Here is a 108802-nt window from a genome sequence, read left to right as displayed (position 1 = left end):
GGCTCCACTTGTCTGATGCTGATATGGCTGACACACACTGTCGAAGCACGGGAGCTCGATTCAAAGTGGAGTTGAGAGACAGGGAACTTGACAGCAGAACAGACGGAACGAGTAAAACAAAGACACGCAGAGGAGAGTCCAGGGGGCAAAGCATAACCAACTGAATGAACACATGCCTGCTCACAACACCAACTAGACACGGGAGAGGACAGTGTTTTACCGCCAGACACCCAGTAGGGGGCATTTGTACTTGTTGCATAAGGTTGGTTCACTCAGTCAGAGGTGCTGTTTCAATTGTAAACATTCAATGACCTGTTTTATTTTGGGATACAGTATGTGAAGCATACTGACATACAACGGATACATGTGTAGACCTGTGTATTCAACACCATCAGTATCTTATGTGTAATGAAACCACCCTGAATAATTGCCATTGACGCAGGCTTTGTGCACAAAGCCCTGGATGCTTGCAGAAATATGGAAAATATTTTCCTCCCCTGGCTCAAAGGGAGGAGCAGGGGATGTGAGGTGAGGCATGCATTAACACCCATTCATCTCTCTCCTTTTATCTCTCCTCCTCACTCCTTCCTCCTCTCTACATCCCCCTGTCGAGACACATAGTCCCACTAAGGATGATTCATCTGCACACGCATGCTGGTGCAGGTGTGTCGAAAGCGTCCCAGACGGCTGAATAAAAATCTATATAAGTACATTCACACTGGGATGGATTTAGAGACTTGTCAGCAGATCTGCACACTTGCAGATATAAGGCTGCGTTTTTTTATTTGAGGCCAACGAGCCAAATAGGGAGAATGCATCTTTCCACCAGAGACACTCAGTAACATTTAGGAAGCATGCTCAGAGTGGAATCTGGAGAATGATCTATGATGTAAAGCGGCTCATTCAAAAGAGTGGAATGAAGTTACTGTAAACACAATGTTCACTGCTCGAATAAACTTAAACTATAGGATGAGCGTGGAAATAGATACATGTGACATAAACATGCACAGTAACACTGTGGCTAGAGCAACTCTCACATCAGCAGTTGCTTATTCACAGTGTGTTCCCCAACCTCCCCCCCACTGACATTAGCCTCTCCTCACTTCATCAGCCAGCTGAAATCCTGCCAAAAAATGCTCACTTAGATTTCATGTTCCTAACTCCTTCTCCCCCGGTCCCTCTCTTTCTGTCTCTCTCCCTCCCCTCATCTCCAAGCTGAACGCCAATTAAGGAAAACTGGCATTCTGGACAAGCCAATGAATGGGGGAGGTGATTTTTGGCCGGTGTCCCATCACGGAGCAGAAGTCACAGAGAAACTGTCCTGTTCTCTTCTCTCGGGTCCCGCTGGTCTGCTGAGAGCTGCTGTTTTTCTCCAATTAGACTAAACTACAGTGCTGGTACTGGCACCTTGTGTGTGTGTGTGTGTGTGTGTGTGTGTGTGTGTGTGTGTGTGTGTGTGTGTGTGTGTGTGTGTGTGTGTGTGTGTGTATGTGTGTGTGTGTGTGTGTCCGTACCTCCCACTGCTGTACCTTACGATGCAGTGCAGCTCTGCAGGCAGCAGGAGCTCTGCACCACACAGAGGGGAGGTGCACCACCCACAGAGAAGCGTTTCTCAAAACATCCAGAAAACTCATGTACCGCCCACAATTACAAGCATACACACTATACACACACACACTCTCACACTATGTCCTCTCACTTTGGGGAAATCACTGGAGGCTGTCAGAGTTTTCCTCCTCTGCTTGACCCGCAGCCTCGCTCCGTTGCCTTTTCTCTCTGGACCTGGTCTGTGAACCTTGCTCTAGAAGCAGCATGCGAGCACCGGGACTCAGGGCCTGCTGACTTTGTTCAAGGCGTAATCCTGAGCTGAAACGCCACCCAAAGGCGCAGACGTTAATTAAACAAAAGCAAACCTAGGGACCACACATGGAGACACACTGCCGAGTTATCTTTAATTAATCATTTGTTAAAGCAGCGGTTTTGCTGTTGAGGGAAACGTCAGAAAAAGAGATTTGTTTCTGCTCTATCGCTAAATTAGCTTGAATCACGCTGCAAATCATTACAAACAAACTGATGGAAATACAAATCTCTATTCCTGATTTTTGCTGTGAGTGCTGCTGCCTGTGCACTCACATGTTTTGCTGTCTCTATAATCTGCGTCCTCCCTTCCAGGTCAGTCTGCAGACTAAATGCCAGCTGTGCTGTGGAGCAGTGACCTGTGAGGTGTCTGACCTGGCTGATGTGCACCTTCCAGCCGGCCCTGCCTGACCCATTTCTCTAAAAGCACAACACGAGCCTCTGCAATTTAACTCTGCAAACTAGAATTACCTCAACACGCTTCTCTGCCTGCACCAACCAAGTTTCATTTTACACCCGTGTCCGTGTAAATGTGGGTATTTTGTTTAAGAAGCATATGCCACAGATGTAATCAAATTTGCTCTAAGCATTCCTGATGAATCGTGTGGACAAAAATGTAAGGTCACACTCTTTTACAAGCACCTGAATGTTTGTGCCGAATTTGAAGAAATTCCATCACAGCATTCGTGTGATATCACATTTATGAGAGTGGAACTGGCAAACAGAAGGACAACCAAGTATAATGTATATGGCTGCAGCTGTTGTCGGCATTGAGGCGTAAAAACACTTAAATATCGTTTTGAAACCAAATTATTCATGTAGAATAGGCAGAGACAGAGTAAAGCCAACAACAAAACTGAGTTCAGCCCTGTGAAATATTGCTAAAGTGTTACAGGATTCAAAACTGTGTCCATGTATTTTCAAGTTGGAATAAAGGGTATTTGGAATTATGCATATTTGAAAAAAGAGTTGCCTCTGCTCAGCAATGCAATTTCTTCCAGATTCATATGAGGTCTATATGACCTTTGACCTTTAGCCACTGAAATCTTATCAATTCATATTGAGTCCAAGGGACACCTGGTAGAATATGACGATATGCCGTAGAAGTAGACTTGAGACAGTATGTTCAAGAGGACAAAAAAATTAGGACAGGTTTTTTTTTCTCCAATGTGACTTTGAACACAACACAAACTTCATCACAATACTTTGCCAAAGAACCATAAAAGGAAGCCTGATGGGCTTCTGGCTCAACGTTCTTCAAATGAAGTCAAAATAAATTAGTTTGGATCAGACGAGGTGCAGCACATCTGGCAAAGACGTGGTAAAGACATCACAGCACTGACCGTGAAACAGGGACATAGGAGCGTAATGATATGGGACTGTCTGAATGCAAAGACGACCTTTCTAGAGGGAACTATATGCAAGTTTATAACTCACTGGAAAATCAGAAAAAGTTTTAAAAGAAAAAAAGGTGAGGAAAAATATGACCCGACGAAATATTTCTCCTGACTCGAATCCAATAAAACACATTTGGAGTAATTTAAAAGGGGAAGTGAAAAGCAACAACAGCCTCCAGCAAAGAGCAGCTGAGAAGAATCATCCGTGAAGAACAGCAGAACGTCTCCAGACTTAGATCTGTCATCCAAAATAAACCAGGACAAAATATACATAAAAAATAAAGAGGGGCAATCTCGCGGAGGAAGAGGGTGTACTAACTGTTACTGCAGTTGGCTCTTAAATAGGAAACACTTCATAGTTTAATTAATCAAACGTTTCTTTTCCAAATCAGCTGGCTTAATTTTTCTCAGGCCTTAGATTAAAACAAGATTGTATTAAATGGACACAATTTGTATATTTAAGCTTTTGATTACATTGACAAGATGTGTATTCAGTGATGCTGTGATCTTTTAATTACGATAGATCTGTGAGCAGCAGCTAATCAAATGGGTTAATGTGCGATCACCAAACAGCAGAGAGACACAGTAAGCAACTAAAACAATGGAGCTAAAGAGCAACATATCTTACGCATGAGTTGATAGCGACCAAAACTAGAGAAAATAGTAGATATTGGACCTTTATATTCCTGAAAGACAGAGAAACGACTCAGTGACTCTGATAGTGCTAGATAGTAAATAAGCACTTTTTTGTTTAAAAGTAGATTTTGTGTAAACAGCGGTTGCTCCCTAGCTAAAAAGTGAAAGAGCTACCACAGGTTTAACAGCGAGCTTAAACCGCACAGGTGACTGGTCTATTAGTCAAAGAAATACCAAAAGACCCAGTTTGAGGATGGTGTTAAAAGGCGTGGGATCATGGGAGTTGTTCTACCTGAGGCGAGTCAGACACAAATCATGTTTATGGATGTGAAATGTATTCAAATTGTATTCACCTTAAGCAACTAACGGCAATGACTGATCGTGTTGTCTTATGACAGACCAATGCAAACAGTGGAAGGAAAAAACTGAATTTCAACAAAAATTCAATAATGTATGTATAGCCAATATTCACAAATCACACCAGGGTCTAACAAGGGGTGAAGTCTACTGCCCTTAACCCTCATAGAGTGAGGAGCAATAACAAAAACATCTCCTTTAACAGGGGGAGAAAACCGTGGAGGGAGGAGTAAATGTGTTTCCTTTGTCACACATCCTTTGAGGAAGTTATGAGACGGACAAAGCCGTAGGTAAAGTGGATATGACATAGTTAAAAGGCGACCAAAAAAAGCTCGGGTCTCTGATTAACTGATTAAGGAAATTTGAAATCTGATTCTGATTCTGATTAACTTATCTAAAAACTCTCGAACCTGAAGTTACGTCCACTATTTCATTAGAATGTTTCTCGTAAAGGGCCTGATCGATGTGTCAGAGGTGCAGATAACAGATTTGAAAAAAAACTGATGTAGAAGATCGAACTTTTGACTTTGTGATATTTGTGACAACACTATAACCACATGTTCCTGTTACTGTATTCTGTGGGTCTATCTACATTAAAGAGACATTTGAAGTTTGTGAAGGTGGTGCTATATATATTTTCCAGTTCAGGATGTAAGGAGTCATCTAACATGCATTTCAGTAGACGCTATTATAACTGTGTAGATACTGTATATAAGCACAAAAGAAGACTCTATCTACCTGTGTGAGGTAAGGCTGTAATCTCTGTCCTTAACTATACAATATGATGCGTCTTCGGGGGGATCTCTGCCCATTTAAGGTCACACACATACAGTTCAGTCCCAGGGTCCTCAGAGATCAGCACTTCTCCTTGGATGGCACAGTCTCAGTCTCTCACACACCCCAATATGGACAAGGGCATGCATTTTCTGCATAGTTTACAGAACAACTACTCATAAATAAGGTCAATGTGATGAAATATGCCCTCCAGCCCATTGGGTTCATATAGTCCTTTTGCACATATCGATGTTTTCACTCTATAGGTTAGCCGGGATCTCCGATATTTCATATTTAAAATCCTTAAAATGTTTGCAGATTCAGGAAGAAAATTACATAAAATATAAATTCTTCACCATTTTTGTGAGGTAATTGAAAAGTGAGAATATTTCACAAATATTCTTGCACGTGAGCATGTGTATATTGAAATAGAGACATACACAGTGTATGTGGGTTTGTATCAGTGTACTCATGCAGTTGTGTGTGGATTACAGCACTGTTATTGTTACTGCTCCAGTCCAGTTTCCTGTTTTTCCTGTGGCCTCATGCATTTTACCTAAAGGAAAAGACAGCATAGTAAAACACAGAGTGCTCGGGCACACGTGGCCATCCATTACTGATCTGTGTTACACAACAGACACAGATTTCGTCTGGGGAGAGCGAGAGTGTGAACAGTATGGACGGGGGTCTGAGGAGCCGAGGGAAGAGAGAGGGGGGGAGGAAACAGATGAGATTTGAGAGAAATATGATCAGCAGCTCTGTGTACTCGGAGGAGGCCTGGTTTAACACACCACTGCTCAGGACATAGCGTTGAGGAGAGGAGATACATAGGTACTGGAGAAAAAAGCCAGGGTGAAAAGAGGGCAAAGAAAATGATTCGAGGAGAAGAGAAAGTCCAACTGTGATAAAGTTCATTGCTGAGTAAGAGGGGGAGTTAAACGTAAGTGGGATAAGGAAATAGAGAGAATTGATCTTTGTGGAGACAAGAAGTTGCCTGTGTGACGCCACTAGCAGATATCAGACAGCACTTACAGTCCTGTCAGCCCAGTCTTTAATTAAATGTTCTCTGCCAATCAAACCATGCAGCAATTTGTATTTGTGTTTTTAGTTGTTGTTAAAAAAAATTACGTCATTAACCTTTGGTTCTAGAGGGAAATCATAGGTAAACAACAGATGCAACAGTTGTGAATACCAAAAAGAAAGCTCTGGACATAACAAGTGATTCATACCATCCATTAAACAACCATGTGCCACCATAAACAGGTAATCTTTTGTCCTAAATTGTTAAAACTATTAAGTATGGGGCCCTGAACTCTATATAATTTTGTAATGAGTCTGTTGACCTGTGTTTAAGTGTCTGTGATTAAACTCCATGCTCTCCAGATTAACCACTTTTTTCACGTTTATTTTGGTAATCTATATTGTTGATCATCTGTGAATTAAAATACAATTTTCCTCATTGTGAACAATAAAGTTTCACATAACCTCATCTAAGTGGTAGGATGGTAGTTTGCATTCATTTGTATTGTATATTGTGTTATTTTCTCGTATAAATATAAACTGTAAAAGCACAATTGTCTCAAACCTTTGTCATAGAAGTTTGAGATTTAGGTTTTTATTGAGAAAATTAAAATGGAATAACTATTTATTGGCCAATATTGATCAAATCTAGTATCTACTACAAGTTTACTAAAATTCACCAACGTTGCTTTTTACTTAAATGCCTTTCTTCAATGTCTATATTTAAAAAGAACAATCACTCATGTATTTGACATTAAACACAGATTCTGCTAAAAATTCAAATTAGCTCATTCACACATTAAAACCATGAACCCTGATCCAGTATTCAAGCATATTAATATTGAATGGAGAGGAAACAATTTCAAACACTCATAGTGGAGCTCTACTTTAGGCTACAACATCATCTGTATCTTGTTGTCGTGGTTCAGATGTTTTCTTGTGTTTCATTGATTTTTCCATCCAATTTCCCATCCGGAGGAAATTGGGCTACGCAAAAACATTTGAACAGAAGAGCTCGTCTGGAATTGAAATAAACAATCTCCCTTGTGGTCATCATCCCTAACATCCTTATGGCCCTGAATTCTTCTTGCTTTTCAGAGCCCTGAGTATGTGAGCTGAAATAATATTTGGCAGCATTAACCTCAGCAGCACACCCGATCCTTGTAAGACCATTACAGATAAGCATCGCTGACAGCTTCCTCTGGCCTCACTCACACGCCTCCTGTACGCCATGTACCTGCACAACAGTCCGTGGTCCGGCCACACGGTGCACACCAGCAAACCTCTCATGTATACACACACACTTTCCCTCACCCAAACCCTGAGCCAGCTACAAAGCTCCTTTTGTTCTATTCCACTGAAGGAAAAAATGGCAACGCACGCAACCCTCTCACAACAAAAATCAGAAAGTGCAACAGTGCTGGGTCAGAAGGGGGAAGGCCGGCAGCTGAACATGTTTTCTTGCCCCATCTGGAAAGTGTTCGAGCAAAGAGGCACACACACAAGAGCTCTCAGTCTCTCTCACGTACTTATGTATGCTACATTACAGCAAAGCAATTCAACTCATCAGTGCTAATAGGGGATACGGAGGGTGGAGTTTAATGAGAGTAAACACTCAGGTGACTCCCATCTGATACTTTCCCTAAAGTTATTACTGCCTAATAACCACCATCAGATATGGCAGATGGGACTCAGGCCTGTTTTCCTGTTTTGACTCACATGTGGCTAACATGCAAGAGCAGGCTTAGCTGGAACTACGCTGGAAAGGCCTGGGCAGTAGCTCACATGGCAGGTAATAGATTCAAGATGCTTTTTGTTTATATCAAGAATCTTGAATCAAGAAATCATCCCTGTTTACTATGTGTTTTTCCCCCCCCAGAGTGACGGAGTGGCCGAGCAGGCTGTTTTACATGTCACTTGCGCTGAAATCTGAGACGTCTCACACAAAGAATCAAAGCCGAGTCGGAAAGTTTGTGTTTCGGTGAGCGTCTCAGCTCTGACTGGTTTGGTCAGAGCCAGTGTTTGGACTAGCATTGTGAGTTTTATTGAACAAAATGGTCTGTCACGCTCGGTGCGGCCCTTTCAGGTCTTACCTGTTTTCTCTCGCCGCTCTGGGTTTTCTGTGTTGGTGGTGGCGGCGGCCTGCTGCTCCCACTCCAGCCCCCCCGGCTCCCACAGGCCCTGGACAGGCCCCTTTTCATCCTCGCTTGATGGGAGGTCCGCCTCACCCCCCTCTGAGAGCTGCACACAGAGATGCCCTTGTCAGCGTTGGAGGAAGTGATGTTATATTGTACAGAGTTTACCTTTGGTCACGTAACCACAATACATACCAGCGGCTGCTTTTGTTTCCACGATTCCCGGCATCTTTCTTTACCCTTTTCCTCCATGACAGACTGAACAGGAATGCAGTGGAAATCACTGAGGTTCAACTTTTGCCACAGAGCTGGAATAGAAGCTGCCTCTCAGACGGCACTTTCAATCTGTATTTAAAGCCTGGCAGCAGCAGCAGCGCAGAGGTTTATAAAGGAGTTATCGCTCCTCTGCAGAGATGGAGGGAGATTATAATCACTCTTATGGTTTTTAACAACCATTTGGGAGGGAGGAAATGATTCATCAAGATTAACATTTTCAAAGAGACAGACATTTGAGCCTTTTAACTCACTCTGACCCTTGACTATTTCCATTTCCATTTGTTGTGTCAAAAATGTGCGTGCTGTAATTCAGTCAAGTTCATTAAATGTAATTATATGCTAGACTGTATGTTGATTTTGTAGAGACGCATTTATTAATAGAATTTTTATAATAGAAACCAGATCACCTGTAACAGTTTCAATGCAGAAATGTGTAAAGAAAAAGAAAAAGAAGAAAGGAATAGAAAGAAAAGTTGAGGAAGGAAGAAGGAGGATGAATTTGCAGCGCTGCAGCGGGGCGTCAGTCCAGCGTGACTTTATTTATGGTCAAATGATTTAATCACCACCACTCTGCTTCCTCTTCGGAAACATCCAAGATTCCAGCTGGGCACTGAACGGAGACTGGCAACCCCTCCATCCTCTCTCTCTCTTTCACTCTCCCTCTCTCTCTCTCTGCTTCTCCTGCTTGACCATTTTAGGTTTATGACCGAGTTATACTTATGACCTCAAATAAACTCAGCACGAGCGTTATGATGTTCCGTTACGCTCTGCGAGCTCGGAAAAATGCTTCCACATGCGTCTGTTGCTTTCCTTTTGTTTGGGACGTTTCGCTTTCATGTGACCGCAAAAAACACGGCTTCACAACTCACCCACTGTTGATTGGGCATGGCCACAGAAGTCAGCACGTCAGCCATGGCTCCCAACATCTGGTCCGTGCGTCCCTGCTGATTCTTCTGCAGAGCCTTCATTGTCCACAACACCAAAACAACAACCTCAAGTTGTCCTCCTCCTGCTGTTGTGGCCTTCGATGTCCAATTCTGGCACAACCTCTCCCAACCTGTCCGTCCTGCGTTGTGTGTGTAGCTCCCTCACACAGAGCAACAGTTTGGAGCTTGAACCACCGTGGCCCACCTTGTTCTCTACCCTGGTACACAGGAAACCTCACGCATATGAAGAACAGATCCTAGACCCGGGGGGGTAAGAACTTCACAGCTCCTCTCTCTCCCAGTAAACACACACAACAGTTGGCTGCAAGTGTCTCTAAGTCCAGTAAATACGTCCACCTTGTGTCCTCAGTACAAGCGTCTCCTGGAAATACAGATAGAAGGTTTTCTTGGGCCTCCTTGAGCACAGTCATCTGTCCTCTTCCTTGTCATTCTTCCTTGTCATCCTCCGTGTGTCTCTCTGAGAGGTGAGTCCTCCCCTGTCCTCTCTGAGCGCTGAAACGGTGAGTTGTCCCTTCAGGGCTTTACCCTCCCTGAAATCCTCCTTTCTTGTTCTCCATTGGCTCCAGAGGATCACCACCCCCTCCCCAAAACCTCTCCTCCTTCCATCATTCTCTCTCTTTTCATTTTCTGGCTCTGTCTTGACCACCTGGATTTTCTCTTTCCCCCCGAAACCTGAAACTATCTCAATCCTTTTCTTTATCTCCTCCGGTCTTACTTTGACCCATCCTGGCACCCGACAGTCTCTCTTCATCTTTGCCCAAGTCTCACACAGTGACACACAGATTGTGTGAACTGGGCAGCCCCAAATAAGGCTTGAACACACAGTCCACGAAGCTCAACTGTTTAAGCCACTGTCATTGATCTTGCACACGTTCAACAACTTCTTTAACTCTGCTGATTGATCACAGACGTGTTGTTTGTTTGTGGTCCCTTGAATGATTGCCTGCTTTTAAAATGATTTGATTAAAAGATTTGCTTATTTGCTCACTGACAGATTAACGCGGCAGGCCACATGGAAAGTTTGTACCGTGTGTGTGTGTCTGTGTGTGTGTGTGTAATCCTTCAAGAAAAACACATCGATCACACTTCCTGCACTGCTAGATTAAGATACATTTTTTTTAAACCTCTGTTACTTTAATCAAGAATATAGAGTTACAAATCTAGACATATTTATATCACTAGGCAAGTATAACTGCCTGAATAGATTCCCAAATACGACTCAAATGTGTATGTGTATATCCACACTGTAACTGGCACAGTTATGAACAACAGCAGAAAGAAAACAAAGAAGTAAGAGGAGGCACATGAGCCCTCATCATAAATCTAAAAGTCTTAATTTGTCATTTAATAGATAAGATATTTTTGCATTAGACTTCATAGTCAGAAACAAAAGTATCTATAATGTACATAAAACATTTCTCAGTTGATTAATTTCTTCTGTTTTAGTTTCAATTTCTTCTGGACCATTTGTTTTTATTGTGGACGCAGTTTCACAATCGCACATGTATGTAATTCTACTTGTAAAAGCTGCTTAACAGTGGAAAGCTATATACATATTATTACTCCGTGAAATAATCACTCCTCCAAAACTAAACTGCAGAAATGTGTTTAATATTGCTAAGACTGTGGTGTAATTCTACTCAAAATGCCCTGCCTATACTTTTCTGCCACTAATAGCAGGATTAAATGGCAGAATGTTAACACACTCACAGTGCCAATGCTAACATGCTATTAGCTGCTAACAGCACTAAACACAGAGCACAGGTCAGGCGTTTGAGAATTCCCAAAGAGACGCAATTCATCCTGACGCCAGCATGAATGTCTGAATGCCTTTTTAAGTAGTTGTGGAGATATTTACTTTTGAAACAAAATGGTGGGCGACTTACCAGTAGTGCTGCTCATGTAGACTGCCTCTAGAATCGCAAAAACTAAAAAGTGGGCTCAACTTTATAAGGGGTTTAAAAGTTTTTACCTTTCTGTAATCATTATTTTCACTGTTATTAAATTTAACATTTTCTTTACAGGCCATGCAATACGCTGGTGATCTGTCCAGGGTGAACCTCTTCTCTCGCCCAGTCTCAGCAGGGATTGGTTCCATAGCATTGACATCTTCATTCACCTTTTTGTCTTTGAAAACATTTGTTGAACTCTCTCATGCTGACACTGGGAGTTATGACTGTGTTTCCTCTAGACTTCTTGAAGATTTAATAAAAGTCTATACAGTAGGAACTTTATCATTTTGATTAAAACGTGGATTTTTGGTCAGAGACTGAACAAAGCTGCTGTTCCTCTGAGGAATTATGTTCAGCTTTGACACCAACATAAGTTATAGAAATATGCAGAGTATTTGCCTCTAAATCACCTGGAAACTATGCTCCATGTTTTTTTCTCTTATCTAGAAGTTAAATATTATATATAACTCTCTGAGAAAATAGAGTTGTACAACCGAGGATTTGTTTTCTTATGATATTAAATTTCTGTCAGTTTCTGGAAAATGTTCCAGTTGTGTCTGAGAGTTTTTAACCTCCACTGAGCCAAAGTGCAGCCAGAGATCCACTCGCTCACTTGTTTTGGTCATGTGCAGACGAGGCCGGGGGTGATCCAGCTTCTTCCATGAGAGTCTCTGTGACCCCGCGCACATCTGGTATTAACATGTGGTTTCTGTGATCCGATAACAAGTGGTCAGCTCTAAGTACAGGTGTGAACGCACTCAGATCAGATGTCTATCCAATCAGGCCAGACTACATTCAGAGGTGGTCTGGGCCGAACGTGTCCACATTCTGTTAGCAGTGTGAACGTGAATAAGGGAAGCGATTTGCCTTGAATAATCAACGGTGTCTTTTTACTTCTTATTCTCCTCGCTGCTTCTCGCCATGCATTACATCTTTTCAAGAAAAAATGATGTATGTGTTTATTTGCATATAGGGCTGAGAAGCTCTTAATGCATGGACTCAGAGCTGTCCGCTTGTGATTGGATCCAATAAACCACACATGTTAATACCTATAAGACCTGCCCAGCAGTATAAGGTTGCATTTTGATCTCATTTAAATTGTCTCGCACTTCTGCCATTTTCATGATATATTTAAAGATTTAAATCTGCCAAAGTGAGAACTATTTAAGCTACAAGTCCTAGTAAGGCTCACTTTGATCCACTGAATTCACCCAGTTCCTTTGAGCTTTCAGTCACACAGAGACTTAGCAGACACAGAAGGAATGTCGGCAGTCAGAAAACAATGCACCTTTAATAAACTTTCAAAATACCAGGGACACACAACAAAGACAAATTAAGCCCTGATCGTAACTGCGTTGAAACTGTTACTTTCCACCACCTCAGCTCTAAATCCCCTTTACAAATTAGCCTTTAAGCTTTTTACTTTTCGTTGAGCTAAGGCAGACGTCTAGATTCGATAAAGAAAGAGCCGTGAAAGAATGAAAGAGTGCGTAGGTAGACTTGAAGATTTAAATTGAGCAGAGATTGCTTTCACCAACTATTTTGTGTTTGTGTAAAGTTTCCACATCACTAACACGTCCCATTAGCACAAGGTCAAGACTGTGTGGACATCAGAATCGCTTTATCCCAACCAGAGCTGCCAAAAGAGAAGCCTATTAGACAGTGATGTCTTGATAATGCAGTCAAATGGCAAATAAACCCTGAGGCATTTTACAGTTTTATAAAGTAGGAATCCCATTCTGCATGATAATTCATTAGAAATGGAAATTTGATTTTACATATAATTTAGCAAAAAATAAACAAAAGCGCGGTTGTCTCTGTGGATGTTTTTTTTGTGTACATTATGAACTGAAATACTTTAGTCATTTAGATACAATATGAAATAAAACTACAAGATGATCTTCTTCTGTGTAGAGGTTTGTATTTCTTGTATTTAAAAGTAAGAAGAAAAGTTATTTTTAGAGTTATTACAAAATCTGCTTTATCACCTTGCAATATCTGTTAACTTGATGATTCACCCGCTTATATCTTCCAGTGTCTATTACTGTCCCTTTTCACGGGCCTCAGTAAATTGTCTCCACCTGCAAATTGTCTAATATGCTGCTGCTGCAAAGCTACTGACCGGATCCAACAAGATGACTCACATCACACCCATTCTATATTCTGTACTCTGGCTTCTGAACTTATTTTAAGTTAATCGAACCATGGCCAGGGAACGATGTGCATCTGCAGCCTGTTGCTACCTGACATCACCAGTAGGTCACCCAGGTCCTCTGAGCAGAGTTGACTAGTTGTCCCTTGCACATGATTAAAATGTGAATGGACATCCGAAGCCATGGCAAGACACTATGGAATGGCTGTCCTATTGACATAAGATCACAGCCCCATAAAGATCACATAAAAACGAATTAATTCAATCTGCCTTTTTTCTACTTTTCCTACTTTTCCTACTTTTCCTACTTTTTTTATTTCTCTGTCTCTTATTGCTTAATTTCAACAGTTTACAACAGTAACTTGCTCTGTGAAAGCTGTTATATTAAATAAACTTTATAAACTTGTGATCTGTTTGCAGAGAGTTACACACTGAGCTGTGCTGCTCACATTTCCAATAATTCTCTATGTATGTTTTTGAGTGTGTTCTCTTGTATGAACACACATACATACATCTACCCAGTATGCACTTTACACCACAAACTTCCACTTCACTTCGTAATAACTTTTCCCAAATCATCCAAAAATCCCCCTCTTGCCTTGCACAACACATTTAGCTGCTTCCTCCCTGCTTCCTCTCATTGACCTGATTGCCCGAGGGCTTTCCAATGCTTTCAAATTAGCAGTAAAAGGAGTCTGTCTTTACTCCGCCTAATAAAAATAAATGTTTAAAAAAAGAATGCATATAGAAACTGATTACAGATACTGAGCAGAGAAGGTGCTGGTAAGAGCGGCGCTGTAGAGACTGCCAACAATCTAAAATTAGCTGAGCACTGACTTTAGAATCAGTCACTAAGCCGGCTAAACTTAGTTCTTTGCTTCCCAAGCCTCTTTCCAAGTTCTCCTGCTCTACCACTGACCTCTGGTGGGTACCGTGGTGTCTGGGGAGAAGCTGAGCTGCCATCTGCAGCGATGAGTGAGTGACTCCATGAGGAATTTGTACAATCGGGAGGAAAATAACTCTGACCCTAAAAGGAAAGTGTGAGTGCTATCGGGAGGTGGGAATCAGGACAAAATGTTCCTTTACTCATACACCACAAGTTTGATGATCATTTGTAAAAATCAAAAGCTTTAAGTTCAGGGGGGGGGAAACTACAACCTCATGTTGGAGCATGCATTGTGTGCTACACTGCCCCCATCTGGTGCCACAGAGGGGTCATTCTTGTGTTGCTAATAGGATAAAGGAAAATTACAAACGCACGCACACCACTACACTCTGCCCTGTTGTGCCAAACACACTTCCCTTTCCCTATCAGCTCCTTTTCTGTTTTGGCCTCCCAAGCGATAAATCTTTGCCCCTTAGCAGGTCCCTCTTTTTTCCTCTTCCTGTGTTTCATATCAGTACAGAGTCGAGACACAACTCAGGCCCTTGGGTCTAAACATAGCACCTTCCGAGTTGTAGTTGAAGTTAGAGTGATGCTCTGTGTCCGATCTGATGGTTTATTGCCACGGGGGGCAGCCTCTAATGAGGAAATGGCTGAGGCATTTGACAGGATCCAGCAGGGATGACGTTGGTGACATCTCTGGTTAACTCTTCAGACAGAGAAGCAACTATAATTCCCAAAAAGTGGTTTCAAAGGGTGTCCAATTTTGTCACAGTGGCTTTACACGGCCAGGACGGGGCTCTACAGACAAACTGATATCGCAATAATTTTATTAGGCCACAGAATTTGACAACAAACCGTTCCACTCATGTCAAATGAAGAGTTCTGTGCAAACTAGATGCGTCCTGTCAGATATATTTTGAGTCGATGTAGAGAGAAGCTGAAAGCTACAGTGAGGATTAATGTTGGAGCTATTTTAGTCTAAATATCTTGCTCACCTACAACACAGTAACTCTAACCCCACATCCCAGTACTGCACATCCCGGTAGTATCACAAGGGGGCAGTCGACCTTTCTACAACAGAGAGGAGCTGTTGCATAATCCAGGCTGCATTCACATGTACAAAGTCACTGATTGGCCTCACTCCACTTCAATATGAGGGTTAATCTGTTTACATGCACCTTTAATACCACGTGCTTGAGTCCCTGCGGTGCTATGAATAACCCTGTTGACACGATACTCATATTCTTGTTCACATAAGGGATTCGGACCTCAAAGTAACAGGTTGTTTTTAGAGAGCCAGGTTTCTTACAACTGGAATACAAGATTAATTAAGAGTTGACAAAAACATTGTCACCAGATTAACGAAAGTCAAAATTAGAAGAACTCTAACATAGAACATGCAGGCCCCTCTGACTGTATTATTGAAGTTGTCTGTGCAAGTTTTACACAAACATTTTCTGAGATGTTTCCTCACATTTTACAATGCCTGTGTGGGTGTTTTATGAGTTGTGCTTGTGCGTGCCATGTGTTTGAGCATGTATGTGTGTCATTCCTGTCATGGGAATAATTACTGCCAAGGCCTCCCTGGCTTAGAATAAGAGCAGAGTTAGATTGTTGTCCCAGCAATCTAACTAGGAAGAAACCTGGCCCAAGGCACTGTCTCCCATTGCAAAGACTGAAATATTGCTCAGGCAAGGGGGTCCTCGGCAGCAGAGCAGATTTGAAAACCATAACTTCCATGATTCTGTCAAAGCTCTTGCTTGGACAGTCATACAGGTTTGCTCTGAAACAGCAGACAGGAGGAAGAGAGCTGTGAATGGACAGATTGTGAAAGAGCAGTGGAGAAGACCACAGGAGAGGAGCAACAGGGAGAGCAGACTGAACTCAACAGACTGTAAGGGGAGCAAGGTTGGCTTCTGTCTGTTTCTTTCTCTTAATCCGTAAATCTTCTGTAATCAGGATGAGAGGGACAGAGCATGTTGCCTGACTTAGGACAGCGGAGTCTAAGTTGGGACCTGGACGGATTGCTGGCTGATGAGGAAAGCTAACTGGCCAGTGGGATACATGCAGGGAGGGGGGGCGGCTCGATCTGGAGTCAGTTCGCGAAACGTCAACTTAAACCTGTTTCCACCAAGAACCATCAGGAAGAGTGGAGGTCAAAGACATGAGGATGGTTTAATCAACAAGAGCAAATTTGAGCAAAGAGAGATCAAAGACTGAAGAGGACCAACAATCCCTGGATTGTTTTAGGGTGAGACTTTTGACTATTGCTATTTTCTTTCTGAGACTTTTCTCTGCTTGAGCACAATTGGTTGTAGTTCTTCTAAATGCAACAGAGACAGGATTCAGAATCAACAACTCTACTGGACTGCAGCAGAAGTTTAGCGACTGTGGCAGAGTACAGTGAGAGCTTTCTATGTTTGTGCAAAAGGAGGAAGAAAACAGAGAAAATGTTTGTGATAATAATCCTGATTTGAAACAGAAACATATGTCTGTGGGATTAGAGGAGTTGAGCAGTTCTATCTGACATCTCATTACAGATTATCCAAACAATGCTATTAGGCTAATAACTTAGCATTAACATATAATAGTCACCAGGTGCAAAACTAATTCTGTGCGAACAATTACCTGTGTGATTTGGTTTAATGATGTATGCAGGGTAGAGACATATTGAGAAATGAAATCCCTCATTTCAACTCATCCACTGATGCACGGACGCACATTCAAGCAGCCAAGTTATTTCTCTCTCTTTCATCTCCAGCTCCTTAGGAATAAGTCAATCCCAACAGATCACAACACATTGTATGAGTGTGTTGGGAGGTTATTGATTTACATACATGCAAACACAAATTGTAAACAACTGGAGAACCGGAGTGTACTTGAAGTGCAGAGCAGTGTGACATGCTTAAGACACCATGACAGATGCTGTCACTACACTGGCCTCCCATTGCTTCCGGCACCATATGGCCTTTCTCAACCCAGTAAAGTCCTCCTGCTCTGCCTCCCCCCCCATCACTGTCACAGACTGGGCTCCTGCTGAAATCAAATTTACTCCACCTGTTGTGAATTTGTAAATATGGCTTGCACCATTTTATACATTTGAGTTTTAATGAGCTTACATATGTGGACATTACTGGTGCATTCTCAGTCATAAAAACTTTACTCCTGCTCTATTCCAAACACTGGTAAACAAAGCAGGTTGTACAGGCAATGGTACGGATGTCTTGTAAATGACTTACATCTCAGCAGAGGGGCTGAGCAGAGATGAAGCTCCTCATCCACTTTAGGCATCATGCCTTAGTCAAGTGGCTCTTAGGTCAACAGATCTACTTAGCATGCTAACCTTAGAGGCCGCCATTGTTTTGTTGTAGTTTCGCAGTCAAACATCTACTGAGACTTTTGTTTTGAGGAGAAGAAGTCATTGAAGGTTCCCGGTCTGAATCGCGGTTCAGTCTTTTGTGGAGGTTGTGGGTTTTCAGATGCACATGCAGATTGGGGCTGAGGTTAATTGGAGACTCTAGACCAGGGGTGTCCAAACTTTTTGTCCCGAGGGCCACATATAGAAAAAAATACGAAGGACTGGGCCACTCACGCCGCCACACCCCCTGCCCTGGAGTGGACTGTTGACAGTCGCGTCGCTCAGGGCGGGGGGGCGTGGCGGCGTTCTGAGGGACAGCTAGCAAGTCAGCAAAGCAATTCACCGCCAGACCACTAGGTGGAGTAAAGTTTTTTGTCGAAGAAAACCTTAGAGACACCTTCTTTGTCGACTGTTTATTACTTTTTCTGGAGGACAAATTTGTCCCTGATCTTTCTACACAGCTTCGTACACTCGTCGACCTGCAAATCGACGTCAGCCGAGATAAAAAATGACATGTAATCTTCTTCCAGGAATTGCAGGTCATCTGCGTGTCCTTGTATTTAGTCAGTGACGGGTTATACAAGTGGTCATACTTTCAGATCTCTTCTGCCAAGTGCTCTTCTATTTGGTCCATATCCGTTCTTCTAAATCTTCCTTGGAAATGAACTATTGAAAATGAACACTCCACAGTCTCCATGCTGTGTGACATATGTTAATCTGTTCAAATGTTATAATTTCACTTTTGTTAGAAGTCATGCCCGTCCACACCCCCTCAATTTGGCTTCTTGGAGCTTAGAGGTGTCACATGGCTGAGCGGAAAAATGTGGAAAAAGAAAATCTAAATATCTTCAATTTCTTCAATTTCTTCAATTTTTCTATTTTTCTATTCATTTTCTATTAAAGATGCGACTAGTGGAGAACAGACCTGACACCGAGGCCTGATCCAAGGCAGAGTGCGGGGTCCAATGGCCGCTGCATGTGATGACCCCCTCCTGGGCGATGGCCCGTCCGATGAGTGCGACGTCCTCCTGGATGATTCGGACTCAGACAGTTTGCTTTCCGATGACTCGGTGCTTCCCGACTATGAAATGGAGGAAGATCTCAGAGAGCCGGCCAAAACACTGTACGAGGCCTGTACCAGGAACAACCCCGACTCCCTGGGCAGCATTCTGGAGAGAGGGGTCACTAAAGAAGAGGCCAATGAGATGGACATCAACGGCAGGGTGAGCAGTTTATTTTTGTATATGTAGATAGAAATATATATATATAAAAATGTATACATAAGTACAGTTACATTTTAACGAAGGCCACTTTATTCCTACCTTGTTCCTCATCAGAATGGACTGATGTTCGCTGTGGCAAAGGGATTCGTCGATATTGTCACCATGCTGCATGCATGTCCGTTAATAGACATCAACCAGCAAGATAATGATGGAAATACTGCCCTCATGATTTCTGCCCAGGCAGGTAGGTTTGAAGTTATACCGTATTAGCACATAAACTCAACATCAGGTCTGAATTCAACACCCCAACAAAATAATGGTTGTTTTTTTCAATTCAGGCTTCATCACCATTCTGAACTATATCCTTAACTTCTACTCTTGCGTGGACACTGAGGTCAGGGATCCCCGTGGCTTCACTGCCCTCCTCAAGGCAGGCCTGCAGGGCAGAGACGAGTGTGTGTCTGCCCTGCTAATGCATGGTGGGTTTATGGCACCTGAGAAATGTGTTTGTCATGTTGCTTTCTGTGCATTTGAAAGGTCTGCTAAGTTACAAAAGCAAAAGTCTGTGGCGAAGGGAGTACCTTTGCTCCTGAGGAATCCCAAACACCCTCTTTGCATTCCTGGCTATTCTCACCAAGTATCATGTAACATCCTCTACTAACTAGTTTGGCTCATATTGGTACAGCACAAACAACACCATTACTGTGGCAACAGCAGTGTGTTCAGCTGAACAGGAAGTCCACAGGCTAGGGGCTTCCATTTCTAATACAGACTCTAAAAGCAACCACATGGTGGGGTCATTTGACTGTTTAGGCCGTATTTGATTTCCTCAGTTCTCTCGTCATCCAATAACATGTTTCCTTGTTTTCTGCTTTTTTCTCACGAGCAGGTGCTGATATGAATGCAATTGACATGGTCCAAGGGAGAGGCCTGAAGGATTGGGTCATCAGGACAGGAGGGTTTGAAACTTTGTGCAGAATACGTCGTCTGCAGGCTCATCCTGTCGCTGAGAATTTCTGTGAAAGCTTCATCCCCGAGTGGCCTGAGCTGAAGCCACTGGTGGACAAGGCCATCGCCCCCAAAACAAGCAGTCAGAAACTGAGGCAGCGTCTAAAAGACAGCCTTACTTTCAGCTTCCCTCAGGACCCACAAGACAATGGGGTCATGGACTATATGGTGCGAATGACCACAAGCATCCACAGCCCCCTGATATCCACCGGCTGCCGTCCTCTCTGTCCCTCCAGCCCTCCAGAGATTGGCAAGCGACGATTTGCCATGCCCGAACTGCTCGAAAAGTACAGCATCAAGGAGCTGGAGGAGGGCACAGTATCCCACAGCAACGGCTCCATCACCTCAGCTACTCCTCCTCCTGTGTCAGCCAACTCCGTATCTCTGACCTGCTGCCAGGACTCCAACCGCAGGGAGAGCCTGGCCTTCGTTCCCCGCAGCATCTCACACAGGAACAGCGTCTTCCCCTCGGGCTGTATTCCTAAGATTGAAGTGACAAGATCTAGCGAGCCCACACCAAAGAAAGAGAAAAAGAATAAAAGAGAGAAGGGCTACCTGGAGCCTCCTGTCTGGAAATACAAGGAAGCCAAGGTAGAGAAAAAGAGAGCGAAGAAGCAGGAAAAGCAAAACGAGCAAGATAAAAAGACCAAGGGTTCCAAGCATTCATCAAGCCAAAAATGAGGCAGCACTTTCTTTTCCACTGATAATTTTACTGTGACTCTAAAGACGGATTTAACAGAAGAAAAAGGAAACTTCAAAACTATTAAAACCCTTTGGTGGATTTAAACTTTGGCCTTGGATGAACAGGAGAAAACTGGAGCCACTTGAATTTAAGAGATATTTAGTGACATGTGACTGTTTCTTATTTCATCTGCCAAAGATTGGATTAGTAAATAAAGTCACGTGGAGATGGAACGTTCATCATTTTATTTTGAAAACATTTTACATTTGTGGGGACTTTTTCAATCTGGGAATTGTTAAGGTTTCCAGGTAGCGTGCCATTATGGTGTTAATGCAGGGCAACTAAAGAAATGACAAATACTGAATGTGAGCAAAGGCCTTCAGCAAATTGATATATGTAATAGTTAGTCATGGACTGTTTACAATGTTGAACACAGAGAGGAGAGGTATTCAAACTATGTGTTTTGCTCCTCTACAAAAAGGGATATTTCATAATATGTTGTATTATACTGTATATGCGTTTTATAAGGCAAAGCACTGACGTTGCAGCTAGTTTCAGCTATTGTACAGTTCTTGTAGTTTTTAAAGGATGTAGTAGCATCTAAACAAACAGAAACTGTTACCAAAATCAGCTCATTAATGGAGGTACAAGTAGAGACATCCCGTACAACCATCAGCTGTATTTTCCCACATCTATGAAATTGATCTGCCCTTCCTTTTTCATCACATGCAGCATCTGTGTAAATATGTTATTAAGAGAGTGTCCATACTTCAAACAGCTCAGCAACGATTCGGAAACAGGAAGTGAATCGCAGCTGCGAAGCTCATTGTCCTGAAAACAAGACAAATCCCTAAAAAAATGTGCTGCTGTTTCCTGCTGTCCTTAAACACCTTTACCAGGCCAAAGGTAAAGTTACTTTAGATTTGACATGTTTTACTGAGCGTCAAAGGCCTAATCCCCCAATCGAACTTGAATAATTTTGTAACACGAACAAGGCTAATTCTGTCTTCGGTATATGCAACATGTGACATCCACCAGAGGTCTGTATGACTGACACACAACTGTCAGTGGTTTAAGTATTGCTTTTGATAGCACAGGTACCTATGCATGGTCCAAAAATATACTCAGGGAAATCTTTGTTCATACTATGATGCTCATTAGGCAAGAAATCAATTTAAAGGTCCACTTTACAAAATATTCTGTTTATAGATCAACATGGTCACTCCTCCAATGAAAATGAAAACCCACATACTTGTCACTGCATCACCTGCTACAACTACAACGCCATAGATTTAAATGTGTTGTCTCAAAGAGATGAAATAGATGCTAATCCTTTGAAAGATTAGTGTTGTTTCAGGGATTACTTTAAAGTCAACGTAAGAGACTGGAGTGGATGAAAATGTTTGTTTACAAGCTTGGAATAAAATGACTGACATTTGTGAGTGAGTTTGGTTTTCTTTCTACACAGTAAACTCGTACTAAATACTGTTTATAAGTATGTTAGGTTAAGATTTGGTGATGAACAGAAATAGATAAAGAAAGGCAGCCTCTAAACACTGCTCTTTTAATTTGAAATTCAAATACTAGTATTTTCACACTAGAAATTTAATTATATCTGATGAGCCGCTTGTTTATCACATGACCTTGGTGACTCTTTCACAATGAAGTTACTTTGAGTTTATTAAGGAAGCCTTTAATATTTCTGAAGTGGCAAGTGATTGCTTTCGATCCCTCTGAAATATTTTAATCCAATGTACAATATTACAACAATAAGCTTTTATAGGTTATGCAACAGATGATATATTGTTGTAGCATATTGTATAATTTCCAAATATCCAGTATTTGACTATATTATATTTACTTACAAATTGCTTTCCACATTATGATTATACATATAAACTATGTGCTTAAATATTATTGTATCAGCCATATTAGCCCAATTATGAAATTAATGAAAATATAACAGGGACAGGGGTCACGTGTTTGATGCTAAATTGTAAAGTTACATGTGTTGGCAAAGAGCTATAGCACCCATCTATAAACAGAGAAGCTAATTTTTCTCATGTGGTATATTTTCAGGTTTGGGTCATTTCCTCTTCACAGAGGAGGAACGTGGTGACTTGAGGTCAGCTCTAAAACAAATATCTCTCTTGAGTTCAGTGAAGCAACACATAAGACTGTAACCAGGGCTGTGAGAAATCAAACACATGTCTTCTTGTTGTAACACAGACTGGATCAGATTCTGACCTCTGAGAATTAGGTAATCACACTGTAAAGTCAACATTACATTTTGACTTCATGCGCTCAACTAAGATAAAGACTAGTCAATACTATTAAAGTGGAAGAGAAGTTAAAATTGGTCGTCTATTTACCAGGGATTTCATGCTTTTGAGAACACGTCAGCTGAAGCAATATCACATTTCCTCTCCTTTAGTAGATTAAACAACAAAAAGAGGCTTATTAGAGGAACCTCGGGGGTGCACTAGGAGTGTGTGGTTCTCTGAGTGGCAGAGATTAGCAGGAAAGAGAAATAACGGCTGATTTTTAAAAAAGAACAACAATTTGCTCTGTTTTCTAAATGACAGCTGATGTGAGAGCTCCCAGCTGCCTCTGCAGCCGTTTGCCAAAAATGGAGAGATTACAGAGCCTGAGAACAAGGAGGCTAATTTATATTAGAGACATGAAGACATCTCTCTCAGGCTCTGCTGAATGAAGTGTTTCCACAGAGCTGAGTCTCTCTGGCATCTAAGAGATAATTCTTCATTTGCCACTTACACAGAATTTGCTCTAATTGCTCTGATAGCAAATTACTGTAGCACCGTTGTGTGTCTAAATGTGTGTTTGCAAACTTTACGGTTCTCATCAAATGCACTGAAAATACAGATTAGCAGAATAAAACACTCAAATTATGTTAACTGTTGATAAGGGTTTTTGTGGGCCAATGTTGATATTACGGAATAAAAAAAATCTGATCTGTTTGCCAATGATTCCTACTATGTTGGGATCAAATTCTTACAGTTTAAACTTTATTAAGAATAATAATACATGCTCGGGCAGTGTGTGAGTAGGAGTTTGATTCTGTTTCACATGAATCCTTTAAAAGGTGGAGGGTTGTCTGTCTTACTTTCAAATATGAGTTTACAACGTGCATGTAAAAGCATGATTTGGGTGAGGACACCATCACTAGTTTGGAAGTCTTTCGTAGGCCAAAGTGCAAATAACACGCAATCAGGAAAATTTTAAATATCGGTTTAAAACTTCGAGAGTTAACTTTTGAGTCAAGTAGAGTAGTTATGATCAATATTTCTTTAAAATAACATGAATGTGAAACAAAAGACAACTAGCAGAGAATACTCACGTGAATCTGATGTCACACACAGCACATTGCTTTGTAGTGTATTTCAGCTCATTGGTTAACTGTATGTCCAACATTACAGTTCTAAGTTTCTTCTCTCTGCTCTAATTGTGTTGTTTTGGACAGAGCAGGCAGACGTTTAAAGCAGAGAGGCTCTTTAAAAGCAGCTGTGCACAGCTGACAGACACAGTAAGTGACTGTTGGACACAGTGGAAATAAAGAGTTTCCCTCAGTAGTTGATAGAGTCTAAAAAAAGAGCTAAAAGACTGAATGTGTTACTTACATTCACCAGGTGGACGAAAACAAGAATCCTCAGCCATTTTCAGACATGAAATCTGGAGATTGTCCCCACAAACTTTCTGTGGAGTTGCCCTTCACACACAAACAACGCAGCAGGAGATTCTCCACGGATTCTGAGACACGTTCACAACCACACAGACATCTCCAGAGTGCTCAGGTGAGGAGGGGGGCACTGCAAGCAGACGCCGGACGTAACGTATCTGTTTTGATGCGTAGATCCCGTGTCTTTGTTTACAGCACATTGACCCTGGCGTCGGCCCTTGTCAACAAAAGTTCTCTAGACATCTTAATGTGTCATCTACTTGTATGGCATGAGATGATTGTATACTCTGGGGGGGTCACAGTTCACTTTCTGTAAATCCTCTGGAGGATCTCCTTTGTTCCTGGGCTCATGCGGACATTCTCGAGAGTTTTTACTAGGGGCCTGGAAGGAGAAACTCCAGGGAAGTCTCATTAGGACATTTGCGTTCTCACATACAACTTTTTTCGGAAAACATCTGGAATGTCTCACTCAAAGATTTGCGTTCTCACATACAGCCCCTCCGCATTATGTCAGGAGATTATCCGGAGTTGGTTCAGGAGATTTGCGTTCTTACATAAGGTCTTTGGCATAGGACATGTGCATTCTGACGTACAGCCCCTCAGGACAAAGTCCGCAACTTAGCGTTCTCACATACAGCCCTTCCGAATAATGTCCGGAGATTATCCGGACTTCAGTGCACGTCTGGAAGCAGCTCAAACTAATGATAATGTTAACTGTTTAATGTGGAAATAGGCAACTGTTCTCACACATTAAACACGTTTGCCAAATCAACTGAGAAGTGTCTTATAGGCCAATGCTGTGTTCAGAATTTGGTTCAGCAAAAAAAGCTTTTGAAACATCTCTGTTGTGAGACACATGACAAAAGGCTCCATCGGCCTCTGAACTTGGATTATAGTTTAATAACTGATAAAAAAAATGTTGAGTAGTTCTCGTGTTCAGCCAAAGACATGTTGTTGTAAGTCAGGGGAGGGAGGGGGGGTCTTTGAAGCACATTCCTGTCCGTGCAGCGCAGACACCAGTCCACAGGGGAAAAGGGAAAATGAGAGGTTTGAGCAGGCAACAGGAAAACCGCTATGAGAACACATTCCAGTCAGAGCCGAGTCTGTGCGGGACAATAAGGGGTGGGACACAACTGTACACTATTTAAAAAAAAAAAAAAGATCGGTTATCTCGACTTCAGATCGGGAACACGGAGGACAACAAGAGACGTGTCTTACTCCCCGGGACTTGGAGGCGGAGGGGAGTCGACACTCGCCCCTTGACCCACGACCATGCTCCGTGGCGCGGGTTCATCAGCGCAGATTCGCCGGAGATGAGATGAGATAGGAGCCAGCTGCCCGGTTCCTCTTCACTTCCTCCACACTTTCATGTCACTGCTTGTATTGTGTTGAACCAGGAAGCTCCGAGTTTGTGGAGAAACGAGAGGAAAAAGAAGCGGACGACGTTTTTTTTTTGTTATTTATTGTATTTTCGGCGGGTTGGTCGTCACCGAGGCTGAAGAGAGGATGTGAGCTGTGTGCGGATGAAACATCTGCAGCTGGTTAGAACAAGTCTGGGAAACTCTACGGAAATGGATCCAGTGGTGTTTTAAACTGGTTTCATTAGGAAGGAGGGACACTGGGATATGGGAGATCTGCGGAGTTTGCATGTGTTGAGTTAAAGGCGAGCAGGAAACAGGTAATGTGCGGTGTTTCACAGTTATTCTCTTTATTTCTATCTAAGTGTTGCATGATGTACTGTGGTGGATTGACATGAGATAGTCTGACAGTGGACTTCATCACCTTTGACCGCCTCACACCAAAGTCCACGTGTTTCCAGATGTGAACCAACAGGTGTCATAGTGGCCTGTACCTGAGCCAGACACTAAACTATCCTCTTACATTACATTATCTATCTAAAAACCATGATTTGTTTATATTTTACTATGTGGTCATGCTCCTCTATCCATCTCTTTTGTTTTTATTCAAAGTTTTTCTCATTCCCACACATTTGAGGCACTAGTAGGTTAAAGTATTTCTATTTTCAGCCGCTTTACACTCACATATGGCGATATTGCCGAAGAAGGTTATCAAATCCAATTGAATATCGATAATATCACAATATCGATATTTAAGTTTACAGGCTGTGGTTTCAGTTTTTTCTTTCCAGAACGACAAACGCTTGATAGAACAAGAAATGTGTTGATACATTTGTTGAACAATATTAATGAAAATGTATTGCGATAATTATTGACATTGTTTTATCGGCCAGCCCTGTTGTGAAGTACTTTGTATAGATGAACTGATAAGTCTGCAAATTGGTGGATACTGGCTTATCACTGCTGATAATAGTTAGAAATCACAGTTCAAAATTCTTATTATTACACTAATTACGTTGTCCATAAGAGAGAACAAGGTTGATATATGAACTGTGCAATCTACCATCCAGGAGATCTCTTGGTCATATTTTTAGAAAAAACTAAACAAAATAAGGCCAAAAATGTGTGTTCATGTTCTGCATCAGCTGATAAATTGCTGTCACATTCTTTAACTTCCAAATATTGTTATTGCTCTTTGCCTCAAAATATAGTTGTCTGGTTATATTTACAAATTCCTTTCCGGATTAAAATTATACATATAAAACCGTATTTATATGAAATTCTATGGGTAAAAAGCCAATTCGTTTTTGAAGTAGTTGAAAAAAACTCCTTCAACCAGATTCAACATTTAAACTTTTGCTTAAAAGCGATTCCACTAACAATATTAAACAAATTATGAAATACATGGTAATATAACAGGAACAGGGGTCACGCTATCAAGATTTTTAATGTCTGACCTTTTACTTTAAGGATGTGAATACTTCATGCAACACGTGGCCTGTACTATGTGGTAAATCCCTTCCCTGAAAATCAAGTTGGGGTGAAAAGTTCACACCTCTCGAAACCTGCAGAAAACTTTCGAAACCTGCAGAAGACTTTCTGACGATAGGTCACGATAGAAGAGTCGCATAGGCTCTTTCCAGTTGAGTGCTGTTGCTGGTCCATGACATCATAAGCACATCAAACTCACACCTTTGTGCATATGTCTCTTTCTATTTGCACTGCGGTATTTTTCGTTCTCGTCTTCTCCAGACAAGTACTCGTTGCAGTTTATGTTTATGAGAGCAGGGCAGACAGCAACTGAGTCGTCAAGCATGCCAAGCCTAGTTGTGTCTGCAGAATGAAGATACAATCAGTCTGTCGCTGGAGCTCACAGACGGTCACACTCACTGACAAACAGATTTAAGTTCCTTTCTTCTTAAAACACATGCATCTCACATGCTGTCAGTACGAGTGTCAGCATGTAAACCACATGACAGAAGCTTTCACAGTAACCGTTTAGATACTTTCTAGAGAAGAGACGTAAGACAGTTAAATAGGGCTCAACAGGAGAGTTTCCCCCACCATCTACCAGTGCAACCACACAGTCATCCAGATGGAATGAGAGATCTGCCTCCCTGAGTCCACGCTCTGTAGATGAGAGGAAGAGATGACAATGGATCTTTTCCCCTTGGGCCGTGTGGGTTTAGGGTTTGAACAGAAAAGCGACAAACAGGAGAGAGCTGAGGGAGGAAGTGTGCTGGAGTCTGAAGTCAGGCTGCCATTAAGGAGGATGTGATTACTGCTCTTTCCAGAGAAATGAGACACAGTTGCTCTCGTCCCAGTAGAATTAAGTTCTTTCTGTGGGTGGAGTTGTGTTTATGAATTTCTTCCACTGCACCCACAGATTCACCGCACTGACATGGAGCCTGTGTGAGACAGGAAGTGCTCTTTGCTGTTTGGTGAAGTGGCTTGTGGTTTTACTGAGGCTTCTCATCGGTTGAGCTGGAGCCCCACAGCTTAAACACAAGATAGGGAAGTCTTAAGGCAGTTTCTGTGAGACATACTTATAAGATATCTCATGTTAATTTGAAATGATAATTCAGATCATGTTCTTTTGTGAAGGCAGCCAGGCACTTAATATGTCTTCTTGCATTCAATACATTTGTGTTGAAAAAGACACAAATTGCATTAAATGAGTAAATATACAATTATACACATTTATCAGCTTCGCTCCCTTGGTTTGTCTCCAGTATTATTTAACACGACTAAATAAAAGGACGAGGATCATGTGATGGTTTCCTGCCATTTGTGCTTAAATATATCTGGCGAGATGCATCAAAACTAAAGGAGGATATCCGCAGTTTTTGCTGACAGGTGCAAGTTTAGCTGCCAGATGTGTGCAGTTCATTTTACTGTCTGTGAAAGATGTAATCTGCTTTATGAGAATGTGTGATTGTGACTAACTGCTGCTAGTTACGGCAAACAATCGAATCCAAAGATGATTCGATATAGACTACATAGAATATGTTGCTGTATATTCTTGTGAATGTATTACTGAATAACTAAGGATTAATATAACTAAGTGAGAAGAGCCGAGTATGAACTCAACATTTTATTTGCCACGTTGAATTTGATTCAGTCTTCTACATTGTTTTGAATGGGCTATGACTTAGTGTCCTTCAAGTATACCAGAGGTGTAAATCACTGGTTTACCAGAGATTCATTTCAGTTCACAAATCAATACTTGACAATTTTATCCAATTGGTTATTTTTTATTACATTGGTAAATTAATCAAAAGAAAGCAAACTTTAATCGTATAGCCCACCTTCACGAATCGTAATTTGCCTTATAGGCCTTCACAATCTGTGCAAATGATTTATTCTCAGGGAGACAAACAAATGTAACAACAATGAAAGGTGTATATAACCTTGCTGTGAAAGGCCAGAGAGATTCATATCATTTATCTGTTTCACCAGAGTGAGTAACAGGAAGTTTAATGACGAGAAGATGACTTGTTAACTAAACTCATTGTCTGGTGTATTTCTTGTGTAAAGCTTGCAGACTCTAGTTGAGCTAACCCTTCCACTGAAAACCCAGTGGGACATGACGTGCAGCAAAAATGTGATTGTGGCAAAACTAGGGTAAAAGTTTGTAGCCTAACATTTTATCTTGTGTGGTTCTGTGGACAGTGAATCACATCAGTCAGCCTCTGTAGCAACTGTCTCATCCATCTCAGTTCAGCCAGTTACAAACATTTGAGATTTAGTACAATTTAATAAAATATCAGGTAAGACCTCAGCACATGTTTCTCCCGGCACTCTGATCATGAACGAAGTTGACAGCTGGCCCTGGTTAAAAGCAAATGACGCCCTAGCTGAACAGCCCTTTGAACCAGCCCTCCATAACAGAAGCATTTCCTGAATTCATGCTTGTTGACTGATATAATTACTGCTGCTTTTGAAGACAAAGAAGAAATTGGCCTTGGAGTTGTAGTTAGCCTGTGGGTGCTGCACTGTGGCTCTAAAACAGTGAAGTCAAAAGTAGAACAAGATTTATCATCACAGGAATTGTTAAACATTGTAATTGGAAATGTAAATTCAGTCAAATGATGGTGTAGAGGAAGCTTTAAAGACCTCAGGGTTGATGGGGAGTTTAAGTAGTGTGTGCTTGTTCACTTTTCTGCGACGCAAAGCTGAAGGTATGGTGAAGAAATCACTTTATTTGTAGATTATGTCATTTCTTTGGTGACAATGGCAAGATAAGAAAAAGCTATAGGCTCTATGCTGCGTAAAGAAGATATAAAAAACTCAAGAGGCTTCCTATTTAGCAGAGTACATAGCAATAAAATAAACAACACTGTGTCTGTACAGCAGATATTGTTCTGTGTTTTGTGGTGTGACAATGTCATCTCACATCTGTTTTTAATGAAATGTAACGCGTCTAAGCTCACCTGGGTGTCAAGTTACAGACTCTAGAGCGTGTGACGAACCCTCCTGCTTGCGTGACCCTCAGAGCCGCAGCCTTAAACAATGAGCAGACCTGAGTCTCGCCAGCCAGCCGGGTGGGGCTGCTCAATGGCAGGAAGCACAGCCATCAATATTTACTCTGCGAGCAGGGTAGTCGAGGAGCCGACAGGCCTGGAGCCTGGGTAGCACAGCGCCACACACAGTCTCAGCGCACAGACACAAACACTCTGGAGTGCTGTTCCAGCCTCCTTCCCCTAAGCCCCCTTTTTCCCACTCAATGCAATTACAACGCAGGCAGACAGGCAGGGCCCTCGGACTGTTGTTTTTGACCTCATTGCTTCCTCTGCCAAAGAACAGGCTTTAACCACTGCTCAGCTCCTCATGGACGCCGCGATTAATCTACAGTCTGTACAATTCAGTCATGTAGCCGCATCAATTTTTCTAGAATAACCCAAATAAAATAGCAGGTTTCTCATTAGGACAGTTCACAATCAAGAGATATCCTTAAATGTATTATAATATGTTTTTATTATATTAATTGTTTACTTTCTGATTCACAGAGATGGGAAGCTCTGCTCTACTCACAGTGGTGTTAGTTGGAGCGTTCCTGTGGATCTCTACCACGCATGCAGGTGAGTTAATGGCTTTATTTGGAGAGTAAAAAAGTAGTTATTTTGTTCTATTCGATTAAAGTTCCCTAGTTAGAAGTGGGTGCATTTTATACTTTTATTCATCGGGGACAGTGACGACAGACAGAAAACTGAAGTGGGAACCAAATGGTCCAGTCATTGCTCATAGAATCATAACCACTCGGCTATCAGGTCACATATTCTAGCTCCATTAAAGGATACTCGGATGTTGACACTGGGTTAGTAATACTGTAGAATCCACTGACAATGCAGATTTTAAATCTTTGTTTAGTTTTTCCAGCCTGAACAGAGACCGCAAGCCTCAGTTTCATGGTTCCCACAAACCCTTCAGGATAAAGTGCTAGAGAGATGTGCCCAACAAACAAGCTCAAACATGCTGATTCCACACTAAGAGCCTGGCATGGAACGGCAGATTCAAAATAAAAAAAGATCGGTGAAAAGAGTGGGACGAAAACTCGTTGTGGACCATACCAGGGCTGAAAGGCTCAGAAATATATGACTTACATTTGAGTGTCTGCCTCCTAGTGGTCAGAAACTGAATAATGCAGCTTTAACTTCTTCAGACAAGATTTCTGTTACAGCATTCCCAGTGGAGCGCTTCTCTTTTTTAAATCACTTATTTGTGGATAAAATGTTCATTCAACATCTTTCCTGTTGGTTTGGTTTCAGACGGTTATTTGCCTTTTCATTCACAATCCCGATCGTGACACTATATGTAACCCATAAGTTCAGGTTTAACATGGCCGTAACGTCCCATAAGACACATTCCACACCAGCAAAGTCAAAGAAAATCTTTAGCATCGTAATGCTTCGAAGTGCAAAGTAGTAAGTCAGACTTCCAATTTTCTGTTGTTTGGTTTTTCTCGTACTTTATGATTTCAAACCTAAAATACCTCTCGTGGTTAACCACTCCGCCTTGCTCAAAAGCATTAACAAAGTGTTTTGAATTTTCTGTTATTGCAAGAAAGTCAAGTCCTCCTTAAAAGGGCAACTGTGGCCCAGGGGGTGGAGTGCTCGTCCTCTCACTAGAAGCAATTGCGGTTTGATCCCAGTCTTCCCCTTTCTGCATGCTGAAGTCACCCTGGACTAGATACTGAACCTCAAGATCCCCCTTCTCATAGATAAAAAGTTCATGAACGTGTTATGGGTGATATTTAAATGTGTAGTTTATCACTTCATTACTAAGTCTCTGAACATATCTGTATGTTTAATGTTTGTGTTTGTCCTTGTGCTCCAGGCGCCGAAGACGACGGGAAGCTGCTGTGTACATGCGAGAACGAAAAAGGCACATGCGTGAACGACACCTGCAGAGGAGACCTGTGTTTCTACACCTGGGTGCAGGGCTACGAGGAGAGAGGCTGTTTCTCCGCAGTGAACTACAGGGAGCAGTGCCTCACCTCCTTTGACCGGTTCTATGTCGTCTGCTGCAAAGAGAACCACTGCAATGCCTTGGCCACACCACCTCCAGATATTGGTCAGTACCCAGATCATTGGTTTTTATAATAATTGAACATCACAATCGTGAAGCCTGAAGTTCGACAATGAGACTCATGATTGTTTAGTCCTATCAGGCTCCTTTCACATTACTTTGTTCTGATGGGATTCAAAGCTTCCCTCTGAAATAGTAACTGGTTCCCCCTTGTGGTCAATTGTAAAACTGTGTGGCCTTCTTTCTATAGGAATGATGATGCACAGCAGGTTTTCATTTAACCAAAAATAATGTGGAGCTGCAACTTCTCGTCAATGTACTGAAATGTCCTCAGCTAATCCCTTCGTGTTGTGTGTATCCAGATGGAATAACAACAACAACAACGCCCCCAGAATTCGCTCGCCCAGAGCTGTGGATCACTGTGTCCGTGCTGCTGTTGATCGTGGCTGCCGGCGTGTGTGGCCTGGTTCTGTTCCTGCGCTGCCAACATGCTCGCTGCAGACGGAGAAATGCTGAAGACCAGGATGTCACCATGCTCAAGGTCCCTAATGGAGATGACCCCACATACAACGTAAGAGATGTTTGATGTTAAGCTATTAAACAGTATACCATTGAAGGATTTTTGAGTTCTCATGTGTAGATTATCTCTATCTCTCTTTCTACAGGATATATTCGATGAGTTCTGTACATCGGGCAGTGGCACAGGGCTGCCTTATCTGGTTCAAAGGACCATGGCCAGACAAATCTCACTTGCCGAGTGTGTCGGTCAGTCTTTTTTCTCACCCCTGCTTTGCCCGGTTTGTATGACTTTACAGTTGTGTGATTGTGCCGCTCTGTCTCCAGGTAAAGGCCGGTATGGGGAGGTGTGGAGGGGAACCTGGATGGGGGAGAGTGTGGCTGTAAAGATCTTCTCCTCCAGAGACGAGCAGTCCTGGTTCAGAGAGACAGAGATTTACAACACTGTGCAGCTGCGGCACGACAACATCCTGGGTACGGCTGCAGATTGTTGTGATGCCTTCCCTCTGCTGAGAAGTCATTTCAAAAAGCTCCAGCCAAAAGACAGATATTGAAATAGACATCTTTTCTTTTCTGGCTTGTAGGTTTCATAGCCTCTGACATGACATCGAAAAATTCCAGCACCCAGCTGTGGCTCGTCACTCACTTTCATGAGCTGGGTTCACTCTACGACTTCCTGCAGTACAGCAGCTTGGAGCCAGAGAGCTGCCTGAGGATGTGCCTGTCTGTGGCCTGTGGCCTGGTCCACCTCCACACGGAGATCGTCAGCTCCCAGGAAAAGCCGGCTATCGCCCACCGAGACCTGAAAAGCAGAAACATCCTGGTGAAGCGGAACGGCCAGTGCTGCATTGCTGATCTCGGTGAGAGCCGTGTGGAAGCAAGGACACTCGACTCCTAGTTGCATTTGTGTCCAAGTGTTGAGGCATAGCAGCTGTTTCATGCTGATCTCGATAGTTTTTCTGTTGTGGTTAGTTTAAGTTATGTTAAAAGTTGTTGATGAGATCTATATTAAAAGCTTTAATACTGTGCTCTGTGTTTGCTCTCTCCTCAGGTTTGGCTGTGATACACTCTCAGTCCCATGACTACCTCGATGTGGGGAACAACCCTCGTGTTGGGACCAAGCGCTACATGGCCCCTGAGGTGCTGGACGAGACTATTCGAATGGACGTTTTTGAATCTTACAAGCAAACTGACATCTGGGCCCTGGGCCTGGTCTTCTGGGAAATTTCCCGCCGGACCAATGTCAATGGTAATAAAACAAAAGCCTATCAGGATGCTGTGCCATTAGCAGAGACATTGGGTGTTTTTACCAAATTAAACTTCGGGAAGAAAGTAGTGCACACATAATGTGTATTTCAACGGAGCTTCTATAGTTTAGTGTATTAGTCTTCCACAAATTATCCTGGAAATGTGTTTTCTCTGCCATGTCTGTCTGGCTCATAGATAGTGAATACATAAGAGGCTGCTAGTCCCATGTCTCTCAGCACTCCAGTGTTTTCCTAGTCTGTGTCTGTCTCTACTATCCTCTCTCATGATTAGCTCTGCAGTAATTATAAACACTCTTATCTGGTGTCAGCACTCACTTGTACATAGTCCAGATGCCCATGCACACAATTTGTAGATGCAAGCGCACACATACGCACACGCCTTGTGCACAAATGCACTTTCTCAAGATAGGCAGACATCAATAACTTTCTGTGTGTGTGTTTGTGTGTGTTTTCACAAAGACAACCACACACAAACACACACACACGCTCAGCAGGCCTGTTAGGTTTTCATCCCAGTGTATTCACCAGGGAATTGATATCTTTCCCTGCTCTCGTGTTTGGACAAATCAACTTCATTAAACTCTCACTGCAGCCTTTTTCCATTTCCAAGTGGGCTATTTCAGAATGAGTAGAAATGTATGTTCTAAAAATGCATAAGGACTTCAAACTTAATGCCATTTTAACCATATTTAGCATTGCAGTCTGCACATTTCTGCACCTGACGACCCCATTGAATCCCACCACCAAGATTGTTTTCAATAGTTACTGGAGAGCATCACATGAAGTCTCCTTTTTTCTTTTGGGGCTTGCTTTAGGAATCGTCGAAGAGTATCGTCCTCCCTTCTATGACATGGTGCCTACAGATCCCAGCTTTGAGGAGATGAAGAAGGTGGTGTGTGTGGACCAGCAGAAGCCCAGTCTGCACAACAGGCTCCATTCCCATCCAGTAGGCTATCTGATGACACAGACACACACACACACACACACACACACACACTTGCACACGGACATGTGCAACTATATTTGTCAGTGCTTTGCAAATATGACTTTGTGTATCACCTCGTTTGACCTTTAGCACCCATGCATTCTAAAATGTACAGAGTTATGCCTGTCAAAAACACAGATCGATCATTCAATAAAATGAACATACATATACCCATGTCTTATGTAACATTTATCTTTGTGTGTCCAGATTCTCTCAGCCATTGTGAAGATCATGAAGGAGTGTTGGTACCAGAGCCCTCCAGCTCGCCTCACGGCGCTGCGGGTGAGGAAGACGCTCTCCAAACTGGATCATGACAGTGACTTCAGCATCGAAAAACTCAAGCGGGACATCTAGACGAGAGAAGCGGAATGGAGGAGGGACAAAGGATTTGAAAAGCCAGAAGGGATTTTGCATCACATTCGCAGCAGCACGGGGTGCATATCATTAGCATATTTTGAGCTAATGACTCACACATTCAGTGAACTACATTAAAGCCACATGACTTTGAGCAGTGGCGTCTAGACTGTCTCACACCCGAGGCTATGTTGTTTTTGCGTAGCCTAATTTTCGACTGCCAGATTTCTGGTGCTTCAAACCAAGAGGGCCCTTTAAGGGGGAAGACCAATTACATTTTCATTGCTTTTTTTCTTCATCTTATGTTCAGCTTATAAATGTTAGGATCAGAAACTTCCATAGCGTAATAATTGTACCCAAAGAATTTTTGTTATACTCCCAGGGTTTTGCTCACTATTGTCAAAATTGTTATGACAGAATGGAAACTCTTTGTTAGCACTATTACTCATTCTCTTATAAAGAGGAGTATTACTGGTTTACCCTAAAAAAATGACCAAAGCCAAAGAAAACCACAGGATGAAGGCATCAGCTAACAATGCTAAGACAAACACATGACCTGTTCTGTGATTATATTTAACTTAATATAAAATAAGCATTTGTTATCTGCACATAGACACATTGATCTATATAGTTGTAAATATTAGCAGCATTGAAGCTGTTGTCTTGTATCTCATATTGGTTTATTGTAAATATATTTCTAAAGGGATATTATTATCCAATACTCAACAATGAAACACATTTTATATCCTTTTGTACAACACAGTTTTTCAAATTATTTTTTTACATTCCTGTAGCTTTACATGTACCATCACTCTCACTTTGGTAAAGGAATTCACATGTCATACTGTATATGTTAAATAAAGGATTGTATTTTTAAATGTTTGTGCTAGAGACCCTTTGTTTTGTAACAGTGCAATGCTTGCATTGGCCAGTAGAGGTCGTCAGATAATAGACAAACAGTGTGGGCTGGCAGCAGCCGTAGCTAACCTCAGGGACATGATGGTGTAATAAGTTTTGCAATCCTGTTTTTATCCACATTGCCTCATGGTAAAATGATTAACAAACAAGTTACGACAAGTATGAAATCACGGTATTGAAGAGTAGTCAACAGCACGTAAAGGGGAGGGACTGATTCAGTCACATGACACACCTGTAAATACATGAAATTACATTTAGATAAGAAAATGTTCACATGTTCTCTGACTCATATTAACTTCACATCATGAGAAACTAAACTACAAAATTAAACTAAAACAATGTAAGACCAGCTTGACTGAATTAAGACTTCATGAATCGACATTTAAAGTAGTCAGTGGAATTTTAGTATCATTATTATTATTACCAACAGCCACAGAACACACAATAAACACAATCAACACAATAATCCAATCACAGTATACAAAACAAAATCAGATTGTGGCTGAAATGAAGAGCTAAAAGGTCAAGTGCTGAGACTTTAAGAAAACAAAATCTATCATAAATCCAAATTGTTATCTGCATCAGCTTTCTCGCCTTCATGTGATATCTGTTTTCTTTCAGTATCTGTTGTTTGTACTTCCTCTATCTGTGTTTGTGTGTGTGTGTGTGTGTGTGTGTGTGTGTGTGTGTGTGTGTGTGTGTGTGTGTGTGTGTGTGTGTGTGTGTGTGTGTGTGTGCGTGTGTGTGTGCGTGTGTGTGTGTATGTGTGTGTGTTTTATCTGTCCGCCTGGTTGTTCAACAAACTCCAGAGAGATAATACTCCCACAAAGCCCCACTCTGTCTGGTCAGTCAGATGAAGAGCTGGTTATTTTTACCACTGCAGGGGGTTGTTTTCAAGTATCAGAGAGTCCCCCCCCCCCCACCCTCTGTCTGTGAGTGCTAAGGCCCATCTCACTTCTCCCTCTGTTTCCCTCCTCTGTGTATTCTTTTTCACAGGGGGATCATTCCAAATGGCTCGAGTGAGACAGGGGGATTTGTGCAGAAGACGAGGCGCACTGAAGAAATGTGGGAGATAAATCGGACAGGGCCGATAACGGACAGATATTAAGCCATAGAGGAGAGTGAGCAGACACAACTGGGCTCGTGGAGAGATCAGTGAGAGGATAGGTGATAAAAGCAGCTGCAAATAAAGTCCCAAATGTTCCTGGTTACAGCCTAACTACCTCCTGAGCTGTGTCCTCGAAACATGACAGCTGGATATGTTGATGAGCTGGATGTATCCAAGCTGAGAGGAAATCCTGAATGAAGCTGGGCCATTTGACCTTTAGTAACTTTGGGTTGGTTCGTGTTATTTTACACCTTCTCCCCAGAGCCGGGTCTTTGAAATTAAATGCAAGAACTGCTATACATGGACTGCACCTGCATATATACTGTATACTAGTCTTAAAGTCTTATCAAAGCACTTTACAGATCAAGATATATATATACATATGGACATCTACACATTCATGCAGTTCTTCTATACACAAAATTAATAAACCATCAGGACAATTCGGGGGCTCAGTGCCTTGCCCTAGGACAATTCAGCATGCAGACCGGAAGAGCCGGGAAACAAACCACCAACCTGAACACCAGAGCCATAGTCTGTAATGATGAACCATGTGATCTAAGATAAAACTAGAATAACTAGTATACCACTCTGTTGAACAACGCCCTCTCTTGTAATGTTGAAGTGCATAAAAGCTCCTATAGGCACACACGAAAACATTTCTGTTTATTCCCTGTCTCATAGCACATACTCACACCCAGCAATGTTGGCACCCTAGGCGAGATTTCAAATTGGCGCCCCCCAACGAAGGATTTCAATCACCTATTAATTGCAAAATATATGACACTATGTAAATTTAAGTTAACTAAATATAAAAAAAGGGTAAAAACATTACCTATCTGAACAGGTAATAAAACGTAAAAGGCTTTCGACTAAATTGGTCTTTTGCTTTGTTGATTTCGATTTTATTCAAGGTGACCACTGGAGAACTGTAATTTCAATAAAGGATTTGTTTGATGATTGATCATTGATTGTAGATAGACACACACACACTCACACACACATTTGTCACAGCCTGACTTGTTGAATACTGGTGCTGCCAGGACAAATGCAAAAGGTCCGGAGTCACCTGTGATTATGTAACGACTATATCACAGTCTATTGACCGCCACACTGGGTTCCTGCTATTTAAATGTAGGTGTCGCTTAGTTCAAATTAGAGTCACGAGTTTGAACAAGACATTTGTACATGTTCAGGATTCATGCCAGTGGAAGGTGGTTAGTTACAGACACCAACAGATGAGTCACCAAACGTACAATCATGAGTAATAGCCTCAATCAGGACACTTTAATTAATCAAACCTGAGTTGAACCTGACAGCTGAAATGCATGTAACCACTTTGTATTATTGATGTGTGTATCACGTCATAAAATAATTATAGTAAAATCCCTCAGACTTTGTTTTTCGCTATGTGTCTGAACAAGGAAAGCATTCAAATAATTAGTAAAAAGAAAGTACACTGAATGAATGAAAGTCGCTTTTTTCTTTCTAATATTTTCCTGTACACAGATTTGATCTCTGTCATTAGATCACTCTCTCTTTTTTTTTAAATAATTTTTGAATACTTTTTGGTTTCAAATACCAAATTCACTGTTGTATAGTCACAAAGCTCAATGAAATGAAAATGGATCAGATATTATAAACCATTATTATCTTTGTGAAATAATAGATCATAATACTACATATAAACACTAATTAGATAATGTGGGAGCTAATTCGTAATTGGTAGGTTTGTCAATAATCATTATGATTGACTTCAGATCATTAAATTACTGGGTGCATTTTCTAAAGAAAATATAAGATAAACACTACTAAAATTTAAAACAAAAATAAATAAATTAAATCAAAGTAAATGAATCCTGCGCAGTCTGCTTCTGCGCAGGAGATGAAAAATAGGCAATAAATAAAATAAAAATAAAGGCAATATTGTGTTGAATGGCTTACCAATAAAGGCACAGTGTTCGTTTATTACCTCTGTCAAGCATTAAGGTTCAATTCATAAAACCAAACAAGAAAGAAAACACTGCTCTCTTGGTAAATGCTTTGGAGAATATATATCACACACCTGCACATCCATCATGTCCATTCGATTGTCTTTTTTAAGGGACTGGATTATCATGATAGCTTCTATTATTCAATTAATGTGTGATTTTCCATAATAGAGTTTATTTTATACAACTGTGTTTTATTTATTCGGTTGGTTCTCTTCTTACTTTTTCTAAATGCCTTGGTATCAATAAAAATGAGAATTTTCAGTCAAACTGTGGTTATGTGATATATTTTGATTCACTGTGGGGGAGGCGTCTGTCTGCAGCGTGACAATGACCCCATACAGCCAGAGTAATAAAAAACTGGGGTCCTGAAACAGATGGTGAGGCCCCTATACAGAGCCCGGATCTCCACATCATCAAGTCAGTCTGGGACCACATGAAAAGACAGAGGACACCGACACAGTTTAAATCCAGAGAGGAGTCTGGCAAGTTCTCAAATGACTTAAACCCTAAAAAACTGATTAACCTCCCTGCAGGATCCTCGCCAAATAAATCGTTGTTGATTCCCAATTAACCTCAGGTTGATTTCCAGTCATGAAGAAACCAGAATTGGTTGATTAGCCAATTGATTTGTTTGAGAGAAAGTGATTCAATAATTAAGCTTTTTTAGCAAAAATGAATCACTTGAATGACAATTTGAAGGATTCAAAGTAAAACCATGCAGGTCTTGAAACTATTTTGACAGAATTCACTGTAGAAGATGTTGAAGAAGGAGAATGGACGACCTGTTATGTTGTCGTTGATATTGTGCTTCAGCGTTGCAATATCATGACTGATTTATGATTGCTCGATTTATGTAAACACAAGATATATGCTGTAAATCTGGGGGGGCCCTTGACATTGAGCTCAATTCAATTAAATTTGATTTGTAGAGCGACACATAAATCACCGAAGTCAAGGTCAAAGCCAAAAGAATTATTCAACAAAACTCCCTCATTAACTGGAAGAAACCTTTTGCAGACAAATGGGGAAAAGAGGAGAACTGGCTCTATTTATTTTTCTTCTGTTTATTGAACATTATTAAAAGTTAACTAGAAAATTAAAAAAATCAATTAAATTATGTAATCACGTAATTATTCTGGGACACGTGTTTTTTTTTAATCCCCTCGTCTTTATTATATATTTTTCTCAGTCCTCCTGACCTCAGTGGCGGTGGCAGACGGGGACATGCAGCAGCAAACACACACACACACACACACACACACACACACACACACACACACACACACACACACACACACACACACACACACTACACACTAAACGCTACACACTACACACATACACACTCTCTCACACACACACACACACACACACTCTTACACACACAGACACACTCTCTCACACACACACACACACATAATACACGCTCTCTCACACACACACACACACACACACACACACACACACACACACACTACACACTAAACGCTACACGCTACACACACACACACTCTCTCTCACACACACACACGCACACTCTCACACACACAGAGACACACTCTCACACACACACACACACACACACACTCTCACACAATACACACTCTCTCACACACACACTCTCACACACGCCCCTTTAAACGCGTCACTCCCCGGCTGGTTGTCTAGTATCTGGCGGTGTGTGGCTGTGTGCGGTCGGACTGTGGTTGTGTCTCCGGGCTGCTCGCGTTGATAGCGACACACCGAGGAGGACGCGTTTCTTCGCCGGGAGATGGGAGTGCAGCAGACGGGATGGCTCTGAGACGACTCGCCCTCACGCTGCTGGCCCTGGCCGGGCTGGCGACCCTCGCTAGCGGTAAGTTCTCCTCCCGAGCACCGGGGCTTTTGTCTCCCCCGGACCGGGCATCGCCTGCCGTCGCCCCCCCGCCATGGCGCTCCGAGCCGGAGGATTGTGGCTAACCGAGGTCTAGCTAGCGTCGACCTCAAATACACCCACCGCCGCCGTTCGGTCGAAACTAACACAAAGTCCCGCTGCTGGTTTGTGTTGTTTATCGGGAATTTAATGGTTTAAAAAAAAATAAACAAACCCCGACGTGTTGATAATGGTCGCTGGTGAAGCACGGAGCAAGTAGCTCCACCACAACAACAACATGGTGGGGCTGTTTGTTCCCGCGGCGGCGGCTAACGTCGGGCTAGCCACCTGGATAATACACCGAGTAAAGTTCAAAAGCCTCATTTGTGGGTTAGAAAACTGAAATAAAATAATTGTGCAATGTGGTGTGGACACGTTAGGTGTTGGGTTATACTCCCCAGTGTGTAGTTGTAATATCCCAGTGGCTCTTAATCGAATACATTCACCCAAACAGTGAGTTGTTTACCTGCCCCTGTGTGTTACTCAGGTGTGGAGGTGAAATGTGTGCAATGTGCTCACTTTCCGTTCCGACACCCGGCTAAGTGCTGGAGTTCACACACACAGAGAGGGGGTCTTGTGAATGGAGGGCCTCCGCCGACTGGCTGCATGAAATGTGTTTTTGAGAGTAAACACTGGCAGCTCCTCCATCGCTGTCCATTTGTAAGGAGAGAGAAAAGCCTCCTCAGTGGCCTCCAGCGACAGCAGCCGTGCATTCAGCCGTCCCAGACACAAGTCAGAGTTGAAGTCTGGGTTCATTGTGATGGAAATGTGGCAAGTGGGGTCTTTTGAGGGGCCAGTTTAAGGGGGGAACTGCTTCAGCCTGAGCCCGGCTGCCGGAGCAGCTGATCCCCAGCTCCACACCTCTGCACCCACTGGGGCTGAGGAGGCTGGACTGGACTTGTGTGTATTTGCCTCTTTGGAACCGTCTGCTCAGCTTGGACTTTGTGCCCAACTTTCCCTTAAAAGGTTTTTTTTGTTTTGTTTTTGAACTTCTTTTTATTTCCTGTTATCGAATACAGTCATACAGTACATCGTTTTTAACATGAAATTAGGAGCCTCGGGTACAAGTCTTAGGTTAATGGGGTTAACTGTCCACGTATGTCTCGGGTCCAAGCCATCATGATGCAGGTATATCCAAATTAAGTTATTGATTAACATTGTCCACAAACACATTACATCAAGACAATATTCTGAGATCGCATAGCCTGCAGATGTCCATTGCTTAAAAGGTAAAACAAAACATGCAATATATATATATATATTTTGCTCGTATCAAATGGAAGTGTAGAGCAATCGGGGACCAGTTGTTTTTAAAAACCTCTGTTTTCAGTTGTAATGGGGCAGTCAAGTATTCCATCCTGTACATATCTTGAAAAAAGGTTTTTCTAAAGCCTTGTGTTACACAAACTCTATATTCCCCCCCGTGGTGTGTGCGTTTTGCCTTGTTGCAGCCTGCCATGCTGCACAAGCCGAGTAATGAAAAGACATAACTCAGTTGCCTGCGCCAGAATAAACACCCTGTCCTCATTGTGGTCTATTAATGTATATCTTCTGCTTTTTTTAAATGACTCATCCTTCCAAGAAATCATAAAAAAATGATGCCTCCTCAGCTGAGTTTAGATAAGGGCGCAGTCCAACAAAGATGCTTTCATGCAAGAAGACACACACGGGGAAAATGATCACACCTGTGTGGCAGGTTTGTTTGACCGGGTTAGTCTAACATCGACAGTGGTGTGTGTGTGGTGGGGGGGAGGGAGCTGGTGGGTGGGTGGGTGTGCGTCTGGGGGTGATGATGGGTTTGTCCAGCTGGCGGGGTCTGTCATGCAGGGGGCCCCCACAAGTCTGTCTGGAGCCATGGTTTCACACCATATAATGGATTACACCAGGCCAGGGCTGAAACCAGACAAACCTGAAAGTAGCTGTGCTCCAGCAGATTCCAGGGCTGTGGCCAACGGGCCGTGGGGTTTTTTGTGGGAATTTGCTCCACTCTCGGGTTTGATGAATCCGTCCCTTGTTGTCGACTCTTAAGGATTAGAAGTCAGCGGTGTTGTGGGCATTAGAAGCCTGCGTAATGCAGTCTGCCCTGAGTGCATTGAACACAGCAGCAATGTGATATGGGCCCTGTCAACCACACTGCCCCGAGGTATAGGGTGCGTCCCTCTCCTTGTCTTTTCTTCCCACTCGCTCCATTCTCTCTCTCATAAAAGGGCCTGGCGCTTTATCAGTATTTAATCTGTCCTTCGTTATCTCTGGTCCCACTTCTGCTTTCACTTACTGACTTCCACCAACAGGGAGCTGGAGAGAAATCAACCTCGGCTGTTTTGTTTGTTTGTTGTTTAGCCATCGATAGCTCCTGCCATCTCTGAACTCTTTGAACTCAGTTATGTCAATCCCTGATGTGACTCGGTGTGAATTCAAGACGGGCTAATTGGGGAAAGTCCCGTCTTTTCAGCTTGCTGTCAGAACCACCTCTGGTACAGGTGCTGTTTTAATGTCAAACTGGAGGTGAAGGGGTTCAGGTGGAGGAAGTGCGGGCTAGTCAAAAATCGGAGCATGTGTGCACCTGCCCATTAGATCAGAGCCAAGGGAATGTGCGCAGAAAGGCTGAGACTTATTGGGTTCAAAGGTGTGTGCATATAAAGAGACTGTGTGTGTGTGTGTGTGTGTAGAGGGGGGAAGGGTGGTGGTGATACTTCCAGCTGTCTAAATGGAGAAAGTTGTTTAATTCTTTCCTGAACGTTTAGCAGTTGTTGAGGCCTGTTCTCAATCGATGGATGTTTATGCTACATCCAGGACATGGTCAAACTTTACACCCCAGCCCGTTCACTCCGCTCTGCTTCGGCCAATCGGCTCGTTGCTCCTTCACTGCTAAACACTCATCAAAATCACGACTGTTTGCTGTTCTGGCTCCTATATGATAGAATGAGCTCTCCATCGACATCCGGACATCAGAAAGTTTACACATCTTCCGCCGCAAACTAAAAACACACCTCTTCAGACTATACCTTGAATAAAAAAAAATTAAAAAACAAAAACACCAACAATTTTTGAAACTAACAATTTAGTAGAACTTAAATGGCACTTACTTGTAGCATTTTGTAGTTTTGCTTTATTTTTGAAGAACTTGTACTTTCTTGATTCTTGTTGTTCTTGGTTTGTTCCCTCAGGGTTGAATTAAGTCGCTTTGGATAAAAGCGTCAGCTAAATGAAATGTAATGTATGCTCATGGATCCCTGCAGCTACATCACGTTTAAAAAAAAAGAAGCTCCACGTCTCCTCGTACTTTCAGACTCAAAACTAGCCACAGTTTCTATAATGTGGCGCTGAGTCTGGCAGGGTCAGGGCCGGTCTGGGGTGGTCTAGTTTTCCCTCCATAATGACCACTGCTGGTAATGACCTCCGATGGCCCAGAGGCACAGAGCCCTAATTGCTACAGCAGACAGTATAGCCCCCGACTGACCCAGCTCCGCCATTACCGATGTTGGACCACAAGGGATTACTGCCACCGCAGAGCCAGCCCGCTTCTCGGTTACAAAAAAATCTCCATGCCTTTTAAATTCATTCCAAGCACTTTGTGTCTGTTTACAGGGTTTGTGTAGTTTATGTGTTGGTGGTAGAACATTAGCTTTTTTTTGTCATTCCTTAACTGCTTGGTGATAGAGTTGTTATTGTCACAGTACACCCAGACAGCCCCGGTAGCTATGCAGGTTCATGTCTATAGGGATAAACCTGACACCCATCCCCCAGAAGTCTCTCTGTAGAGGTGTTTGATTTGCTGTTTTGGCTGCTGTTGGAATGCAGATCAGACCTGCTCTTCCTCCTGCTTTCTGCAGAAAGTTTTGCAGTCAACTTCCCTGACAGCGATTTGCTTTGATCAGTGACGTCGGTACGTTTTTTTTGTTTTCAGTGTTTATTGTCAAACTAGTTACGCACAATTTAAACCTTTACGGTCTTTCCTTCGACAGGCCCACACTTCCTAGTTGTGTCTAACTCACTTAAGCAGCCATCCTTGAAAAAAACTCTTAATATGAAAAGTTGGTCCTTTGTTTTCTTTTTTCTTAGTAATGTAATATTCATCTGATGTTATAATTTGGCAGAATACTTTGACTCCCTTTGAATCTTCTGCAGAGTTTGGGCTGGGCTGTTTGATGATGATGATGATAGCCAGGAAAAGTTTTGGTGTCATAACATTACCAGATAATCCACTGTATACAAAATATCATTAGATATTATCATCATTTTTTCCACTGTGTACCGCACATATCTCTCGTCAGTTCTGTTTGCTATGAAATACTTTTGTTCAGTTTAGTTTATGTAATACAGTTGTATTATATAAAATTTATACATGAAGATGTCAAATATAAAACTAAGTAAAGAGCTGATTATTGTGATCAAATACTTGACACTTATGCTAATGAGATACATGAATTAAATTACTGTGAGAGTACTAGTATTTTTTTGCTCTTTTAATGTTGTTGTTGTTGTCAGTACCAGAACACTGTCAACATTGTTGCTTGCCTCCCAACCAAGCCAACAATCTGGAGCCAGAACAAAACTTAAACAACAGTCGTAGTGTGGCAGGGGAAAAAAAAGAAATTAAGTCTCTGGTCGGCTAATACCGAGAAGGGTTTTTAAGCTGAAATCACATGGTTGATACATTGGCTCACAGTGCTGCAACACACTGGGTCATTAAAGAGGCAGCATCGACCAGTTAAGGGATTTGACCAGCAGCATCAGCAGCAGGTCTGAAGTGAGTCTGTGCTCACAGTTGTGTGCCTTTTAGATCTCATTAGACTGACGGACAGTCATACAGGCAGACAGACACGCAGGCAGTCAGACAGATGAGCAGACAGGATGCGCTGTAGCCTGGAGGGTAGTGGTCGGTAGAGATAGTAGACGCGGCCATAGCCCCAGAGACCTCACTTTAGAATCAGATCAGTAATCTGACCCTGAGATGCAGACAAAGGTAATGACTTTCCTCCTTCCCCCTAGCATTGATTAGGACACAGTTGTGGCGCGTGCTTGTGTGTGTGTGCGCCTGTATGTGTATGTTGCACTCACACTGTCTGGTGGCGTCTGCCTGTCTTGATCAGCTCTCTGTCTGGTATCTGTATGGATCTAATTTCAGCCGGTGCATTTTGGTAATGGTGCTCTGCTCCCCGATCACACACAGACGATCCCTGCATGCGTCACTTAGCCCCCAGAAACCCACTGGGTTAATGTAGCCCCCCCCCCCCGCCCTACGCTTAGCGCTCTTAAAGTGTTTACCACAGTCTTCAGAATCTCGCCACCCTCCGAAGTGCACCTCTGTTTTGATAGGGCCGCTCCGCACGAGTAAGTCTGAACAACACCCACGTTGGCACCAAACACCGTCATCGTACTGAATGTGTGAAGCTGTTTGGACTGGGACTACGCTGTGGTTTCAGCTGCGTCCAAGTTAAGACAATGCTGGTTATGGCAACAATGTTCTATTAATCCTCTCCTGAGTGTGTCTGCTATTTCCTGTCTCAACATGAACGGAATGATAGGAACTTCACACACCAGCTCGAAGGAGTAACTTTTAGTTTTGTTGGTGCGCTCTCCCTGTTTCTCCTCTCGCTGATTCCCCTTTTCCTGCTATTTACCACCTTCCGCAAGTCAAAGTCTAGACTGGGTTTTAATGATGGTCGCAGCTGGTCACTCGGGTAGACCTCCATCCCAGCTGGGGGGCTCTGTAAGTCCCCCTCGTTACCCTCTCTGCCCCCCCCCCTCCTCTCTGTATTGTCCTGCTCAATATGGGACCAGCCCCCTTCCTGTCTGGCCCAATGCAGCCCCCCAAACATTGCGGTTGTTACTGCTAACCCTGGTCTGTCCCCTGAGCGCCACCCATCCCCCTCGTTGCTCCACGCTGAAGTGTGCTCCCCCACTCCACTCTGCTCTTTGTTCGCACAGGGCCAGTCCAATCCCTCCTCATGTCGTCTTAATCTCCACACAAAGGGCCAGTGTGAAGACCACCAATTATGTGGATACAAGAGCAGAGTTCACTCAAAAACCACGTACACCCAGCCTCCACTCAGATCCTTGTATATTTAGGCTTGATATTATTCCCAGTCTAGCTTTGTAACACTTCTGCTGTGAATCCAGTGAGATATGCAGAGCAAACAACATGGTGTTTGGGTGAATGCCAGTGGGCCACGAATTCTTCTCGTGTGGTTATACAGCTTTTTATTTTTGAGGTTACGATTTCCCTGTGTGTGTGTGTGTGTGTGTGTGTGTGTGTGTGTGTGTGTGTGTGTGTGTGTGTGTGTGTGTGTGTGTGTGTGTGTGTGTGTGTGTGTGTGTGTGTGTGTGTGTGTGTGTGTGTGTGTGTGTGTGTGTGTGTGTGTGTGTGTGTGTGTGTGTGTGTGTGTGTGTGTGTGTGTGTGTGTGTGTGTGTGTGTGTGTGTGTGTCTCAGAATCAGAAGGTATTTATTGCCAAGTAGGTTTACACCTACCTGGAATTTGCTCTGGTTATTGGTGCATACAATGAACATAGAAACATAAAAACACAATAAATACACCACACATAAGAAAAACAATAAAAAACTATATTTATTTACTCACTATTTACTTCTTTACTCACTTTTTCTAATATTTATACAAAGTAACATTTATTTAGACATAAACATATCTATATACAAATATATAAAAGATAAAAGATATAAAAAGTGATATGCAAAGTGCAGAATGCAGAACAGTGTTAAATTGCAATATGTTTGTGTTTGTGTATTTTTCTGGAGGTATCCCTTTAATATTGCTTCTTGTGTTGGCTTGTAATGGGCAATTTTCTAATCAATAAGCACAGCTGTTGGTTTTACAGGGTTTCAGTGTATATATAATAACATATTTTGTTGTAGACTTTCCATATTGGTCACCCAGAGGCGTCTTGTCTTCTATGGAGGCAGCTGACATGCGGTATAATCACATGATAGCCCTTAACTCACGGCTGGGGAGCCTTTTTCCTATCACAGACTATATCCAATTCTTTATAACAAAGTTGGAGGTCCAGACTAAATTATTGAACACATATATCACACTAACCTGTCTAATGCAGTGGCTGAAAGTGCTTATCCTCAGAGAGACCTCCACAGTCCGATCATTGCGCTGCTAATGCTATTAGAAGCCTTTTTTCTGGGTTTTGGTTAGTTAAGCTGCTTTCAGACATGAACTGAAGTCTGGACATTTTCCGGAGGGGCTCTATGGGGGAATGCAAATGTCCAAGTCAATTCCTCCTGATGAATTTTCCCTGCCAGCCCCTCCGTAAAGTATCAGGAAAGTGTCAGAGTTGAGCCCATGTGAAAATAAAGCAGGAAGATATCCAGATAATTCATAGCAAGTGGGTGGGAGTGTTGATCAAGATTAATACGTGGCGGACACTAAACTCGGAGAATAGAAATATCTCCTGATGATAAAGAGGTGCCATACACATGGAAGATGTCGACGACAATGTCAATTTGAAAGTTTTTGGTGACAAAGGCCAACGTGGTGACGAAGCACTCTAAGAAAACACACTCTGCTTCCTGCAGCAGACTTCATTTTCTATTGTGAATGCGTCTGACTTGGACAAACTCTGGAAAATGTCTGAACCTAATTTCCGGATGTTTTGCTCATGTCTGAAAAGTCCTTGTAAAAACTGAGTCAGTTTTGATAAGCACTCTTCGTAGCAGCAGATTGTCAGAAACAGTGCATGACTCCTCAGAATGGGGAAAATGATCAGGATGAACAGTATATGGAAATCAAGCAGAGGCTTGGTTGGCCTTGTCATAACTTTGCAGCTTCATGTTGTAGGTTTTGAATGTGTAAGTTGTCAGATGTCAGCTGGATCCACAATGAACAGCGAAGCAAACAGGTTTAGTTTGTTAACTTTTGTTTCCTAAAGGAGTTCTAAAAACTCACTAGCATATTGAGATGTCATGGCAGGTTTTTTTTCTTCCAGAGCAGAGTAAACACACACAGCCGCCCAGTTCATATCAGACATGAACATGTGTATTTAACATGTGTTTTGCGTGATCCAATCTGTGGATGTGGGTATATGTGGCCCAGACCACCTCAGGATATGGGCTGAGTGATAGGGTCTCAAATCTCAAATGCTGTACACTTGTGATCGGGACCCTAAAATGATCTTAATGCCAAGTGTGAATGGTCCCAATGTTACCCCCTCTCCAAATTCACTTACCACAGCAAATACAGCTGGCAAAAGACTGCAATCCCGTCCTTGTTTCATACTCCGCTGTGATCCCACACAGAAAAGGCAAGTCGTGTGCTGCGTGTTAGGTCTGTTTCATTGCGGTCGAGAGAGAAACTGGAAAGTTCTGCGGGATCAATCTGTCTCGGAAGACTTAGCACAAACCAAACTCTCGGTAGACCACAAACCATCCATGGCAGCCGCGAAAAGGGAACGTGTTTGTTTCCAGCCATGTTTGGTTTCCTTCCTGAGCTTCTGTCCGTATGTCCGTGGACCATCTGTCTTACCGCACACAGCGTCTCCATGATGAAAGTGCCTGTCCATTTCACATCTTGCTTTTCTAATCGGCTCACTGATGATAATTTATTGCCTTGAATTGATGCAGCATGGTTGTCCTATTAACTCTTATATAGTCTTCAGTCTTCACTCTGTTTCTTGGGAGAAAAGATGAGGACGGTAATGTATGTTTGCTGTGAAGAAACGCTTGCTCAACATCCGCCAGTAAACAACAGGCAGACAGAAGAGAAAGTGTTGTTACTGAGTGTTGTACTGCCTTTCAACCTACAGCAGTGTTACTTATATCATCTGTTAAACTCAGCTAAACTATTTGCTCCATTGGGGCTGCAGATTAGCGTGATGTGGCACAACACGGGGCTTGTTTTTCTGTCTTTATCAACCCCAGCCGGCTTCACCTCTGTGTAATCTGCAGGAAATTCCATCTGCATGCGAACTTTACCGAATTTGGACAGTCACTGCCAGGAGTTCCTGCCACTTTCCCGCTCGCCTCCTGTGGAGCAACACACACACTCTCACGCAAACACCAAACAGATGAGAAATATTACTGAAACCCTGTGTGTTCCACATTTCCCGTTACCAATCAGTGGACAAGCATAGACACATCAGCGTACACGCCACATGCAAAAAATGCTCCCACGCAGAACACAACCTCCCAGAGTTCTGAGGAAACTTCTCCCATGACACCAGGTTTTGTGGTTTTGTCCACTTGGTTTGTTACATGTTGATGGTGTAATCTTTGCATTACTCACTAAGATTACTTTTTTTTTAACCATACCGGATAAAAGCCTAACCATGTGACAACTCTGGTTCAACAATGTGTTAAAATCTGCTGACACCTCTTTGACAGAGCCTTGGTACTTTGAGGGAAGATCAGTGAGCTCCCCTGTTCAAAGAAACCCTCAGGATAAGACACAGAGGATTAGTGGAAGCTTGCCACTCTTAAAACCCTTTCTTTCCTCTGGGCCAGACATTGTCAATGGTCCAACCAATGCTGAGGCTCTTTTTTGTTGGGGAATTTGGATGGAAATTCCTCTCTGCTTTGTGTCCTTTCCTCTGTTGTTGTTGGTGCGGTGGTCTTGTCTTCGCTGAGTCCACAGCGATTAGTCTTGAGTGGTCCAGCTTTTGTTTTGACCCAGGATCAGCTCTGGGCCTGTCACGCCTCACTCACGGTGCCGTTGTCAGTCAGACAGTATGTCATTTACCACTTACTGGGCTTCAGTTGAGCTTAGCTGCTTCCCCATGCTTTTATTCCCATGTGAAAACTAGTCCCAGCAACCATGTAACCTTGCCTGGTCCTGTTCTGGAAGAAGAAAACCTTGGGAGAAACCTCTTTGTGCTGACCTTAACCCCAAATGAGAAGCATGTGTGCTGCGACTGAAAATCACATTTCACTCCAAATCTAATCAGTTTGCAGTTTCTCTCCAGGTCGCCCAACGATTGCTGTTTTTGTTTTAGAAGTGACAGATTTGTGTGGACTTTCCGGCACTGCACCCAATTGATTGTGTGGGTGGACCTCCGTAGTTTTATTACAGCGGCGGCTGGAGTTCCATTCTGTCAGCTTTAATAGGTCCCCACGCAGGAGTGTGCTGTGTTTAATAAAACTCCTGTCTCATTAGCTCAAACAGTGGCAGCTCTCTGTGTCGGTGTGAGCGAGGCAGGGGAGAGGCACGGAGCAGAATGCTGCATCGGGGATTTGGCAGAAAAAGCTCTCCCCTTGTTGGGTTTCACTTTGTCTGTCCCACTGGGCAGGTCCATCTCCACCCTGCGTGTTTGGGTTCATCTGCAGTGAAGGATCTGGTTTCAGGGCCATCAAGGCTGTCTGGCTCTAACTCCCAGCTCTGTGTCTGCTGGAGTCTCAGTGCCTGCAGCTCAGTGGGACACTACACTCTTTACATCCTGTGTTCAATCTGTGGGGTTAGCTCGCCTCCTGCTGGACAAAATGGAGCAGTGATATCGATTTTTTTATTCGTGGCCTCAATCTGATGAACTGTTATTTACTTCTCTGTGTCTCTGTCCTTTTTCCGCAGCTCTGCGTTGTAACTGCACAAACTGTGAGAAGACGAGCTTCGAGTGTGAGACGGATGGCGCCTGCATGGCGTCCACGTACAACATCGAGGGGAACGAGCAACATGTACGCATCTGTATAAACCGGGACAACCTGGTCCCCCCTGGACAGCCCTTCTACTGCCTGAGTGCCGAAGGGCTGCTCAACACACATTGCTGCTATGAAGATTACTGCAACAGTATTGACCTGAAGGTTCCAGGTGAGGCTCCATCATCATTATCTTCAGAATTCCTTCAGTTTATTGGACGATTGGATTTTGAAGTGATCGCCTCTGCTCATCCGTTTTCTGTGTTTGCCGTCGTAGTCCCAACAACGAGGGGAGACGGGTCGGGGTCAGGAGGTCCCTGGGGGCCGGTGGAGCTGGTGGCGGTCATCGCAGGCCCGGTGTTCCTGCTCTGCGTGCTGCTGATGGTCGGAGTGTTCCTGTTCCAGTATCACCAGAGAGCCTACAGCCACAGGCAGAGGCTGGAGGTGGAGGACCCCTCCTGTGACCATCTGTACTTGGCCAAGGACAAGACCCTGCAGGACCTCATCTATGACATGTCCACCTCCGGGTCCGGCTCTGGTCAGTACATGCTGAGCATCTGATGTATTGAAATCAATGTGTTTGGCTGTGGAGAATATGCTCTCTTTAATAACTAGCTGTCATGTATTGTCAGCGAAAGCAGTAGCAGAACAGTCTTTCATGTCGTTCTATAAATATACAAATGAGCCGTTACTCAACTGCAACACTCGCGAAAATTATCCTGACCTAGAATCTGCTGAGGGTATTCCCCCCCCCACATCCACAAAACCAGTCCACAGGGAACAATGGCTGATTTTCTGTTTGTCTCTGCTGCCCCCTTCAGGTTTGCCCCTGTTTGTGCAGCGGACGGTGGCCAGGACCATCGTACTGCAGGAGATAATAGGAAAGGGTCGTTTTGGTGAAGTGTGGAGGGGCAAGTGGCGAGGAGGAGACGTGGCGGTGAAGATCTTCTCCTCCAGAGAGGAGCGCTCCTGGTTCAGAGAAGCCGAGATCTACCAGACAATCATGCTGCGGCACGAGAACATCCTCGGATTCATCGCAGCAGACAATAAAGGTGAGGAAGACGTGGAAAAATCACATGACCGTTTCAGACACTTATCCAAAACATAGAATTAATAATTTCCTAGACCCACTGACACTGTCAGAAAGTTGAAGTCCTTTCAATCAAATTAAAAAGAGCTTAATCTTGTCAATGCCATTTTAAACCTCTTTATTTTCAGATAAAACCAAATTCTTATAAATTGAGGAAATGTCCTACCACATACTTGTTGTTTCAAGTGAATTACAAGATCACTGACCCCCTGTTGTTGTTTTGCTCTCTGTCAGATAACGGCACTTGGACTCAGCTGTGGCTGGTGTCAGACTACCACGAGCACGGCTCCCTGTTCGACTACCTGAACCGCTACTCCGTCACCATCGAAGGAATGATCAAACTCGCCCTGTCCGCCGCCAGCGGCCTGGCTCACCTCCACATGGAGATCCTCGGCACTCAGGGTGAGACAAACCTCCTGTGTGATAATGCAGCGAATGCGATGCATAAACAGTGGAACACAGCGGGAACATGAAAGCACACGCATAAGTTATTTACATCCTGCTAGAGTGTGCTGTTTCTGCTGAGCCCTCGAGGCATATGTAATGATGTGTTATCTGTTCGGCTGCAGGTAAGCCGGGTATTGCTCACCGTGACCTCAAGTCTAAAAATATCCTGGTTAAGAAGAACGGCATGTGTGCTATAGCTGACCTCGGCCTGGCAGTCCGCCACGAGTCCATCACAGACACGATCGATATCGCACCGAACCAGCGCGTGGGCACCAAGAGGTAAATGTTTCCATCCTCCATTAATTCCTAACGACACATTGTAGTTTTGCATCAGGGATTTTTACAGGTCTTCTCATAGAGTTGGCGAAACACGTGGGAGCAAAGCAGCAGTGAAAACAAATATTATCCTGATAAAAACTCTCCGCCATAGTCCTGCATGAAAATGAAAAACACATTAATGAGCCGCAACACTGAACTGACGTGTTGCTTACTTCCAACGAACATGATCACTGTAGTAAATCCCACACGCTCTAAAGTCAACGATTTAAGATTACACCCAGAAAAAGCTTTATTCTCTTTGAGAAGAGTGTGTTTAAAAATTGCAGCACCCAGCTGTTCTGGTAAATAATATATAACCTTATTAATAATCAAATTGAGTGTTTATCTGTGTGTATTTTTTTTGTTATCGTTTCCATTTTCTTTTGAGTATTACAAAAAGCCAGAAAAGGTGTAAATAATAATATAAACAAATCTTAGAAATATGTAAATAGCTTAAAAATCTTTGGCTTTCCTATTTTAATGTATTTTAGTTAGACTCCTAGTTGTCATGCCTCTTGGGAACTTTCACCAAAACCCATTGATGCAGGTTTTTGTTGTCTAAAAATGGGACCTTTTCACCAGTGACATGCATTATCCCTAAACATTAAACATTTTTTATCCTTGAACCTTGAATTATACTAGATTTGATAATTGAAAAGATTAACTCGGTCAAACTCCTCCGTTGTGGCTTTGACTGACTTGTGCCCTGTGGTTCGGCTCCAGGTATATGGCTCCAGAGGTTCTGGACGAAACCATCAACATGAAACACTTTGATTCCTTCAAGTGTGCCGACATCTATGCACTGGGGCTGGTGTACTGGGAAGTTGCGCGTCGCTGCAACACAGGAGGTGAGACTCTTTTGAGAATGAAGAACCCTAAATGTTCTTAATGGGAACCAGTCGATGTGAGGAGCAGGAGCCTGAGACTTACACGTCCTTTCCATTGTGTCCTGCAGGTATCCATGAGGAGTACCAGCTGCCCTACTACGACCTCGTGCCCTCTGACCCCTCCATAGAAGAGATGAGGAAGCTGGTGTGTGACACGAAGCTCAGGCCCAATGTGCCCAACTGGTGGCAGAGCTACGAGGTATTTCACACTATTAATACTCTGAAAACCAGCAGCTGCACTGGGTCTGCGTCTCTAAAATTAGATTTACTGGCTGTTTTTGGAGTCGGACCTCTCAGGGAATTTTTTTCTCCGTGATGTTGGATGAACTTGTGTCGTGTAAAAGATCCAACAGCTTCTTTTATTTACTCATTTTAAATGAAAGCTGTAAAGTTTTCTCTTAGAGAAGACCCTTAAAACTTTGCTGGTGTTTTTAAAATAATGCATTTAGAATGTTTTCTGCTGATCCTCATTTCCTAAGTGGGAGCAAAATTGGGTTCAGTGCTTCAAACATGTTTTACACAAACCTCCTGTCCACACTAATAGGAATATATTTCATAACAAACTTTTCCCCCTGGGCCTCTCGTCTACACGTCAAGAAACTAAAACATCTCTGCTTTCTCACGTGTGCTCAATGTTGATTTGAGTTATGAGCATGAGCCAGAAACAACAAAGGCGGTTATATACCGGTTTCTCTATGTTTGGTTTACGTTTGCAGCTAAATTTAGCATCACTCCGCCACATTACTGGCATTCACAAGCATCTACCTCGCCCAGTATTACTTAGAACACAACAGTCTTCTCTGGTATTGATGGATTGTTGATGTAGATGTTATCGCCCTGCATTCCTGTTTGAATGTTTGTATAAAGATATCTCCTAATACTAAGGTCAAATATCTGATAAAACAATATCAACAGTATCGTAGACGAGGCCTCAGACGTGTTTTCTGTCAGTTGAACCCCTGTGTCCTTTCTGTCCTTTCTCTCCTGTGCAGTCGCTGCGTGTGATGGGGAAGATCATGAGGGAGTGCTGGTACGCCAACGGCGCGGCCCGACTGACCGCCCTGCGCATCAAGAAGACTCTGTCCCAGCTCAGCGTGGAGGAGGACATCAAAATGTGAGACTCAGGCGCCGTCAGAGCAGCTGACTCACCGGAGACACGCGGCCAGACCCCACTCCGATAGGAAAGAAACACTAAAGACAGACTGCAAATGAAAACCCTGCCAGTTTTAAAGCCACACTCCAAGTTGTGACCAGGCCTACCTCACCTTTTTAGCCAAAACTACTGAGAACCCCCCCCCTCTCTTCCTTGTCCTTAACTTTTATCTCCCCTTCCATCCTCGTGTCCCCCCCCCACTGTTTCCCTCTCTCTTCTCCATGGGCCACAACACTACCACTGTTAATACCATCCCACTCAACCTCTCTGTTTTCATTTCCCATGGCAGGAATTATTACTATTGTACAGCGACGGGATTTGTTTTTATCTTTTTTTACCTCTGAAACTTCGCCGTGATGGACTAACCTTGTCCGGACGAGTCGAGCATGTTGTGGGTTTGATGTTTTAGAGAAATAACAGTTTATAACACGCCCACTCTGCTGTGTGTGAGGCTGAGGAGCTGCGTCTCCTAGCGTCTGGACACGAGACCCTCGGACGTCCTCTGGTCTCGGCTGTAGCTCATCAGACACAAGCAGGTGTCGGCCATTCATTCTGTTGATTTTTAGCATGAACAGCTGGAATGTCTATTTTCTTTTCTTTTTTTAAATCCTACAGACAGAAATTAGTTGCACTCAACTGTAGCTTCCTCATCATGTGTGAGACCTTCAGGTAAAACCCGTAATCAGTCCTGGTGTTTAAGTGTGAAACGTGGCAGGGATAATGTTTGGGAGGGTTTCAATTTTTAATTTATTTGTTGATATTTTTTTTATTTCATATGTTGATGAACACTGTGAGATTGAGATGTGACGAGCCAGAGTCAGGATATGAAATGTAACGTTGTCGTTAGGTCTGAGCTTTCACCGCCATTTTCCAGATGATGGAGGAGGAGGATGATGATGATGAAGATGAAGGTGAAGGAGTTGCTGCATTCTTTTAATAAAACACTCGGTTCAGATCTGGCTGTGAGGCCCTTTAGTGAAAAGGCAATGACATCGTGCACACTGAGCAAATAAGAAGCGTATGAAATGGCAATGAAAATACAGTTTATTGTTTTTTTTTCCTCAAATTATATTTTGTGTTTTATATAAAGATATCATGATGGGGTGTTTTTTTTCTTTTTCTTTTGACATTGACACTACTGATGGGTACATATGATTTGTATATAAAACATGCATTTGTTCCTTTTATACCACAAGCACCAGTGTGATGTGTTTTGGCTTGAATGGTACTTTTCAGAAGTCTGGTATGTGATCTGTCCACCTGTGCCAGGAAGTAGACTGTGTCATTTGCTGGAATTTGTTTGTTTTTTCACTTGCTCCTCTCATGGCAGTTCGAGGTACTACTGATCCCAGTTGATTCTTTTCTGTGTTTGTTTTTTTCCCCTTGCATCTTCTGTTTTTATTTTGAAATGTATATTTGTTGGAATCACTTTGCGAGTTCTTGTCAGAGCTCAGTAATGCCGATCTGCTCCTACATAAGACCTCTTTCTCATTGACACTGGAATATTACGGCGCATCGTGTAAAAAAAACCCAGAATGCTGAATTAGCCATCGGTTGTTTCCGTCGGCGGATCACACGAAGGGATCACGCAGTTAGATGTGAAAAGCAGCTCAGAGGTTTTACTTCGAAGACGGACGCGCTGTAAAGTGAAACCGCACGTTTTCATTGTCCTCTTGTCGCCTGCAGCTGCGAGTGGCTGCGGACGAGACTATCAAAGTATTACACTGACGTTCTGTCACCATCAGGCTCTGCACTGTTACGTCCACATGGACTTTAGTTAATGTTCATTACGTCATCACTTGATCTAGAATCCGTGTCATGTTGTTCTCCATTTTGCATGCTGTCTCAAACACTGGCTCCTCTGCACTAAGGTGGATGAATTCTTGAAGTCTTTCCCTCTTCCTGCCTGTTGTTTATTTCTTTTTGAAGACCTCCTGGTGTTCAGGCTGTTGGCTCTTACCCCGACATGTTGCTGCTACTGTTAACATGGGGAGAGGTGCAGCAGGGGGAGGAGAAGAGCTGGGGAGGGCTGGGGAGGGCTGGGGGGGGGGGGGAAATGGGAGACTTCCGTCACTTGAACCAAAACAGTCAAAAACACTCCAGTCCATGTTTGGTTTGTTGCCATGGGTATGTGTTCATCTGACATCCTGTTCATTGTGTAATTCTTCAAGATTCAAAAATCATGTTGTGCAAAAATCTTTTCAGAATTAGTTCAAGAGTGTAAATAGATGAGATACAATAAATTCCTCTTTTTCTTACCTGGGACTGTCCTTGTCATTGTAGAAGCTCTTTGTCAGCAGCCGTCACGTTTATACAGACATTACATCCTCAAGATTTTACTACAGTTTTAAAAAGGATGAAGCTTAACGAGATGTTTTTTTTAACAAAACTCGACCAACTTATCACACCATGCATCGCAACAGTTACAGCTAACATCAAGCAGAGAAACATCTGGTACCATCACTCCTTTCTCACTCCACGCCGGCACAGTAGTTTCTCAAAAGTTTAAAACCTGTACTTCTCCACCTCAACTGATGTTGCCTCAAATGACATCACTCGAGGCCGTTTGAGCCTTTACACAGCTTTACTCAGAACCACAAATACCTTTTCTTTGTTCAAGACATCCCATCATAAAACAAGTCGATTTGTTGAATTCAGACAACTGGAGCCTAATGTTGACTGTAGATAAACTGACTGAACCAATCCTTTAAACAGCTCATTGTATTTATGAGGCTGTAGTGTTTGGTCTTAAATTGTATTAGTTTCCATGGATTCTTATTTTGTCCACCTACTGAGGGTCAACACCTGATTTATGATCTCAAATCGTGAAATTTGACGTCAGTCATCTTAACCAGAAGGAAAGATGTTAAAGCTTTTCTAGTGAGTTCTTAACTCAGTTTAGATGAAAATGTTTTCGTAAATTACTTTTTCAAGAGGAGAATAACCTGAGAAATGAGCACATATTTAAAATGCATTTTATTTTCCTTTACAAGAAACAAAAGCAGACAAAGAAATAAGATGGAGGGGAGAGGGCGTGGGAAAGCTGTATATAAAGAGATGCAACCTCTGGCGTCCTGAAAAAAATATGTACAATTCAAAATAATATCCATACAAAACATGCCACATACAATAAAAATGATCATTATATTTATTCATATTCCCTAAAAGTATCTCTGCTGTACAGATGCAACGTCTTTTCTTTTTAAAAAGTAGGTGAGGTTAAAAAAAACCTTCAATTTGAGCAAACTTTATTAAATTATAAGATATGCAGAGAACTTAAATTAAGATTCAGAGAAGTTAAAAATTATTCATTCTAAAATCCAGTGAGCGGCATAATGTCTCGTCATTGTCTTCCCTTGAAATAGAAACATACCAAAAAATATATATATCACTGCTTCGGATACTCGATCAATATCTACCACTTTAGAGAAGTTCTCCGTTATACTATGAGAGTGCAATTCATTACCAGGTTAAGTATGGGATTAACTTTTGAGTATTACATCATAACATACATGAGGCCAAGTAAACATTTCACAAGGTTTACCAACACATTCACTTCTATAGGGAAGATATAAAAAAGCAAAACACGACAATATTCTCGGGACTTCAAGATTTTCCATTCAAGGGTATACGAATCCAATTGTGACCGATTGAGGGAGAGGTTTTGGTAATCAACAAGCAGTAGCATAAATAAATTGGAAAAATAAACACGGACAATATTACATAAATACAAATGCTATGCACCATTGTACTGCTTTTATGCAAGAAGTGATTTTCATGTCTTAACTAGCGACTCTCCGCGGGAACCCGAGCGGCTCGCTGATGACCTGGGCTTCTCGTCGTCACTGATTGGAGAAGACCAGACACGCTCTCACACCTATTTTAACAAACTTGTCTCTGAGAGCTTATAGCAAAAAACACTAATAGAAAAAACAGGTAAATGCAAAACACTCTGGTTCATATACATAAAGATATTAGTTTGCCATTTTACATATATTTATATTTATATACAGCTTTATCTTTGTTAAAATGATATCCAGTGGTTGATTTTTTTTTTTTTCAATTTTATTTCTCTACACTTTTTGACTTTATTGATTACAAAGGGGCTGGATAAAGAGTTGCTGTCCCCTAATGCATATACTATATATACAGTTTGTACAACTTTTGCATTTTTAAAATCATGTGAGGTCTTAGGTTCGGGGGAAGGAGGAAACAAAGTAGTACGGGAAGGTGGAGTTTCAGTAAAGCTCCCTTTAAAGACTTTTTCATTCATCTTACATAGAAATGAAAAACAAATGCCCTTTTTTCCAATAAGTCTTTCCCTGCCATCGGTTCAGCCTCGAGAGGACAGTACCAGCACTAGAAGAAGAATAAAAAAAAAAAAAAAAAAGCACACTACAGGGGAAGTAGAAACACTGCAGGCTGTACTCAGGCAGAGGAAGACTTACTACAGTAAAGTTTAACAACAGTCCACTAAAGAACAGAAGAGAGGAAGAGGCATGATTCAAGGTTTAAGGTTGAGCCGTGAAAAGACTGACCTGCTGGGGTGGGGTGGTGGGGGGGGGGATAAAAAAGCATTACATGGGACAGTAGTCATGCATCCACCGGCTGGTGTCCAACAAGCGCACCTTCAACGTACGAGGCGACGAGCAAATGTGGTTTTTTAATGTTTGGATCCCGGCGGCGTCGCCGTCTGGAGCGGCTGAAGAAGGTGGATGTTATTGTGCTTTCACACAGCTGAGCGCATGGGTTTCAGACGCATTAAATAAGAGAGTACAAAAAAAAAAAAAGACAGAAAAAGAGGAAGAAAGCTACATCAATGTCCAGGATGATTTGGTGGCATTTATCATGATTGTGATTCGAATGCAATGTCTTATCAAAACTGTCATATAGTTCCTCTGTATAAATAATTCATGAATAATAATTAGGTTGGCTCATTATTTTTGTTGTGTGTGTGTGTAGATTACCATCAGCATAGAGTAGATTGAGAGCAAACCTGCTGCTTAAGAATCCCTGCTTGTCCGAGAAGGCTAAGCCCATAAAAACATTCCCCCGTTCCCCCCCGGTTCCACAGTAGCAGTTAACAGTTTTCATACAAAGCAGTCACTTCCCGCTAAAATCAATGAGGTAGACTGGGTCCAACTAACCCGCCGTGGGGCTCCACGCAGTCACGCCATCCGGTGCCTCGGGAGCCACAGAGCTATAGCATCTCAAATTTTTATATTAACTTACATCTTCTTTTTTTTTTTTTTTTTTTTTGCTTTTCTTCTCCTTCTCCATCGATCATATGTAGTTCTTTACACAGAGCCACATGAGGATTGTCTAGCTAGCCAATATCTGTGTTGTCTTCATTGATGACTTGATGGGGAAAGTGCCTTTTCTGGGAGGTAAAGAAGGGGGGGGTGGAGGGGTCGTGGTTAGGTGGGACAGGGAATAGGTCCGACTTAAAACATAAAAATGCATCATTAGTTCATTCTTAGTACTTTAAAAATGGCTTTTTGTCGGAGCTCCGGCCGAGCTCTGCACTGCGAGTACTGATATCAGAGGGTCAGAATCATTTGGTAGACGTTGAGGATTGTTTTCCAGCCACTGGGAGATTCTTGAGAGAACAGTCGAAGAGGGGGAAGGGGGTTTTGGCTGAGGAGAGGGGGGGGTTCACACGAGTCCAAACATGAAAGTCAGTCCCACCGTCGAGCTGCTGCCGACGAAGGTGCTCGCTTGCTTTTATTGATTAATGCTCTTCAAACCTTTGGCTACGGGTGTCACCATTTCAAAATCTGTCAAATGACGGAGGCCAGACCTCCTCCCTCCGTCCACGTCTTTCACAACAGCTTATGCACTGGCTATGTAGGATTCAAAGGCTTTGGCGCAGGAGTGTTCTGGCGCCAGCGAGACAGGAGCGCTCCACTTTTTTCCCGTCCTGTCCCGTTAGTTCATCCACTTGCGGCAATTCCAGGCTCCACAATGGCAAGGGATCTTGTTCTGGTCGTCCTCAAAGTCAAACTGGTAGTCGTACGTCAGCTGGAATAAAGAAACGGATCATTTAACAGTGGCGGAGATTTCGAATCGAACTTCAAAAAACATAGAAAAGACAGTAAGACTAGGACTGAGTGGTGGAGAGTTCTCTAAATGCACTGCACCTCCTCTCCCTTGGGGATCCGGCGGCTGGAGATGATGATAATCTTGTCCTCTTTGTCAAAGGTCACAACCTCCGCAACACAGTTGGGGGCACAGGAATGGTTGGCGTAGCTGGAAAAGGAGAAGAAAAAAAAAGAAGGGTCGGTTTAAAACATACCAGACTCAAAGGTTTTACAACGAGACAACCAGCAACAAACGGACACTTACCGAGCCGGGCCGCCGGTCAGAGTGGCATCGATCACCTGCTCGTTGTTGATGCGGAACATGTAGATCCCACGGTTCTAGGCAAGAGAAAAAATAAGAAAAATATTTCACACGGTTGTCTTTGCTGGTTCTTAAGAGTTGTCCAGTTAAAGAATACATGTGGGCCCTCCACTCAACTAAAGAAACAGAAAACTGAAATAAAACTTGCGACGTGTACCTGGGACTCGTAGATCTTCTCCCGGCTGTTTGCCACCTCGTTGCGGATGACGGTGCCGATGTACTCGATGACCATGGTGTGCCGGTCCAGATCCTTGGCAGCGTACAGACCCAGGCCCTGGATTCGGGATCGAGCCAGGTACACGTTGTTCTTCCACTCGGTCTTCAGGCGTCGGTACTGGGAGGACTTGGAGTGGACAAACTGCTTGCTGTACGGTGTGTTGAGCTCCCCGGTGAACGTGCTCTGGTAGGCCTTGGACACGCTGGTGCTGTTCAGAGTGTGAGGCCTGCAGACAGGAGGAAAACAGGGGTGATGTCCTTTGATAGAAATAACTAGAAATCAAACAATGAGTTTAAAAAGCGTCGGCCCTCAACATTAGGGCTGTGTCGTATTTAGCAAGAAACTACCTTTTTTCTAATGTAACAGAATATGTTGTCTGGTGTAGGATAAAAAAAATCCAATAATTGTTTGCTAATGTACGAGCACAAAATCGATGAATATTTAAGTCGACAAGCCTCAATGCTTTTAGACCGACAACACAGGCTTTTGCTCTGTTTCATATTGTGTCTAGAGCCTGTTTTGCTCTGACTGTAAAGTCCAGAGTCTGGTTCTGTAGCGATGCCTCACCTCTTGCAGTGCGTGGGGACCTTGGATTCAGAGCGAGCACAGCCGCTGGGGTTGATCATCAGGGGAAGCTCCATCAGAGGATGACGACCGTATCGGAACTGATAGTTCTGGCAGTTCTCCACTCCAGGCAACTGAAACACAACACCACCAATGAGCTTTTCTGCGCAGTAGACTCGTTAGGGGACAGCATGACTTGTAAGGACGGGAATCACCAGGGACCTCCCGATACTATGTATTGCTATTCTGTAAGTATTGCGATTCGATATTACGATTTCCTGCGATTCCTTTTGGTTATTTTTTTTTTTAAATACTGGACCATGGAAAAAAGTTGAATCGTACCTTCAAATACAACACAGTCAAATTCACTTAGAACTTTACAAGTTTTATTTCAAATATTAACATTAACTTAATGACTGCTGGGCAGCCAATAGAGAAAAGAAATAAAAATGTGCCCTATTATTGTAAAACTGCACACAAACTGACAGATTAAGAAATGTATGCCACTTAGGCTTCTTTTTAACAATAAATAAAAGGTAAATTAAATAGAATGAATAAAAGTTTACTTAGAATATAAACTTTGAAATAAACAAAAAGTAGGCTATGCCTCATTGTTGTTTGCATGTAGGTGATGCAAAGCTAGTGCTTGGGTACGTTTAGATTCTTGTCCAAAAACAAGAGCAGATCAACTTGCTTCCTCCATATAAACCAATAAATAAGTTAAAAAAAATAAATAAAAAAAATAAAAATAAAAAAATATATATATTTTTAAAAATCGATTTTGGAGGCAGCATGGCGATTTAAAATCGTCATACACAAGAATCGCGATTCGTAACTGAATCGATTTTTCCCCCCGTCCCTAATGACTTGTAGTAAAAGGGTTGAAAAATTGAACAAATGGGACACAGTGATATTCCCTCCTGCTGAAATCTCTTACCGACTCGGTGATTCTCATGACAGCGTGAACGGTGAGGCCGTACATCTCCTCTCCTTTCACATGTTCGGTGAACAGCTTCAACATGGAGGATTCATCTCGGAGTTTCGCCACCTGCTGAACAACTAGGTCCCAGATCCCTGAGGACAAAGAATTAGATTCAGTTAATGGTGTTAAGTATAACACTGAGAGATATCATATCAAATAATAATAATAATAATAATAATAAAGGTGGGAGCAGTGTACGTTCTTACCTTCTGGAGTCGAATCCCGGTACTGCAGATCCTCCATGCCGTGCTCCAACACACGCACCTCAAACAGCGGGTGACCCTCGTCCTCGCTGATGCGGCAACGGTAGCGGCAGCGCTTGTTGGGCACGCGTGTGCTCCAGTAGATGCGAGTTGCCTCGTAGCCAACTGGGAAGATTGCAGTGGGCGAGTGGAAGTTGGTCATTTGGGAGGGGAGCAACTGGCCGACAGCGTGAAAGATGAGGCCGCCGACACGGAACAGGTGGATGCGTTCCCCTCGCTGTAAGATGCTGGCGATCTGCTTCACCTCATCACGCTCGATGTAGACACGCCGCAGGACAGCAAATGTGCTTAGTTCATCCTCACTGGGGCCCTTCAGCTTGTGCTGGGTGCACAGCATGGTCTTGTCCTTGAAGAACATGCAGCGAGCCCGGATGGCGCAGGCGAAGTGGTAGACGTTTGGGCAGCGCAGTCGGTTGCAGCTGTTGGTGGCGCCCGTTTTCTGGCAGTAGGCGCAGAGAGTTCCTAATCCACGACGCAAGGCTACCTCCACGTTGATGAGGGCCCCCCCCTGCGTTTCATACACCTCTGTGGACCACAGGGCGCAGTTAAGGTGCACCCACAGGTCCACATCGATGTTAAGCAAACGGGCCGGTCCATCCGTGTATCCGTCTCCTTCGTCGTGGCAGAAACAGCATTTGCGTTTATCCCGAGGCAGCTTGTCCGGTCGGAGAGTGATGCGCAGGCGCTCCATCAGCTCCGACACCTCCCGGCTGCTCTCTTTCTTAGACCCGCCCTTACGTATCGTGATGACAATCTGAAGACGCTTCCAGCGAATCCCCTTCCATTTTTTTAATTTGGGATGTACCACCTCCTCATCAGGGGACAGAGGCCTGCGCTGCTTGGGAGCCTTAGGGGAAAACTCCATGGCACTGGGAGAATCTTTAGGAGGATGAACTGGATCAGCAGTCGTGTCCTCCTCCTTCTTCTCCTCCTCCTCCTTCTCCTCCTCCTCCTCCTCCTCCTCCTGCTTGGTAGTAACACTCAGATCTTGCTTCTCCTCAGTAGGAGCAGTGGGATCAGAAACTTCAGAAGCAGCTGCTTCATCATTGACCGACTCTGGAGCAGCAAGTTGAGACTTTGTGTCATCAGATGGTTGAGCAGCATCAATTGGAGGAACTTCTTCCAGGTCAGGCTCGATCTTGATCTGTACACTGGAGGGACTGAAAGGAGCAGGGGAGGGACAAGCGGATTTTTTCGAAGGTTCAGCTTCAGCAGATGGAGCTGAGACAGATGGAGGAGGTTGTGGCGGAGATGGTGAAGGGGGAGGAGATTCCTCCACCGGTATAATAGGAAGGTGGCGCACATCCAAATCGTTCACTTTGGTTGTGTAACAGTGCTGGGGCGGTTTGTCGTCATTTTCTGAGAATTCCTGGGAGAAAAAATGCAAACATGAAATCTACAGCTTTCAATAAATATTTAACAGGGAACTATGATTAAATATAAGAAATAAATCACAGAGTTCTTAAAAAACCTGTAGTGACTGACCTGTTTAATAAGTGCCAGAATGTCCACTTGTTTCTTCAATGTGCAGCCTGGTAGAGACACGTCAAATTGCCTTAGCCACTCATCCTGACTGGATGAACTGTCCTTTGTACACAAAGCCCCTGGAAAACAACACAATCTTAAAATCCGCCTTAACTTACCCATTATTACACTTAAACTCTGCTCTCAGTGACAAATGCAGGTTTGTGAGTGTTTCCAGAGCAGTGCCATCAACTACAGTGCCAACATGTTTTGAAGATCCTTTCTGCTCAGCTCACAAGCAAGAGAATGTTCACAGGTTCACACCTGATGGTCCGACCTGTATGACAAACTTCCTAACAGGACAATCCAGATCCACAAAATGGTCTCATACCTGACTGACCGGGTCCTTTCCCTGACCCATCCACTTCAGGCATGTCAGGGTTTTGTGAAGTCAACTCATAGGAACCTGGCATCCGGATGTTGAGCAGCTGGGCCATGGCCATCATCACATGGTTCAGTTTCTGGAGGAAAAGCAGTTGCAAGGTTTTGTTCACAATCCATGAAGATAAAGAAACACACAGAGAGCACAAGGATATCCTGACTTAGTACCTTGGCCGCAGCAGAGGACAGGGTGAAGGTGACGGACACCTCGTTGCTTTTGGCCTTGTCCCAGTGGTTGGATGTGGAAACTTCTTTGCTGTCAGCCGTTTCTAATGGTTTGTTTTCTGGGAAGGCTAGAAGAGAAGAGAAGTGAAGACTCGTGTGAGAGAAATTGGAGCGGCTTCATACCGCACTTGTTCTTGTTTTGGTGTGAATCCGGAGCTTTAGTCCTGTTGCCTTATCTAGAATGTATCTAAACGTATTTTATCTGTGTTATGTGATTTCTGTGCGTCTTGTGACTGTTGATATTTTTTGTATGCTGCTGTCTTGGCCAGGCTTCCCTTGGAAAAGAGGCCATTGTATCTCAATGGGACCGGCCTGGTTAAATAAAGGCAAATAATAATAATAAAATAATATGTAAGTCCATCTCTTGTCACTTTAGATATAAATGGATTCAAAACATCAAATGAGTCTTGAACTGTTAAATTTAAATTTTAGAATGGATTTCTACATAACATACTGATATATATATATATATATATTTATATACGTTAACAGAGTTGCATTTGCAATGTTGTACATTACCAGGTATGGCAGTGCGAGGAATGAGGGGGATGATGGGGGATATTGCTCTCTCCGTCTCCTCCTCTTTCGGCTCCCGCAGGTGAGGGAAGCGTGGGGTTTCATCTCCCACATTACTCTCGGGGGAGGATGCTGGGATGATACTTTCCGGGGCGTCCTCGTCATCGCTCTCCATTCTGTTAGAAATAGGATGGGTTTATAACCACTTAACAACATGTAACCCGTGTGGTCTGACTGACAAAGAATTCAAAAACAATCATCCTGTTGTACCTGATGTCCTCATTCTGGTTATGTGGAGGCGTGGGGAGAGCAGCGAGGATGTCCACACTCTTTACCTCCTGCGTAACTGATTCGACAGGGGAAATGATTGAGAATTTAGGACCCAGTTACTACATATTCAATATTCATGAAAGCCATCAAGTTCTTCAAGTCCCTAATTGTTTACCCATTGGCTCTTCTGCTGGCTTTGTGTTTTTCTGACCACCAGACAGCTCCTCCACAGGAGTCACTCCGTTCAACAGCTTGTGCTGCACGGAGGGCGGAGGTGTAGGGGGCAGGGAGGATGGGGGCGTTGGTGGGTTGCTGAGATTACTCTGTGAAGGCATAAAAGCAGTTGTTCTTAAAGAAGTATTCATCAACAACAAATTGTAATCACAGTCTACAGCGAAACACTGGTACAGATTAGTATTACCTTAGTGAGTAACTGAGAGTAGTAGTCTGGGATATTGTCCAACACTGCATTTCCAAAAGATCCTTTGAGCTGGGCTTTGCCGTTGGCCGGGCTGCTTCCAAAAGGGGCGAATAGATCCAGGCTGGCAGTGATTGAAGGCTCCATCAGGGGAAGCAGAGAGAGACCCTGAAGGGGACAAGCAGCATGATGAAGAACCACTCTACAAAACATTCATGGCAAAACTTATTACAGAATTATTGTTTACCTGTTTGAGTTGTTTTATTAGAGCTTCAGCACTTTTACCAACTTCCTCCTTCTTATTCTTCTTCCGTGCATTCGTCCCTCTTTCTCCGGCTGGCTTGTTTGTGCGTTTTGGCTTTTGTACAGGAGACCTTTTTGTTATAGACTGCAAGTCCTGAAAAGAGTCGAGAAAATCAACGAGGGGTTCTTCTCCCACAAACAACAGCTTGATGAGGGCAAAATGAATGAAGTTACTAAAGAAAGACTTACCTCCATGTTTCGTGGAGTTCCTTGAAGTTTTTGCTCCAGCATTGCTAGTTTGCTGTTGATGTGGCCGTTGATCTCGTTGTGGATGCCTTCAGAAGGCCTCTGAGCACCGAGTTGAAGGTTCTTGGTTCTCAGGAGTTTCTGTAGTAGTTGCTGTCCAGTCTCGGATCTGTGGCTTGCAGGATCCCCAGCCATGTTTCCAGCATTGATAAATCTAGTGTTCCCAGAGGTTACCGCCTCACCTGTTGCTTCTCGCTTAATAGCCCCAGGATGAGCCTCTGCTGCCCCATCACAGTGAACCTCCCTTGGCTCCTGTTTAATGTTCTGTAGGGTCATCTTGCAAAGCTCCCCTTCTCTGGAGCCATGTTGCATGTGAGGCAGATGACTCTCAGTGACCTGATGTGACCGTTGGTGAATATTCATGTCTTTTTGTGGCCCATTGTGGATGCCTGCGAATGTCTGAGGTGTTTCATTGCCTGATATCTGAGTTTCTACTTTGAGCCCTGGACAATCAAGTGGACTTCTAGCTCCAGGTGACCTGAGTGGGGACGCCTTGACGTGGTTGTATGGACTCCCCCTTCCAGCCCTGCTGTCGGGTACAGAAGGCGAGGAGACATGGGATGAATGTGGTGAGGCCGGGTGGGCTGGGCTCATGCCAAAGGGTCCTCTTGGAGAATATGCGTGGGATGGAGAGCCCTGCATGCGGCCTGCTGCAGCTGCCATTAGTGCTTGTTGTTGGTTTTGGTTTGGAGTGGGTGGACGCATACCCATAGCTTGATTAAATGCGTGCCGTTGCGGGTCGATAGGAGAGTTAGCTAATGAATGTCCTGGAGATGTTGGCCTTATCATACGGCCCTGGTCCATGGGGGAGCGTGGCACCGGCACCTGGCCTCTCATAATATGTTGCTGCATCATTTCCCCCACTTGTGGCTGCTGTTGTCCAGGGACCATCATGCCGTGCTGCATCTGAGGTGCAACACCAGGTTGTTGGCCCAACTGTTGTTGAGGGCCCACTACTCCTGGCTTCCCCATGGCTCCATACGGCATCTGTTGGCCTTCCATCCCAGGAATCTGTTGTCCGACCAGTGGCATCTGTCCTGGTGGCATGTGAGGCCTCAGCTGACTTTGCGGTCCTTGAGCCACTGACATGCGCAACATCTGTCCCTGCTGGAGCTGCCTCTGGGCAATCAAAGCCTGAATGTGCTGTATCTGCTGGTTTGGGGGAAGATTGCGGAGCTGGGGATTCTGAGCAATACTAGCTGGGATGCGGATCTGTCCGGGTGGAACCCCAGGCCTCTGTGCCATCATTCCTTGCTGCTGCGCTCTCATCATACCCATTATGGCCTGTTGTTTTTGCTGCTGGGCGAGGAGGGCTTGTTGCTGTGGATTAGGACCCATAACAACTTGCTGTGGCTGGCCGGGGTGGTTCTGGACCATGATCTGCTGCTGCATGCTGGGATCCTTTGACTGCTGCATGGCATTTTGAGCCGCCTGCTGTTGTTGCTGCTGAGTTAAGAAATCAATTGGTTTCCCTTCTTCTTTGACAGTCATCAAACCTGGCTTATCAGCACTGAGGGAACCTTGCCTCTGGAGAGTGAGTGGAAATTGTTGCTGATGTGCGACAGTTTGTTGGTTTCCAACCAAAGTTATTTGCTGTTCTGGAACAGACTGAGGATTTGGCTGGGCCATATAAACCTGGTTTTGATGTTGATGCTGCTGCTGCTGTTGTAGCTGCTGCTGCTGTAGCTGCTGCTGTTGTAGCTGCTGCTGTTGTAGCTGCTGCTGCTGTAGCTGTTGCCTTCCAAAGTCAGTTTGATGATCATTTGCAGAGCCTAGCTGACTCATCTGATTGGGAGTGGAGGGGCCACTCTGCTGAGGCGGAGTTCTTGGATCAGGGCTCAGAATGCCACCCTCTTTGGGGCCTGAGTTTTGACTGTCTGTGGATCCCTGTGGCTGGGGTGTGATACTTCCTGCTGAGGGCGAGGGGCCCATCTGTGGGGTTGAGGGTTGGGAGAGTCCCCCTGCTTCTTGGCTAGGCTGACTGATCATTTGTGTTCTTTGCTGTGCCATCTGCTGTTGCTGGAGGTGGGCCAAGTTCTTTGCAAGCTGCTGCTGCTGTTGTTGTTGTTGCTGCTGTTGTTGTTGTTGTTGTTGTTGCTGTTGTTGCTGCTGCTGCTGAGATGCGATCATGCGCTGGGCCAGAATGCTCTGTTGTTGAGGAGTCAATTGGACCTGAGGGCCCCTGAGACCAGGATGACCTGGAGATGAAACTATTCCCTGCTGACCCATCATCAGCTGAGGCCTCTGTTGCTGTAATGGTGCAATTGGTTGATTCCCCATAATCCCTGGTTGAGCTGCCATCATAGATTGTGCGTGGTTAATGGGCTGGCCTCCTCCAAGGTTCTGGGGTGGTGGAGCACCAGACTGGCCTCCAACCATTCCTTGTGGAACCTGCACCATATTCTGCTGACCGGCCTGGTTGACTAACATTCCCTGTTGTGTGCTTGCTTGTTGTTGGGCCATAAGTGGGTTCCCCATCATACCAGGCTGTGGCTGAGCGATTAAGCCAGTCTGTTGATTTGGGTGTGGCATTGACTGCTGACCCATTGTCACCTGCTGCTGCTGTTGTTGTTGTTGTTGCTGGAGCTTTGCCATCTGCATCCTATGCTGAAGCTGTCTTTCTTGTAGAAGCCTGGGGTCTGCACCTTGCATTCCAGGCCCCTGTGGAAAGAATCCTGGTGGAGCGCCAGGAGGAACTGGGGCCCTAGCACCGATAGCTGCTGGAAGCTGAGGCTGCGGTCCTCCAATAAAGGGCTGCCCTTGGGGCATCCTGACAGGCATTCCACCTTGCGGCATCATGCCAGGGTGCTGGCCCATTACTGGTGTTCCTTGTTGCCCTATCATCATCTGGCCAGGCATCTTTGGAAACATGTGAGGAGGTGCCCCCTGTGCAGAATGACCTGGGGTAACAAGACCTGAGCCTTGCTGATGCTGTTGCTGCTTGCTTCTGTATTCTGCAATAAGATTGGTGTGCTCCTTCTGCTGCTTGCGCACCTAGAACAGAATAATTATAAACAGATATTAAATTTCATATCAGAATGCAAACCGGTGTGGACAAGGTGGCAAACTTGTCAAGTCGGATTCTTTCAAATCGACGTACCTGGTCAAGCTGTTTTTGAATTTTGCTTTGCTCCTCTGTGACCAACTTGAGTTTCTCTGCATCTGCCTCAGCAAACTCCCTGCCAGCTTTCTTAGCAGTGCGCTGTTTTGCACACAGCGCCTTGCGTGACTTGCGGTGAACTCCAATCTGTTCCTCCAGAAATTTCAACTGCATTTGGAGTAACTGCTGAGTGTGAAGAAGCCATTCTTCATATTGGTGCTGCTCTGCATCATCTGTAAGAGAAGAGGATAGCAAGTTGTCCATAAAATAGTATGGCAATGGCAATATAGCACCTTTCCAAATACATTTATACTTGTGGATAGTACTGGTAAAACATACTGATGATTCCTTGCACAAACTGGGGAGGGTTAGGTCTCGACTGGGTGGGATCACTCGTTTCGCCCTCCTAAACAAAGGACAAATGAATAACATAAATCAGTAATATAAGATGTACAATTATATAAAATTACTCTTGTAAACAAGACAACGTACCTTTGGAGGTCCAGCTATAAGTTGACCTGGATCTGTGCCTGGGGCAGAAGCCAGCCTTTGAGCAAGCAAAGACACTTGTTGTCTGAGAAGAGAGCAACAACATAAGATGTATAACAATACCTTGCATCACACTGTACAATGATCTTAATGAGTCTGTAGTTTCCAAAGTACAATGTAGTATAACCACCATTCATCAGCATCTATCAGACATTAGTCAGTGAATGTTTGGCACTGGAGATCCTGTATCTTAACTGTTTACACATGTTTTGAGTGGACATTCCACTACTGGTGACTGAAAGCACTAATATATATGTATATGACAACAAATGTTTACAGATGGAAAAGCTGAAGATCTATTTAAAAAAAAGAAATCCCATTGAGGGTTTTGCATCGTAAATCGTACAAAACGGTAAAATTAAAACATTTGGCTAAATCTGTAAAAATGTCCATCCAATGGAAATGTACCTGTTAATGCCAGGGGGTCCAACCATTGGATCTTGTGCCAACACCCTCTTGATTCCCTTAAGTGCCACCATTTTTGCCTTGGCAATGGGGTCCATGATGTCATCACTGGCAAATTTGTCTAATTCTGCAGTGAAAGAACAGAACATCTGTTGCTATTGCATGAAAAGAACATAATGACAGAATAAAGACGGTGACAAGCTGAGATCCTGACCTTTATCAGGGAAGAAGTTGTTGGTCAGAGGTAACTGTTTACCCGCTGGCTGTGGCTGAGGTTGGTGATTGAGCCCTGCATGGATCCCTGGCTGCCCCATCCTCATCATGGCTTGCTGCTGTGCCACTGCCATGTGAGGTGCAGCTGCCATTCCAGGTCCCATAAGCCTTTGCTGCTGTTGCGGCAACATGTGTGGCACACGGGGTACCATCCCTTGCTGAGCCATCATTCCTTGATGTGGTGGACGATGGTGGTGTGGTAACATTATCTGACCAGGTGCCTGTGGGTTTTGTTGTTGGAAATGAGACGCCATGCCGCCCTGATGGAGGGAACTGAGCTGTTGCTGCTGCTGCTGCTGCTTTTGTAGTTCCTTCTTTTCGTGCTCTAGCAGATCCTGTATTAGAAGAGGCAGTTCACCATCTAAAGAGCTCTCTACCTTTGCCAAATCTACAGCGGGGGAGTGATGCCCCCCTACATCAGGTAGCCCCAGTGGATCATCACCAATATCTGCAGCTTGGTTTGGCAGAGGGTATTGAAGTCCCCCTAATCGAACAGAGCTGAGTGATGCAGACTGGTTTCCTGCATGTCCAGGCTTGGCTGATGTTGTGTTCCCACCAAGAAGCATTGACACAGCCTCTCCCATTTCATCTTTCACCACTGTCTGTCCTAGCTGCAGCTGAGGGGTCAGACCTTTGTCTTCTATTTTGACTTTGGAGATATCAACTATCTCTGCAGAGGGTTGCAGTTTGGTAGCAGACTTCTGATCCCCTTTGGCTTTACCTTCTACTTTAACAAGCACTGAGCCAGAAGGGGGTTCACTTTCTGCCTCTACCAGCCGCAGCTGCTCTGAGAAGACATCCTTCGGGTCCCCTTGGTCCAGTTCAGGGTCAGTGTACGCCAGCAAGTCGAACTCATCACTGTTAAGCAAGTCGTCTAGGTGTGGATCATTGGTTTCAAGGTTGTCCAAGTTGCCCAAGTCATCATCCCCTTTGTCAGGGTCCAAGTCTAGAGCCAAATCATCCTCATCCTCCACACCTCCATCTCCTGGAGCCTCCCCAAGACCCTCAAGATCAGGCTCTGGCAGTTCCAGTCTGTTTCCAGCGGCAGAAGCCTGGGGCTCTCTAACTAGACCTGACTGTTGAAGTTGAGTATTGGGATTGGAGGTAGCCTGGGGCTGCTGGTGGGGATGTTGTGGTACTGGGCCTGCAGACTGATGAGGCAGTAAAACTGACAGTCCACCCTGCTGTAACCCCAGTTGTGACTCACCGCCCCCCCCAGTTTGAATGCCTCCAGCTTGAGCGATGGAGTGTTGCTGAACATAAGGAGCTGTCATCTCTTGCTGTGGAAAGAGACGTGGTCGGGGCTGGGGTCCACGAGGCATAAACTGGGGTCGTAAGGGTAGCCTCTGCGAGTTATGTCTCAGTTCAATGAACTGTGGTGGGGGTCCTTGAGCCATTTGCTGCATTGTCTCTCCTCCATGTCCTGGCATCATGGTGTGAGGGTTACCCATGCTCTCCATGCCCTGAATATTCATGGTAGGGTTGTGCCTTATACCAATAGCCTCCATGCCAGGCTGGGGGAACCTCCTTGGACCCGGGGCCTGGCCCTGCCACTGTTGAGGGAACGGTGGACGGGCATACATGCCCTGAGGTCTGGTGGGCCCTTGTGGCCTGAAGGACAAAAATGCACAAAAGATATTTTTTTAAAAGATATCAATTAAAAAGTGTTCATTGCATTACAGAATTAAAGATGTTGGCTGAGAATAATTTGGGGTGTTAGTTCTTTCTTTATGATTAAATAATGTTTTCGATAAGCACTTCACTCTTCTGGCCCCATTTCATTCAAATATCAGAACAGAAGCTCAAGTAACCTAGGTTACCATTATTCTAAAAATGCCAGAAATTTTATAATTATATAAAACCTACCATTTAACAGCAATTGTTAATCTGCTTCAAGAAAGCGCTTACCTTAGTGCATTAGGATCCATGATGGCAGGGGTTCCTGTAGGTGGTGGGCGAATGAGCTTGTCCTCCATTCCTCCAACAGCCATGGGCATCTTACCTACCACAGAAGCCTGAGGTCCAACAGCGCTAGCAGCAGCACTACGATCCTAAAGGAAATAAATACAAAAAAAGGTAAATGTTCCATTTTTTGTTACTTTTCAGCATTCAACAAAGATGTTTAGGTACAAGTTTAGCTATTGAGTTTCTCAGGAAAGCCGACATTTTGTGTGATTTTACCATACAAAGACAAAATACAAGATGTCTTTGTTGGGTCATACAAAGATATCTTAACTGTAACATAACACTTTTGCTGTAGCAAAGTGTAGCATTTGTAATGTTGGTGGCATACTGTTCAAGACGTGTACCTGTGGATAAGGTGGTGGTGCTCTGTGGACTTTGTTGTCTTGTTGAAAGGCCCCCATCTCTCCTGCAGACCAACCAGGGGACACACTGCCACCAGCAGCAGCAGCAGCAGCCGCCTCCTTCTCTTGTTTGATGGAATTTCTCTGCATTTGTTGTCTGATTAAGAATTCCCTCAATCTCTGGCGCTAAAAAACAACAACAAAGCACAGATAAGCAAAACACCTGAGATAGTGCACAGAATGAGTGCTTACTGACTAATAACTTACCTGTCTGTGCTTCTCCAGCTCAGAGGGGCTAAGTCCTACCAATGTAGGGTCTTGCACTGCTGACATATCAGGCATTTCTTGAGTGCCTTGCAAAGATGGCTGATGAGGTGTGTTTGGAGGGCGGAAAGCTGGCAGTTCTTGAGATCCAGAAGGAGGGGGTAACCTGGAACTGAAGCTGTCTGCCCCCATAGTCTGCTGAGTATGTGGCTGTTGTTGCTGGAGCTGACCCTGCACCATCTGACTCTGCTGTTGAGTCATCTGGAGGACTCCCGGGCTGCGGCTGAAATTAGGAACTGCTGATGGTTTACCAGAGAGAGGATCACCTATTGAACTGTTTGTCGGTGCCTGGTTGGGATGAGGTGATCCTTTATAACTTAATGTTCCCTCTGGGGCAACAGAGGGAGGGCGAGGGGGTTTGTGGATAGCTGCAAAATGGTCTCTAGATTGTGGCCTTGAAGGTGGCTGAGAACTATGGTCTGGGGACTGGAAACGTGGGGTTGATGGAGACTGGACATTATAAGCATCATTGGATAGTCCACCAGGAGTATGGGGAGACTGCGAGCTGCCCTGGGACTGTGGGCTGGAGGGCACTCTTGAGCATAGTTCCTGCTGAGCTACAGGTTGTCTTTGGAGTCCCATAGGACAACCGTCACCTGACTGCTGTTTGGGGGTAAGCGGTGACTGAGAGTGGGGGTCAGAGAAAGGGTGGGAGGGAGACTTCCTGTAGCCTTCAGAAAGGTGACTAGGGGAAGCTCCAGGGTGAAGTGCGCCACCCTCCCCTTGGTGCACTCGTGGCGTCAAAGGTGCCTTGAAAAAACCATCCCCAGAGTCCAACATCCCAGCAGGGGAGCCAGTCGATAGGTCAGGTCTCCCAACAGCAGACGAGCGTGGAGAAGGTGCACTCATATCAGCCCTGTACTGTCCTGTGCTTGCAGGTGATGAAGCCATTGCAGAGGGTGATGGGGATGAACCATATTCTGGTCGCCCCATCACTTGCTGGGTTCTGAAAGGGTCTCCATAGTGAGTATTATGGGGTGGCGAGAAGATGGGCGACTCCCCAAGCCCAGCACTTCTCGAATGAGGACTTTCTGGATGTCCTAGGGACTCCTGAGAGCCATGGTGGGATTGTGGTAAATTACTCTGTTGCTGCTGTAGCTGTGATCTGAAGTAGGGGTCAACCTGCTGAGCCCGTCGGGGTGTTCCAGGAGTTCCTGGTTGCATGTCAAAGGGTCCAAGACTGGCTGGCCGTCCCTGAGGAGGACCCTGTGGGCCGGAAGCAGAATAACCTGAGGAAGAGGCCTGTAAGGAGCTGGCTCCAGCATGTGAGAAGGGTGTGGATGGCTGAGAGTGAGAATGGGGTGACTGAGGAGGAAGCTTGGACAAGGGATCTGTCCGGATTTCAGCTGAACCCGGAGTCTTAACATGTCCATCTGAGAAAAATACAGAGGATGATCCTGAATCTGGAGGGAAAGGAAATGGGCTCTCTGCAGAGCTGGGCTGAGAAGGGCATGATGTAGAGCCTGAAGGTGGCGGGATCTGGAGGTGTAAACTGGGCCTTTCTCCCTTTACACGTCCTGGCTCTGTCTTGATTGGCCTGCACACCTGACTCTCTGCCTGCTGTGAGAAGAGAAGAGAGGAAACATGAATCTACAGCTCTAATGTGACAAACCAGATATTTCCATTTAACGCTTCAAATAGATGGTGATGCCTTAACTCACCTTCTGTGCCTTGTTGATCCTCTGAGCTGCTCGATTATCTTTGGCCTTTTGCTGCAGAAAAGAATTAGATATTAAGAAAAGTAGTAAATTATATATTTTTTTAAGTTCTGCACAACACAAGATATTAATAGGTTTTGTTCAACTGCAAAAACATCATGGACAACAACAATGGATAAGCTCAATGCCAAATTTCTCATTGGAGTTACAATAAACCAAACCCTCAAGAAAACATTACAGTAAACCATTATGTATTTTCAGTTTTCCCTTTTGAAGAGCTGGTAGCACCAGCCACTACGTAGAGTGTGACCGAACAAAAGATCAAGATTCAGTTTAGTGCATTTTAAGTTAGAACAGAGTTTAAGCAAACAATAGTTACATTGATATTAATTAATCCTTAAAAAAAGAACCTACCAGATATGGAGCCTTGTCAGCAGCTGACACCTTCCTCCAGATCTTCATGATTTGCTTACAGCGACTTGCCCAGTCTGTGACAGGAGACATATTTAACAGATATCTAACAACGACATAATCCTTACTTTGAAAAAGCACGACCGAATGGTCTAACTTTAAACTATACTTGGTGCTGCAGTATTTTCATTTTTGACACTCACCTGGGTAGTCCTGTCTGAGGGTAGGGAAGTTGGTATTGGCATAAAGCACAGGGGAAATGGTTGAGACTTCACCAAGCTCCTCATCTTTCTCCCAGCGCTGGAGACTGCGCTGGTTGTAGGACAGCCCATCACCCTCTGCCTCAGTGGGGGTCGGTGGGGAGGTGGGGGTTGCTGGGGTAGAGGGAGTGGCCCAGGGGCTCTCTTCACCTCCGTCTGGACTGAACAGCCCTCCTCGGTCCCTGTACACCACAGAAGAGGGTATTTATATATACATATCAAATAAAGGGTGCGCATTTGTCAACATCAACACAGAGATTTTACACCATTATCCAGAGCGGTTATTGAAGACCTACATACAACAGACTGTAGCAAAATAAAATGCATTAATAATTGCAATCATGGTCCTACCGCATGTCAAAGAACGGTGACTGAGAGAGGCCAGGAAAGGCATCCATCATTCCAGCTGAGGGCAGAGACCCTACAATAGATTTTCAATGTTTAAAAACCAAGCTGACCTTCATAATCCTATAACAAACTTCAAAAAGGTTTTAATAACATAAACATTGTACACACCTGAGAGGAGAGCTCTCTGTGGCAAAGTGCTTCGATTGAGTTCTCCTTTACTGCCCTCCAAGATGGGGTTCATGCCCTCCAAAGAGGAGGCTTCTGACACTCCGAGAACCTTCCTGAAGAACTGCTCAGAGTCCTGACTCTCCACCCCTTGCCCAAGACCTGTCACACAAAGACAGTAGCATTATGTTAACATCAGTTACTATTTCAATGAGTTTGGATTGTGTACTGTATGGTATCCTTTCAGGGGGATTACCTTCAATTTTTACTGCAGCAAAGGCGTGAGGATCAGAAGACGCCTGGTCCTTCAGCGACGAGGACAGGCCAGAAACTCCTGAAAATGTCACATTTTTATCAAACCTAGATTTTCATCATAGCCATAATAATAAACCAGTAGCATCAGTGACCAGACACTTACCAGAACCTTCTCCCTGAGCTTGGTGGGCCTCACCCCCCTCTTGCTTGAGAGGAAAATTAACCTCTAGAGCACGATCCTTAGAATCAGCTAGTGAGAGAAGCAATAAGGTCACTGTGCTGATCTTTTCCACACACACAGTTTGACAGATATAAATGCACAGTTTTCATGTGTCACAGGTCAAGTTAGTGTTCTTACTCTCTGGTGCAGTAGTTTTGACCCCTGATGGTGCTGGTAATGAAGGTCGGACAGGGCATGCACCTGACCTGTGCCCCGGGGATGTCATCACAGCCTTCTTACCTAAGTCTATTAGTGTCTTCCCGAAAAAAGCCTCCTGCAGTGAATTACAAACATTTAGGATATGAACTGTAGAACGGTGAATACTTTACATTTCAAAGCTGTTAAAAGGATAAGGCATAGATAGATTACAAACCTGGAGATAAGATGGAAACATGTCCTCCAGTTTGCTCTTCTTTCGGCCTCGTCGTTTCTTTGCCTGTTCCTCGCCCTCCACTGGTTTTGGATCCATTATGTTATCCGTGTCAGCGTGAGGTCCTATGCATGCAAAACCAGGGACTTCAGTTTCCCAAATTAACAATATTTACAAAAACGTCAGAAACAGAAGCATGATATAAAGTCATTCAGACAAACTGCCATATATTATGAAAGTTTTATTTAATAGTCAATTGTTTTTACTAACCTTCCTCGATGGTTCTTTCTATTGGCTGTCCATCTAACATAGTCTCTCCAGCCAGCTGGGCAAAAAATTCTTTCTTCATCCGTGTGTGACACTTTCTTTGTCGCACCATGAAGCCTCCAATTCCTGTTACAATTTAAAAAATAAAATGTGTCTATAATTTTTGATGCTCAGACATCTGTGTGAATGTTAATATGGCTGAGTTAAATTCTAGGTTTCTCACCAGGCCTGTAAGGTTTCCTCTTTCTTTTTTTACTATCCTCCATTTCATCTGCCCCCCCTTTGAGACCATCCCCATCGGCCATGCCTTCATTGCCTCCGTCTGCCCCTGCACCACCATCTCTGTCAGGGCTCCCGGGGTTCTCCATCTTGGAATCACAGTCCATGGGCTCCCCACAGCCTTGATATACGAGAATACATAGATTTAGTCTTGCATTAAAAAGGAGCCCAACTCTAGTGTAAATTGTGGAAACACTAATGGATGAGTAGAGAGAGCACTAACCTTTTCCATCCTCCCCATCTCCGTCGACCTCCCTCAGATCCATTCCATCAGGACCTCCTTCACAACACAGAGTGCCAAGACGGGAGCGACGCTGCCGTCTCTTGTGCAGGGGAGACATGGAGATGCTGCGAAGCAGGGACATACCCGATTCTGTCAGCCACACGCCCTCCAACCGGTAGAACTGAGGCTCTGTAAAGTGACAATTGCATATGTGAATGATTTACATTAAAACAAACAGAGGAAAACAATAATGAACAGGAATAAGCAAAATCCACTAACCTGGCTCTTTGATCTTTATTGAAGCCATAATGGCTGACTCTACTACTGTGAACAAGCGGAAAAAGCAGGAAGAAAAACAAATTCATGTCATCAGTAGGCAAGACTATCTTGTGTAATCCCCAATTTTCATATATTGACTTTAAAAAGGCTGTCCCTCTGTGACTTACCCACAGGTTTTGGAACATATGGGGTACAGGATGTGCATGCAAAGCCCTCATCAGAAGCCTGTTCCACCTCATCCTCCGTGTACAGACTCTCACAGACAGCATGGACCCATCTGCACAGGCACACAGAAATACATTGATACGCACTCTTTTCATCACAAATCACACTGCAAATCAAAGATGTTATGGAATAATTCATGACATGAAAAAATACATGAATAATCCATTCCCCACTTGTCTTCATTAGCACTAGTCTCATGAATACCTCAGTTTCTGTGTCTGTTGCATGCCTGTGCAGTTCTAATGAGCAGTACTTACCGATCGCAGTACTGACACTGCAGCAGCAACTCCTCCTCCATGAAGTTCTGTCTGCATACTGGACAGGAGACCAGGCTGGCACAGGGGCCACAGTGGGTGTAGTTGTTCTGCCACTCACAGTGGAAACCCGGTGAGCTGGAACCACACTGCACACAGCACACACACCTGCACAGAAGTAGTGAAACTCAGATGAAACAAAGACTGTGAGTGGGGCAACAATTGATCTGCTAGTACAGAACCAGGAAGCAGAGGGATGGGCCTCTGAACTGATATTGCAGAGCTGAAGCTTATTTTACATAATATGCAAATGTGAATGTATTCATTTCCATTTGACCCCATTCAAAGCTGCAAAGCTGAACAAAGCATTGTTGTCTTAGAGTTCTTTTTTACCATTTGCACTTCCAACCACCCTTGGGTACAGTGTGCAAGGGAGGGTCCAAGCAGTAGGTGTGATAGCTGACGTCACAATCATCACACAGCAGCAGGCGGGAGGGGTCCGAAGCCTTTCCACACATCTCGCACACAATACATTCCAAACAACGCCAGCCTTTACGGAGCATCGTCTTGGTGATCTACAGAAGATAAAAGGTTTAATCTCTTTGGATTAACAAAAATACAGTGATTTTAAAGAGATAGAGGATAAGGTTGTGCTTACTTTGCTGTTAACACAGTAAGGATGGTAACACTGTGCACACTGAGCACAAGCCAACAACTGCCCCTCCATGCCCTTTCCAAAGCTGCCACACACAACGCACATGTCCTACAATAGAGGAGAGAGGAAACAAAGTCTTCAGCATAACATTTGAACTGTGGTTTTTGGCACAGCAAATGCCACAGGGTACCTGAAAATGTCAAACTACATGCGGTGTTATACCTGGAGCAGGACAAATTTATCCGTGTTTGAGAAAAGAACCACTGTGTTCTGCATTGTGTCATCTTCCTCATCGTCTTCATCCTTATTTACTCCAGTGTCTGTGGTCATGCTTAGCTGTGGACAAAGGGGATAAATTATATGTGATTATGACCACGCTATAAAAGTGAATAAACCAAAAGGAACATCTGAATAGCATGTAAAATGCAGCTCACCAAGAAGGCATCAATGCAGGAGGCCATGGCTTTGAGGCGTGACCTCCCACCACGCCCTCTCCCTCCACCAGCTCCACCTCGAGGTCTACGCTTTCCAGGGAAACTATTACTTCGCCCCTAAAAAACATTTTAATGTCAAGTTGTATTGTGACAATGACATCTTAACAACAAGAACATGATTTACAGTTAAATGTCCGCAGTTCAAGGATAATAAATCAATGAACAAGATTATATGGTGACCTTACATGTTTGACCCTTGAGCGGCCTGGGGATCCTCTGCGTTTCACTGTCTCTCTGTCACTTCTGAGAGGTTCGAAGGGAAGAGAATCATCCGTCTCCGTGAGCAAGTTATCTGAACGCATGCGGCCACCGTGTACAAGGCCAAGCTCCAGGGAGAGCTGAGGATCAGGTTCTCCCGGAGAGCCCAGAAAGCCACTGCTGCTGTCATCTCCATGGCTCAAATTAGACGTCTCATCTAGCAGAAAGTCCTGATTAACTTCTTGCTCCTGCATTTCCTGTTTTATCTCATCAATATGTCCTTCTCGTTGCATTTGCTCATCATCATCTTCTTCCTCATCCTCCTCCTCCTCCTCAGAGTTGGTTAGTAACCTCCCCTCCATGTCCAAAGAAGAGAGGGTCTCTTGTGCATCTCCTGATGAAGACAGCCTAGGAGGAAACGGCGGATCCTTGCATGGACTTTTTTCCTGCTCGTCATCCATGGGCAAAGGCTCCGTTTTGACCACACAGGCAGGAGAAGCAGGTAACTTTGGTGGGTCCTTGCTGCATGTTTCTGTTATAGAGACACCCTTTATTAACTCTGGTGATATTTGTTCAACTAAGGGAGTGGCCTCCTGCTTCTCCACCTCCATGTTTTCAGGGCCTTGTTGTGATACCGGTGTTGGCTCTAGATTGGAGTCGCTAGACTGGGTCTCTGCTTTGGGGGCTGGGGAAGTGGCTTGGGTCACGTGGCTGACTGCCTCTCCTGCTCTCTCTTCATCAGCAGGTGGACAAGAGGACTCCTGTTCTGTTGTTGCACATTCTGCATCTGAGAGTAAGGGAAACACAGTTATGAGTGTTATGATCCATCATTAGCAGTGTTTCTGGGTTTGATCAAATCAATGGCTGTAGCATGCAGTACAAGTGCACAGACAATGCAGATGTTATGCCATGGTCTGCCTGTCTAAAAACATTGTAGATGTTCTGAGAGACCAACAGCGCAAAACATCAAGTAAGAGATCTTGAAAAGGAATTGTTTGTATTATCATACAAATCGACTATAATACATCTATAATGAGTTTACCTGTAGTTTCAAGTGGAGCAGCGGGCACCTCAGGGGTTGTTTCTTCTGTTGGTACCAACTCCTCCTCCATGGTTCTCTCCCCAACATCTGTGGTCTGGGAGACTGCAGCCTCCTCCCCTAGAACAAAACGTAGTTAGGCATACACATCTCACACAATCATCCTTTTATTTGTCAGCTCACAGAACCAAACTCACTCCACATGTTTTGTAAGTTTTGTCTTACCAAAGTCCATGGGCGTCTCTGTGTCAGTCATAGCTTCTCCCTGACCCATCTCTGATTTGCCCATCTGTCCTGGTGGCACCTCTACTAAGCCTTTCTGCTCTTCTGTCACCACGTCTGCATCAGTTTGAACAGTCGTCTCCACCGAATTCACGCATCCTTCAGTCTCTTTAGATACTTCTGTGGTTTGGATCTCTGTTGTGTGTGGTTGAGTGATAGACTGCTGATGGTCCACCTTGCAAAGCAGGCAAATGCACTTGGCTTCTGGAAGCTCCCCAGGTAAAGCACACTCACTGTGTACCCACCTGAGACAAAGATCATCAAGATTAAATAATGAAAGTCTGTATAAGCGACACATACAGCCAATAGCTATATCTAATGAATTGAACTAACCTGTGGCACATGCTGCAGCACTGCAGAGCAACAGATGGGCTGGCAGCCTTGCTGCACACTCCACAGATAGAGATACGATGCTGCTGGCAGCCCTCACACACAGTGTAGTTATCAAACCACTGTGCCAAACCTGGCAGCACCTGTCCACGGACGCCACACTCCGTGCATACACGACATCTCTGACAAAATACAAATATTTGGGATAAAATGTAAACCAAAAAATGTTTATAAGGACACAAAATTAGTATCTTTCAAATATCATGATAGAGGCATTTCTTTGCACAGAGGTAAATGATAAATGTGACTTACTCTGCATTTCCATGGGTCAGTGGGAAGAGAATCCATGGCTGGCTGGAGACAGAAGGTGTGATAGCCCTTATCACAGGCATCACATACCAACATCTTGGAGTCTTCTCCAGGTTGTCTGATAAAATTAAGAATCAAGACGTTACTTTTTGAAATGGAAATGAAGCTCAAATAAATTGTTATGTATCTTGTAGTGAGGAGCTTGACTTACCTGCAAGTCTGGCACACTTTACACTCTGGACATTGCCATCCTGCCCGCTGGATGGGCGTGGCACCAATCTCAAGACAAGCTGCATGATAATGTAGGCCACAACCCGTACAGAACAGCAAGTCTGTGAGCTCACCCGCTGAGTCGCACACAGCACACCAAGACTCTTCACCTGCTGTAAGAAACACACATTAAGTTCAAAATCAACATGTAGATTAAGGGGGAGAAATAATTTCAATTAAGCTGCAACATAAAAAATTAAAGGGGTCTTTTTCATCTGTCAAAAAGGGAATAATAAGGAAGACCATGTGTTCAAAGACTGAAGACAATCCACAGTTAATAAGCACAAATTGAATAAAAGACACAGGTTGTTTAACAAGAAGTCTGAGGAAAGCATTACAGCTTTGTACTTCAAATGTGCAATTGTGAGCATCCACCAAGTAACATCTTATATTTGGTTTTCTTACCCAACTCCTCAGCTTTGTCTATGTGTTCTGGACAGAGGAGAACCAACTGCTTCATGGACTGGAAGGATCCACTGGCTGCTGAGCAGGGGAAGTGGTAGAACCGTGAGCAGCCTTCAGCATGGCATCGAATCGTTGCACCCAGCCTTTTGCAGTATTCGCAAAGCTGAAAAAAAACAACATATATTGGTAACAATTCAGATTTTGTCAAGGAAAGCCTGTTTATCTCTGTATTCTAACCTGGTAGATCTAATTCTAACCACAGTCTAAGGATAGCACACGTACCTGTTGTGTCCCTGAGATAACGGCCTTATCCACATTCTCCAGCTCCTCATTCTCCAACCGCTTGACTCCCTCCGACCACACCGCACACCATTGATGAACCCAACACCCCCCTGTTTGATCATAAAGCTTGACATCAGTAATTTACATAACCAAATCCAATTAAATGATACATCTGAACAGTGTATTTCTTGTACATGGAACACATCGTTAATTTGAAATAAACAACAATGCATGGTTCACTGACTAAATATAATCATGTCATATTTTGAGTTCAACCTGAATCTTCAAAGAGTGCCGCCAGACAGGGGGAATTGGAAAATCCAATGGAAGACAGGTCATCATTCCCAGGTTGAGGCAGTGGAGAACTGGATGGCTTGAGGGTCGGCCGCTCTGAGGATGGCCCAAAATGTCTCAGTTCCTGCTGTCCATGCAGGCTCCGCTCCACACAGTTACAAAGTGAACAGGCTCGAACGCTTTCTCTGTTACAAAATGATTCATAACACGAGTGAGGATTCATTTTTTGGTTCTCTAATGTAAGCTGTGTTGGCATTAAGACCAATACAGTATGAAAAACACACGTCAGATCTGAATGAAGAACTTACGCTGGCGTGCTGGAAGAGGCTGCTGTTACGGCTGGCATGTCCTCAGCACCAGGGAGGTCTTCAGACTGCTCCTCAGAGGAGACAGGCTGCTTTGCAGGGGCACTGTCATCAGCTAGAAAATGAAGAGTGAGGATAAATGGATTTGACTAGATTGCGTTAGATTTTTCTTGCAGAGCAATGCACATTGAGATGTTATTCAACCTCATGAAGAAAAGTGTACATCCACAATGGATGATGTGGGACATTAAGAAAAAGTAAAAAATAAACCATACCTGCTGGTTCAGAGTCATTTTCTTCGCAGTTTGATTTCTGCTCGTCCATCCCCTGTACCGATGTTGACCTCCTTGACAGAGATCTGAAATGTAGAGACACAAATAACCTTGACTTGTGAATACTAGGCATAAGAGGAACAGTTGAATAAACATTGTCTGGGCTTTTTATCAGATAGGCAGATGAAGATGACCTTTATCTGTTATCAATACATAATGATTCCAGAGAATAGGTCTTATAGTGAAATGATAGAAATTACTTGATCTGTGGAATTTACATTTACACACTCAATATTTCCATCTACACTTTATGCAGATGCCAACATACTAAAACATGGAATGGTTCATTAACCAGCAATAAAACCAGTATTAATCATCAGGAGTCCCTAAAATGCAAATACACACACTTTCCTTCTTACCCAAAATAGTTTTTTACATAAAATACGTATAACCAACAAAGCAACCACTTAAATAAATGTTATGTCCTTAATTCTGCAGATTTTCTTGTGTTGATTACACTGACGTTAGCTCTAATGCAATCGAGCTTCCTCGGAAACTCATGGAAATCGCACCAGTGTTACAGTAGATAGGTCGATCGGAACCCGCTCGGCCGATACAAGTTATTATTTACCTGGCGACTCATAATCCAAATCTGACAAACTGCGACGCGAAAAAGCACAAAGTGTTGAACTGAGACGGTGTTTTCCTAAATAAAACAACCGTAATACGGGATACACAAAGAAAACACAACTTCCGTATGTAGAACTTCCTGTTGCAGCGGACAGCTTTCGTGCAGAACCTTGGTCGCTCGCTTCATAGTTCCGCTATGACATTCACGCCATAATAAATACTGTAAAACAAACAACGCAGGACTGGACCGGCTCACTGTTATTTAATTCACATCGACACTAGCGGAAAGTCACAACAGATTATTGGAGTTGAAATCCCAAGAACAAGCGATTCTTTACAAGGCGCCAATCGGCTCAGATCTCCCAAAGTGTATTTTACTCTTTCTATAGAAAAGCTCATCGGCATTTGCTCATATGATCGTAAATCTGAACCTTTAGAAATGTACGACGCCGTGTGTCCCGGTGTAAAAAGGGACCACACGACAATAGAAGAACACAGAGGCTTTGAGATCAAGCTCGAGCAGATTCTCACTGTGTTTCATCGGTTACACAATAAAAAAAATTGTGCCATCAAATCCTGCTTCATTTCGAAATATTTCCTTTTCCTTTCTCACCAGTATTGCTCGAAACAGGGCGATGTGCGATGGCGTTCGTGCTTTAATGCATCCGAAGAGAATCAATGACGAATAAACACAAGGATGCAATGAATTAAAAAGACTAAACGTGTGTGTGTGTGTGCGTGTATGCATCTTGGTCCAAATCGTTTACTGCTTTGCATGTCTGCCGTTGGTGCTTAGACCTCACAGGCAAAACTACGGAACCCAACCTGCAACGCTACGTTAAACCACGCCGAGCAGATGGCTCCAGAAGCTGGCAAAGCAAACAAGAGACGGACCGAATCAATTTCGCCATGAAAACGTTAACGTTACATCTCCGTCACAAACGTGTCCGGTGGCAGCAGCACCGGAGAGCCACTTTCTCCTCGATAAAAACAAACAAACGTCAAATGAAACGATACACAAACTCACTGGTGTTGTGTGGCACAGTGATGTGGATGATTAGGCTTTGTCTCTGCAGATGAAGTTGGTTTTGTGCAGGGCGAAGTGATGCCATGGTGGCTAAGTTAATGTCTCACCAGCCCGGCTAGCTAAGTTCACGTTAAAAGTGTTTACGTTTACAAATTAACTTTCGCGGATAATGTGTTGTTATTGAAAACCATAGGAGTTGCACATTGTCTGCAACGGATCGGCGAAAGCGACGGTGGCTTTTATAAGTGAATAATTGCAGCGCTAAGCACTCTTTCTCAATGTAAACACCGACTTCAAAGGGTTGGTTCTGTCCAGAGAATAGCCATGGCCATGTTACCGGCAATGCACTGATACGGAAAAGCTAATGTCTCCCGTCGGTGACGTAGCATCAAAGTGTCCAGAGAAGGTAAAACTGCGAGAAATACATCAAACCTCGTCCACCCGAGCGAACACTTCCACCAACATTAACCGGATACTTCGCTTTTCACACCGGGAACACGGCCAACGTAACGCATATATCAACCTGGAGTTAGCATCCAGGTAACGTCGCTAGTCCTCCAGAAAGTAGACGAGCCCATCTAGTCGCAGCTAGCAGCTAAACGATTCGGATAGCAGGGCTAACGTTACCCGGTCTAAGGTCAGGGTTGCTGTGTCTTTCGGTATGTCTGTTGCGAGAAGTTCGAAGAGGACATGAATAAAACAGCTCACCTCACAAAAACAATATCGTCTCCTCATACATCAGCAAAATCCAAACAGCCACACAGCTTCCCCGAACGCTGATGGTCGCTTCATTTTATGTACCGGACTAACGCTGCGGCTAGCCGGCTGGAGGGAGAGTGGGGGAAGTGCACGTCGGCGGAAGGCAGGCTGTGCGGGGATGCTAGCTAGCTCCTCGGCTAAAGGGGATAATGCTACGGCTAGCTAGCTAAACAGCAGCTCGAGCTTTGTGTGGATTGGCCGTGCACTGCCGGGGGAGCTGCTAAGCACGGAGACGAGCCTTCAGCCAGTCCCGAAAATGGTTCCCCAGCCTCAGGCAGTGAACCCAAACACTGCCTGCACTGCTCCTGGCTCGTGGATGTAGCATCAATGACTTAATGAGCTAACATTAGCAGCTAGCATATGTTCTGGAATCTCGTTCGCCAGGTCTTTTGAAGCTGCTGGTACTTGAGACTAAGCTAGAGGCCCACGCTGTGTTCACAGGCCTGTAAATGTGTCTTTTCTGTGACTTTCAGTCCCCGGTGGACCCTGGTTCACTCAGAGGTGCAGCTGAACTTTCCAGTGGGACCCGTGTGTGGGTCACTGGCGTCTCTTCGCCTCGCTGCATCCGTTCACACGATGGTTCCGCCGAGGGGCTAGCTGCCCTTAGCATTTATGGCTAATAAGAACTACGTCAAATTTAATTCATGCACTCGAACGAGCGATGGAAGTGTTCCCGAGCTTGTTTCTGGTGATGTGTGTTGACAGCTCGGGTTCGGGGATGAATAACGATGAGTGGGGGGGTTCGTGATCACACGGTGGGGGGGTTTAATGTGCCGAGCGCGGGCCGCTGGGTCACGGTGGATACAGGGTAGGAAATATACATATTTTGTAGGGGGCAATTTTCGCCCCCACTGACTGAAATCCAGAGGCATTCGAAAAAAATTGGGGGCACTCTTTGAAACTTGTGAAATAACATTTAACCTTTGTTCAAAATAATAACTATACTTATTTAGGCTTACAGTATGTGAGCAATTGTGATCAATTGGCAATAATACGACTATTAGGCAGTGGTCTACAGAATCAAAGGGTTTTCTTAGATTTTTTTTAACAAAAAAACAAAAAGAAAACATAAATCACACAATCATATTCAATTTTATTCTTATTTCTTTGTGGTTATTTATTGATATTACATTTTTTGGATGGATTTGCAACTTAATGACTCACTGCTGTAGAAATGTGAAGTGCAGACACTGTTTGCCTGGGCACTGAAAATACCCTAAAGTACATGATGAAGATAATAATAATATCAACAATGATTATAATGTGAATAATAATAATAATTCTTATTATTAAGGCTTCACTATTATGTTTGGAATTAGTTTAGTTTTATTTGAAAATGTGTTCTCCTATCAAGAAAATACAGTATCCATGCAGTTGAAATTAAATAGGCTACTACTGAATTATTGAAGTATTTATACGTAAGATTCTTTGAGTCAAAGTGGTTGGAAAAACACATTTGTCATAAATGTTAAGCAGCTGAATGTTTTCATTCTGTGTTTCCTGGATAACTAGTGGTCACATATGTGTGTGCCCCCCCTAAAAAGTTTATACTTGAAAAATTCAAAGTTGATGTCTATGCAATCACAAATAGCGATTCTAATGTTCTCTATCGGTGTTTGTTTCCATTATCTTTATTTGAATCATATGTGTTTTATGTTGACAGATTATTTTCTACAAAGACACACAAACCCACCTCAAATTACATAAAAGTAAATGAAGATTATTCAGATTTATTTTGAGATTAGAAGTTTGGTGGAATTGAAACTTCTAATTTCAATTCTCGCTGCAAAGTGAGCGAGCTTGTGAACCAGAAAGTTATTTTTCCCTTTCTTTTCTGTGGCGGTTATCAAAGTAACCTCCCCATGACATGTCCTCTTCAGCCTTTTGACATCACATCTGGACTTTAATGTTCTTTATTTAAATGTAATCATGTCGGTGAAACATTTGAATTTAAAAACACTTCCTACCCGAGATTATTTACAACATAACATTGAGTAATGCTGTTTGAGGGGTCCCCCTGGGAGATTCTGCTTGGGGCCCCAAGAGCCAAGAAAAACATCCACAAAGTTACTTGATAGTCATAAAATGTTTCAAATCACGACCACGCGCCTACGTGACACGCGTTACCTTTCAGTTTGTGGTAGAGGAAGGCTACCTGTCAGTGGCGCTGCCGGAACTGGATATTAGATATTGGGTCAATAGATTGTCGGATCCAGGGAAGCCATTTTTCATTAGATTGTTATGATTGTAAGAGCAAAGCAGCTCATGCCTCCGGGTGAAGGCGGTTTGATGAATGTGTTTGATGGGATCAGAGGCGACGGGGTTGAGATCGATCAGGTTCTAATTTAGTGATGCAAATTCACTTTGTGGAATAATCGTGGTTTTTAACTTCCTATCCCACCTCAGTTTATTTATCTGGATCTGAAAACGAACCTTTTCAGTTTCACTCATAATGAACCAAACAGGCAAAGTGGAGTGAACCTCTCGACGTGTTCTGATCGTGTATCTGTGGCTCCCTCGTCACTGCCTTGTTCCCAGATACTTCCTCCGCATAACGACACGGAGATGAATAATCAAAATCATAGCCCATAAATAATGCTGTGTGGAAAAACGTGCGCAGCCGTGCAGCAGATCCCCATCGCTCCACTTCACAGCCCTGACAGGTCATTAGTGGATATCGACTGGATGACCTTACGAGTATTTTTTAAATTGTTAATTATTCCTTCATGTGATGGGAGTTCAAACCTGAAACCTCAGCTAAGGTTGAGGAGCAATCACGATAATAACTGGGTGAACACAACACAGATGCTGTGTGTGTGTTGGTGGGGGGGGGGGTATGTTGTTTGCCTTATCACTGTGAGAAAATCACAAAGGCATGGATGACCCATGAAGGTTTGGTGCAACAAAGCTGCTCAAGTCCTGAATTGTTAGTTATAAAAGGGAGCTGCTACCCAGCGACATACTGTAATATTTATTTTCTATAAAGTAATCCAAACAAAACAGTTGTAGACTGGGTTATCCTGGTAGATGTATTGTCCCTGAGGGGCAATTTGTTGCACAGCCAGCAGAACAAACACACAATCCGTGGACATATATACAACAAAGAAACAACACAAATATTATGGGCAAAACTTCAGTTCAGAAAATGTTTTATAAGTGTGGCATAGCCCATAATAATTTGACAGGGGAGATTTTTTTTCTGTCCTGTAGATTATGGAGTTGCACTATCAGCACTTGTAAATAGTCTTGTATGTGTATATTGTTCTTGAATGAAGACACCAGCCTCCCCTTGTCATCGTCTCACGAGCCACACTGGGAACCAGAGGCCCGAGGCAGGTCATGCAGTTCAGCTCGGCTGTCGATGGTATTATCCTGTGAAGTCACAGAAAATTAAGTTGGTTAACAGTTTGTCCCATTATGAGACATTATGAGGGTCACAGCTATAATCCACATCAGCTTCTGTATACCTTTATTCTTCTTACAAGCCGCTTACTGAGGCTATAACTCAAAGCTGATAAGTAACTGTAATGAAGAGCATCTGCTAATTTTCTCACATGGGAATGTGTTGCTAGTGATTTTTACCAGAATGTGTGACAGCTCATCTGTAACATACTGGAGTGTGCGCTCTGCAGGCGGTGGCATCTGTTGCTGGGAGGGTGGGGGGGTCTACAGTTGACCCTGCACTCTGACATGTCTGTGGTAATGCAGAGGCGTCTGTGAACAACCTTAGGGAAGAGGAAAATGTTCCACAAATTCTGATCAATATTTAAAGGCCCATGCAGCTAAACAGAGAATTGTCCAAGTTGTGAATGTTCTGATCATGATGTTACGCAACCAGAGAATCTAGTTTAAGGCTTTAACACGTTGTGGTGAGAGGACCACCTTGATTCTTTTAATAATTATCATGAGCTGTTTACACAAACTAAATAAAGTATTGCACAGATGTTTCCACTCGAACCAGATGTTAATCCCATGCTATTTAGACATAATTATGAAATTATGACTTTTGACTCTTTAAATATTAAGTTATATTTCAAGAAAACACAAGGTTTATATTTGTTGTAGTTTTTGACAGTCGTTCACTAGATTTAAAAATGGTTGTGTAAGTGTTTAAATGATAAAGATACATCCTCAAATTGTTTCAGTCACATGGTTTGACAAGTTCTAATGTCTCCCATACAGAAAACATGAATCCAATTCCTCAGGGGTGGTACGTGAGGTAAATTACATTCAGGGAAATGTTCTATGTTCGTGTTAGTTTTCCTGGGTTTGAACGTGGGGTGTTTGCAGGTTTTTAATTTTGAAAACAGGTTATTACTGCTCCCCCTGGCAGGATTAGTTAACTCCCCCTTCAGCTTTAGCTAGATTGGATTAGATTTTGGGGGGCTGAAACTGTTTGGAGGACGGTGACTGATTGGCCAGTGGATGTAAATAGAGGGTGGTATTAGGACGCCGGTCCACTCCCATTGGCCAGTGAGTAGAGCGGGTGCTTTCCCATCTGCCTCTTGCATCTCAAGGATAATCCCTCAGAATACCTCCACAGATGTTTACAACAACAGAATATAAACTGGAAGAAGAGAGTGTGCAATATGCAATTCATAATACTGTATGGAGGGCTGCATTTATATATTTGAAGCATTGTCAGTGTTGTAAAATAGATTTCTTTAATAAATTACAAATTGATAATGACTCATTGTAGACAGACGGTTGCCAAAAACCAACAAGTATAATAAATAATCCAAATTAGTTAAATTGCACTTTATTTAAAGCAGTTATTTTGGAGAAATGAAGGAAATGATAGAGATAACTTCACAGGAATTATACATTTCTCCACAAGGGGGTGTATAACCTTAGGACTTAGCCTACAGCCCTGCATATTATTATGAATATTGTATAAGTTGATGCACATAAAACAGAATTAAAATAAACATTTATAAGCAATTGATAAATCTCATTTGATCTTATCATGAAGTGTGATTTCCTTAAGAAATTATGATAATATAACATGTTTCAATATTTAATGTACTGTAGTTAGACCCTCACTCATCCAATTTAGAAAAAGATAAATTACATGTCAAAATTGGGAGTATAACTGGTACAGGTATGGAGCATATAATGGGCTGTAGTAAATCAAAAACCTGTAGATACTCTACACCACATAGTACTTGAGACCCTAATTGATCTGTATATAATGAAACCAGGGCCGGCCCTGGCAATGTTGGCACCCTAGGCGAGATTTCAAATTGGCGCCCCCAAACATATACACGCAAACTGTCATGCATTCACAATAACTTTTGGACTGTATATAGATGCACACACAGGCAGACACAATTGTAAGCTATAAAAAACAATAAAAATATATTAAAAAATGTATAAAGAGTCTGAAATCAGCTGTACTGATAGCATATCATGTCATGTCGACAAAAATAAACATTAATGATGTCCACAATCGGGGTGATTCTTACCTCTATGTTGTTCTTTCTTCTCCTCCTCTACTTTGCGGTGATTTCTGAATTGTGCACCTGATAATTAAATCTTTTTTTGACTCATCTTTGACTCTAACCGCAGTCTGTCACCGCAGCGTGTCTGTTCACACAGGGAGCCCATCCAGCAGGATGTTTTGGATGCTGGCTTGCCTGTCCACGGAGCCACGGATGGTGACATCAGCAAATGTCCCTGCTATGCTGCCAAAATGAGTAGGTTTTTAAACTTCTCTTTCTATGCATCATGCTGCTATGAGGAACTGTTGTGAGGTTGTTGTTGTCAAGGTTTGTTTTTCTCTTTTTGTGCATCCAGCGACGTCGAGTGGAACATCATGACGTCAACTTGCCATGGCCGACCTCCGACACCCAACGGGACAGGTTCTGTTTGCGTGTGATCCCGCTTCCAGCCTGTCATTTTGCTGCTGAGAGAGGGAGAGGGAGAGAGGGAGAGGGAGGAGAAACATTGAAGGAAGGCGAATAAGGAGATTGAGACCATTTCATAGTTTAATACAAACATTCTTTAGGGGTCCAAGCTAATTCAATATTGCACTTAAAAACTGTAACTGGCTATACAGCTGACAATGATGCACCTATAAACAATACACTGTTACACAAGTACAGTTCTTTTTTAAATCCATTCTCACATTTCGTAATTCATACTCGGCCTCCAGAAAGTTGGTACATGTGCACAAGTGATAGAAATCCGATGCTGTTTTTCAAGACATAGCACACCTACACTTTGACAAGTGCATGTTTTATTAAAACTATTTCAGATAATTGAATGTCTACTGATGCATGTTGAAATGATTTAATTCTTTGCTTTGGGTTTTTAAGCTATATTATGATTAAGGTGTAAACAGAGAAGTTTAACTAAGGAAATTTTCTTCTTCTAATATTAATGGTTTATCTAAATTCTTCTAATAGACCTGTAGTTTATCTACTTGACGGTTACTTATGTTCAAGGTATACGGTCTTTTAACATCTCATTTGTTTTGAATACACAAGTATCCACCATCGCTACAACTGGGTAACCATCATGACGTAAGTTTTCTCCTGTTAGTACAAAATTATAATAATACAAAATTAATTACCCTGCATGTGTAATTAATTAAAATTTTCACCCTGACACAGTATGCTTGTTGCACACAGAGTACCAAAGGAGATGTTTTGATAGTAACATTTAAACCAGGATGCTGTGCTCACCTATTAATTGCAGAATATATTACACTATGTAAATCTAAATTAATTAAATATAAAAAAAGAAAAATTAAATTAAATTAAATGAATAAAAAAAAAAATAATTAAAACCTGCGCGCGCAATTCCTGCACAATGGGCTTCTGCGCATGATGTGCGCGCAGTTTGTTTTTTTTATTTTATTTTTTTAATTTGAAATGGTTATGGTTAATTTTTGTTTTTAAATTTACATATTATTAGATATTGAATAGGTGGTTGAAGTCCTGCCAACACGACAGCCTGCCAAACTTACCCATGAGTTCGGACCCAGCTCCTGTGTCCACTGGTGTCCTGGTTCCACCCATGGCAGCGTAGTGGCGTGGGGCTGGCTCATCCCTGCGGCCCAGGGAGCGCATTTATCCGCGCTGGTTCAGGGGTAAATTATACTGGTCTTCACAGGTGACTGACCTACGCAAGCCTGTAGCCGCCCCCCACAGGAGATTATGTGCTTGTGTGTGTGTGTGGCCGCAGCGCTTCCTGGTTCTTCCCGGCATTTCGCTGCCTGTGCGAACATGGGCGAGGAAATGAGGCGGACCGCTTTTCGCGGCGCTTCTACCTCAGGTGCTTCCCGGGATTAGAGGATGATGGTGTGACGTTAATATATTGTTTTACATTGCATGTGTCACGTCATGATAATTCAGTCTCTTGTGCCGCTCTCGGCATTTTTCACCCTAGGCAACCGCCTATGTCGCCTGTACCAGGAGCCGCCCCTGAATGAAACTGTCTCCTGCGAGAGTTAAAGAAACTTCACTGATCACTGCATTCAGTTGTCTATTAAGTCTGTGCCTGTGGTAAAGTCAAGTTGGTGGCACAGTGTGGGGAATATTAAGTATGTCTGGGCTTTTTATTAACCGCTCGGCCCCTTAGCCTGAATTTCCAGAGGCAGTAAACACCGTTAACACAAATAAGAGTCAACTACGAGGATTTCCCCTCGACAATAAAAAGTTGAATCATCTTTACAAACCAAATTCTTTGCAGATCTGAAGAAAAAGCAAAATGTTGTTCAATAAAAGGACATTTTAATTTGTTTTATGACAAGAAAACATGTGAGGGCATACAGTGCATGTAGTGGAATTATTATAATAAAATGAAACATTTATATATTATGATTCAGAAAGTACAAAAATAAAGATTCTATCATTGATGGGAAACTTGTTCCAACCCCATTATAATAGTTATATATGTATATTTTTACATATATAACTGAAATCATGAAATGAAAATAACTTGATATACAAATATGCTATGATCATTTTATATCACCATTTTTACATCAACATATCTATATAAATATAGATTTATACATCTCAATGTGAACGATTATAATATAAATAGTAAAACAACAAGCAAGCCATTCCAATGCTTTTAATTTATTGCAGAACAGAACAGGAAGTGTTATTGTAATGTATCAAGGCTGCTGTAGGACTTGTAATAAGTCTGAACTTGTAGGTGTTTATGGATGAAATGAGGTGGAGTCTAAAAAGATCAATCCAAAACTGTACAGTAACCGACCATACCAGTGCACGTGTGATGTCTGTCTGTCAGAAAGATGCTTCTCTTCAATCCCCAGAGGTTCACTCAGATTGTCTTGTCTGTTTACAATATCTTTATTCACATAAACACATGCTTTGTCCTTCGCGGGAAAAGTGCTGGTATGAAATGGAGGTTTAGTGAGAGCTGCTTCACTCTGGGTGGTCAGCTGTTCTTTGGTTGTCTCCCCCCTCAGAAGCTGGTTGAATGAGGAGAGGAGGCGCAGAGGACCAAACGCCCAGTGTGCCAGTCTGTGGTGTTCCAACAGCGCGTAGTTGGATGCAAGAACTCCATCAACGAACAATGTTCCAGCTTCTGTCAGGGGCGCATACACTCCCATACTCTCCTCCACTGAAACTGAGATGATTCGAGAAGGACGCAAAAGACCCTCTGCTGTATGGACAAGAACACAGTCTCCTGTTTTGGCTCTGTTAGCAAACCGGGCCTGGTACTCTCTGCTGTCGAGTCTGCAGTGGTGAGCTAAAAAGACCAAGTGATGTGCGGTGAGGGCCAGTCTGTGGCCATCCTCCGTCTCCAGAGACAGGAAAGTGGAACAGCTTTCTTGGTCGCGGTGCAGAAACAGGATGATTGGGCTGAACATGACCTGGCCTGTCTCAGACAAGGCCATGACTCTGTCCCCAGGAGCCAGTGATGACAGGCTCTTCTGTCCCCCTCCAGCGACAGTCACCCGGGCCCAGCCTGGGAAACACCCCCCCTTTTCCACTGCAACGGAGTGATCTGCAGGAAGGTCAGCAGAAAAATACACGATTAACGCAAATTCTGTTCCTTTTCTTAAATGTCCTGATGCACCGTTTAGTGATGCAATGACATTTGACACAGTTAACAGCATGATCTCGTGTGAAAAAGCTCTCTCTTGAAACGTACCAGCTTTTACTGAGCAGTGGATGTGATATTTGGACTCGTAGTGGACCCAGTCGAAGCCAGCCTCCACAGCCAGCTGGGCGAGGAGACCGTACTTCTCCGTCTCTCTGTCATCAGTGGTTATGTCCACAGCCCGGCCCTCGTAGTGCAGAGAGCCAAGAGGATGGTGGCCGTCTTCATCCCAGGCCTCTGTCACACGTAAGTGAACCCCTGGCCACTGGTTCATCACTGCAATAGCCAGCCTGTTCAAACAGTCCTTGCATCGCTAGAACAGAATGAAAAAGAGGGAAGGATTTAACTTGGGAGTATAATAGATTCGCCTCATAAATATTCCTCCCAGTGCACGTGGCCACAGTTTTGTTATCTAAATGCAGGATTTTTATCAAAAAGGTTTATGCTATACATGTTTATATAAATGCTTAACATTTTTTAAATAAAAAAAGGCCAATAACTGGCTGAATGATTTATACACTCGTATATTATTTACACACCGACTCAATTATCCAGTGTGGGTCGAGTGTAAGAATTATTCTAAAGAAAACTACATATGCGTACAGTTGGGATCCAATAACTTTGTCCAACTTGGCAAAAATCTTATAAGTTATTAGATTTTTTGTTAATATTTGTATTGCAAAAGACTAATGTGTAAACCACTCGAAGAGCAGTTAGTCTTAATACTAAATATACAGTATATCAGGAAAATGTTAGAACCTTTACTTCTTGAAAAGAAAGTTTTTATAAAAGTGGAACCAAGATTCAACAAGGTATTTGAAAAGAGAAATAATCAGATTCAATACTGGACTTTTACCCTTTATATGTAGGGATGTACAATAATTTGGATAAGCGTGTATTTGAATCCGTTTAAAGTCGTCCATTGTTTTGCCTTTTAAATATATGGTATGTGTGGTTGTGGTTGTTGGTTTAGGAGGATTGAGTTGGGAGCCAGGTTTAGTCCAGAAGTAAAAATACTGTTGTGCAAGTTTTTTGTTGCATCTTCGGATAAAACTGAGAAGAACATTAGAAGAAAAAATAAACCTCAGGCTAGTTAGGATCATTTTACTGATTTGGTCGACACATGTAGAATGTACCGTGAAGGCCTGACTCAGCCAAACTCAAGTCGAAGTGACAGACCCTGGTTATCATTTATTAAGAGTGGGAATGGCACCTATAAGTCAAGAGGTATGTACAGTATGTGACTCTCCTCCACACCTCAGCTAGCAAACAGACTTCATAACAGCTCCGAAAACAAATGATGCCAGTACTTCCGCAGCGTCTCTGGCAGTATCACACAGTTCCTCCTCCACTCTGCTTAAGTCCATCTCAACCTTGCTCAAACAAGAACAAAGCTACTGTAGCCTGTTTGCCACATTCCTCTGCCTTTTTCGACAGGGTGACAGAATAATCAAGGCCATTCTCTGCCTCTCCGGACTGTTCCAGGCATGAGTTTCTCGTCTTCACCCCTGAGACCTTTGATGAGAAATGCGCTCAGTGACTCTTAACACCCCCCGTGGGCCGTAATATTACACACTGTGTCAGCATTGTCACAAAATAGCAGGCCGAGAAACGACAAAGTCAGCATCCGAAGTGATACACTCATCAGCATCTCCTGGACGTGTGTTCGCTTGTGACTTGTGATGTGGCCTGTGATCGATTGAGTGAAGCTTATCTTGCAGCTGAGTTGGAAAAAAGAGGGTTTTGAGAGAAAGTGGTGAGAGAGGGAGAGATGGAGAGAGGGGAAGTAGGGTGAGAAGAAAGCAGTTTGGAGAGAGAGTTGAGGTTGGGACTAAAGACAGAGGCCAGAGGGGAAGAATGTATGGGCATGAACTTGGGAATGTGACACCGAGAGTGAGAAAGCGAGAGAGACAGAAAACAAACTGGGAACATTTTTCTCGCAATGCCATTGAAGAGAGGCGTTTCATTGTCAGAATCACAATAGTCGCCTTTCCAACGGTGCCATTACTTCAGCAAGCGGGAATTTTGTATAGGCGACCCCTGCGAGTCTCCAAGTGACGCACAAAGAGCGTCTTTCACATCTGGGCGAAAGGAGGGCACATGCACACGTACACACACTCACGCTGGGCATCAGAAGGGCACACACATACAACCGCAGATTTACATCACAAAGAAATCACTCGGAAAAAGGAAAGAACACAGATTTTATAATCCTAAACAATCACAGAAAGCCGCAGCATCCGAATCAGAGTGACCCCCCCGTGACATTCAAAATGTTTTGTCCAAAAAGTCCTTCATCTCCCTGACCAGATCTTAAAACCTCTCGGCCAACAATTGTCTTTTCTATGCATGATCTTTAAATTCAGGTTCCTATCCCGAGTAAACAATCAGGAACTCAAGTGCAGGTGCCATGCCTGGGTAGTTTTTCCCGGCAGGCACACTGAGAACCTGCCGAGAGGAATAGTTTTATTTCCAATAACAAAGACTTTGGTTAAAGATTAAAAGGAAGTGTTCCTGGAGGAGAGCTCGGTCTCTTAAGGGGTAGTGTTGAATTACATCCTGATCTTCTTATCTCAAGAAAAAGGGAGGGGAGGTTTGGTTAAAACATACACACTCTGTGTTGAACATTTGTTTGTGGGTTAAGAGCCTGGAAAGGGCAGGCAGGGAAGAGTACAGCGAATAGGGAATAAGGTTATTGGTTTAGTTGTTTTACATTGAGAGTCTGTGCAATGATCGTATAACACAACAATCCCCAGGTATCACTGTGGTTTATGGAAACAGGTGATCCAGCAAATCATCCCTTTCAACTCAATCCTTCAAAATCTGAGATAACTGAACTTGACAACATCACACCGGTCTCACCTTGGTCATGAAGCGGTCGGCGTTGGTGTTCTCCTCATCCTTGAAGACAATGTCTGGATTGTAGTTGCAAACCAGTTCATTGAAGCGCTCGGAGCTGCGTGTGATCTTGCCCTCTGCTCTCCCGCTGGCCCCCAGGTTGTTCTCTGAGACGTTGGGGAAGTACTGCTTGTAGTGCATGGCCGTGAGCTTCCTGGTCCTGGAGCGTACGCCGTACCCGGGACCAGGTCCACATCCCTGCACCAGCCATACACAGGTCCAGGCGGCGAGCAGGCCGGGCCGTGCCAGGCGAGCCCACCAGGACTGCTTCATTGGGGGGGAGGGTTGGGGCTCCCAGGGGTCAGTGGCTCACAGTGCCTGCAGTGACAGCCCAGGTCCAGGTGTGCGATAGCATGGGAATGAGGATCAGAGCTCGGTCCATTCCAGATCATGGAGTATTGGTGATATTATTTTTATAAATCACAAAAACTTACTAAACTTTGGTATTTGTTAGAACTTCTTTGGACACTTGTCACCCATTGATCAGAATAGATAGAGCTCAACAGCACAAAGGCAGACGTTGACTGGTCTGGTGACCAAGAGCTGATCTGATTGGCTGAAATCTAAAGTTTGGCATCAATAAGGGGACACAACATGTCTCTCAGGTTTCTGTCCAAAATTTCAGCTGCTTTACTCAGAGTCCTGATCATCTCTCCATGCGTCCTCCTCCGGAACCTGTCTGTGCACAGGTGTTCTCTCCGGGTCTCTGCTCACTCACCGCTTCTCTCTCTCTCTCTCTCTCTCTCTCTCTCCCTCTCCACGCACTTCCCCTCACAGGACTCACAAAGTGGCGCACGGCTCCCTCCCGGACTCCCCGCTGTTCCTACCACACGCACGCTCCTGTGGACGCTCTCATCCTCTCCGTTCATCCGTGAAAATGACTTGTGTTGTTTTCTTCCCCTCCTTCTCTCCTTCATCCACCGTCTCCTGTCGCGTCCCAGCGCTCCTGGCCACCTTGCACCAGCCATCGGGTCTTATTAGTGTCCGGACGGGATTGCCCTCCCTTCCTCTGCGCGCTCCCACTGCGGCAAGCACACGCCTCCAAAATGCACCCTTACAAAGGACGTATGATTAGCCTACTTATGTTAACACAATGACACCCCCCCCCCCCCAAAACCTCCTTCTCCACCTCATTAAAGAATAAGAGAAGGCTGAATACAACTCTTCTAATGCAAAGTTAAGCCAATGCAACTCAACTGCTCACATGACATCAAAATCTTTTTTGAGACATGATAGTTTTTTATCACAATATTATAAATAATATTTAATTATAAATATTATTATTTTCATCATTATTATTATTATTATTATTAACAATAATCAATTTATTTATGGCACCTTTCAAAACAGCCGTACAAACTGCTTCACAGAAGACAAACCAAACAAGAAAACAACATCAAAGACAACCAATGACGTAATACAAAATATAAAACCAAACACAGCAGATAAGATAATAAAACATCAATTCAAAGTAAAGGTAAAGGCAAAGGAGAATTAAAAAAGAAAGTAAAGTAAAGGCAAAATCCATGTTGTCAAAGCACATTTTGAGAGATGATTTCAGGTAAACTATTCCAGAAGGTCGGCTTCCTGACAGCAAATCGCCCGATCACCTTCGGTCTTCAGTCAATCAGAAGATCTCAGGGTGGGGTAAATGCAGAACATATATTACATTACATTACATGTCATTTAACTGACGCTTTTGTCCAAAGCGACTTACATTTTTAGTACACTCAACATTCATGAGGGACCATTTAAGGGTTCAGTATCTTGCCAAGGACACTTCGGCTTGCAGATGGGGAAGAGTGGGGATTGAACCGGCAACCTTCTTGTTGGAGAAAATATTTGCACCATTGTTTCTGTTTGCTCATCCCAACCCGTCAGAGTGGACGAGTCAACTGTGATGACTCTGTGTTATTTTTAGACAGATTTGGAGGTGAGGGTCTCCGAGAGGGAGCACACGTGTCCAGCCTTGACACCCTGACTGTGACTTACAGTGCTGCCTTCCTGTTTGGGGAGCCAGCCTGACCCCCCTGAACCCTGTGCACCCGAGACCCCTCCGCTGGAAACACCCTCCGGCCACATCAACATATTATTTTTGTCCATCTCAGAACAATAGCTGGGAGAGTCGTAAAAATTAGTCAGATAATGCCGAAGAGGGAGCAAAAGAGAGAAGGAATCCTTGTGTCTCGGGGGTCTGACATGTGCAATCACATACGGAAGCTTAAATTAATGACGGAATAAAGGTCGCCGTGTGTTGCCGTCCTATCTCCAGCTTCCTGGAACACTTGAGGTCTCGATACATCACGGCCAGTTCCTTCGCAGTGACTTTGTTTCAAACAAACGTTATCGCGCTCACAACAGAGCTGTTCAGTTCTATTTGGAGTTTATAGTTTTGTGTCAGTGTGTATCTTGATGTTGTTTGCTGTGGCCGCATCCTTAAGACGCTTTCCGAATATATCCCTGTAAGAACAGACACTTCTTATCCATAAAGCACCTGTGAATTTATCATCGACTCCCTCATCCAAACTTTACTTACAATTTAGCTTAGAGGCTTGAGGGATAGGTCACAGAGCTCCACAGTGACCGTGGACAGGCCTCCTTGTTGGGGAAGTTTCCAGAAGATCCCAGGATGTTGTGGGGAGGGGTGGCAAGGCGAAGCAGCATCTTCCTGCCCTCATGATAAACACGGGGGACGGCTCAAGTCTGGCCAAAGCAACGCAGATGGGAGATAGCAGCCCTCATGACAAATGCAGGGAATGACTCAATCAAAAAAAAGCAACAAACACTTTCATATCTTCAATTGCCCACACCGACGTTTCTCATCAAAGCCGCACAAGAGAAGAGATTTCCATCCGACATGAAAGGGAGAGGAAGGAAGCAAACATCTGCGGGTTGGAGATGGAAATAAAGTCATTATTAGTAGTTTTTTATTTTGTTGCCCCCGTCCCCCTGCCTTCCCCTGCCTCCTTCTGGCTCTTAGCATTTTACTCCCCCGTTTCAGGATGGGAGTACATGGCTGGATGAATGGTTTGGTTTCCTGCAAAGCCACAGCACAGAAAATGAGATCTTTCCGGCCTGAGTTAAACTACCCTGCTTTGTTCTGTACAAATGGACGGCTGTGTGTACACCTGAGAAGTGTCGTCATGTAGCGTCTGTACCTGTGAGTGTAAATGTAACTTTGTTTGTGAAGCTTTGGGTGAAAAGCAGAACTGGCTCACGTCCTTCAAATAATGCTCATAATCAAGTGCGGGGAAATATGAATTTAGGATCACAAACAGTGGACTATAGTGGATCCCATCCTGATGCTGGATCGTGATCTTGCTGGCTGCTGACCAGAGACTATGATTGCAGCAGGACTGCTTGACATATAGTATTGAAGTTATCCTTCAAAAATGTTTACCCTCATCGATGCTGCTAAAAAACTTTTATCCCGATGATGTTTTCCTACACTTGACATCCATTGCACTTCTGTCCGTCCTGGGAGAGGGATCCCTCTGAGGTTTCTATGTATTTTTACCTGTTAAAAGGGTTTCTAGTAGTTTTTCCTTACTCTTGCTGAGGGTTAAGGACAGAGGATGTCACACCATGTTAAAGCCCTATGAGACAAATTGTGATTTGTGAATATGGGCTATCCAAATAAAATTTGATTGATTGATTGAAACACTTTTTTAACAGAAGAATCATTATGAGATAGAAATGAGATTTTGAAATCACTCCAACTGTGATATCTCAAGTGTTTGTCTTGTCTCGTGTAGCTGAATAGACACTCTGCAGCATCCACTTCCTTAGATGGAGGCCGCTGGAAGGGTAAAGGAAAGTCAAGGAACTGACACCTAACCGCCTCCCTCCCGGCTCCCAAACACAGACCCAATCACCCGCCCGTCCTTTCTCTTTGACCGCCGCTGCTGCACCGCCTAGCTCGCTGTCTCCCGCCGTGTTATCGGCTCAGGAAGAGGCAGGGCGGTGCATTCTGATGAGGCTGCACACGCTGGAGGATTTTAGCCTCATGTAGAGTTACTCTGCGTTGGAAGCATACCTCACGTGATACACCTAACACTGCATGTCAGGTGCTGATTTCAGGTCTGCCACTTGAAGTGATGTGAAAAGGGAAAATAGACATGTTGTGTCCAGGAGTTGTTGCACCAGTGAGCTGAGGTTGAAGGTGTTGCTGCACTGAAGTGGACAATAGACTCAATAGGGTGGGACTTCCTGGCCACTGACAAGCAGGTCAAACGTCAGATGTGATGCTTTACCTTCTTTTGAGTCCAAATATTATTTAAATTCTCCATACCACATTATGTACGGTTGAATGGGTCTCTATTGGCATGAATTAAATTGTGACATTACGGGTTTCTTTCTATAAATCCATGTCACATCGTTCTCCCGGACCCGGCGAAGCAAAGGCCTGTGCCAGTCAACCGTGTGAAGCAAGTGTGCCGTGAGTGTGCAGGCAGGATGGCGGGCAGCCGCGGCAAACGGACAGTACGGCCCTTTATCAGTTGATTAGCGAGCAAGTCTCGCCTTTTCCTGTGAGTGTTTCTGTATTTGCGAGCGTAAAACTAGGGAATAACAGCCCCTAATGCACTTTGGCATGAACTTCAAACAACCGACTGTCAGGAAAGCTAATCTGTGTCTTTGTCCCCCCTTCATTCGTATGTTTTGACAATAAAGATAGCCTATCTCATCCCATTACAAGCGGCCCGTCTCCCGCCTTGTCCCTGATATGCCCGACAACCACTCCAACAGAGCGTGTTACCCAATGGGACTGCTGGGACACCTTGATTGCACTGCTATCAAGCCTTTAATATTTTGCTGAAGGGAGAGGTGCTGCACCATTGTTTCTCCAACAGAATCCAAGGTTAGGAGTGATATGTTGAGGAGGGGGGGCTGTGACGCAGGAGAGGGAGCGGGTCCTCCACTGACCAGTGTGTCAGCGGTTTGAGCCGGATTCAGTGTACCTCAGTGCCCTTGAGGAAGGCACTGAACCAAGAATTGCTCCCGACGATCAGTGAGTGAATGATGTCATTCAAACTAGAAAATTGCTATATTAGTTAAAACCGTGTTGGTTGCTTCATGTGGTCTTAATAGAGCAAAATCATCAAATCTGGCTGTACTAGCCCAACAATGTAATGCACCATTAGCAAAAAAAATTGCACAGACTCTCAGTAGCATTGTTTCTTTAAGGTCAAGGAGCATTTCAGTTTTAGTAGTGCCCTATTGGATTTTGTGTATTGGCAGATTTATTTTATATTTTACAAGAGGAAGGGTGTATATTCATTTAGCATCACTCACAAATGCGTGTGTTAAGTATACATTGAATTGAATCCCTGAACCAAAAACTGTCAGCATCACTTTGGGTTTGTTAAATCTTAACTGACTTAACACACTAGTTTCTTTCCAGAGACACTGTAAATGCACCAACCTATCTCTCTCACAACCACACACCTTGTATATGTGGCCTATGCATCACTTCCTCACAGAGTACCCAGTCTCCAGATGTGCGAGCGACTTAGCGTCGACTTTTGAGTTCATTTCCTTTTGGCAAAGGAAACGCAGTGCAAAACAAAACCTAAAGCAAATAAGCTCAATTAAAACATCCAACAAAACAAGAAACGCAAACAAAAAAATCAAGAGGGAGAAATTAATCAGAGCCGGGGGGGGGTTTCTTAAGCTGTCTTCAGAAATGAGGAAATCAACAATAGGCAAGGAAAAGGGATGGAAGAAAGGAGGTGGGTGGGTAGGTGGTGCGGTGAAGGAGTGAATGTCTCTTCTCCTCCTAATTTGCTGGGTTTTTATCTGGCACTTGCATCAGAGTGGGGAAAGCGTGGGCTACGGCTGTAGTGGCGTCGCGGCTGGACACCGCTGACAGACAGGCCAAAATATGGCTTTCTTCTGCTGCTGATTAAAGAAGTGCAACAAAAGGGTGGAGGGACGCAGAGGACAGACGCCCTCGTCCAGTCACACACACACACACACACACACACACACACACACACACACACACACACACACACACACACACACACACACACACACACACACACACACACACACACACACACACACACACACACACACACACACACACACACACACACACACACACACACACACACACACACACACACACACACACACAACGTAGTTACATTTCTCTAAATATGTAACAGCCTCAAAGAAACTCTAAGAGTCAGAGAGGCGCGTCTCCTAAAAAGGACACAAACACATGAAATAAAAACAAAGACATTTTATTGCTTTCTCCTCATAAAACAATGGTTAAAAATTCAGTTTTAAGAAAATCTGAAACATCAGAGCATTTCAAAAGTAAACACAGAATTTTTTTTTTCCATCTTTGAGAATGACTCTAAAGACTTTTTGTCTCAACTGTATCACATTCAAAGTTTTCAACACTGGTTAAAAATCCTATGCGTTATAAGTCAACATGTGAAGTATTGATCCCAAAATGCCCATAAATAAAGATAAAAATACAGCACATTATAAACTGTGTGTTCCCAAATACCAAAAAGAAAAATCCCGGAAAAAGTGACATAAGTAAACCTCAGAGTGCTCCATATATAATACATAACTAACCAGAGAGGTTTGAGATACACTGTCCCCTGCTGGTCACACCATCTGCTATTAACCTGCTGATACAGCAGCGACGGCAAATGGTGAGAAGATCATCAACACATTGTGGATAAGATACAGCTGATAAAAGATAATCTAAATTAAAAACCCAGCAGAGGACTGAATGGATTGACAGTCACATTTACGATTCGAAAATACTCTGAGACAATTCTGAGCTTTCACCCAGCGTTCAAGGAGAAATAATATTTTTTTTAAAATACTTCACAGAAAGAATACAGAAAAAATTAAATAAAATTCACCTTAGGTAAAGATAAAGTGTGATTTTTACTTTTGAAATATTGCACTTTCCCACACATATTTGTAATAATTCACAGTTTGATTGGTCTAAGGCATAAGTTTCTCCTAGTGAGTGTCACATCGCAGACAGATTTCTTGCATAAGACAAAGTAAAGCTTTCTTTTTTGGGTTTTTGTAAACTACTGGTCCTCAGACTCAGTAAGCTTCCTGTCAGCTTGAAAAACATAATAACCCTGCTCAATAATAAATCACCTCAAAGATGTCCTTAATTCTACAAGTTAACCTAGTTAGTAAAAAAGCTCAATCATTCAGACTATGACCTTACTCTCGTATCTTCCCTTGTGTAATCTGTGGCATCACAGATAGACAAGGTACCCTGTGTCCTACTTGGACCCAATTACTACTTCCTCTCATTAACTAACATAACACTTGTTCAGACTGAGCCACGAAACCCATGGAGTTAGATTCCCGATCCTAAAATAGTGGTGTAGCCCAAGAGAGGAAAGCATGGGGAAGCCACGAAGAAAGCGAGAACACTCAATCGACCTGAAGCAGGAAGAGGAAATTATGTCACAGCGACAATGTAATATTTCAAAATAACTCTGCTGACTTTCATATGTGTCAAAAGAGCAACGGCTGTGCAATGAATCCTCTTTCTGTAAGGCGTCGGGTTCGCGGGGGATTGTTCTGTTTTTTTTCCACTATAGCAGGACTACTAGAATGGCTGTAATCCTTTTTTCCCTGGTTCCAGTCATAACCACGACTCTGCTAAGCACTTGTACCAGCACTTGTATTGCAGTCAACTAACTGCACAACTATGGACCCTGATAAACTGGTCACAGTCAGAGCTCCCACTTGACAGACGCAGACAGAAACTCTCGGGTATCTTCACAGGAGGCGAGCTGATCTGCGAACCAACTGGCAAAGGGACTGAACCGCAAATGCACATTTGAAGTTGGCTCAGTTTCTTTGAGGAAAGGCAGTCACTGGATTTTAGAAAGTCCACTGGCCAGGAGGAGTCTGAAGGGGACGGTGGACCGTGACACAGTTGAAGGCAGCCTGTGGAGACCTACAAAAACAGTGACAGAAAACCAAAGGTCAATGACATCACACACAATCACAAGGTGGAGCAACACCAAGAAAAGCTAAGAAAAATAGGGATTTAGGTAAAGTCTATTAATCACAGAACAAAAGTAAGCTGGGAGGCAATGGGAAAGAGCAAGAGAGCTGCCACGGTGCAGAGATGCTATCTGCTCAGTGAGGAAGGGGATTGCGTGTATATGTGTGCGAGTTTGGCGTGTCCGTGGAGTGCTTGTTTGTGTTGGGTGGAGGGTTTAGAGGGTGTGTGTGCTGCTCGGGGTCTGGGGCGGTGTGCCTGAAGGTCCCCAAGGAGACCCGACTCTCCTCTTGTCCCTTTACACTTTCCTGAAAGAATTGTATTCGTTCTATCTGAGGAAGAGAGACCAGCCCATTGGGGAACTGGGCCAAAGGTGGGAAAACGTATCACACAACTATCCAAGTGCAACTTACTTCAGCACAAGGACAGAAGAATGCAGTGATAAAAAGTGTTCTCATCTGGTTTAGGAGTTGAAAATGTATGTAAACTGACCAAAGGCGCGGATGAGCTCTCTCTGAACTGCCCAGGTGACTGTCTTGATGAGGGAGGCCGAGGCGAGACCAGCGAACATCATGTTGTACAGGAAGACGATGTAGAAGTTCCCCAGCCAGTTGTAGCGACCAAAGTCTCCCAGTAGATCGAAGCGGGTGATTCCTGACACAAAGGAGGCCATAGAAAAAAAAAATCCACATGTGAACCAGTTACTGGATCCAAGCTGTTCCTGCAGCTGCAGAATTTGTGTTACACAAACACCCTCTTGTGGTCAAAGTTAAAATTACAAGTGAAACGTTGACTAACGCCTCACGTTAAATAATAGATGTGTCCCAGTTCTACACTACAAAGTAATTCACAATCTGCTGCACACCCATCGACCAAACTTCACAGCTGCAGTACAGCTCCTATCAAATAAATCTTCATAACATAAATCAACCTATTTTTCTACTATGCTTCTTGAACTTCTTTCTTTTCTGAATTGCACTTGTTTATGCACTGTGGGAAACAG

At 43.6% G+C, this 108802-nt stretch overlaps 6 protein-coding genes and 1 long non-coding RNA gene across 7 annotated transcripts in view; 4 read left to right on the top strand and 3 right to left on the bottom strand.

Moving 5' to 3' along the window:
- Positions 1-18691: 18691 nt before the first annotated feature.
- ankrd33aa (ankyrin repeat domain 33Aa) lies at positions 18692-20659 on the top strand. Its single transcript, XM_061075608.1, has 4 exons — positions 18692-18970; positions 19085-19214; positions 19309-19449; positions 19860-20659. Exons 1-4 carry the CDS (start codon positions 18713-18715, stop codon positions 20657-20659), a joined length of 1329 nt encoding a protein of 442 aa, XP_060931591.1. The 5' UTR covers positions 18692-18712.
- A 4821-nt stretch (positions 20660-25480) lies between these two features.
- Positions 25481-36244, top strand: acvrl1 (activin A receptor like type 1). Its single transcript, XM_061074457.1, has 10 exons — positions 25481-26035; positions 30725-30796; positions 32052-32288; positions 32606-32814; positions 32909-33008; positions 33087-33233; positions 33344-33619; positions 33811-34008; positions 34843-34973; positions 35220-36244. Exons 2-10 carry the CDS (start codon positions 30727-30729, stop codon positions 35364-35366), a joined length of 1515 nt encoding a protein of 504 aa, XP_060930440.1. The 5' UTR covers positions 25481-26035; positions 30725-30726; the 3' UTR covers positions 35367-36244.
- A 4831-nt stretch (positions 36245-41075) lies between these two features.
- Positions 41076-57804, top strand: acvr1ba (activin A receptor type 1Ba). Its single transcript, XM_061075200.1, has 9 exons — positions 41076-41241; positions 51826-52062; positions 52168-52428; positions 52712-52942; positions 53215-53382; positions 53550-53706; positions 54469-54593; positions 54701-54831; positions 55625-57804. Exons 1-9 carry the CDS (start codon positions 41178-41180, stop codon positions 55748-55750), a joined length of 1500 nt encoding a protein of 499 aa, XP_060931183.1. The 5' UTR covers positions 41076-41177; the 3' UTR covers positions 55751-57804.
- A 938-nt stretch (positions 57805-58742) lies between these two features.
- Positions 58743-87876, bottom strand: kmt2d (lysine (K)-specific methyltransferase 2D). Its single transcript, XM_061075585.1, has 55 exons — positions 87768-87876; positions 85406-85488; positions 85134-85245; positions 84808-85010; positions 84532-84641; positions 84250-84412; positions 83786-83957; positions 83578-83692; positions 83269-83447; positions 82879-83180; positions 82657-82773; positions 81602-82401; positions 81357-81473; positions 81145-81258; positions 80926-81030; positions 80661-80842; positions 80271-80435; positions 79956-80065; positions 79789-79833; positions 79510-79698; positions 79231-79407; positions 79011-79133; positions 78744-78865; positions 78509-78644; positions 78314-78400; positions 78152-78229; positions 77899-78057; positions 77734-77803; positions 77326-77564; positions 77126-77199; positions 76715-76765; positions 74997-76613; positions 74733-74915; positions 74332-74474; positions 72365-74034; positions 72154-72277; positions 71689-71770; positions 71536-71602; positions 71197-71429; positions 68040-71090; positions 67795-67944; positions 67551-67715; positions 67305-67452; positions 67130-67205; positions 66863-67035; positions 66287-66411; positions 66069-66198; positions 65699-65817; positions 64157-65582; positions 63906-64042; positions 62972-63102; positions 62345-62630; positions 62131-62204; positions 61926-62034; positions 58743-61806 (listed from the first exon to the last, which is right to left on the bottom strand). Exons 2-55 carry the CDS (start codon positions 85452-85454, stop codon positions 61714-61716), a joined length of 15177 nt encoding a protein of 5058 aa, XP_060931568.1. The 5' UTR covers positions 85455-85488; positions 87768-87876; the 3' UTR covers positions 58743-61713.
- A 5529-nt stretch (positions 87877-93405) lies between these two features.
- LOC133005793 (uncharacterized) lies at positions 93406-94083 on the top strand. Its single transcript, XR_009678390.1, has 2 exons — positions 93406-93514; positions 93615-94083. It is a non-coding gene; the product is annotated as an uncharacterized LOC133005793 (long non-coding RNA).
- A 1509-nt stretch (positions 94084-95592) lies between these two features.
- dhh (desert hedgehog signaling molecule) lies at positions 95593-100743 on the bottom strand. Its single transcript, XM_061074794.1, has 3 exons — positions 99762-100743; positions 96951-97212; positions 95593-96803 (listed from the first exon to the last, which is right to left on the bottom strand). Exons 1-3 carry the CDS (start codon positions 100068-100070, stop codon positions 95989-95991), a joined length of 1386 nt encoding a protein of 461 aa, XP_060930777.1. The 5' UTR covers positions 100071-100743; the 3' UTR covers positions 95593-95988.
- Positions 100744-106029: 5286 nt separating this feature from the next.
- The window catches only part of lmbr1l (limb development membrane protein 1-like), a gene marked incomplete in the record, with an annotated part of 13063 nt that continues 10290 nt past the window's right edge, over positions 106030-108802 (bottom strand). The window contains 2 exon segments of the mRNA XM_061073953.1: positions 106030-107751; positions 108292-108453. Coding sequence (XP_060929936.1) covers positions 107666-107751; positions 108292-108453 — 248 coding nt within the window.

This window comes from Limanda limanda, chromosome 7, assembly GCF_963576545.1.
Source record: "Limanda limanda chromosome 7, fLimLim1.1, whole genome shotgun sequence".
In the NCBI taxonomy this organism is placed as follows: domain Eukaryota; kingdom Metazoa; phylum Chordata; class Actinopteri; order Pleuronectiformes; family Pleuronectidae; genus Limanda; species Limanda limanda.
This window is presented reverse-complemented; position numbering and strand designations above follow the sequence as displayed.

Excerpts from the sequence above, each read along its gene's own strand:
- kmt2d (XM_061075585.1), bottom strand. The coding sequence starts at position 85,454 with ATGGACGAGCAGAAATCAAACTGCGAAGAAAATGACTCTGAACCAGCA. Across the intron at positions 78,866-79,010 it reads AGAAAGAACCATCGAGGAAG|GACCTCACGCTGACACGGAT; the intron begins GTTAGTAAAAAC and ends TTGCATGCATAG. Across the intron at positions 72,278-72,364 it reads CAACTTCTTCCCTGATAAAG|AATTAGACAAATTTGCCAGT; the intron begins GTCAGGATCTCA and ends CTTTCACTGCAG.
- acvr1ba (XM_061075200.1), top strand. The coding sequence starts at position 41,178 with ATGGCTCTGAGACGACTCGCCCTCACGCTGCTGGCCCTGGCCGGGCTG. Across the intron at positions 52,429-52,711 it reads CACCTCCGGGTCCGGCTCTG|GTTTGCCCCTGTTTGTGCAG; the intron begins GTCAGTACATGC and ends TGCCCCCTTCAG. Across the intron at positions 52,943-53,214 it reads CATCGCAGCAGACAATAAAG|ATAACGGCACTTGGACTCAG; the intron begins GTGAGGAAGACG and ends GCTCTCTGTCAG.
- acvrl1 (XM_061074457.1), top strand. The coding sequence starts at position 30,727 with ATGGGAAGCTCTGCTCTACTCACAGTGGTGTTAGTTGGAGCGTTCCTG. Across the intron at positions 33,620-33,810 it reads GTGCTGCATTGCTGATCTCG|GTTTGGCTGTGATACACTCT; the intron begins GTGAGAGCCGTG and ends CTCTCTCCTCAG. Across the intron at positions 34,974-35,219 it reads ACAGGCTCCATTCCCATCCA|ATTCTCTCAGCCATTGTGAA; the intron begins GTAGGCTATCTG and ends TTGTGTGTCCAG.
- dhh (XM_061074794.1), bottom strand. The coding sequence starts at position 100,070 with ATGAAGCAGTCCTGGTGGGCTCGCCTGGCACGGCCCGGCCTGCTCGCC. Across the intron at positions 97,213-99,761 it reads CCGACCGCTTCATGACCAAG|CGATGCAAGGACTGTTTGAA; the intron begins GTGAGACCGGTG and ends ATTCTGTTCTAG. Across the intron at positions 96,804-96,950 it reads CCACTGCTCAGTAAAAGCTG|ATCACTCCGTTGCAGTGGAA; the intron begins GTACGTTTCAAG and ends ACCTTCCTGCAG.
- ankrd33aa (XM_061075608.1), top strand. The coding sequence starts at position 18,713 with ATGGCCGCTGCATGTGATGACCCCCTCCTGGGCGATGGCCCGTCCGAT. Across the intron at positions 18,971-19,084 it reads AGATGGACATCAACGGCAGG|AATGGACTGATGTTCGCTGT; the intron begins GTGAGCAGTTTA and ends GTTCCTCATCAG. Across the intron at positions 19,450-19,859 it reads GTCTGCCCTGCTAATGCATG|GTGCTGATATGAATGCAATT; the intron begins GTGGGTTTATGG and ends TCTCACGAGCAG.